General features: G+C 43.5%; 4 protein-coding genes across 5 annotated transcripts in view; 3 read left to right on the top strand and 1 right to left on the bottom strand.

The window, feature by feature from the left end:
• The first annotated feature begins 13000 nt into the window (after positions 1-13000).
• Positions 13001-92643, top strand: tmeff1a (transmembrane protein with EGF-like and two follistatin-like domains 1a). Of its 2 annotated transcripts, none has more exons than XM_080778236.1 (10): positions 13001-14141; positions 58143-58252; positions 62662-62791; positions 68703-68732; positions 74048-74144; positions 75743-75891; positions 83121-83177; positions 85050-85176; positions 85259-85420; positions 87805-92643. In XM_080778236.1, the coding sequence occupies exons 1-10, from the start codon at positions 13988-13990 to the stop codon at positions 87887-87889; spliced, it is 1101 nt and encodes a 366-aa protein (XP_080634362.1). In that variant the 5' UTR covers positions 13001-13987; the 3' UTR covers positions 87890-92643. The 2 variants fall into 2 exon arrangements, with proteins under 2 accessions (XP_080634362.1, XP_080634361.1); XM_080778235.1 differs by having other exon boundaries at positions 83118-83177.
• A 7498-nt stretch (positions 92644-100141) lies between these two features.
• Positions 100142-118063, top strand: cavin4a (caveolae associated protein 4a). Its single transcript, XM_080778240.1, has 5 exons — positions 100142-100519; positions 104045-104319; positions 105087-105287; positions 113860-114135; positions 115021-118063. The coding sequence occupies exons 2-5, from the start codon at positions 104116-104118 to the stop codon at positions 115306-115308; spliced, it is 969 nt and encodes a 322-aa protein (XP_080634366.1). The 5' UTR covers positions 100142-100519; positions 104045-104115; the 3' UTR covers positions 115309-118063.
• A 2394-nt stretch (positions 118064-120457) lies between these two features.
• On the bottom strand, positions 120458-121830 carry LOC308325673 (acyl-CoA-binding protein-like). The gene has a single exon (XM_080778242.1). The coding sequence runs from the start codon at positions 121177-121179 to the stop codon at positions 120910-120912; it is 270 nt and encodes an 89-aa protein (XP_080634368.1). The 5' UTR covers positions 121180-121830; the 3' UTR covers positions 120458-120909.
• Positions 121831-124488: 2658 nt separating this feature from the next.
• The window catches only part of ift57 (intraflagellar transport 57 homolog (Chlamydomonas)), an 18295-nt gene continuing 17208 nt past the window's right edge, over positions 124489-125575 (top strand). Inside the window, exon 1 of the mRNA XM_080778233.1 lies at positions 124489-124740. The gene's annotated coding sequence lies outside the window, so the exon portion shown is untranslated. The remainder of the gene's footprint in view (positions 124741-125575) is intronic.

Raw genomic sequence — 125575 nt, 5'->3', positions numbered from 1 at the left:
AACGGGTGCACTCGGCACCGGAAATAGGTCCCGTCTCATTGTGTCGGGAAACCCAGGGGTTTCCCTCCACAGCGAGCTCATGCCCCCCCGATATTGTTGTTGTTTGTGTTTTTTGGGCAAAGCCTTTATTACAGAAACATGACAAAGTGCATTTGAAAAACAGGGTGCATTTATGTGAACAATATCTGCGGTCTCCGTGGAGAGCCTCATCCGCTTCAGGGGCGGCCCGAGTGTGAGGTCCGAGACCACTACATCTTGGCGGAAGCCCGGAGCGTGAGGGGGGCTGGAGAGACGTCTGGTCGCGTCCCTCCGAGGCCAGGCGTCGGTCACTTGCGCGACCCAGAGCCGCGGCCCCGTCCGCGCTTGGTGGCGGCTGGAGGGCCGTCACGGCTGTGATCACGGTCCTCATGCTTGTGGGGGCGTGATTTGTTGCGGCCTGGGGGGGGCTTGGAAGAGCCCTGTGAGGCGTCCTTGACCTGACGGGGCTTGAAGCTGGCGCGGTCGCCCGGTTTCCCGGGCGGACGCTGAGGCTGGCGTGGAGGTTGGCGTGGCGGAGGCTGACGTTTAGGCGGCTGCTGGATGTCCCTGAAAGCGTCAACCTTCTTCTGACTGTCCGCCAGGAGAGTCAAGACCTCCATGTAGCCCTCGAAGAGGCCTCCCGGTAGGATGGCCAGCTTCTGGAGCTTGCCCCTTACTTCGTCCTGCAGGTCAGGTGAAGCGTTGAGCCATCTCTCGCGCTCCTGTAAGATGGAGGACGTCATGGCCCTCCCCACCTGCTGTGTGACAGTACGGTTGAGGAGTACAGACTCATTGTGCAGGCGGCGGATCTCCGCCATCTGCTCTGCGTTGGGAGTATCTCCCACCTGCAGAAGCAGTGCCGTCATGGACCCCTGCAGTAGCGCTCCTGCGTTAAGGTGCTTGCCGGCACAGGCAAGGCTGGTAAACGCCTTCTCGTTGAGCAGGGAGGCGTCCCTGTCGATCTTGAGGGGTAGAGTAGGGGCCTTGGTCAGCGGGGTGATGCGGGGCGCGTTCGGGTTGAGCAGGAACGCGGCCAGGGTCCTGTCCATGACCGGCATCCCGGACAAAGCCACGGAGGCCATGTGCTCTGTCTCGAGAGACAGGCCTTCACGGCTCCGAGGCATCGGAACGGGTTTTAGCGGTTCTTCCCACTGGGCTGTAAAGAAGGATTTAAAACCCTTAGCCAGGGGGAGGACGGTACGAGGAGTAGGTTCTGGACCGTCTTCCACCACACCCTGCCACTCATCGTCCTCATCCACTGTGGGCAGAAACTCTGCCGGCCAGGCGCGGTCGCACCTGATGCTTGCCACCTTGTAGATGGTGAGGAGGGAGGACTCATCCCTCGGCAGGGGAGGAGCATTGACTGCTCTGGCTCGACCCTGGAAGCCTCCTGGGGCAGCCTGGTCTCCGTCCGTGAAGGTCACACGGAGGGGGGAGGACGCAAGGCGGGCAGACAGGTTGTCTGCACGGTAGTTGCCCTCGTAGTCCGGCTCCGGGGAGTCATCATCGTACTCGTAGACGGTCTGCTCGTACACGGCTTCATCGAGAACCCTGTAATCCGAAGGGGAGCCCTGAAAGGGGAAGTCCAGGGGATCCACGTCGTCCATGTCGTCGGCCCACTCGTCGTGCCGTCGTTGCAGGGAAGCCTCATAGTCAGGATAGTAGCTGGGCCTGGCTGCAGTGTAAGGTGCAGCAGGGTGGCGGAGCATCGGGGGGGGTCGCTGACCTGCTGTCGGTGGGGGCCGGGCCTGTCTCACGGCAGGCTGCGGCGCCGCACCAAAAGGGTTAACGAAGGAGGCCGGAGCCCGTTTTTCAGCGGGCTTAGGTACCTTCTTAGCCGGAGCGTAGTCGTGCCCATCCCCCTGGTTCCAGGTGCAGGCTGCTGCCGGTCTGGTGACGGTGGATGTAGGCTTAGGACGAGCCCCCGTATTGGGGCGCTGGTCCAGAGTGGAGAATTGTGTTCTCAGATCAAAAGCTGGGTCGTCCAAGTTGGCATCGCGCTGGGCGATGCGGGCCTCGACCCGCTGAAGACGCCGCTGCTTCCGTCGGAAGGAAAGGGGAAGACAGCATGGACAGAAGCCCGGAGCAAGGATGGCCTGGCGAAGATGTTCGGGGCCCAGGCAGAAGGCACAGCTTGTGTGGAGGTCATCTACAGCCAGAAGGTTGGAGCATGACCTGTGGAGACAGACCCTCTGTGGAGTAGCTGCTATGCTGCTAGCCTTGGTGCTAGTGGATGCCAGGTTCTTGTCAGTATCCATGTTAACTAGAGTGGAGTTTACACAAACACTCAAGATAGCAGAGAAAACCAATTTTTTGAAAATTTCCAAAAAAAATTCAAATTACTAGAACCCGGGTTACTTTCGTAACTTTCGGGGAAAGTACTACAACCAGAGTTACTTCAGTGACTACTAGAAAGTGGTCACTATCCGCGGGTCGTCACGTGGGTCAAGTGGGTTATTGTTTACACTAATAAACCCAGTGGTGAGGCCTCGTCTTTCGGCGATGGCCTGGAAGATGCACTCCGGTCTTTACCGCGGGAGCGTGTAAAATGTCGGAGGCGGAGAGTAGCCTCGGCGGCGAGTAAACTAACGTCTTTCGGCGGCAAGTAAACAAGGTCGGGCCGCGTCGGCGATGTGTATCCAGCGGCGCGGAGCGTAGCGGCGAGTTAGCTAGTGTCTTTCGGCGTCAAGCTAACAAGGCAGGGCCGCGTCTAAGGCTCGTTGTGTATGCGAGTGCAAGCTAGCAGACAGCCCGGTCTTACGGCGCGGGAGGAGGCTAACGTTGTGTACTAGCGAGGCTAAGTGGCGTCTCTCGGCGCTGCACCACCGAGCTAAGGCTAGCCGAGGAGGGCCGCTAGCTAGAGCTAACGACCGGAGGAGGAAGCTGGCTAGCAGGCTAACAACTCTACACTGCACAAGACCTTTGTTACGCTTCTCAGCGGCCGGTAAACACTTACGTGGTCTTTTGCAAGAGACGTTTCGTCGTGAAGAGGGCTACCGGAGGGTTTGCAGAATACTGTGAATCTCTTGGTACAAGCCGATGGCCCGTCTTGGTGAGATACGGTTTCAACAGGTAAATACAAACAGGTAGCGTGGCTTAACGTGCGTTCAGCAAGCAGAAGACAATCGGAATGACCCGTGTGGCATGAGAGGAACGTCATCACCCCGGTGGGAGGGGTGATCATGCCATGGGCGGGTAGAAGTCCCGACCAATGAAATTGTTCGTGAAGTATATGGTTTAATTCTGTGTGTTCATGCCAGAGATGGCACTCCCCATAGGGCGATTCACTGAGTGAAGGAGTTTAAAATAACCGTAAACGCTTTGCCGACGCTGCAAGTTGCATATGTACTGTAAGTCGAGCTTAATTTCCATCCACCAGCTGTCTAAAAACCAGGAAGAGACATCTTCGTGACTCTACTGTGGTCTGTGTGGAAGCACCCTCAAGCACCGTATTGTCCAGGCAGGCTACAGTGTGGTATACCGTCTGAAAAAACCTAGACTACAGCACTGCCCTGGACCCCCCCCCCCCTTCCTGATGTAATGCATAGCTAGCATGTTGCATGTTACACGATTCTCCCTGATTAACTCCCAATAACATTGCTGTTGTCATTTGAAGATGACAGACTCCCGGAGGCCCCGTCAATCCATGGCGAACCCGGTATAAGTCAATTACACGGAAGCATCATGGAACATAATGAAATTAGCATTAGCTGATTTCAACATCTCTCTCCATCTCTGTCCGTTTACCGGCCCTTTAGAATTCAGCATGAAATCCTCTCCTCTCCTGTGTGTGTGTGTGTGTGTGTGTGTGTGTGTGTGTGTGTGTGTGTGTGTGTGTGTGTGTGTGTGTGTGTGTGTGTGTGTGTGTGCGTGTGCGTGTGTGTGTGTGTGTGTGCGTGTGTGCGCGTGTGTGAAAATAGCTATGAGCGGACACCCCTCTCATCCCGTACCCCAATCGATGGCGGTCGCCATGGTTACAATACCTCTGAGGGTTGTGTGTGTAGGCCTACGCTGTACAGCGATATGTTGTTTAGTATTTCGCATTGTTCCACTGCCAGAAACAACAGAAATATATTCTCACTTAAAAGTATAGCTATATAGTCAAATCTGTCAAACTTTTTTAGAAAATTGCCATGATCTACAAGCTCACAAACATCGAATAGCCGAAGTATAAAATGGGGCTTACAGTACATGGTTAATAATGTCTGTTTTGTATGAAGCTGTCAAATAGCCTAATTGTTGGACTAAAAAGTACAATATTTGCATCTGAGATGTATTGGAGTAGAAGAAGAATAATCATCAGGTCAACCTAGCTGTGTTATTATGTTAGCATCCATGCTGAGTAAGCAAGAATGAAATGTGATTGATGCTTGTGCCTGCAGGGGGCATCGGTGATTGACTTTAAAAGACACGTTGTTGCTTAGGACTGTTTTACTTTAAAACACTTCAGGGGTCAATTAACGTCTACTTACACTATAAGGCTTCTTTCTGTATGCACCTCAGACCGTTTTTTAAGATGCTTGATTTGATATTTCCACATTTGATATTAATGTTATGAGACACGCCACCTTTATGAAGTCATTGTAAATGGAAACTCCATGAACACACATGTTTATTACCCCAGAAGTGTTTTAAAGTGAAATACCCCTTTAATTTAGACCAGTGATTCCCAAACTGCGGGGGCTGGGGCCCACCAGTGGGCTATTAGGATATTGCAAGCATTGACCCCCAAATAATGGCACATTTATTAAAACAATGTAGCCTGTCACGGGTTCATAATAATGTCAAGTGTTAATTTCTTACTTTCTGTTATTGAAAGTGTCTTTATTTTTGTAGTCATATTTTTTCCTGCACAGTAAAATCCTGCATGGAACGGTTTTGCTCAGTGTTTTGAGGTAAATAATTTTTTGTGGGTCCTTGACATGAAAAGGTTTGGGAACCCCTGGTCTAAGTAGTCACAACTGCTCCCTCGTGCCCTCATCTGAGCCAGGGTATGAAAGTGTTGAATATTCCATTACATTATTATTATTATTATTATTATTAATCATTATACTATAATACAATATTATTATTATTTCATTTTGACTTTATGTTTGCAATATGTTTGCTTTAATTCGTATTTAAAGTGCGTTTACTATATTAGTTTACTTTTATTCACAACTTAGGTTGGTTTGGTTTTGTTGTCTGGGGTGAGATTCACAAAAAGTAATGTAAATATAAAATATACCATTCAAAATAGATTGCATTTCAATAATTCAATAATCATATTGACTATTAGGCCTACTGTAAACTAAAGACTAAAACTATAGTTTTAGCCTTTAGCCTAAAACTCATTTCCCTTATGCTTTCAGTTGGGTTTAGCAAACACACACACACACACACACACACACACACACACACACACACACACACACAATTGTATTTGTCTTTATTTAACTATTTTTTTTATTTTGTTTGTTTGTTTGTTACTACAATAAACAAGCCTTCAATGCACAGGTTTGCTTCACTCCAAACTGCTCCTCTCTGTGGCTCATTTGAGTAGCACACTGCTGGGTCACAATGCACAATGCACATGTCAAATAGCCTGAGCTGAACCGGCGCCTTTTCTGGTCTAGAGGGGGCGGGTCGTGGCTGAGTTTTGCGCACGCACTGATTGGATCTCACCGATCTGTCCATCAGCCCCGGCCCCTCCTCTCCCCCCTAGTGCAGTGCTACATCACATCATTTGGAGCGACGCCCACCCGGAACTTGCCGGAAGGGTTGACTCCCACTTTTAGACCAGAGTGGCCAATGCGTTCCCCCATGCTTTCAATTTTTGCCCCGACTAAAATGAAAGCCTGGTACCGAGGCTGCCTACATGTCACAGTAACGCCCCTCGGGGGCAATTACTGAAATACCCTTAGTTTCATTATTCATGTCATTCATCTGATGCTCGATTCAATTCGATTCGATTCAATTCAATTCAATTCAATTCAATTCAATTCAATTGAGCTTTATTGGCATATCGAAACATATGCTTACAATTGCCAAAGCAAAAGTGCAACATGATAAAAAAACTATTTAAGGGGAAAGGAAATGAGGAAAGTAAGTACATTATATTTTGGAGGGTACTGTGTTATACTTTGCAACATTATTGTAACTGCTGCAATTATTCCAATTTATTTTGTATTTAAGTTAATTATTGCTCACATAATGCCTTTCATTGCATGTCTAAGTCGGGCCGGAAGTGCTAAGTGGCTAATGCGGAACCCTTTAGGGCAGTCTGGTGTCAGTGAGACAGTCTGGTGTCAGTGAGACATGTAAACAAGGTTTGACAGCATGATGCAGACAGAAGTTCACGTTTGTGCATTGCTGTGCTCATGGCAGGGGCACTAGCAATCTTCTCATTCCCTTTTTGCTTATAGAGCAGCCAGTAAGGTATGTTAATGTTGTTATTTTGCATGTTTATGTGATGTTATTCTAAGCATCTGTGTATTTTTATGTTGTTTACCAGTTCGACGTTGGTTTGAGTTGGTTTCAATAAATCCAGCAGTATGCAGAACACTAACTCATTTTTGGACAAGAGCAGAAGGAGTGATAGTTATACTGTTGCATGGGTTTAAACCTTCTTGAAATAAAAAGCAATCTCTCAAGATTTTGCAGTCACTTTAGGGACAACTCAACATTTTCCCCAAAACTATTTAAAATAGTATACAAAAAGCCTCAGATTTCAAATGTGTTCAAAGGTATATTTGTTTATATTATGTGCAGTCTCTATGTCAGAGATTCACTCAGTACATATACACACACAAGAAAAACAATGGTTACTAGTCCAGGGTGGTTGTATTCCATTCTACATCATACATGTGTGCATATTTTGCATTCACATTACCCAATTAACCGGAGCACTTCTCCCATTTACAACCTACACTAATTGGTCATCACTATAGTGATCAAAGATGGCACCATTTCTGTCGACTAGCTGTGTCAGAAACCTGCCTACCAGTGGCATCATCGGTAAGCAGGTTTGGTCACATTTCAAACAACATTTCAAACTTTTTCTTTGCTTTGCTTTGCTTTGCCGATTGGCACATAGGTTATTTTTTCCCCCCCATTTCCTGACAAGAAAGTGTTTTGGACATACAAGGTTTCCACCCGACATAATATAATATTATAATTTATATTATATTGTTGTTATCAAGCAGAAAATCTCCAAATTAAGTGTTTTTTTGTAAATACTTAACTTAATCATACTAGCGTCACACAAAAGCATAAAAAATAGCACATCTACAGGCTTGAAACTTGGGGCAAAGCGACGGAAGGACGGGTTTTGAGCTTGTAGATTTGCTATTTTTGAATTTGAGTTCTGAAAAGTAACAGTTTTGGACACCAGTTTCCACCTGACAGAGACAATATTATTTATGGCATATGTGTGCCACATTATCATTAGTGGAACTGAGAAACAAATGCCTCCAATATCTCCCTGTCCTCCAATCTATCAACACACATAGAGAGCTGTTGATACAGACCTGGATACTATACTATACGTTTATCGGTATATAATTTATGGGTATCGTTTATTTTATGGTATGAAATTGCTGTCAGTACTGACCTTGAATGCACACAGCACCTCCGGTGGGGTTTGTCTTTGTAGGACAGTGGTCCCCACAGACTAATGCTTTGTACCCATATAGACATATACATAGATACCTCAATGGCCCAATAATTGATTCGAGCAATGCGTCAACTTTGGCCGCCAGTTGACGCCAGGTTCTCAAAATGCAGTCCAGCAAAATGTGTTAATATCACGTCACAATCATTTTAACCACTTTAACCATGTCTTATACTAGCCTCAGGGCTTAGAATGTATGGAAGGGCTTAAGCCCAAACTGAGGGGCCAATATGACCTTCATGGCCTCCATGAAATTCCTGCCCTGGTTCTGGCCCTGGGTCTATAGGAATAGGATGGAACACCAAATGAAGAATCAAGAGGAATCAATAATGGTTTAATTGTCTCTCACTCATTCAGGTACAGGCCAGGGAAGCATGCAGCCTTTTCTTTTTAAAGGATAAAAATAAATACCGGTAAATAAAGTTGTATTATTAGTATTAATATTAGTAGTAGTAGTAGTAGTAGTAGGTGACAGGCTGACAGCTAGTGATAACCTACTACTTTCGGGTGACATAACGCAGCGGAGGGAAAAGACACACCAGTGTGCAACCACCTTAGTCGACTAAATATCAAATACACACACACAGAACATTAACTTCGTTTTTAAAGATGTTTTTGGCTTTTGTGCCTTTATTGATAGTTACAGTGAAGACGGACAGGAAAGATGAAGAGAGAGAAGGGGACAGATATGTGCTATTTATCAATGCATGACACACTAATTCCAATTAACCCTACACCTGACCTCTGAATGTCTGATCCTAATCCTGACCCCAACCTGAACCTTTTTCTAGTTGTAAACCTATCTCTAAAATCTATTTTCAACCATAAAACAACCATTGTTCTTGTGAGGACCAGGAAAACGGTCCATATTTTCTATAATTCAGACATGCACGCACGCGCACGGGTCGCATGCATGCACGCATGCACGCACGGACACACGCATGCGCACACACACACACACACACACACACACACACACACACACACACACACACACACACACAGGATGGTTGTGTTCCAGGCTGTATGAGATGGTGACATGTCAGCCAGTGTGTTGGTGCAGTGCCAGGTAGGCGGTGGTCTTCGTCACAGCAGGGTGATGTGACTCATGTTGTGACCCGTGCTGGAGCTTGTGTGTGTGCTGTAGATGCCACAGTGGCTTGGATTAAGGCCTCTGGAGCCCCAAATGGCCTCGGATTGAACGCTGCCAACGTCCCAACGTCTTCCCATCTGTCCCCTTTCATGTGTCTCATTTTTCTCCTGATCCCCCCCCCCCCCCCCTGTCTCTCTCCTTCTGTCTCTCTCAAAGCTATCCTGTTTGTCTCTTCTCACGCAGTGCCTGTATGAGTGTTCTTTGAGGGGCGCCTATGCCCAGCTTTCCGGGTTTGTGTGAACACAAACATTCGTAGTGATGATTTGATTGGCTGAGCAAATTACATATTGAAGATAAAAGTGCAGAGGGCAGAAAAGTGAAAACGCTAAAAGTGATTGGCCGGAATGACAGTTGTGATGATTTGGACTGGATTTTTGATTTGATATATTTAGGACGACCGTTGAGCCGATTCTACTCTATGGCTCCGAGACATGGACACTTTCAAAGAAACAAGAGAATCGGTTGGATGGCACTTACACCCGCCCTCTAATGAGAGCGCAAAATCTGTCTTGGAAGAGCCACCCATCGACTAATCTAATATACGGCAACCTTCCCCGTGTTTTTTCACTGGTCCAATCCAGAAGAGCGCAGTTTGCCTGCCACTGCTACAAAGCTGACAATGAGGTTATATCTTCCCTTCTTCTCTGGAGTCCTGCCTCAGGGCGGACCAGAGGTAGAAAGCTGTCGTTCCCTGATGTCATCGCTAGGGACACATGCTTCAGTAGGAAGGAACAATGAAGGACCGGTGCTTCAGTAGGCAGGAACTGGGCGTGGCAATGAAGGACCGGGAAGTCTGGCGTAGCATTGTGGAATCCAAGATCTCGACTGTTGAAAAATGATGATGATGATGATGATGTGATTATTTGATGATGATGATGATGATAAGTTTATCAGCTTCACCAGCTGGTACAGGATTTGCCCAGTCAGAGACCATAAAGCACTATAGGAGGGGTGGTACGCAGCCAAGTGGATCACTGGTTGTGAACTGGATCTGTATGTCACAGCTCTGCGACAATGCGCTCGTTGATGTCTTTAAGCATGCGTCTGAAGGACGCACACACTAATTCTTACTCTGAATTTATTTGTGTGTTATGGCAGTGGTTCCCAAACACCCAGTTTTGGGACCCATTTCTTTCACAATACAATTATTATTTCAAAAGATTTTCAAAAATGTTTCAATTTTTAAATAATATAAAATACAATCTGGCAAGAAAAGAAAATTGAAATAATTGTGCGCGCACACACACACACACACACACACACACACACACACACACACACACGCACACACACACACACACGCACACGCACACGCACACGCACACGCACACGCGCACGCGCACGCGCACACACACACACACACACACACACACACACACACACACACACACACTCTACTGTTTTTACTCTACTTGAGTGTTTCCATTTCTGTATTTTTGCTTGTAATTTTGATTCCAATACTTTTGTACTTTTGTACTGCTGAACATTTGGTTGTAATATTTCTACATTGTATTATTGCTCACAAACCTTTTTCCATTACTGAGTAAATCAGATCATTCTGTTTTGATATTTTGTTCTGTTCTTGTATTTATGAATGATTTGATAGAGGAATTGTGGAATTAGGTTTGTTTTGTTTTTTGCCTGGAAACCAGACAAATTGTCGTTATGAATTAATCATCATTTTGTGGGTTTGATATTCAATGTTAAATAACATTCAGAAATTCAACATTATAATGAAATTATAAAATGTAAGGTAATTAAATACATAGTAACCAACATAATTTATTTAAATAAATGTTTGTGTACATTTTGTGTACATTATGTGTATTGTGTTGTCTGTAAAGTGGACTGGGACAGATGTCCAGCTTAATGTCAGGCAGCCACACCCTTGTTTCAGGTCCCACATCAAAGAGGCTGGCCTCTGGCGGTGGTCTGTACAGGGGACAGGTGGTGATTATGTGTTGTGAAGGTGGTCTGTACAGGGGACAGGTGGTGATTATGTGTTGTGAAGGTGGTCTGTACAGGGGACAGTTGGTCTGGGACTGGGACAATGTAGTGTAAAATAGAGTGTAAGTGATTAATGTGATGTGTTTTGTGGAGGGTTCATGATGATCTAAATCACAGTATAGTAGAGTTGTGAACACATCAACTGACATTTGAGGTGAACAAACCAAACTGATCTATATGATCAGTTCTTTGATGATGTCGGGTGGAAACGTATTATATACTTTTCTGGAATAAAATGAGTATATAGTAGCATCTGTAGCAGATGTACAAGCTCAAAACGCAAGTAGAGTGTTAGGCCCTTACTTATCAACGCGGTGTACACCCAGAATTGGGTGTACACCAGGTGTACACATGGCCTTAATCTATGAAAAAAACCACAAAGTTAGAATATGGAGATGAGAGGTTTCTGCCCGACAGCGACAGCAACAATAATATTGTATAGTACAGGGCTGCTCAGCTTAACGTTGCTCACGGGACACACTGCAAAATGCAGCCGTGTCCAAGGGCCTTGCATTTTTGTTTCAAGACCCATTAGGGATTGTGCACAGAAACACATTGTCATTGTTTATTTTAATTATTTTAACCCACCAGTAAAAGCCACATTGAGACTAAAGTCTCTTTTACAAGTGTGAACTGGCCAAGAGAAGAGGAAAATAATGCTACACAGCTCTGCCAGTAACAACAAATAGAAGACAATAACATTCATAAACACATGCAGTAGCCTACCTATCTAGTAGGCTACGTAACGTACCCACCCTACCTAAGAAGCTTGAGGAGAAACAGGAAAGTCTAATAATGTGACCAAATGAAGGATACATAAAACAGCCACAATTTGATCTACCATATAAGGCTAAACCTTAAAAAAAGAAGATTGTTATGATATGAAATGCTTATGGTAAGTTACAAATGAGTAGGGTTTTATTCACCAATGTCAACACAAACAGAATTTGGACAGATTGAAGTTGCAATAAACTGCTTTCTCTGGCCAAGAGGGCACCTAGTTACCTTCATAAAAGCTAATTCCCATGTTTGTGTAAATGTCCTTTACTCATAAATATTAATGATTGTCTAAGTCTTTGTATTAATATGATTTGTCCTCAGTGATAGGAGAATAATTATATTTTTCATTTACTATGACAAAAAATTACCTACCTAGATTCCATCCTGGAGGTAAATCTGTCCTGTGACTAAATGGCTACCAATGTAGGCCTAATCAAAAAGGTCAAAGAACAAGAACAAGATTCCTCCTCTCTGGTCAGCAAAGATATTTTGAAGACCCTAACAGGAGCCCTCATTCAAGGTTTATTCAACTATGCATGCACCTCATGGTACCACAGGACCTCAATCGGTGAACCAATATTCTCCATCGCTTGCTCCATGCGCGCCCAACCCTGCAGACCAGAAATCATGCTGGCTGGGCCAGGCTAAGAGTATAGCAACTTGCAATGGGCCTGGTCTAAATGATTCGCTACACCTCTAAGATACCCATGTACCTGTCAAAATACTTCCTTAATGGATGTTGACATAGTCCATGTGATCACAACACCAGAGCAGGGTTAAATTCAGTGGGCGGTGGTGGCTCAGGTGGTGGCCTGATGGTAACCACAAGTTTGCTAGTTCGAACCTGGGCTCCCCCAGAGTTAATAAATGTGAATCCCTAGACTCTTTCAAATCCGCTACAATTCAACCACCCACCCACCCACCCACCCACACACACACACACACACACACACACACACACACACACACACACACACACACACACACACACACACACACACACACACACAAAATAGCTCTCACTCTCTCAATTCAATTCAAAGGAGCTTTATTGGCATGAGAAAACATATGTTTACAATACATTGCCAAAGCAAAATTGGAACAAACAAGATAAAACAATAAAATAAAAGTAAAAGTAAACAGAGCTGTGTTACATTAACACTTTCAGTAATAAAATCTTGTGAAACTATACAAAGATTGTTCATTTTCTGTCAGATAGTTGTACATCCATAGGAGACGCTTTATACTTTTGAAAGTTGACAGCAGTATTTCAATGTTTTTGCATTCATTTGGATATAAACATTTGGGTGATTTTCAAACTCTCCTTGGGTGATTGTAAGTGTAGCTCAGTCTCGTCCTCGTTGTGTGTGCAGTGGGTGCGCCTACTCTCTCTCTCTCTCACTGCTCTCCACACAGAACCTCAGAAAAATAAACTCTATAAAAAACGTGAATTATGGAAAACTTAGTTTCAGGCCAAGGATTTCACAAGACATTTTTGTGCTCGCGCGCGTGTGTCTTGGACTCTTGTGTGTGTGACTGTGTGTGTGTGTGTGGTGCGTCCTTTTAGTCACGTGACCATCCCTGTGGCTCCAGTCAACATCTCTTTGTTGTCGCCCGTCAGATACTGCAGCGAGCGAGAGAGAGAGAGAACCGCTGCTGCCGAGAGTCACTGCCTGGTTCCTCCAGTCCGGCTCGGTTCTACCGCTGCTCTGTGCCCGGGATTCCTTTGCTGGTTCCTCCGGCTCCTCCTAGTCTCCGGGTTTATTCAACCCTCCAGGTTATTTGCTTCGGCGAAGCGGGAATAAAACACTCTACCTACCCGGCTAGTGGGTTGGTTGGTTCCAGCGGTTCACGGACGGAGCCACGGCGCGGAGGTTGTTGTTGGAGTCACAAGTTGAACAGATTGATTGGTCTCTGCGGGGGTCGGTTCGGTTGGGGGGCCGCCGGGCTAATTACCAATAACGTCAGCCCGGTGCTGACGAGGAGATCATTAAGTAGCCCAATAAGCACAATTAGGACCCGCTCGCGCGGACGGCGTGGATGAAGATGAAGATTCCTCACACACACCGCCGCTCCACCGTCATCACAGCAGGACTAAAGTAGTCGCCATTCGGAATTCTACTTGACATTTTCTTTCTTTTTTTATAATCGTTCACGTTCACGGACAATTCGCCAGTGCGTGCTTTGCGAGTCTGCGTGCATGCGTGTGCGCCCCCGGGCGTGAATGTAGTGAACCCTCGACCGCGTTCATTCAAGCGGCCAATCTAATCCCCGCCCACATTAATAAACGCGGTGAAGAAGTGCGTGCATGCATCAGCCGCGCTAGTTTGTTTGTTTTCTTCTTGTTTTGTTGTTGTGTTGCCTGCACCACCACTGCCATGCGTCCCTCTGCCAGGTCGTGCTCAGGTTACTGCTCCCCTTGGCCGATGTGGTCCGTGTGTGTGCTGCTGCTGCTGCTGGAGCTGCCGGCCACCCTGCACGCCTCCTACCAGCACAGCTCTGGAGAATGTAAAGGCAAGAAGGACTGCACAGGTAAGGACTGGAATGGAGCCCCTATGCCTCGTGTGTGTGTGTGTGTGTGTGTGTGTGTGTGTGTGTGTGAGACAATCCTTCCTATGCAAGGAAGGAGTGTCTGTCTATCTATCTATCTATCTATCTATCTATCTATCTATCTATCTATCTATCTATCTATCTATCTATCTATCTATCTATCTATCTATCTAATTCATTTATTTTTCAGGGATAACAGGAGTCCCAAATATTGGTTTCTACTTTCTAGCTAAGGCTATTTTGCAAACCCTGTCCCTGGTTATTAGGGCCATTCTATGATGACAGATGAGAGTCAGATGTCTTATAACTATAAGTTGTGATGACATTCCATTGATATCAGTGTATTTTGTTGAGGTCATAACAACACGGTGATTGTATTTGCTCATGCGTACTAGAGCGTGATACCGTATTGATCCTTATTTCTCCACTGTGGTTTACTGTATAGGGCAGGCAAAGTATGAACTGCTCATTGTTGATTGAATGTTTTTGTTTAAGTTACTGTATGATGTTGTCCTCTTAGTTTGTGTGCTGCCTGCCACGGTGCCACCCTTGCTCTATCTTACAGCTCTTCTCTCACCCTGTATCTGTATGTTAACTGCTGTCCTGCCCCTGTGCGGCTGAATTTCCCCCACGGATCAATGAAGCTCTGCTTATAGTTGCATTAACATGAAGGCTACTAGTTAGTCAACATAATCTGCCATACAGATGCATTGGAATTAGTTTCAGCTGATTCATGTCAATCACTCAAGTCACCTTAATTCAAGTGGCAGATGCGAAAAATATGTTTAGTATATTTATCTATTAGGGCAAGTCGTGTGGTCTACCGGCACAGCTTTTTGTACCTTTTGGGCCAGGGGTGTCCATATGTACAGTATATCGAGTTGACCAGAAATTGGAAACGGCATGAAAAAACTGAAAGTATTAGTCAACTAAAACCAAACTGACAGATTAATCGACTAACTGACTATGTGGGAACAGGCCTAGTTTGCCTGTTGCCAGAATGTAAGGTACAATGACTCAGGTGTCTAGTCTGACCCTTTGGGCATTGATCACACCTCTATGAAGTCCTATCTCTCAGTCTCCGGTCCCTTTGAGCTTCCATGTGCTGTCACGTTGTTAGAGCTTCCACTATCTCTTGAGTCAGAATTGGCTGTATTGTCACATCACAGGTTTACCGGTGTGAAGTGGGTGAAATATTCTTTTCCGTACTTGTAAGCTTCCATCTATTTGGAGTTTTCATGAAAGGTAAGACGAGGCAAAGATATAAAGACAGAACAAAACAAGGACAACAAGGATACAAAATATGTCAGATATTCAAATATTGCCCACAAATCTGTCTTAGAACACATACAGTACAGTCAGTGCTTAAACAAAACAATATTGTTTTTTTTCCCCTCTTTTTAATTTTTTCTTCAGTTAAATATGCTGTATCATTATGATGAACAGGAAAGTGCACAGACCAAGTGCTCACGGCACAAAGAAGTGCCGTGAGCTTGTATATCTGCTATTTTTTAATAGCCAACACTAAAAGCTAAGATGACACAGATGTCCCGGTTCAAGTGAAGATTGAAAATACTGCTGCAATACATACGTAATCGTATGCATATTATACAGGAAGGTCAGCTCTGTGCCTGTAAACATGGCCATTTAGCGTTGTGTGCTTTGCATTCATCCTTGAAATGAGCCCAATTTTGTTATATTGTCAGAAATTGCTGACAAACAATCTAATTAGAATGTTGACCTCCACCCTTTTTAGACTGCCAATACAAGTCTACCTGTCGTATACAGTGCATTTCTGGACTGCTACTTGGATAAGAAACATCATGTCTGGGGTGTGTGAAAAGGGTAGTTCTAGGGCTATTAAACATTTAAACCCCATGTTTACTTGGTTGACTGGGGTCTCTCAGGGCTCTATACGTCCGCTCCTTCTTTCCCCTCTATACCAAAACTCTATATATACAAAAATAGCCAGTCTACATACAAGCTCATGACGTGCTGCATTTCGTCAGCTTGTAAGATCGGCTATTGTCGCCGAATGTTCATACCCAGAATAGGGACGCTGCTAGGGGGCTCAAGTGATTAAACATTTAAACAAGAAAAACAGCAGTTTCTCACATTTTAAATGAGCATCTACTTGCTGCCACCCGGCAGTGTTGAAATAACCTGCTTATCCATATTTAATTTGTGGTTATCACTCAGAATTGCCTTTTTTCCACGTTGCTGCACCGTGTTTGCATTAAAAATTGAGGATCTATCTCCATCTCAGATCTGTGCTCCGGGAGCCTAGTCTTCACATGGCCTCGCTACAGCCCTGAGAACACAGTGCAGCATAATGCACTGGAGCCTAGTCTTCACATGGCCTTGTTACAGCCCTGAGAACACAGTGCAGCATAATGCACTGGAGCCTAGTCTTCACATGGCCTTGCTACAGCCCTGAGAACACAACACAGTGCAGCATAATGCACTGGAGCCTAGTCTTCACATGGCCTCACTACAGCCCTGAGAACACAGTGCAGCATAATGCACTGTGCACCGTGAGCAAATGGAAGTGTTACAGTTCGCAGAGCAATGCAAATACCCTCATTTTCAGCAGCGAGGTTTAATTCAGAAAGCTTGCCTGTCCGTGTATTATAATCACCTTGATTGAAAAACAGGTGGTGGATGTGATTTTTCTGCCCTCAAAAAGGTACTCTTACCACTTCATTAAAAGGCAAGGCTGTTTTTTAATCTTTAGAACCGGGGTCTTCAATGTTTTTCAGACCAAGGATCCGAGAGAAAGAGAGACACTACATAATCGTCTGTCAGGTAGAATGTCCAAAACTGTTACTTTTCAGGATTGATATTGAAAAATGTACAAAGTAACAGACAAGCTTTAAATGCGTCTATGTTAGTGCCATGTTTAGAGCTTGTAGATCTGCTACTTTTGAGTCTTTAGTGTGACCCTGTAATAGAGCATTAATCTACAAAAATGGAGAGGTTTCTGTCCGACAGCAACAGTGTATAAAATTGTGTTCGCCTTTCATGAAACTTGATATACCAATATTTTGCCGATTCTCTTATCAAAGTCTGTTTGATCAGCGATTTGAGATTAGCTTGGAAGTATTCCACAGGTTTGGCTGTCTGCAAGTGATGCTGCAGGTCTGATGCCTTCATGTTTACAAATTATCATTACTAATGTGTAAATGGATTTAACAACAACAACAAAAATATCAAAACCAATATTTTGAACAAATAACCGACTTAACCTTGACAGGCTGACATACAGACAGACAGCAGCAGAGGATTAATTTGCTCCACGCTATGGAAAAATAGATAATGTAAAATGTTGTTCAAGTCACTTCTCACTGACACATCTCTGTAAAATAAATGGAAACATGAAACTTAGTGAGGCTGCAGAGCGCTGCGTGTGCGTTCATGTGTGCTCGCATGCGCATGTGTGTAGGCAGGCGTACGCCTATTTTTCTGTATCTCAGCCCGGCCTCTTGTGATCCATCTGTGTGCATTAAGGCTGCAACAACGAATCGATTAAATCGATTAAAATCGATAATTGAATTCGTTGCCAACGAATTATCTTAGCGATTATTATCGCGGGTGTTTTCCAACATTAAAATGTAACATAAAGCTGCTTTCTTTTTACCGTTCAGTAACGGCACTAGGCTGAACGAACAATATGCAACGGGTCGTATAAACACAACACAAGATTGTCTTGAACGTGACCAGAGCAGCTCCCCCCCCCCCCCCCCCCCCCACACACACCGCAACGATCCTGTTGCAACGTTAGCTTGCTAGCCTAGCAAGGTTGTGTTTACTGTTGATATAGCAGCTCTCGCTAACATGAGGAACAGAAACAAGTCCTCTTTGGCTCTCCGTGTTCATCGGATTCTTTATCTTACATAAAGAAATACGAGCGACCTGTTAAAGAAGTTAAGAACACAGCGTGGGGACAGAAGTCACAGTGACAGAACGAGACAGACTTGTACTGAGCGTGCCGTATGTGACAGTGAGCACTGCGGGCTGAGAGGACTCCCCCCTCCGCTTCCAAGGCTCAGGAGGGAGGGGGCTGTTTGACTGTACTGTGCGCTGGGCAGGAGCATGTCTTAACGGTAGAACGGAGCGGCACTAAAAGTCAGCATTGCAAAAATAAAAAGTATGATTTTATAGTAATGATTTATATAAAAGTAAGTCAATTCTGTCTTTCATATATTTGATTTATCCATGAATATTTTTCTTCACAGTTAGGTTTGTGGGCAGGGGGTGCTTAGGGGGTAAAGGGTCTGTAACAGAGTACAAAAATGGAACCAAATGGACTCAACATTGATTTTACAATAGAAATTAAAATATAAAAATTGGGGTCCCAGAGATAGAAATGGAAAGAAAGACAGTCAGCTATACACGGTCAACATTACAGATTACAGTATCATTACAAGTAGGAATGGCAATGAAATCAAATTGGATAAAAAAGGGGGTAACATATTAATTTTGAAGGAGTATTCATTTTTATTATCTTTATTGTTAGTTACAACATGCCTAAAATAACTTGAAGCTAATTTTTTTAAGTAATTGCAAAAAGGTGCCATAATCCGATTAATCGATTCATCGTTTAAATAATCGGCCGATGAACCGATTATGAAATTAATCGTTAGTTGCAGCCCTAGTGTGCATGTGTACGTACGTAAGCACGTGAGTGTGTGCGTGCATTGTGGGATTTGTGTCACTCATTGCTGTGAGCCTGTGACATTTCTGACATCCAAATGTTGAGGGAGCGTTTCTTGTGTGTGCGTGTGTGCATGCACGTGTGTGTGCTTCTTGTGATCCGGCCTCAGAGCCCTACTGGGTTGTAATTTGGTGGACTCCACTCTAGACCTTCACACGAGGGAACATCTGCTCCCTAAAGTACAGAGCGGTTGTCCTCCTCTGAGGTCCTGAGGTTCTCCTCACATGCCTGCAGGCTTGAGGTTTGTGGACGGCATCAAAGCGGAGCTGGAGCTCAGCTGGGTCAAACGTTTGGCTTTATTTCACCCTTCTCCCCGACATGCTGTGGTTTATTCCAGTGGTTCTCAACCTGTGGTCCGCGGCCCGCTGGTGGGCTTCCATTCTGGTCAAACAGAGCCAGGGTTGTTGGCCCACTGGCAACACTCTGTTACATCACTATAGGTCTAAAATTGGTTCATCATCATGGTTCCTTGAGGAATTTCCAAATGTCCCCTTACTGGTGTGTAACTCCGAGTGTGTACACCAGTAAAGGGTCCAGCCAGATGCCAAATGGCTGCTGACATAGAGCCTATTGCAGTTTAGGATTTCTTCCCTCACATTTCATTATTATTCATGTTGTGCTTTAATCGCTGTATGCCATTTCCTTTGCAAATCTCAGGCTTTAAACGTTTCTTAATTAGGGTACTTTTCTTTGGTACAGATATGACATTGGAACGCACCACAGCTTTTACCACATGTGAGAACATTGCAGCAATTTATTTTGCCTTTGATGCAAAAATACTTAATAAAATACACTTAACGACTTAAGCCAAGTCAAGTTTATAGCCCTTAATTACTGCTCCAGCATCAAAGATCTTTACAGGCCCACAGTTATAACAAAGGAAACCAAATGACAACCCCTCTCCTTAGACCCCCAATCAGGCAAGACAAAACGCCCTAATTACCAAGTACCTACAGTATTCACATGCACACCTGCCCACTGTATTTGCTTTAGGATCAAACTATAATATCTAGACCTGATACAATTATTACATAATCGCCGAATCGCAATAATTAAGATTATTTTATATAATAGTTATAATTGTTTGTGCCGATACGTCATGCATCTCATCTGACGTGTCCCGGTTTTTAACCACTTTGAACCTGCCATCTACTATTTTGGGAATGTGATTACAGCCAAGTTAAAAAAGTTGTGAAAAGGTTGTTGCTTGTATTTGTGCGGGTGTGTTCAGGTCCAATACTTAGCCGTATTGGAGTGTGGTGATGATGAGAGCTAATCATACTGTTTAACACCTGGCCCCAGGAGACAAGATGGGATTTATACCAAACACTCCTACCTCTCGCCAGCACCGATGCTGGTGCGGTTGTGTGTGCTTGTGTTACTATATACTATTACTGATGTGAAGAAATAGCCTTTGCGAGGACAATTTCCCTGGTCTTCCTTAAGACAAACTTTATCTTTTATCAGGGAAATGATCTGATAAAGTGTTGTTTTTATGGTTATAAAAGATTTGTTCCGTTAGGCTTATAATTAGGAAAGGATTCAGGTTTGGTTTAGGGTGAGGATTAGGCATGTAGAGGTTAGGTTTGCAGAGTTAAGAGTTTGGAGTTGTGCCTGAATACTTAGTTGCGCGCTAGTGTCAAATGCTGAAAATAGCAGATCTACAAACCACGCGTTGTGAGCTTGTATATATAGGCTACTTTTGTACTTCAGGGCTAGGATTAAAAATGGCATTTATAAAATGTTGATGTCCTCTCAAGTATAGTAAAAAGTGTGTGTGTGTGTGTGTGTTTCATTATCCTGTGCCGTCGTTGGTGCCTGATTGAATCCGGGGCGGGGGGTTACGCAAGCGTATTCTGATATTCTAGGACGCAGCGGGTGGCTCCAATCAAGTAATATGATTGCATTAAAATTTGATGGGGAGCGCTGACATTAGCTGAGCCCTTATGGCTCGGCATGAACCTGGGGGTGAGTTAAGACGTTTTGCAAGCACACGCTGTGTGGTGTGTGTGTCAGTATGCAGTGGTGAAAGAATTTCTCGGTTTTGTTTTACTTAAAGACAGTGGTGGAAAGTAACTAAGTACATTTACTTAAGTACTGTACTTAAGTACAATTTTGTGGTAATTGTACTTGAATTGAGTATTTACAATTTCCAGTAATTAAGTTTTACTTCTACTCCACTACATCTCGGATCCAAATATTATACTTTTACTCCACTACATTTATTTGAAAGCTTTTGTTACTAGTGATTTTGTAGATTTTCATTATTATTATTAGGTTACAAAACATAGCCCTATGTACATTTTGGCCAATTTAAAAAAATGGGACCTTCTTTATAATGAGTACTTTACTTTTGGTACTTTAAGTACATTTTGATGCCAATACTTTTGTACTGTTACTCAAGAAGTACATTTTGACTTCCAGGCCTTACTTGTATGGGTTAACAACACAACTATCACAACCAATCCCCCAGAACGGCTGGGCAACGTTGAATTTGCCAAACATAGTGATCAAAGCTTTGATTTGCTTTGTGAACGTGTGAGGTGACATGCATAGAGCAGGGTTCTCAACGTTTTAGACTGGGGACCTCCGGAAATGCTTTCTTTAGCCATGTCTCGCGATTCTCTCATAGGGGGTTCTCTCATAGGAGTCAACCAATCATATCGACCATCGAGGCGTACTACCCGGAAGACTTCAACTTCGAATAGCGGGGGGCGGGGCTGTCACTCCCGGTCTGCTCACCACCAGAGCGGTGGTCACCTCACCACCGAAAATCCAGACTATGAATGAGCCTTGAGTTAGTCACCCATCCACTCTGAACAGTTGGATCTGGGGGAGAAACCCAATTATCGTCACCGCTGTAGGGTGACAAGTAATTAGATTTTTTTTCATGGGGCGTTAAACAGTGTTTGTCAACCGGACCAGGATTGGATTTTTAAAATGTGCTGTGAGTTTAATTAAAGCCCTGAGGAACCAAAAGTACAGGTGATTCCAAGTTGTTTTCTCAAGCGTAGACGGTAGCGTATAAGCGGCTGTTTTTATCAACACAGATCTCCTCGTAAAGGTGCTGTACAATAAGCGCTATTTTTTAGGTACAGCTCTATATTCTGATAGTAATTGTTGCTATTAGATCAGTGGTTTGCTTAAAAATGTCAAAAGACTGCCGTGTAAAGTGGTCAGAAGTGTGGGCCCATGTGCATTTTCAGAGCATATTTATTTCAATGATCAATCCACCTCAGATCAAGGAAACTAACATAGTATACTTTATAAGCATGTAACGATACACTCAACTCACGATACGATACGTAGGCCTATCATTTCGTAGGCCTATCATTTTTCACGATATTTTACATTACTTTTCATGTAAACGTACTTAATTTCTGTGCAACAACTATCTCGAGTTAACATGTAAAAAAAAGCTTTCTTTGATGACATCTTAGGATAGATGTACACCTATTTGACAGTGCAGAAACATAATTGCCTTCCTTGATGTATTAATGACCATCAACGACCATCTTCTGGGCACAGTCACAGACACACACAGCTCCCCTCTGCAGGCTTCTAATACTGAAAGTGACTGCATGGAGTCTGTCTCATATCTCTCCAAAACACTTGAATATGATGGAATATGATTTTAGTGCTCACATTTCATCTCACACACACCATAACTTACTAGCCCGGCAAAAAATAGGCCACAGCCCAGTGTTGCCATGTCTGCCTAAGTTATTATACTCAACTTCAGGCTTGTTTTTCCCTTAAAGTCGCTCATAAATGTTGGTAGTTGCGTGTCGCAGTTTCTTGGGGTTTGTTTCCAAAGTGTAGTTGCTTATTTGGGCTTCCATCCTAATGTTTACAGTTTTTCGTATCAGCGACCCCCAAATTAATGTATTTTTCCACAGACCCCCCACCCAGGGACCCACCATACATGATTTGCACATTTAAAGTCACATTCGTGTGTGTGCGTGCGTGCATGCGTGCGCGAACACGTGACACGTGACATGCATGCAGCCTCTAGTCGCTTCTTTTGGGCATGCTTTCAGAGTCCCGGTGGCATGTTTCTCTCGAAAAACATTGCTTCCTCACCGTGACCGTGAGGTCAGTCAGGGTTCCGTTTATGTGGACTCACATTACAGGACACCGGAGCTCGTTAATTCTCGTAGAGGGGGAACGCCCACTGAGATCAGCGAGGGAGCGCTGCAGAGGTCGCACCGTCCCTCCCTCCAAGGTTTTGATAAACTGCAACGTCAATGAAAGGTCAACGGTCTGATCTCCGCCAGAGCCTCATGTCACATGCTGAAGTGTCCTTGAAAAAGCTGTGACACACTACCTACTCGTTCACCGAAAAGGGAATTGTCCCCAGGGTATCTCAAAGTGGATGCCGTGGCACCCTAGGGTGCCATGACGCAAGTCCAAGGGTGCTGCAGAATACTTGGAATTCATCAGAATCCCTATAGTTGAACCACTTGAACTGTCTAGTCTATACTTTAATGGACCTGAGTTGCGCTGCACATTCTTTTTCAACCAAATCTCTTTGCCAAAAAAAGCAGATCTATAAGCTAAGCTCAAGCTCAGAGAGCCCCCCCCCCTGGGGTTTAAGTGTTTAATTTAAATGTCATGTATAAAGTTATTTTACACAAGTTTTACTTGTGACATAGTTTAGGGGGAAACATTGTTATATTTAAGGGCTGTAATATGACATACATAGGCTAGAGGGAATAAAACACTCTACTGAATCAACAATTTGACTGGAATTAACAATCAGACTTTTCCTCTGTCCAACATTTAAAAGTACGAGAGTCACTTAGATTAAAGTGGTTAAAGTGACCCCCTGGGGGTCCCCAGACCCCACTTTGAGAACCACTGACAGATGCTGGGTTTGAAGTCTAGTGGCTTAGCCTGGAGGAGTTGAAAACAACCTTTGAGCGGCTCGCTGTTGTCTGGTGACAGAACAGCCTTGTAATGTAACATCTATCCTGTTGTGTTGACTCCATGTGCCCTGTGTTATGCTATACTGTAGATAGATGCCAATCATGCCATGTACTGTAGATAGATGCAATTGCATGCACTGTCCATACACCATGTTCATTGCTGTTGGGCAGAAACCTAGCCTGGGTTCCAGCCTGATTTGCTGCGTTCTGCGGATCTGAAAATGTCACTTCACTACTCGAGTGACATTTTCACATCCGCGGAATGCAGCGAATAGCCAGGCTAGAAAATATGGAGATACCTCCATATCTCCATATTTCTACCTTTGCTTTCACCACAGCGTCACATAAAAGTAGCAAAAATAGCAGATCTACAAGCTCGCAGGTGATGTGACACGTAAACTTGTAGATCTCTGAAGTGATATTGACTCTCACACACGCACGCAATTTTGATGTGACATTTAACAGAATATGTTACATCCTAAATGCATTTTAAAACCTCACATGTATATAAAGTTGTATAAAGTTTTTCAGTTGTGTTTACGTTGTCTCGATCAGGACACTCAAAGACACAAGACAACAATGTTACATTTTGTATACTCTTGGAGTTCAATTCATAAGTATGAGTTGTATCGTTCGTTTGTAGTGTACAGTATCAGAATTTAATGTCACATCTTCACAGCCTTACAGTGTTAACAGTGGGTGGAATTAGTTTTTGTGCAAGCTCCATCGTTTTTGTTGTAGACATAAAGGAGTAAGGGGAACAAATCAACAAAAATATATTTACACATAGCATATCGATCCGGTACAGTATGCACATGAGGTTAGACATACAGTTTAAGGTGCATCAACATAGCAGAAAGTAGGTAGACACTAGACATTAAGATGCATAAAGAATATCAGCGCATTGTACACAAGATTAAGGTACAAAGCGCAATGTCAGGTTCAACCACATGGTCCACAAAATGGTTACTTTCACTAGGTACAATTCACATGGTAAACAAAAGTATCTGACTGACGTTAGATTTAGAGGTCCCGGACTCTATATCGGCCACCGATATGGCCTCATTTGGCATATTGGGTCATATGATATCGGTGAAATGTCTACGGATATGTTTTGGTATTACAGCGATGCAACTCAGACAGGGCTCCCCGTCTATTGTTTGGAAGTTAATTTGAAATACAGCCTATTTTGTCTGTGCCAAATTGGGATGGTAATGGTGCTGTTAGTAGTGTAGTGTGTCTGTGTCACTCCAAACTACTAAACTATACGTCTTGACTATTCATTGGTATAAAAAAAGCAGCTGTCTAGTGTCTACTGTGTACTACTGTCACTGTACCTTTACATAATCATAATCTGTAAAGTTCTTTGCACAATAGACATAAAAATACCTGTTTTTATTCCAGCTAAAACATTCACTATATCGGTCGACGGTTATCAGTGATTGTCAGCTCTCTAAAGTCGGTTATCGGTATCGGTCACAAAGATATGGGTGAGATATCTTCAATAGTTCCTCTGTTGATCAGAAATAGAAATAGTCTCCTCGTTGACTTACATTGCACAGTGGAACAGCTCTCAAAGTCAAGTTGTTTTTTATTCATTCACTATTATTTATTTGTTATGTAACACTTGTACATCTGGATGTCCAGATCCAGTCCGGATCTGCTTAAGTTAAATAGTAGAATCAAATGGAAGTTTATTTATTTAGTTAGGGTACCAAATCAATTGTGCAATGTTATATATTGCATAATGTGGTTTGTTTGCATGTGTTCATGGTATGTTCTAAAAGAGTGACTTTGAGAGCTCTTTCACTGTGCAATGAGTCACGGAGGAGGAGACCATTTTCGATCATCAATTTCTAATCAACAAATTGTAAAGATATCTCACCAATATCTGGAGTGACATCATTGTAACCCACACCTGTACTAAGTGTCATTGTGCTTCAGGGTGAAAGGAGTCAGGCTACATATGGGTGTAACACCAAAATGAGTTAATTGCACCCTCCCTCACCCTGCCTTGTTCAGAATTGATCTGACCGCAAGTGGTGTAAAGTAACTGCACCCGAGTACAATTCCAAGGTACTTTTACTTTGCTTGAGTATCTTTATTTGTTGTACTTTTTACTCCACTACATTTATTTGGACACATGTACAGTAGTTAGTAGTTACTAGTTAATTTGCAGATGTAATTATTGATAATCAATCAGCTTTATGAAACCTCTACTGTTTTTAAATAGCAGATCCAAAAGCTTTGGGCGTAAGTGGTTAATGATCAATACATACTGTATAATCCAACAGTATATGATTCTGAAAACTTTTACTTTTCCTGTTGACGTCTACAGTATCAGTTTATATGACAGGATCAGATGAGATCACTTTTTATTAATTCCCTTAGAGAAATTGGGCTATGCTCATTGTTTTGGGTGTCGCCCTGAATGGATACATTACATTGTTTCCTATACCTGTGTACCTGTTGTGTTCCTGAATATGACTCATAGTATAACATGAATGATGGAAGATATATTGTGTCGCTATAAAAATGACTAATGCAATAGTGGTGGAAAGTATATTTACTCAAGTAGACTGCACTTACATGTATTTATAAGAGGTATGACTAATGCATACAACATAGCTGTGGAAAGTATATTTACTCAAGTAGACTGCACTTACATGTATTTATAAGAGGTATTTTATTTGATTAAAAGTTTTTTTGTTAACAAGTTAAATCTCAATATTGTGATAGTCATTGCTATAGTTGCTCTCAGAGCCATAGAGTAAGACAGAGTTACGGTATTGAGGGTGGAGAAAACAGCCCGGTCACGTGGTTCGTGGTTCATGTAACTCGTTTGTCACTGTAAAGCCTATATACTCCAATGCATTCCGTAAACCTCCTGTTCAGGCCTTTGTCTCTATTCGCCAATAGAAGTCTATGTAGAAGAGCCGCCATTGGATTGGCCCCATGAAATGAACAGAGTTGTCGTAACTCTGTCTTACTCTATAGGTATAAATGTTCGGGATGCCAATGTCAAACAATCGGGAGAGGGAACACATACAGAACACACAATAAACAAGGAGAGGGAACACATACAGGACACACAATAAACAAGGAGAGGGAACACATACAGGACACACAATAAACAAGGAGAGGGAACACATACAGGACACACAATAAACAAGGAGAGGGAACACATACAGGACACACAATAAACAAGGAGAGGGAACACATACAGGACACACAATAAACAAGGAGAGGGAACACATACAGGACACACAATAAACAAGGAGAGGGAACACATACAGGACACACAATAAACAAGGAGAGGGAACACATACAGGACACACAATAAACAAGGAGAGGGAACACATACAGGACACACAATAAACAAGGAGAGGGAACACATACAGGACACACAATAAACAAGGAGAGGGAACACATACAGGACACACAATAAACAAGGAGAGGGAACACATACAGGACACACAATAAACAAGCGGAATTTGAAGTGATGAAACAGCAGTGGAATTGAAACACCATAAAAATTAAGCTGATAAATCTCTACTGATTGGATGAAATTGGTGACGCACAGTGAATATACATTTATATTATTATATTTTCTTAATTAAAGAGCTAGATAGGCATGGAGACCCCTGTTACTGAACAAACACTATAACAATGTTTAGTATGATCACAATATAGGGCTGCCTGTAAGACCTGGAGGCGTGATCAATGCTCTTTGGCCACTCAGAATAGCCAAATGGCATTGATCACGCCTCCAGGTCTTTAGTTTACTCAAGTTAGGGAATAAGACCTGGTACTTAAGACACGCAAAATACAGCCCATAGAGTTTAAACCTTAAAAAAGAAAGAAAGAAAATCACTTAACACGGTAAAAAGGAAATGTGAGTTACTTCCATTGCATGGCTGCTTTGCACGGCGTTGACCTCATCTAACTGTTTGTTTTATGGGACCGGTGGATGAGTCATGGTAAAGTGATACTATTCAAGAATACGCTGCAAGGATCCTGTTCCACCCTGTGGACTGTCAGGTGTGTGTGTGAGAGAGAGAGAGGGGGGGGGGGGGCTGGGGGGGAGAGAGACTGCGCGTGTGTCACACAATTTAGCTGCTAACGTAGAAGATTGCTTTATTAACCGTCCCGATAAGAAATGTCTGCCATGTGGTTGACTCTGCCTGCCTTGTGTATCACTTCTCTACCTTGACAATGTTACCTCTGCAAATCTTTAAGAGACGTTCTGGTTCCTCTGTCTATGTCTACGACCTTTAGCTCATAGACAGAGATGATGATGTTGAATTATTGTGATTAATTGTTTTGTGTGTATATTGTATAGTATTCGAGTATGTATGGGTATGGGCTTAGACACAATTTATAGTGACCAAGAAAGATTCAGGAACTTATTTAATCTTTGGAGAGAATGTGTGACTGTTTTATTCCAGTCACACATTCATTCTCTCTAAAAAGAAAAGAAAGAAACAACAACCATAAAACAATGTTTTTTTTTTTCTCGTGAAGAACAGGAAATTAATTGCATATTATAGCTTTTTTTCCCAAGTCCTCAAAGCGCTTTACAATGGTTCATTCATTCATACGTAAGTATAGTAATACACACATACAGACACAGTATATGAATACACACATATATACACACATGTTGTACTATTATACTATCTCTTATACTTAAGAGGGCTAAATGTCCACACAAGTATAGCAGAAAGTCGATTAGATTATTAGATTAATACTTAGTTGTGTGATGGACGTTACACACCAAAAATAGCAGATCTACAGTATAAGTGGCTCAGCACGATACCTTGTGTTGTGAGCTTGTAGATCTGCTATTTTTGTCTTTAGTATAGTATAGTAATACAAACTTGTGTGTGTGTGTGTGTGTTTGTGCGTGTGAAGTTCAGACAACAGCGTGTGTTTCCTTCACACACACACACACACACACACACACACACACACACACACACACACACACACACACACACACACACACACACACACACACAAAGCCCTCAAGTGAACCACCACAATGAATGGGCAGAGCACTTCAAAGACGGAAACCTTAACCCCACCGCCTTAGATCAGGTTCTGGAACATAAAATAAAGATTCTACTCCTCGTTTCACGAGAGCTCTCATCCTGCACCGGGGAAGACGTTGTTTTCCTCCTTCTGAATATTGCGTATTGTGTGTATAATCGTTAGAATTCAATCAATAGTTCTCAGCCTTACAAGAAAGACTTGACACGAACCCAAACACTCCAGATGAGTCTCAACGCCTCTCTGACAGCCTTCGTTACAGTTAAGAGTTATGACATGCTTCTAATTATAGCTCTTAATGTTTTGCAGACCTGCCAGCTCGCCATCAAAACCCTCCCCTCTGTACACACAGAGGAAGTCATTAAGATCTGGGAGCAAAACACGGCACAGGAAATGAGGGTGATTTTTATATGAGCGTTAATGTGTGGTGTGTGTGAATCACACACTGCCGCGTACTTGCTGCTTGTGTGGATGCTTCCCTAGATTAGTGGTGAAGAGTTTGAAGACGTTATTTATTACCGTCTCAATTCACAATGTACTTTTACCTTCAACTTAATTTCTTTTGTTGTATCACAGGTTTGTAAGTGTAAAGAAGTTAGAAGTGGCTGAAATTATTTTCTGCACAAGCTTCAATCATTTGCAGTTTTCAGGAAAGGGAAGACGAACAAGGAAAACAGACCAGATATTCAAACATTCTGCATGAGTAAAGTAAAATATACAGTATATATACATACTGTAGAGTGTAGACAGACAGACAGACAGCTTTATTGAATCTGCAAGGTCAAGCACAATAGTTGACACCCCAGCGCCCAGGACGAAGTTTTATCCAAAATACGAAGATTGATATCAAAGCCGATCGCATCGCTCCACAGCCTAGGAGCGCCTGTTGCACAATACTCAATGTTGCGTTGCAGTGGGACGTCATCGAAAATGTTCCCCCCCCTGTTTAGCCGACGAGACCAAAAACCTTAAAACGTTAATAACTCTTGATCTAAATCATCCCGTCCGTGTTAGACGGCCCACCACGGTCCCGTCGCTAGTCCCGTTAGATTTAATCATACCTCTCGTTGTTGTCGATCGGCTCTATAGTGTTTTGGCTACATTTAGCTACTACATCCACATCCGGGATAACATCCGGTCCGTCTGTAAAAGTTACAGATTAAGGAAATTGCTGTCAGATAGAGAGCAATACAAAGGGTTAGGGTTAGTAAAAGTAAGACATTAACTAGCCTGAAGAAAAACTACAACACTGGGTTACTGGGTTCAGTGCAATGCAAAGACAGGTGACAGTGTCGACAGTAGTACAATAACCACACCCTGAAGTGTCATTAGAGGTCACAGTCCTTGGACATCTTTTATTCCAAGTTATTTGACACTAGACCTGGCAGAGCGACCAACCTGTGTCTCGTTGTAAACCCTCATAGCTACCTGTAGATACTTAAGGTTAGAAGAAATGGCAGTGGTATGAGGCAGTTAAAATAGCAGCATATAGTAACATAGATACTGTACATGAGGTTAAAATAGCAGCATATAGTAATAGATATACTGCACATTAGGTTAAAATAGCAGCAGATAAACTACATGCATTGAGGTGCAGCATCAGAATAGTACCAGATATAGAACATCGTCTTCAGGTGCAGGTTAGCAATTAGCATTTAGCCGCATATATCAGCATATATTTGCATACTACTAGGCATTTGAATGCAAACATAGCGTACATCAGATATAGAACATAGACCTTTATGCATAATTGCATATAGTTTATAGCAGGATAGGAATAATTGACCAGCATGTACTGTATCAGGCATGCCAATGTAAACATAGGGGGGACAGTTCAAGTACAGCATGCCTTAACCCATTTTGACCTGGGAACGATTCTGCAAATGTCTTCTAAATCCTGACTGTTTTCTTGAAAAAGCTGTTTTTCTACGTCAGTCGTTCTCAAACACTTTCATGTCACTTTTCACGATTCTTCAAAAATAGCTAAAGCATTACATAATGCAACAACAAAAGGCGTTCCCGCCCAAAATGGGTTAATATACAACCAATTCCCTTCAGGGCATTGACTCTATATCAACTGATGATTTGTGAAGTGTTGTTACAGTCTCCCTGTCTCTCCAGCTCCTTAGTAATGGCCCGTACACACGGTAGGACTTTTAACGTTGTCAGGTAGTCATCAGTTAAGTCTCTTTTTGAAATCGGTTGTCATTACATCTTCATGGTTTTCACAGTAAATGATTGATCACAGACAAGGGATCACACACTGCAAGAGTTCACCAAGATGCGAACCAGACCCGGCCGATATAGGCTACATTTGTTTTTATTCCGACTCGTTTTGACGTCTCACGTACGAGTGCTGCGCGAGACTGGCACACACACAGAGCGCACCCCACACGTGATCCATAATAACAGTTGTTAAGTGGTCACATGGGTGGGCCGCGTGCGTTTTCAGAACATGTCATGATCAATCAATCGATTGTGTTCCAGCTCAGATCAAAGGAATTAACATAGTACACTTTTAAGTTCCTATTTATTGGCATCACTATGAAAACATATTTTTCATTTTAATTTGGGGGGGCCCACTTACAATGCCCTCACGGCCCAGCAGTGGGCCCTGGCCTATCTAACAGTAAGAGGTAGTATAGTAATAGTAACCTATATAATAGTAGTAGCAGTGTACTGTACATTAATGCATAGTAGCCTATTAGTGTATAGTTGAGTGGAATGCACAGTGTTTGTGAAAGATAAATAAATCATGCGCTTCCTGCAGTACAGTAAGTACAGTTCTAGCAGCAGTCTCTGGGGAGAGACCTACACAGTCCTGTACGCATGGCTGACCTCAGAACTGTACGGTTTGAACAATAAAGGTATTAGCTCAGCTGCATGGCTGCCGTCCAGGACTACATTTACTGTACATAGTACATACAGTACCGAGATTAGTCAGCCACGCCCTCCAGCTGTTTGCATACAGTGTCCAAGTCCATATTATTGTTTCAGGATTCAAGATTCAAAAAGCTTTATTGTGTATCAAATACAGTAGTGACAGAAAATGTCCTATTGGTTACGCGAGCTCCCGAAAAACATCAGAGGCAACCTCTCCTGTCAAACCAAACTCAGCTTCTTTCTATGCAACGGTAGAGTCTGTTCTCATATATGTCAGTGAATGCTGGACCCTGAAGCCAACCCTGCAGAAGTCTCTAGATGGGTGCTACACCAGAATGCTGCGTGCAGTACTTAACATCAGCAAGAGTACACATGTTACCAATGGGAAAATGTATGATGGAATGCCACGGGTGAGCCAGAAAATAGCAGACAGGAGAATGAGATTAGCTGCCAAAGACGCCAAGAGCGACCCAGCCAGCAAAGTAGTGCTGTGGGAACCAACACACGTGCACCGTACACGACCGCGAGCACATTAACATGTGGACTGTCATCAGTGCCCATACCCGAGGTGGGGCTGGCGAAAGTTGCCTTTCTGTGTGGAGTTTGCATGTTCTCCCCGTGTCCCCTAGGGTAGATACCCTCACAAAAACATGCAGTAATCCTGGTCTCTAAAACTACCTCCCCCTGGCCAGCCGGGGTGCCTGATGGAGGGGAAAGGAACTGGTCGGAATAACGTGTTCCTTCCACGCACTACGTCCGGCCGGGGAAATTCCCCTCTGTCAGGTGAAAAGAAGCAGCTTGGACTCCTCATGCATAGAAGGAGGCATGAGGTCAGTCCCCCCAGGTTGGCAGAGGAAGTGTAGCGCCCAGGATTACATCAGATAATTGGCACTGGGTGAAAAAAAAACTGGGTTACAAAATCGTGGTATAAAAAGTACTTAAAAAAAAAAAAAGAGTCTCCCGCTTCTCCAGCTCAGGAAACAGAAAACAAATGTTCAGGTTGGGGGCGGGGCACCCAATTTCATCCAGTCAGGAGAGATAATTCACACAGGATACCGGATAAACAAGTGGAATTGGGAGTCATGAAACAAATTAACGAGTAGACAAAATTGGAAGTGGAACACAGGCTGACAAATGGTCTTTGTGGGGTTCTCCCTCCTGATTGGATTACATTTGCAACCCACCTGAAATAGCATGTGTGTCGTTGTGGTGAGTCCCACGGAATCAACAGCAATACTGAGCAACACCTTTCATTCTGCAGTACAATAACCTAATTAGACGTGTGTGTGTGTGTGTGTGTGTGTGTGTGTGTGTGTGTGTGTGTGTGTGTGTGTGTGTGTGTGTGTGTGTGTGTGTGTACTTGCTTTTTAGAGAGTGCGAGAACATAAATGAACTGGTATCCGCCGGCTGATTGTAAGTCAGTGGACGACAGAGTAAAAGTGTGGAATATCAATGAAGCCGTGGCGTGTGATCTATGAGACATTCATTCACTCAGACACACTCTGTTTCCGCTGTGACTTGATGCCTGCAACAATCTGTCTGTGTTCTTTTTTTTTTTTTTTTTTTTGGGGAGGTGTTTTTAAGTTTAAAGTATTGAATTATTAGTTACCGGTAGTTAGTATTGAAGTATGCCGGCCCGTTTGAATGTCACTGAACGGCTCTTTATTAAACAGAAAATACATTTATAGGTCAGGAAATGTTATCCAATCAGGAGAGAGAACTCATACAGGACAAACAAGGGAAATTGGAAATGATGACACAAATCAATGAACTGACACAATTGGAACCAGAACACTAAAATGAAAGCTGATCAATCAATGGTTTCTCTCCCTTGGTTTCTGAACAATACTGGAGCAATGATTACTATCAGAATATACTGTATGGCATTGACCGTTTTGTTTGTTTGCTTGTTTTTTCCTAGCATTTTCCTACCATTTAGGCCTGACGTCAAAATGTATAAAATGTCTTCTAAATCCTGACAGTTTTCTGTCAGGATTTGCGCCACATTGTCACGATTTTTCCAAAATAGCAGACCTACAATCTTGTAGCGCGGCACTCTGTGCCTGTAGATCTGCTATTTTTAAATAGCTAATGTATAAGATAATGCTTAAAACACCAAAAAGGGTTCCCGCCCAAAATGGATTAACCACCTAATTTGTCCTTATTTTGTTCATACAAATTATAATGAAATAACAAAATCGCCAAAATAACAGATCTCCAAGCATTATTTTCTCAACTGAAAAAATATGTAAAACGTTGGCAATTTGGCTGCAGTCTAACTTTCTAATGTCCAACCTGGGATTCGAAGCGGTCTGCTTACAGAAAGCACAACTTAGTGAGCTTGTTGATCGAGTATAAAAAAAACCTTTTAATTTGTATATTGTGGTATTGCTACGCCACAGCATAGGCCATACAAATGAGCAGAGGTCACATACAACCAATTAAAAACATGAGAGAGAAGGAGACATTCAATTAGGCTGTTGGAATTCAATTAAACCTTTTATTTTACCATGTGGAAAACCATTAGTGCCTTTCCCCCTAGGTTTATTGCCTTGGGGGGATCGACAAGCTCACAACATGATGGCTGTTCCTGCGATTAATGTCACCAAAGCACCCTACATTCTTACAGCAGTGGTTCTCAAAGTGGACCCCCAGCGGTCCTTGAAGGGGTTCCAGGGTGTCCCCAGCAAAGCATCAAAATCTGTTTAAGCACTTTAACCTTATTTGATACTTGGATGGGTGTTTTGCTTTGTACGATACAAAGTCAAACGATACAATACGATATTTGCTGTTTACATATCGTTATACTTTACATTTACTATTGTTACACACCTAAAACAAAGCCATGTGTGTAACTTATAGCTAGCACAACAAGATTTAGCATGCAGTCGGTGTACCTTAATAACCAACCTGGCCGGTTGGCCTAACGACGAACCTGCCAATCGCTGCCAAAGCTATCGTCCCTCCGGGCTGTGGGATTTGCAGAGAGAAAGTGTGTGTGTGTGCATGTGCGTGTGCACGTGCATGTGTGTGTGTGTGTGTGTGTGTGTGTGTGTGTGTCGAAAGAGAGAGAGACCATGAGACAGAGAGAAAGAGACGGAGACTGCGAGAGACGGAGAGAGACAGTGAGCATTACTTGCAGGCACATCACGTATGCACTTATTATTTTTGTACACTGTGTGGAATGCAGTTGATTTTCTGCATGTAGCAGTTTGCATGTAAGGCAGAACGGCAGCACAGAAAGATGCTGTTGTGGCATTAATGCGCAATACTGCAATATGGAAGCATTTAGACACGCCTGAAATACAGCAGTGACTCAATGCTTTTCATATCAACGACCCCCTAGTTGGATAGGCCACATACCTCCATTTTTTTTTAAATCTCTGCGTTTCTAGTCTACTCTACAGTGTCAAATCCTTTCTGCAAATTGAACTCTGAGAGTCTCATATTCTCGTCAGATTCCAATTCGAGGCACCAGTTTTGTCTTTGGGCCTTCTTCACAAATGTGCTTCTCGTTTACACAGACAGACTGAACTAATGTTGTGAATAGTGTGCTTGTGTTTGTACCCAGGGATAAAGAACAGCCCTATCGTGTCAAGAGTGATGCATTGGAAAAGCACAGTAGATAACCTACAAAGACCAGCATGCATTTGCTTCTTTTCCTCAGAGGAATTGACTCAGAGCCTATGAATTGTTCCCTGTCGGGTGGAAACGTACAGTATGTGCAAAAGAGAATCCATTAGGATTGAAACAATTCCGGTTCCTCGACGTTTCCGACTTTCGAAACATATTATGATTCCTATGCGGGTTAAAAGTTACAGACCTCTGAGAGTTATATGGTGGTCCTTGAAATAAATAAAAAGTTGGAGAACCACTGGTATTGTATTGCAGACGTGAAGTTCACATACTGTACCAGCTCTGACAGTGTGATCAAAACGGTTCCTAATGTGATGCAAGGCTATTTAAAAAACTAAAACTAAAACTTATTTAAAAATTGCTTTGATGCTCATATTATCCTAAAGTATTAAGAAGTTTGTATTAGAATATGCATATAGGGCTGGAATACACATGGACCTATAGCTGCAATTTGCAACTCTAGATTTTTTTAATAATGGGATGAATCTAGAGTTGCAATACTCTCCATTGACTCCCCAGTCCCCACTTATCCAATAAATATCGTTTTGCTATAAGTTATTCATGCATCCCTCTTTTATCCATCCGGCGAGACGGGTCGCCACATTTTAGGAGCACCAAGTAACTCCTCCAGGTGCTCCTCTGAGTACTAGACCAAAAAAGTTGTGTGCAGCCCTGCTCATACTTAGTTTAAATGCTTAGTATGATGCTCATTTGTTTTGGAATGTTGCCACTAGTACTGTTGGAGCAGCCATAAACTACACAGGTTCATCTCGATGTCCTGGGCATCTTTGTAATGTTAGTGTTAGTAAAAAGCAGGTAGCAGTGTTGGGTTAGGAATTAGGATTAGACATGTAGAGGTTAGGTTTAGAGATTTATACCTGGCCGATCAACAAGCTGTGTGCGTTCCCCTGCTCATCTGTAGCCATCTGAGGCAGGCTGGTCTTTATTGGGCCCAGTTGTGGAAGAAGTCACTGGTTCTCAAATGATTTCATGGACCCCTAATTCATGTGCATTTGGCTGCAAACCTCTCATCTGCTGAAAATATTTTTGTGACAATTACCCCATACAAGATTTTTGTGTTAAGAATGTCAAATATATTCAAACATTTACAAAGAATGTCAAGATTTTTTTTTTTTGTAATAGCTGATGTGTATATATGAGTACATTTACTTGCACTCTAGAATATCAAGCTTTGAGAGCTCTTGATGTCTCGTGTATGCGTGTGTATGTGTGTGCGTCTATGTGCACGCGTGTGCGTGCCTCTGGGTGTGTTGTGTTCTCATTAGCCGCTGCTGGGCCCATTCCTTCCTGTTGCCATTGATTGTGGACAGACAAAGGAGCTGTGTGTGTGTGTGTGTGTGTGTGTGTGTGTGTGTCCATTTACCATCCTGACCACAGTGCTGCAGCAGCACCCATGATTGTGTTTCACAATCAGCCAAGCCTAGGATTTATTAATTCATGTATTTTGTTGTGAAAGGATTAGTTAGATTTTCCATGACTATGAATTAAAAAACGATTATGAAGCGAGTTCTGCCTCATGAGGGGTAACGTATAGTTGCAATTTACATTGTATTAATTTAGCCGCCAGTGCTGTCCAGCGCGACTTACACGTGTAAGATCAAAATAAGCAGAGTAAACATGAACTCCAGCCAATAAATAACAAGGTGAATAGTCAGCATAAATAGAGTTGGGTTGCAAATATCAATATATATATATAAGAAACTAGGATACCAGGGGTAAACCGTGAATAACCTACTGTAGCATATCTGTCTAAACTACATGCTAAAGACCATTCTACTAAAGACTAAATAACATGCTCTCTGAGAGACAATTTGATAAGGTTTGTCTGCCCCTCGTCCGCTAGCTGAATAGCAGCGCCTAATGGACAGGATAGCATTGATGTGGTTGACTCACTGCCATCACCATTTCAACTGTTGCTTTTGTTTTGCGCAGTATGTGTGGGAGGGATTGAGGGTTTTCTTTCCTTTTGTCTGTTTTATTTGTTCTTGCTTTCTTCTTGCTTTAACCCATTTAGGCCTGATTTAATTTATTTATTTTTAACGATTTTTCAGAATCTCGATGGCACGCTATGAGCTTGTAGATCTGCTATTTTTCAAAATGGGTTAAAAATGTATAGCCTACTTAGTAGGGGTGTAACGATACATTTGAACAGCGATACGATACGTATCACGATACATGGTTGATGATACGATACATGGACTATTCGATTCAATGATTTGAAATCGATAACTATTTAAAATACATTGACATTATTTTAAACTAAGTAAATAAACCCCTTTTTCCTTTTTCTTCAAAAAATTGCAAAATTATTGCGATTATTTGCATGGCAAAACGATTCGATACCGATTATTTGCATTGCAAAACGATACGATAATATTCATAGTCATAGTCAATGTTGCTGTTTTCATTTCGATATACTTCGATATTCTCTAAGTTAAAATCAATCTTTCGATGCAGTTACTATATTGTTACACCCCTACTACTTAGTTATACTATGGTAAACTAGCATCTATTGAATCTGTAGCACCATGTCTATATACATTCCATATTGGATCGTTCTGTTGAATATCATCCAGACAGCGTCTGTGGACAGACGGTTGTTGAATCCGGTCATATTGCAGGTCGATGCACATCAGTGCAGTCTCTCTCTAACCAGCGTCCGGGTTGCCTGGCCTGGCCCATGCCAATTAAAATGCATGGCGTCCAGCTGACCCTCGCTGGCCGGTTGGAGCTGTGAGAGCGAGGACCTGGCTGCACGGCCGGTCTCCTGTGTGCCTGGAATAGGAATAGGGACCTGATTAGTCTTGCATCGCTGAGCTTCCTCAGTGCCAATTCATTCTACGCCCGTTCAACAATACACACACACACACACACACACACACACACACACAGTGCCAATTCATTCTACGCCCGTTCAACAACACACACACACACACACACACACACACACACACACACACACACACACACCTTTGTATCACTATACTTGCAAGGACATTAACATTTTTATGATTGTTAACCATAAGCAGTCCTCCTGCGTACCACCCGTTTCTAAGTTGCACATAATGCAGGAGGCAGCAGGATATTGAAAACGAGCGCTTCAAACACTGACACGCACTCATTCATTCATAAACAGCTCTATAATCTGATATAATCTGAGTAACCATCGCTATAAACACAGTGTTTGTTCAGTAACAGGGGTTTGCCAATCTTTCCAGCTCTTTAAAAGGAACCCTGGGTGATAATACTTATATGGCTTTAAACATTATACTTGCCCAGTCTATAACTAAAATTTAAAATGTAAAACACATGCAACATCTTATTCACACATTTTACAGTGTCTGTATGAAGTCACTAGTCTCGTTGACTTGTCGCCAACAAATAACATAGTGATAGCGTGTCTGTCTGTTCATCCATTTACATTAGTGTTTGAGTGGTTTTGGCCGAGCGCAAAGACATTGCTGCTACATGGTGGTAAAACGAGAAGAACAGCGAGTGAGAACCGCAAGCACTGCAGACGAAAGATGCGCTCCTCTCAGGCTCCTGGCTGGTAGCCTACTACTGGTCAACCGACAGGCAGCCTCAGGCTCCTGGCTGGTAGCCTACTACTGGTCAACCCGCAGGCAGCTGGTGTCTTCCCGGTTCTCACTCGCTGTCCAGTGTCCACCACCCACCAGCACCAGCAGCAGCACCAAGCTCAGTCTTTCTTGTCCTAGTCCACCACCATGCAGCAGCAATTCAACTCTGTCTGCGCTCGGCCAAAACCACTCAAACGCTAATCTAAAGGCTGAACAGACAGACACGCTATCGCTATGCTATTTGTTGACAAGTCAACGAGGCGAGTGACATATACTGTAAAATGGCTTTAGGATTAAAATATTAACTACTTTTTAAAGTGAATAAGATGTTGCATGTGTTTTACATTTTACAATGTTAGTTATAGAGGGCAAGTATAATGTTTAAAGCCATATAAGTCACCCAGGGTTCCTTTTAATAAACAGAACATTTGGAACTGATGATATTTGCAACCCAACCTGAAAATGTGTTTTCCGTTTATTAAAAAGCTGTGCAAAAGACAAATAAATAAATAAACAAACACATCATTAATTTTACACCCAAGAGGTTTTCACTAGCAGTCTAGCAGACGTGTGAGTGTGGGCGTCAGTCGACCCTCTGTGCTCTTTCCTCCACACATAGATTCATTTCAGAGTCTGTAGCGTTTTGTAGCGGCTGACTGATGATCCGTTATCACGGCTAGAAGCAGTTCCCTGGAACAGACTGAATCTGGGTGGGGCGGGGCAGGGGACTTTATGTTTTCAATGATTACTGCAATTATTAGAGTGAATCCATTAAGACCTGAGACCAGATTCTACAAATGTCTTCTAAATCCTGACAGTTTTCTGAAAAACCTATGTTTCTATATCAGTGGTGCTCAAACCTATCATGCCATGGCAAATCAACATACAGTATGCGAGTGTATGTACAGGCTTTCTGCACAAAGTGACACTTTAAGGACTTTTAATATCTTTAAGAAGAAATAAAGGAATTAAAAATGATCATATAGATTGAGACCATTACGGAGGCAAAAGTAATCAACAAACTACTATAACCAGTAAGACGCCCTGAGGGCGAGAACAAGTGACCTCGCCCTTTACGCTTCTCGCCCTGAGGGCTAGCAGGGCATGCATCCACCTGGGTGACTGCAGACTACTGGACGAGGTCTGGCGCTTTGGCATGGGGGGGTCAGATCGGGGGCTCCCCTAAGGTTCGACCTCCTGTTAGTTGGATGGGAGGTCGGTGAGGGATGCGTTAAAACGACCGGATTAAGGTTGGTGAGGGATGCCTTAAAACGACCAGATTAAGGTTGGTGAGGGATGTGTTAAAACGACCGGATTAAGGTTGGTGAGGGATGTGTTAAAACCACCGGATTAAGGTTGGTGAGTGATGTGTTAAAACCACCGGATTAAGGTTGGTGAGGGATGTGTTAAAACCACCGGATTAAGGTTGGTGAGGGATGTGTTAAAACCACCGGATTAAGGTTGGTGCTTGCGGTTATGTTTAGGTTAGAGTTAGAGATAGGGTTAATAATGGTCGATCTAACGGGAGGTCGAACCAATACCGTCAGAACAACATATAGAATGAATTCTGTACTGGCCATATATGGAGCGTGTCTTGAGTGTACATCAGGGTTTGATGATGTCAGATCAACACATGGAATGTCAGAACAGGTCAGCTCCATATATGGAGATCTAAGGGTTTGAGGTCAGATGTAGAGTTGCTGGCTGGCTCTATATATGTAGATATGGAGATCTAGGGGTCTCCATGATGTCACGTGATGTCACGAGGCATGACCATATATGGAGGTGTGATGTCACGAGGCATGACCATATATGGAGGTGTGATGACACGAGGCATGACCATATATGGAGACGTGATGTCACGAGGCGTGACGATATATATGGAGGCGTGGGTGACTTAATGGACGGACATAATATGCAGGTTTTCATAGTAAATGCGACCTACAGTCGCAACCAAAATTTGGCAATTTTTTGTGTTAGTCTACTCTACAGTATGCTGTGTGTGTGTGTGTGTGTGTGTGTGTGTGTGTGTGTGTGTGTGAGAAAACGTTTCTAATTATCTTTGCAGACAGTACAAACAGTTGTGGGTCTTTTAACCTCTTCCAAGTGATGATTTAATAATTTGCCATTTAATTTCTCAAAAACAACGGCAACAGAAAACGTTGTTATTGTGTACAGCTGGTTCATTGATATCTGCAGCATGGAACGCTGTCACGGTGTAATTTGTCACATGCAATCACGCACACACACACACACACACACACTTCCGGTGCCCCTGACTGAATCCACCACAGAGAAGAGAGAAGAGACAGAGTTTACCCGTAGAGCTTAGAAAACCCCCCCCCCCCCCAAAAAAAACCATAATTTGTTCCGAAGTCTTTTTGCCTAACGGAGTAGAACGGCGACTCTGTGAAGCTGAAATTGAACACAGCAGTGTGTGATCGGTTGTGCTTCTCATGGCTTCAAAATCAATGACAACTGTCTCCCCCCCCCCCCCCCCCCCACCATTCCAGTGTGACCCGCCAGCTGTGAGATTGATGGAATCTCACATTGCGCACACAAAGACACTGGTTGAAGAAAAGTACTCTGATGATGATGATTAGTATTAGTATTAGTAGTAGTATTTACTTAAAAGGATCCCTGGCTAATAAGACATTTTACTTGCCCTCTACAACTAAAATAAAAACACTTTAAATATGGTATTTGTTTCATAAATAGAGAATATTTCACTCATTAGGAGCTGCTCCTGTCGCAAGTTGTTGATGTCATATGTCCATGTGGAATGTATGGAGTGCATATGCTAATAAAAATCACACCTATGTGAACTGAGTGGTGCAACTCCCCTCTCCCCCTGCCTCTCTCTCTCTCTCTCTCTCTCTCTCTCTCTCTCTCTATCTCTTTCTCTCTCTCTCTCGCTCGCTATGTAATTAGCAGGCAACAGTGCAACACTATCACTCTCTGTTTCTGGCACAACAGCTCCACTTTTGCCCCTACTGGTACTTTTGGACATTACTGTTCCTTGGAGTGGTTGCACCACTCAAAAACAACTTTATGCTTCCTAAGGGCATCAAGGCAATCAAAGCAATATTTTTATTAGCATGTGCATTCCATATATTCCATTCCAGGTTTCATTACATTAATTAATTCATTTTTTATTTTTTGTTATTCTTTTAGGTTTCATGACCTCAATTACTGTACACCCAAAACACCTGAACTTTGAACATTCTGTGGATTTTCTGTGGTTGGGATTGTTTCTGTGTCTGTGAAGTGTGAAGCCACAATGAAACCAGGCAAACAGTGAAAACAGTGACATCTGCTGGCAAATCCCATTGTCATCTATGGGATTATCAGGCTTTGACATCACAGTCAGCAGGAAAATCATAGCCCCTTTTGGGGCCCTCGGTCGACGGTTACCTTTTCTGTATTTTGGACGGCAGTACCCTATAGGGTCCCTTACAAGTTAATACACTCTCCATAGGACGCAGCTGTACCAATGGTCACGGACACATCCAGCGTCGCTTGCGTGTTGATGAGATGTTTCAAAGATGCATAGAGTAGCAGTAGGAGACTGCGGAAACTTGTGTGAAGCAGCGACGGCGTTAATCGGCGTTTCCGTTAAGTATTTTTAATCTATTTTTGAAGTTTTGGCTTCTGTGAAATTCTCTCTTCCTCACATCCCATGTCCCTCCTCCCGCACCACGACTGGCTAGAAGCATGTTGCTGTGTCTGGGCTCAGACATTTTAGAAACACAGTTTAAAGAATGTCCTTCTTATTTTGAAATTAACCATAGCTATGATCGGGCCACAACAGGAGTTATTAAATAGACCCCACACACACACACACACACACGCATGCACGCACGCACGCGCACACACACACACACACACACACACACACACACACACACACACACACACACACACCCCTACCCTACACTACACTACACCAGAGCCACAGAGAGAGAGAGAGAGGGAGAGGAAGGGGTCGCATTAGCAACAAGCTAAGCTCACTCTCACAGCATGTAAAAATAAACGCTAGATCTGCTACCATCTGGGGGCTGAGAGAGAGAGAGAGGGAGAGAGAGGGGGCTTAGTCTCCTCCTCAATGGTTTTACTAACCTTAATATGTCTTTAAAAAATAAAGCTAAACTATAATCCACATGGTTAGTGTGTCCAGACACAAACTTGCTTGGAAATGTGCAGAAGCATATTGCCAGCAGGCACATGGCAGCCAACAGCTATGTAAGATGAGCCTGCCTGGGCATTTCACACTATAGCTTGACGCACATATGCAATCAACTGATTCAAGACCATTAATTCATGACAGCTGTGAGCTATCATCAGCTCCACTTGGGACATCAGTGACCCATTATGCTTTGCAGTTTGTATGATTGTGTGATGCTTCTAATGTACAGGATTACACTTTTGGTGTGACACACGGCACACTTCTGTTTACATGCTGTTTTCAACATGTGCTGAACGACAAAGATTGACAGATTTTGGAGAAGACTGATAGTTTATCCTTTAGTAATTAGGCTGTGGAGGTATTCACACTACCTTTGGAATTATTGGGGAAATGAGGACGAGGAGTGTGGACATTGTTGGGTAGGTAGACTGCATTGTTTTCCTTTGTGTGCATGTGAGCCCCTCCAGCAGGCTAGGGAGCCCCGTTCAGGTCAGCGGTATATGACCGGGCCAGGGTGGCCAGGTTTTTTTGAAAATATATATGTATTGGAATCGGCCGATTCATTATTAAAATATCGGATATCGGTATCGGCCCCAAATAAATGTATCGGAGCATCTCTAGTTCCGTCATGAGCAGTTTTTGTGTTTATAAAGGTCCTCCAATTGTTGCTTCACAGCTTGTGACTAAATCATAACTACATTGGATCCATTGGTTCTCTTTCTTCCCATTTCCTTTAAAGTAGCAGCTTTGGACATACAGGGTTTCCAGTTGCATGATAGCGATGATAGCCACACACATTTATTTTTATCTCCCAAAGCCTCAGTATGGCATCAGGTTCTATAGTAATATTATGTTATCAACTGTTCTTATTGAACAGTGTGCCAGCAGCAGTGGCCTCGGCATGTCGTACTGTATATGTGCTTTCATCATTGGATCTATAAGACCACACTTCAGATCACATCCATGTCCTCTTCTCAGTTTACCAGCAACGTCTAATCCACACACACACACACACACACACACACACACACTGTCCACAACGCATTATAATATTATATTAGACGAAGTCTAATCTCACCGCAGAGCTTTAATTATGCAAATTGCGCACTCATTTGCATTGCCTGAAGATGTGAAGAGCTTGATGAGACAGACAGACAGACAGACAGACAGACAGACAGACAGAGAGAGAGACGCCGTGAGGACGCTGAAACAACAGAGCTTCTTAATAAGGCACAGTTGAGAAGCAGGAGTTAAACTATTGGTGTCAGTGAGGTCAGATGTACTGTAGAGTTGCTGGCCGGCTCCATACATGTATATGCAGATCTAGTATGTCAAACCATGTATGGCTATCCAGGGTTTGATGAGGTCAATTATGGAGATCCAGCTGATGATAGTCAGCTCCACATAATGGAGACCATGTGATGTACCAACTTGGTTCATTTGCAAGTGTGACTCGCATCGTGGCAACCACACTGGTTATCATGAGACTGTCACAATATGGCCATATATTGACATTCCCATATATGGGATTAACATCTGGGATCTCCATATATGGGCATAACAGGGATTGTCAGGGAATGCCCATAGGCCGTGTGATGTCACGAGGCGTAGACTGACAGCCATATGAAGGCGTGACCTGACTGACGGACTGATGGGTTTTGCAGGTTTTCATAGTAATCTGCAACCTATGGTCGCAAAAAACAACCTAAAATAGCAACAGTTATTTAAAGATCTGTGCTGATTGTACAGCAGTTGTATGTCAGTCTTTCCCCTAGCCAGAACCTCATTGTGTGGGGGGAGGTTTGCACATACTGTATCCGGCATCTCAGTATTTCCGCTTCCGTTTTAATTTCACACCAAGTGAGCAAAAAGAGACCAGTACGATACAGAAAGTAGCCTACATATTGATAGAAAGTTCATTTTGTGTATGTAGTGCCAGTGGGTGCTGTGATGTTAACTCCATAGACAATTAGACACATATACAAAACAGAAAAAGTACAAAACTATGGCTCTTATCTCCATCTTTACAGAAAACAATAAAGTCTGCACACTTAATGCTCCCACTGTTTATTGCGAGTGGACCTTCATTAGGAATGCGTAGTTTGTCTTTTTTTGGCAGCCAGGTCTTCCTGTGGAGAGTATAGAGACCTCTCCATCTGTGTTCACTTCACTCTGTACATAGTCAAGGATTTCCTTCGTTTCGGATCAGTAACAGTGCTCAGGCATTCTGCCACTATGTATTCTAATCTCTGTTTGCGTCCGAATAACGTTGTTGGTTTGCTCTTTTCTTGGGGTTCATTCTTTCTAATGTGTCAAGTATTTTCGTGTTTTCCCAGAACCAGCTGGCTGAGGCGGGCATCTCTCTAGAGTCTCTCTGTAAGTGAAGGCTCTGATATGAAGTACGTCTGGGTCACTTTATTTTAGGTGCTTTAGGTGTAACTTTTAAATGCTCCCCTTTGAATTTTCACTGGATGCATTCTCAATTTGGTCTCTCTCTCTCTCTCTCTCTCTCTGTCTCTCTGTCTCTCTGTCTGTCTGTCTGTCTCTCTCTCTCTCTCTCTCTCTCTCTCTCTCTCTCTCTCTCTCTCTCTCTCTCTCTCTCTCTCTCTCTCTCTCTCTACCTTATCTTCAGTGCATTTAGAGTAATTGTAGCATTCTTCACTTCTCAAGCCTCTCATGATCAGAGGACCCTCAGTCTTTTATCAGTCAGCTGTTTCTGAGACCACTGATGGACACGAGTACTTGAGTACTATACTTAACCACTCCACATGAATGTTGTTGAGCAGAGTCCCTCGGGGCTCTGTTTTGTGTTTTTGCTCTTTTCGCCAGAAAACTGATGGTGCTTAAGTATCTGTTAATTGAAAGTGTGTGTGTGTGTGTGTGTGTGTGTGTGTGTGTGTGTGTACACGCATGTGTACATGCATACACTGTTGGCTTGCTACTCGCTGTAATGAAAGTGTTGTCCAAACATCCTGTAACTCTCCCCCGCCACTGTCTCTGCCTCTGCCTCTGCCACCAAACACTGCACTACTCAGCTTATTATTTAGTTTTTCTGTAAAGTTGCTTGTAAATATTGGTATACTATCCATCTATCCAGCTATCCATCTGCCGACTTCAAATTTCGACACGCGCGTTCCACAACCCCACAGGGAGTGCAGTGCCCGGTGTCGAGTCGGTCGGATGCATGCAACACCAAAAAAGGCCTCTGACCGTGCTCTGGAAAGGCTCCATATATGGACCTGTTCTGGCATTACAATACTCCATATTTGGGCATGCCTGACACAGAACTCCATATATAGGAATAAAGGGAGACTGATACAGAAATCTCCATATATGGGCTTAAAAGGGACACAGACAGATGGGTTGAACGGGTACTCTTACACGGGTACAACGGGTATTGCATAGCCAGGTGAGGCATGGATCTACAACTTCCATCGTTACCGTCTAGTTGTTTAAACCAGTGGTCTCAAACATTTTCATGTCCAGGACTCCCAAATGAATGTATTTGTCTGCGGACCCCCCATCTGAAAATATTGTTGTGCCGTACCAGATTTGTGTTGCTGAATTGTTTAAAAATTATTCGACATATTACAAGTTTTTCCCCCAAGATTTGTTTTTGAAAATGTGGCATACTCAACATGCTTTATGCATTTGGTGTCGACGCACACATATGGCTCAAACCTGAGGTTACGGGTACTATTCTAGTGGACAGAGAAGAGCACTCAGCCTGTGTCTTGGTGAAGAATATGTATGTCTATGGGTGATACAACATCCACACATTCCCTCACTGTAGGAATAGGATACACACCAATGACATGTACAAGTTGGACACTAGACCACAATGGTCTGGCCTTCAATTAACCCCAGAGGCAGTCCACCACTTTCTTCAAAAAGAAGCTCTGCCACAATCATCGGGACAAAGATGTTTGTATTTGGGAGCAAAGGGATCTGGCATTACAAAGGAATCAGAGTGTTTGACACAGAGACCAACTTCTGGTTGAAAATGCCTTCGGCACAGCTTCTTCCAGACGAATGATGGTAATTCAGCCTTTGCGTACAAAGGAGAGCTGTACATATTGCGTGGCTACAACAGGAGCGATCTGTGGAAAGTCAAACCAGAGACCTTCTGTTAGAAGGTTGCACAAAGTGAATGCCCGCATTCACCTTGTGAGATATGTTTCATGGCTGATCGTATCATCTTGGGAAGATACAGATTGCGTGATTGTAACCTGTACATCTTAGACTTAGGTCCTAGTGTGAAGACGTTATGCAAGCTAGCCATCATTCAGCACGTTCTGGTGCAGTCTGGACTCCCACACAACATCAGGTGGGAACTGCCAACAACTGAGGACTTGTGGACTTTTGGTGAATGTAGTCGATTGACAAGCTCACAACGCGCCACAGCGACTAGCGAGACGCCTTGTGAGCTTGTCGATCTGCTATTTTCCCTGCGAAAGCTTTCCCCAAAATAAGGTTGCTGGATTTATCATAGAGCTATAATATATCTAGAGAACGGATTGAAGAGTGACAGCCCCGCCCCCCGCTAGTCACTTCAATGGAAGTTGCTTTGGGCGTTTTGAACCACCCGGAAGAACGATGTCTTCCGGGTCTTCCATTCATATGTCTTTAAATCTGCTTGCTTTAAACGAATCTTTAGAGCAAATAAACAAGGCTGAGTCACACGCACGCACGTACACACCCTCGCGCGCGCACACACACACACACACACACACACACACACACACACACACACACACACACACACACACACACACACATACACACACTAAATTAAAACTATGTTAATAATTTAGTAGTAGGCTTTATCTTGATTTGAACTCTAGAATAGCTGAGCTGAAATGCCGGAAGATATATATATATAAAAAAAGTATATATATATATTTTTATTTTATTTTTATTTATTTTTCTCCAACAGGAATCTTTAAACCAAATAAACAAGGCTGAGTCGCACGCACACACACACACACACACACACACACACACACACACACACACACACACACACACACACATGAGCTGTATATCAAAAGCTGATGTCCTTCCGGACTGAACCACTTATGAATAAAACATTTAAACATTCATCTTTCATGACAATACTCCCCCAATCTCTCTCTCTCTCTCTCTCTCTCTCTCTCTCTCATCCCCCTGTAGTTTCAGTATGAAGTGAGGATGAAGTGAGGAAGGCAGCGGTAGTCATCCTCAGTGTATGAAGCATTTACCACTTGAGACCCAGCATCCCTATTCTCCACGACGCGTATTGAGTAGAGTACTTTTACTTTTGATACTTGATAAGCATATTTTAATGCCCATACTTGGGACAATTAAGGGTTGCCTTGCCCCTGGCAGGTAAATACAACTTTCGGGCAGGTGGCGTTTGCTTTCAGGTTTTCAAGTGCTCATTTGAGAAACACAACACTAAAGATATCTGTCAAAAAATGAATAAACGTGGCCAGAACGCCAGAAAATTGTCTGTGGAATGTAAAATAAGAGCACATTACCTGTTTTTCACTGTTGGTACACTTACAAATATACAATAATTGTAAAACCATCATAGGTATTTCGCCTGAAAACTTAGCTATGATTTTGTTTTATCGTACAGCCCCAGAAAGGAAAAAAAGTGTTAAAATTAATAATTAATTCAAATTTACCTATTATATCGATTTACTTTTTGGGCCAGAGGGCATGACCTTTAGGCAAGCCTGTACTTGCGCGACAGGCAAGTGCCTCTGAGACCTTAGTGTCAAGTTCTGTCAACCCCTAAACCTATAGAATTGGGGTGGTTTTATTTGGTCTCCCTTCTCTTCTATTGAGACATTTAGATTCTGTGTCTAGGTTGGAAACAACTTTTGTCACAATACTGTTTCTGGTTTATGTTATCTTCACGTCAATTATTTAATTTCTCCCCTGAACAAGCCAGCGTGCAGCTCTATGAGCTCAGTGCTAAAAAAATAAATAATGTCATGAGTCAGGCCTTGTGCGTGAGACCCAGGGTTCAAATACGGGATAAATCAGGAAAGTGACATACCGTAGTGCAGTTTTAAGTAAGAAATAAATAAACCTCCCCCCACGACAACCATAAAACCTGCATCTCCATATCTCAACCTTGTTATGGTTCTTTTTCATAAAGAGATTTCTCACTAAAGAGATTGCTGGGGTATAGCTTGCAGATGTGCTATTTTCAAATGGTATAAAAAATAATGGTAATAAAAGGGAACGCTTTGGGACAATCACGGTTTGCCCCCGACACCAACGATATATGCATACATTAATGCAACGCATGCATGCGTACGTACACCATACACATGCATGCGTACGTACACCATACACATGCATGCGTACGTACACCATACACATGCATGCGTACGTACACCATACACATGCATGCGTACGTACACCATACACATGCATGTGTACGTACACCATACACATGCATGCGTACGTACACCATACACATGCATGCGTACGTACACCATACACATGCATGCGTACGTACACCATACACATGCATGCGTACGTACACCATACACATGCATGTGTACGTACACCATACACATGCATGCGTACGTACACCATACACATGCATGCGTACGTACACCATACACATGCATGCGTACGTGTCGTACACCGTACACGCATGCATGCGTATGTACACCGTACACACGTGCAAATATTCCCTATAGTCCGTTGCCTGCAGCTCAGCCTGGGGTCGTGTTTTATCAGTGTGTCTCGTCTCATACATATTACAACGGAAAATGCACATAATTTGTGCCTCTTCTCCAGTCGATGCCTGCCGGTGGAGCCTGCGTCGTGTCGAGTCCCCCCCCCCCCCCCCCCCCCCCCCCCCGGTCTTATAATGATAATCCAAATCTGCAAAGTAACCAGTAAATACAATTACTTTAGCGGGGTAAAGCGGAAAGTACATGATTTGCCTCTGAGATGGAGTGGAGTAGGAGTATAGATACATTATCTATACTCCTTATTCCATTCTGTTTGATACATTATCAAACAGAATGGAAAGTAAGGGGAAAAAAAGAAGAAAAGAAAGTACCAAGTCTTGACCTGTTGGGACCCTCCATCCAAACCCTCCAGGTTCTCCTGAGCGCTCATGATGCCCACCTAGCCTGTCTGTCTCTGGGGGGTTTAAATCCACTCCTCATGCCCACCTAGCCTGTCTGTCTAGGGGGTTTAAACCCTCCAGGTTCTCCTGAGCGCTCATGATGCCCACCTAGCCTGTCTGTCTCTGGGGGGTTTAAATCCACTCCTCATGCCCACCTAGCCTGTCTGTCTCTGGGGGGTTTAAATCCACTCCTCATGCCCACCTAGCCTGTCTGTCTCTAGGGGGTTTAAACCCTCCAGGTTCTCCTGAGCGCTCCTCATGCCCACCTAGCCTGTCTGTCTCTAGGGGGTTTAAACCCTCCAGGTTCTCCTGAGCGCTCCTCATGCCCACCTAGCCTGTCTGTCTCTGGGGGGTTTAAATCCACTCCCCCTCCCTTCCCAGCAGCCTCTTATTGTCTCCAGCAGGCTAGCACACATCAATAGCTGCATCCTCTGTCACAGACAGAGAGAGACAGCTTAACCCTTCCATGACCGCTGTGTGTGTGTGTGTGTGTGTGTGTGTGTGTGTGTGTGTGTGTGTGTGTGTGTGTGTGTGTGTGTGTGTGTGTGTGTGTGTGTGTGTGTGTGTGTGTGTGTGTGTGTGCGTGTGCGTGTGCGTGTGCGTGTGTAAGTAAGACGCGCTTGTCCCTATTCTTTGACAAACATTTGGTGATAATAGCATCTACAGGAGCTTGTAGATCTGCTATTTTTGACATAGAGATTGATGATTTGATTTGCGTACAATAAATACAAGTAAGCACAATATAGCTTAAACCCAGGATATAAACATAACAGTGTAATGAAACACTTGTTTAAAATTTGGTCACCAATTCAAAGCCTTTATTCTGTAATCTTTTGTGGAGAAAGTCCAAAGATTAAAACAATTACAATTAAATTAAATGGAAAAAAGTTCTTGAAAAAGCATGGTTGAAATGTAGTTTGAATGTACAATGGGTTTGTATAGGATGGGGGTGTCGGACAAAATAAGTCTCAAATACTCAATCAAGCAAATGTCAAAACCAAAATTCGGGGTGCTCACAAAAGCCTGAGTAGTCGTTAAAATGACCCCCAACATGTTTGAAGGTGAAATATCCCTTTAAGGTAAACCTCAGTGATGAGAGTCAGCAGCAGGCTGGGAACTGATGTGAGTGTGAATAGCGTTCCTGTGGAGCAGCTTTACACGCCGCACATGTGGCAGCTTGCCTTCAACCAAACACTGCTGAAGGAAGTGGACGTCACAAACGTGTGTGTGTGTGTGTGTGTGTGTGTGTGTGTGTGTGTGTGTGTGTGTGTGTGTGTGTGTGTGTGTGTGTGTGTGTGTGTGTGTGTGTGTGTGTGTGTGTGTGTGTGTGTGTGTGTGTGTGTGTGTGTGTGTGTGTGTGTGTGTGTGTGTGTGTGTGTGTGTGTGTGTGTGTGTGTGGTGTGTGTGTTGCTCAGTTCAACAGAGGCAGGTGGGATCAGCCCGCAGGCCTCGACCAGTTATTCAAATGAGGCAATTAAGAAACCTACCAGGGTGCCCGCAACACACACATTTACACACGCGTTGCGCACGCACGCTCACACACACACACACACACACACACCATGGCCAACAAGAGGAAGCTGCTACAGAAGTGGTTTGGAGAGGTTCAAAACTCTGCTGTTTAGTGTTTCTTTGTTTAACCAAGTACATATTTGAGGTTATCTCCAACTTTATTTCTCGTAAATGTACGCCCTACTTGATCATACTACACTGCAGCGATGATGATTGATCTGCTACTTTTGCTGATTTTGAATCTGAACCCTAAAAAGATACAGTTAGGCCTACTGTCAGGAGGTTTCCAGTTTCCACCAGACAGTCTACAGAGACCACAATTTGTCAATACTTCATACTTCTACTCCATCTCAGTGTCCATTTGGTTCCATTTGATTAGTATCATTGGATTGGTACCACCTGTGAAGGAATTAAGGAAGATGCCCAATTTGCTGTACATGCAGTAGAGCCCATCCTTTCTGTTGTGCCTGTTCCTACAACGCACCGGACTGGCCGTTTGTTTCAATCTGAGGCGTGCTGGTAGACTCCCTTTATTCTCAGTCAGTGTTTGTTTGATTTGGGTTGGTCCCTCATCGTCATGCCAGAGCCCTGAACAGTGTTGGGAGAGGATCAGAGCAACGGTGTCTCTCACAAGTCCCAATGTTACGTTTGTGATGTCCACTATCCACCCACGCTCTTAGTACATTTTAATTTAGGGTTATTTCAAGACGTGCCTTAACCAGTATTAAGCTATATATTTTATATTTTTTCTGTTTGTAAATAGCCAAGTGAAATATGACATTTTGTACTTTTTCTTTTGGTACTTCATCTATTATTTTCATGCTAATACTTTTGTACTTTTAGTTCTTCCCCCACTACTGCCTTTTAGTGATTATAATAATGTCTCCACTATTCTCCATTTCCTCATTAAACCTCCGTTGGGGTATAAAGTCTTTCCCATAATGCATTTGTGACAGCGGTTGGTTTGACATGAATGCCTTCCTGCCTGCCCCGCCCTGCCTGGCGTCCTTCTCCTGTTTCTCTGCTCTCTCTTCAAAGAGCGATCGATATGCCATGGAAGCTCCTCTCTATGAAATGAAAACTTTCACGCTAAGCCACTCCTGTGTGTGTGTGTGTGTGTGTGTGTGTGTGTGTGTCTGTGTGTGTGTGTGTCTCAAACAAAACCCCACAAAAAAAAACACAAACATCTAGACTTTCACATCAGACTTTTCACGTCAGACCACAGCATTGACACGCTCGCAGCCCGAGGCCTACCGCTGAGTTTCCTGTCTGCAGGGCGTTTCCTGTCTGCAGGGCGTTTCCTGTCTGCAGGGCGTTTCCTGTCTGCAGGGCGTTTCCTGTCCGCAGGGCGTTTCCTGTCCTCAGGGCGTTTCCTGTCCTCAGGGCGTTTCCTGTCCACAGGGCGTTTCCTGTCCGCAGGGCGTTTCCTGTCCGCAGGGCGTTTCCTGTCCGCAGGGCGTTTCCTGTCCGCAGGGCGTTTCCTGTCCCCAGGGCGTTTCCTGTCCACAGGGAGTTTCCTGTCCACAGGGCGTTTCCTGTCTGCAGGGCGTTTCCTGTCCACAGGGCGTTTCCTGTCCGCAGGGCGTTTCCTGTCTGCAGGGCGTTTCCTGTCCGCAGGGCGTTTCCTGTCTGCAGGGCGTTTCCTGTCCGCAGGGCGTTTCCTGTCCGCAGGGCGTTTCCTGTCCCCAGGGCGTTTCCTGTCCACAGGGAGTTTCCTGTCCACAGGGCGTTTCCTGTCTGCAGGGCGTTTCCTGTCCACAGGGCGTTTCCTGTCCACAGGGCGTTTCCTGTCCACAGGGAGTTTCCTGTCCACAGGGCGTTTCCTGTCTGCAGGGCGTTTCCTGTCCACAGGGCGTTTCCTGTCTGCAGGGCGTTTCCTGTCCGCAGGGCGTTTCCTGTCTGCAGGGCGTTTCCTGTCCTCAGGGCGTTTCCTGTCCACAGGGCGTTTCCTGTCCACAGGGCGTTTCCTGTCTGCAGGGCGTTTCCTGTCCGCAGGGCGTTTCCTGTCTGCAGGGCGTTTCCTGTCCGCAGGGCGTTTCCTGGCCTCAGGGCGTTTCCTGTCCTCAGGGCGTTTCCTGTCCTCAGGGCGTTTCCTGGCCTCAGGGCGTTTCCTGTCCGCAGGGCGTTTCCTGTCCTCAGGGCGTTTCCTGTCCGCAGGGCGTTTCCTGTCCTCAGGGCGTTTCCTGTCCGCAGGGCGTTTCCTGTCCTCAGGGCGTTTCCTGTCCGCAGGGCGTTTCCTGTCCGCAGGGCGTTTCCTGTCCGCAGGGCGTTTCCTGTCCGCAGGGCGTTTCCTGTCCGCAGGGCGTTTCCTGTCCTCAGGGCGTTTCCTGTCCTCAGGGCGTTTCCTGTCCTCAGGGCGTTTCCTGTCCGCAGGGCGTTTCCTGTCCTCAGGGCGTTTCCTGTCCTCAGGGCGTTTCCTGTCCTCAGGGCGTTTCCTGTCCTCAGGGCGTTTCCTGTCCGCAGGGCGTTTCCTGTCTGCAGGGCGTTTCCTGTCCGCAGGGCGTTTCCTGTCCACAGGGCGTTTCCTGTCTGCAGGGCGTTTCCTGTCTGCAGGGCGTTTCCTGTCTGCAGGGCGTTTCCTGTCCGCAGGGCGTCCAGATGAGACCGATCCATTTTTCTCCAGTCAGGTGTCAGAAAATGGAAGCCTATTCTATTTATTGTATTTTCTTTACAGAGATTAACTGAGGTTATGATGGTATGATCCTTTCTTACATACCATTGGTATGTAAGAAAGAGGACAATGCATTTGTATTGGTGCTCGGGGGTGAAGGGGTAGAGTAAAGGACTGGTTCTCAAACCTTCATATTGCAAGGGCCCCCTTGAACTCAGACAGTAGACAAATGGAACCAAATGGAAGTCTTGAAGGCGTTGATAGATGGATTAAATGAAACAGAGACCATGCCTTCAGTTCATGCTCCGTGTAGGAAGTTTCTTTTTTACTCCCCTTGCTCCCAAAGAACATTTCATCTATTGAATTTCAATTCAATTCAATTTTACCATAGTGCCGAATCACAACACAGTCGTCTCAAGACACTTAACATTTACCTGAAGAGCAGAGACCCGACTTTGTCCCACCCTGAGCAGGCAATTTATGCGACAATGGCAACCCAGACCCAGGCTCTAGGATGGCTCTCCACCCATGCCGGCTCGTTCTGTAATTTGAATGTAGAGGCACGGAGGGGTGGGCATGCAGGTGGTGGGGGTCTGTTGCAGGTAAAGAGACAGACAGACAGACAGACAGACAGACAGACAGAGACTTAACGGTAGTCTAAGTCGAAACTAGAAATATTCTACCAAGTGTATACTAATTTTATAGTATATACTAGAGCAATACATTCCACCGTTTCCCCCTCTCGCTCTCTCTCTCTCTCTCTCTCTCTCCCAGCATGCATTGCTGCTCAGCAAATCCCTGTGGCCGCTGATTGATGAGGTTAATGACTCACTTAATTAGCCATGAAAGACACTTCAACCTGGAAGGATGAAGATAAAGGGAAAAAAGAAAAAATAACACAAAGCCAAAGGGAGACAAATAATATCACTAGTGTCAGTGATTTACAGCAGTGTTTCTCCCCCAAAAGAATCATGACCACCATAACTCTGAGAGTGCACAGATATGCACCATTTGCACCATTTGCACACACACGCACAGACCTGTAAGGGTCCATTTAGAACACCCTCAAGGAACACCGGGGGTCCCTGAGTTAGAGTAGCTTACTGCATAGCAAATATCCCAGGTTCAATCCCCGCACACTTTGCTTGTAACCTCGAGCAAGGCACTCCACCCATGCCGGCTCGTTCTGTAATTTGAAGTTAGAATGTAGAGGCACGGAGGGGTGGGCATGCAGGTGGTGGGGGTCTGGTGTTGTGCTCAGTGCATTACAGTACTTAAACGACTAACCTGCCTCTGTACTTGCAACAGGGGCGGCAGTGGCTCAGGAGATTAGAGCGGCCGCTTGGTGAAATGGAATGTTTCCTGGTTAGATCCCTGACTCCCCTAGTTTAATTAGCTGTTTAGCACAATGAAAACACATTTTTCAAGGTTTAAAAAATACCATGTAATTTCTTTTGCATATTAATGTTATATATTATCATAAATATCTCAGTGGTTTGCCAATTATTTGGCCCACATAGTGAGAATCACTGTTTCTCTTTTAATCTTAACTGGGAGTCAGATCGTTTTAGTCTCAGAGAGTTTCTGCTTGTCCTGCCAGAGAGTCACGAACCAGATTGATGTGTGCTTAAAGACATGCCCCATCTCTCTGCTTTATACTGTCCAGTAAAGCTGCAGTACGTGGACACATACACAATTACACACACATGCACGCACGCACGCAGGGTGGCTTCAACCAGCTCCATCACTTTGATGTGACGTTAATTGCCTGCTGTTTGCCCAAGCGTTGACAGATAGAGGTGTGTGTGTGTGTGTGTGTGTGTGTGTGTGTGTGTGTGTTGGTTAACCATTTATTATTCTTAGATACTTAGAAAACTTCACATTTCACAGGAAAGCAAACATCCCGAGTCTGAAAGGTGATGTAATGCTTCAGAGGGTATTGTACCAGAAAGACCGCAGGTTTGATCCCCACAACAAGACAGTTACAGTACAATACCGCCACAACAGTGATTTGTTTTTACTGTGTGTGTGTGTGTGTGTGTGTGTGTGTGTGTGTGTGTGTGTGTGTGTGTGTGTGTGTGTGTGTGTGTGCGTGTGTGCGTGTGTGCGTGTGTATGTGTGTGCGTGCGCGCGTGCTGGCTTTAAATACTGTTTCTATCAGAAACGACACACCCTCCTAAAATCATCCCGCTTCTAACCCTAGTCAGTGGTAGAAATAGCACCCCCCAGAGGCTTTGTGGGCTACAGCTCATCATCCTGTACAGCCACACGCAGCTTCATGCCCTCGACAACAACATGGCTGGAGGAGTGAGACAAACCTAAATAAAATAGAAAGTTGTGTAGTGTTCCTTGTTGCAAAAAGGGTGAAGTGGCCCTTTATTCAAAATATGCAGATAAGAGGTTTCCGCCCGACAGGAACGATATGTGACTGTCGATTAAACCTGTTTTATGAGAAACAGCTGAGTTCCTCTAGGACCCAGAGTTGAAAAACAAGCGGTCTCTAATCGGATGTACGTAGATATGTAGATAGATAGGAATCTGCGTGTCTGTGTTGATGCCAGCAGGGCTCATTCGACTCCGTAATGTCTCCTCGGGGGGGGGGGGGGGGGGGGGAAGAAACAACCGTTCTTCGCCACTAATGCACATTTGATGTGACATAAAGGCTCATTCCGCCGCTTTATCCTGTCACCGCAAGCCGCAGGGCCGACCGTGAATACGAAACCGCCGCCCCTATATCTTCTTCTGTTTGGCATTTACAACTCCACAAAATTGAGCCCATGTTTCATTTGCAGAGATTGTATCGTTTTAGCTCTGTTTCTATCGGTACTCTGGTTCATCACAACTGTCTGCTCTGTGTCTCGGTTTAAAGTTACTGTGAATTTTTTGGAATAAGAGTTAAATAGCTATATATTCTGACTGTAATCATTATAGTTATAGTGTGTTTGTCCAGTAACAGATCTCTCATTATTGGGTGAAATATTTGTTTAGTGTTTACTAAAGAGATGGAGATACCGGGAGTCGGGAGACCCCTGTTACTGAACAAACAGAAATGATTACTATCATAATAGACTTAACAATTAATTTGTTTTAACCAAAAGAAATATCACAACAGCTATAAATTAGTAGCCTACTTCACCTGCAAAAGGATGTTTTTCTATACGTTGGTCACCACCACATGAAGCCTTGCATTCATGGTCGTATTCACAGAGAATGAAGAATTCATAAAGGAAGAAAATACTTCAATTTAAGAAAATAAGAGTCCTATATTAACGAAAGCAAAACTATATCCAAAATCTATTCATAAACACCCACACAGATCTCTCTCAGTATAATTCAACTCATCAGTACTTTCAAAACATGACATTTTATTTTTGTTAACACTTCTTTATACAGTCTGAACTCTGAATACAGTCTCAAACAAATGACAAGCATGTTATGCGTATGCACGTGGGGTTCAACACAAACTGAGATCACATGCACAATGCATCACGATGCGATGCATTGTGAGCTTGCAGATGGGCAATTTTCTTTGGTTTGATTTGGGGCTCTATATTTGTCCATGCTAAACCCCTTATCCTTAAACTACTTTGCCTTTTTTTTACTATTTTGAAAAACATTTTTGAATACCGTAGTTAAAATAGCCAATCTACATCTACACGTCCGTTTTACTAAGAATAAAAGTGTCTGTCTGACCTCTCTGTGTGTTGTCATGTTTTTTTCCCAGACCTGTCAGAGAAGAAGAGTGATCTGCGAGTGTGTGATGAGTCCACGTGTCGTTACGGAGGTGTGTGCAGGGACGACGGAGCCATGCTCAAATGTGTCTGTCAGTTCCAGGTAAGGACGCACTGCATGCTGGGAGATCTGTCCGTTTTTTTTTTATTTTTTTTATTATTCTTTTTTGAACATTATCTACCAAGGTCAGTCCTGTCAACATCTGGCGTGCGTGTGTGCGTGTGTGTGCGTCATGATGACAGAGAGAGGAGAATCGCTTGTTCCCTGGGCAACCGGCTCTCCTTCTCCATGCGCGCGCGCGCGCGCGCACACACACAAACACACACACACACACACACACACACACAGAGTCAGTGATACACTATCGATACCATGGGTCTCTGGTGGGGAAATTGAATTGTTAATTCCGACACACTCTGTTGCCTCAGACGTCTGCCTTGGCTCCTCGTTTCCTTGTCTCCTTTTCACCTTGTATCTGACTTTATAGATCTGAGTTTACCAAAACACACACACACACACACACACTGACGATATGTGAAACATATTATTCACACAATATAATTATAGTCAGAATATTTGACACATATTCAGACTTTGCTTGCGGGTAGAGTGTACAATAAATGTGGCCCTGATGGCTGCATCCCACGACTCCATGCATTTTCGTTTCGCATGTGTTTTATATATTTTTATGTTTGCACTACAAAGTGAGCAACATTCACAGCTGCTGTTGATTCAGAAATGCAGGCCATTTGCCCATAATTACAATTACTGATTTCTTTTGAAGACTCACATTATTCACATTATTTTCTATAATTGATAACATGCAGCCACATAAGAGAGACAAACTGAATCATTGCACTCCTATCTTCAATGGACTCGTCCACAGTGTGATATATTTGGCATCTGTATGGACTAAATGGATGCACATACTTATCTGTCAAAAGGATTAAACGCTGTAAAGCTGAGGGCTTATTTTCATTGGTAATAAAAAGTAGAGATGTCCCGATGCTGTATCGGTGTCAGGTGAAAAGACGCAGCTTGGACTGCATAGATAGAAGGAAGCATGAGGTCAGTCCGCTGCCTCCCCAGGTTGGCTTAGGAAGTGTAGCGCCCAGGATTACATTAGATCATTGACACTGGGTGAAAAAATGGGTTGCAAAATTGTGGAATAAAAAATAAAAAAAGTAATAAAAAGTACTTGACTTTGATAAAATATTGCTGTTATTGCTGATATGCCAATATTATACATAGACATACTGTGTACAGTATATACATATAGACCTCACGTCCTTGTAGGAATGAATTGTCGACAATAAGTCAACAGTCTCACAGACAGGGAATTCCTTTTAATTTAAAATGATTGCTTCAGTCGGTAACTCGTTTACTAATAGTAGTTGGATATTAACTTGTCTTCAATGAAAACAAACCTTTGAATGCAAAACTACAGTATGGATTAAATGAGTCTCTGTGATTGATGGTCAGAGGAGCAGAGTTTGTACCACTATTGTTGGCACATGGATTCAGTAGGATAGAGTTTGTCAGCGAAGGTGCAGCCAGTGAAAGAGTAGAGATGCACTCTGGTCTCCACATCATAAAAGGAGACCAGGCCCTCCTCATAATCCACAAACACTCCCACTTTCTGGATTGCCTCTCTTAAAGGGATAGTTCAGATTTTTTTAACTTAAGTTGTATGAAATACTTGCCATTAATATAGTGGTTGCAACTGTATTCATTGATTGCCAGAGTCCTGTGGTGCAACTTTCGTTATTTTTTTACAGTTTCAGTAGAGGACAGGCCACACCTCTGTCTGCATTCAGTAGAGGACAGGCCACACCTCTGTCTGCATTCAGTAGAGGACAGGTCACACCTCTGTCTGCATTCAGTAGAGGACAGGTCACACCTCTGTCTGCATTCAGTAGAGGACAGGTCACACCTCTGTCTGCATTCAGTAGAGGACAGGTCACACCTCTGTCTGCATTCAGTAGAGGACAGGTCACACCTCTGTCTGCATTCAGTAGAGGACAGGTCACACCTCTGTCTGCATTCAGTAGAGGACAGGTCACACCTCTGTCTGCATTCAGTAGAGGACAGGTCACACCTCTGTCTGCATTCAGTAGAGGACAGGTCACACCTCTGTCTGCATTCAGTAGAGGACAGGTCACACCTCTGTCTGCATTCAGTAGAGGACAGGTCACACCTCTGTCTGCATTCAGTAGAGGACAGGTCACACCTCTGTCTGCATTCAGTAGAGGACAGGTCACACCTCTGTCTGCATTCAGTAGAGAGGACAGGTCACACCTCTGTCAGCAACTGTCAATGTGTGACATGTATTTATGGATCTGACCTTGATTGTGACCTTGATTTTTGTATTTATTTTTTTAACCTCACTTGAAAGGAGTGGAGTTTGCATGTTCTCCCCGTGTCCCCTAGGGTAGGTACCCTCACAAAAACATGCAGTAATCCTGGTCTCTAAACTGCCTCCCCCTGGCCAGCCGGGGCGCCTGTTGGAATAACGTGTTCCTTCCACGCGCTACGTCCAACCAGGGAAACTCCCCCCTGTCAGGTGTAAAGGAGCAACTTGGACACTCAGGCATGAAGGGAGCATGAGTTAAGTCCGTTGCTCTCCCCAGGTTGGCGGAGGGTGTGTAGAGCCCAGGATCACAGTAGATGATTGGCACAGGGGTGAAAAATGGGTTACAAAATCGTGGGATAAAAAATATAAAAAAAGAAAAAAAGAAAGGAGCTAAGGGTACAACAATTCACCGCATTTGACCTAGCGCAAATTCTAGGGTTAGCGTTTGACAAATAGCAGATCTGCAAGCTCACAACCCGTCACTATGCGATACGTCAGGGTTCTTCAACAGGGGCTCCATTTCTACAAAGAGGTTTGGCAGGGAGGGGAAAAGATCTGCCCAAGTACAGAGCCAACGGTCAAGTTTACTACAAGTATTGAGGGTTTAAAATAAATGGAATGTCTGAAGATACATCCGAAGGGGGGGGGGGGGTCCTTGGTCTGAACAACATTGAAGACCCTCCCCTGCGATACGTTGTGAGCTAATGGGCATTGGGCAGCTGCTTCTATTCTTTTTAATTGTATTCTACCAAAAGGTCACAGGAGCATCCCCAAACGCCCTCAAGGTCATATGTCATTAGCGCTGGGGACTCGTGGGACAGGATGCAACCAAGCGGCATCTCGCATCCCTGCGTCTAACCGGGGTCAGGGGTCATGGACATGTGGAAGAGGTCGTGGAGGTCACCACACACAGTCATGTGACGGAGAGTTCATTCAGATGTCAGGTTGAATATATTTGCAGCTAATCACAATACTGTGAGCTTGTAGATAGTGTGTGCTATTTATACTATGTTCTTTATCTAAAAATGCCTCTTTTTTTTGTGGCTTTCGCCTTTATTTTTTATGGAGGGACAGACAGTATGCTGACAGGAAATGAGGAGAGAGATGGGGGGAAGACATGCAGTAAAGGCCGTCGGGATCGGGAGTCGAACCCGCGGCACACTGCCAGACTGGACTACCAGCCATGGTGCCTGGACCACTGAGCCATGGCCCAGGCCTAAAAATGAGAAAGAGTCCCCTCAAATTATTGTCTTAGGAATGCAACAAAAACAAACAAAAACTATCCATGAATTCAAGTCTCCATGGGGGGGGGGGGGGGTTATTTTGGGGTTACTCAAGTAACATTGTTGTGTTGAGTATTGTAATCCTCCATGCTCCGTGTGGCTGTGTGTTGAACTCATAGAGTTTTAAAAGGATAGAGTGCGGACCGAGGAGTGATAGCCCGCCCCCCGCTATTCATAACTCAATGGAAGTTGCTCAGTGGCGTTTTGGAGCACCCGGAAGACTGTCAGAAGTACCTTTATAACTCAATGGCTCGAGCGAGCGGAAGCTGAGAGCAGTCTCAAATTTGAGGTCAGGGTTGACGCACGTTACGTCCACCTCCATGAACGTGCTGCAGTTCCAGTTTTGGCCAGTAGGTAGTGGCAGCTTCAACGTTGGACAGCCGTTCTGGGGGCTTGGTTGAACTCCATCCCAGTGTGTTGAGTGTAATCCTCCATGCTGTGTGTTGCAGTGTCACAGGAACTACATCCCAGTGTGTTGAGTATAGTAATCCTCCATGCTGCTTGTTTCTGTGTGTTGCAGTGTCACAGGAACTACATCCCAGTGTGTTGAGTATAATAATCCTCCATGCTGCTTGTTTCTGTGTGTTGCAGTGTCACAGGAACTACATCCCAGTGTGTTGAGTATAGTAATCCTCCATGCTGCTTGTTTCTGTGTGTTGCAGTGTCACAGGAACTACATCCCAGTGTGTTGAGTATAGTAATCCTCCATGCTGCTTGTTTCTGTGTGTTGCAGTGTCACAGGAACTACATCCCAGTGTGTTGAGTATAGTAATCCTCCATGCTGCTTGTTTCTGTGTGTTGCAGTGTCACAGGAACTACATCCCAGTGTGTTGAGTATAGTAATCCTCCATGCTGCTTGTTTCTGTGTGTTGCAGTGTCACAGGAACTACATCCCAGTGTGCGGCTCCAACGGAGACACGTACCAGAACGAGTGCTACAGGCGACAGGCCTCCTGCAAGCAGCAGAGGCTCATCTCCAGAGTATCGGACGGCTCCTGCTCCGCTGGTGAGTCCAGCATATCATTGTTTCCCAGACAGTGGGTTGGGCAGCCATCTTTGGGTCACGGACCAATTTTCTATTGGTTGCAATTAAGTGTCCTTTATTTCCCCCATTTCATCATAAAATAATATATACAGTATATAGCCTATATATTTAAAAAAATATATATTTTTCCACAAAAAAACCTAACAAATCATCTATTATAAACAATTCCAACATACTTCAAAACTATTTCTTAAAAATAAAAGTAATGGAAAAAAGTTGTGAAAATTGGTGATCTACAACGCGCACAAAGCGAAACGTGAGCTTATAGATCTGCTGTTTTCACTAGTTTGGGTCCCAGGCAAACTTCTAATTTCCCTTTTGGGTCTTGAGCTTAAAAGTTTGGGAACTACCACGGTAATATACATTCGTACCGCTGACTCATTACTGTTTATAGTCACATGGTTCTCAACCTTTGAGGACTCCATATGACCACGTGCGGTGTTGGGTTTGTTATTGGTAACCAATTGCCTGTTCACTTGAAGATCGGCTAGTAAAAAAAAGGCAAAAAAGTTTAGGGATAGCATGGCGAGAATAGGGGCTGGGCCCCGCTTTGACTCTAACCCAGAATTGATCCGGCAATCCTTACGTTTCTCAAGCGGCACCTTTAGCGCCTGAGCCACTGCCGATTGGCTAACCCTAACCTGCAAGACTTGGCGAGCCATAAAAGTCGGCGGCGATGTGGTGATAAAGCACGGCAGGGGAAATAAAGGCCTCCCGTTTGACAGATTGAGCTCAGCCTCAATGTGCTGTCACCTCTACTTCTGATGCCTTCATCGGAGTGGTTCTGTGTGTGTGTACTTGTGTTACTATACTTCTGAGGGCCAAATGTCCCCACAAGTATAGCAGAATTAGAGAAATAGACATAGTGAGGACATTTGGTAAAAATGGTGTTGTGTGCTGATGTTGTGCGCCGAAAAAATAACAATTTGCAAGCTCACAAGTTGTACGTAGCAGATCTACAATTGGTGAACTTGTAGATCATCTATTTTATTTTACACTACAGTGGCATGCAACCAATGTGTGAGGTTAGGCTTTGAAATTGCCCCAAAAATTGTAAAGTAAGATATCGCAATGCTGTCCTAAAATGATGATGTCCTCACACGTACTGTATAGTAATACAACTGCGTGCGTGCGTGCGTGCGTGCACACTGAGGGAGGCTGGATACACAACAGTGTCCTTGGTGTATGTTTTTATGTGCCTGTGGAAATTATTCTTCTCTGGAGCATTAAATCATCGGGTTACACAGCTTCCTGTGTCCAGGAAACAAACATTAAATCATCGTGTTACACAGCTTCCTGTGTCCAGGAAATAAACTGTGTTTGTTCCGCTTGTGTTCCACTCCGCCTAGACGCAACGAAACCGTCAGGAACTCAACCTGTGAGACGCATACTGATGCAGAAACCTGATTCATTGTGTGTGTGTGTGTGTGTGTGTGTGTGTGTCTGTCTCAATATTGTCCTCATTGTATTGCATGAATCGATACGTATTAAGCAGCAGAACCCCGTTTCAAAATAGTTTGTGCCGGGGGGGGGGGGGGGGGGGGGGAATTGGTTTTAGCTTCAACCAGCTGGTGGTTGCTCAGGTTGTCTTGATGAGCGGTCGTGGGGCTGACTGGGTTGTTACTGATTAATGGTTTTACCCAGGGACCTCCAGACATTGTTCATGTGTAGAGGGTGAAACTTATGATCTGAATAGTCAGTCTTTTACATTCTCTATATAAGAGAATGTATAAGGGGGACCTCCCTCTTATAATCTCTTCTGAAAATCAAATAAATCAAATCAGCAACCGGAAGCCACTTTCTTGGTAATAGTAAGAAAGTGGAGGTTTTTAAGGACTTGAAGGGCAATTAAGCGAGGACTCTTAATAGTGTAGAGCCAGATGAGGTGTAAGGTGTCCTGGTAGACAGGTCTCTAACTGAGAATGCCTCTCATCCACCTCTCCTAATGAATATTGATCCGAGTCTGATGAACTGGCTCTGTCACACAAATCAATCCCACCAATGAGAGATGAAAGCGAGAGAGAAGCAAAGTTCTGGTTGCAAACGGGGACACCTTGCCTCGAGAGAGGACCTTTTTTTTGTTCAGTGATCATTCAAAACAAAAAAGGATTTCTTTCTTCTGAAGGTGGTGTGATATTTCTCTTGGTCTATATGATACTAATCATTGAGTGTGTTAAATAACAGCGGTCCCCCTGTGACCCTGTCTCTACAGCGCTCTAGTAGGTCCCCCTGTGACCCTGTCTCTACAGCGCTCTAGTAGGTCCCCCTGTGACCCTGTCTCTACAGCGCTCTAGTAGGTCCCCCTGTGACCCTGTCTCTACAACGCTCTAGTAGGTCCCCCTGTGACCCTGTCTCTACAGCGCTCTAGTAGGTCCCCCTGTGACCCTGTCTCTACAGCGCTCTAGTAGGTCCCCCTGTGACCCTGTCTCTACAGCGCTCTAGTAGGTCCCCCTGTGACCCTGTCTCTACAGCGCTCTAGTAGGTCCCCCTGTGACCCTGTCTCTACAACGCTCTAGTAGGTCCCCCTGTGACCCTGTCTCTACAACGCTCTAGTAGGTCCCCCTGTGACCCTGTCTCTACAACGCTCTAGTAGGTCCCCCTGTGACCCTGTCTCTACATCGCTCTAGTAGGTCCCCCTGTGACCCTGTCTCTACAGCGCTCTAGTAGGTCCCCCTGTGACCCTGTCTCTACAGCGCTCTAGTAGGTCCCCCTGTGACCCTGTCTCTACAGCGCTCTAGTAAATGGAAAATACATTTTCAGCTGGGTTGAACAGCATCTTCCAACAGACGCCATGAGCAGATGATGTTGGGAGGAGATGACAAATGCATTCAATACTATATGTCTGACACTGGTCCTATGAGAGACGTTTCTCATTAGAGAATGATGTTCACAGCCTTGCAGTACAGGCATCATATTTTCTTTACTTTTTAAACATTTGCTTTCTAATTTATGGAATTTCATAGATTTTTATTTTATTTATTCATGAAATTACTTTGAACAATTATTTATTTTGAAATAAATTATATTTAAAAACAAAATGTAGGAAACAAAAATAAAAGGACCCATACAAATGTGTCCGTTCCCCCAAATGGGTCCCAAACCACTGTTTGGTAAACATGGTTCAAGCCGAACGTTACTGGGACGGTTCCAGTTCCAGCTTCCGGTTAATTATTACCGGAAGAACACAGTCTGTTTCATTATGTCACTCTGCCACCATCGTTTATATTTGGTGCCAAAAGGAGAACTACTGCAACAACATTGTTGCAGTAGTTTGACACGGAGACCAACTTCTGGCTGAGCAGTGAGCACACCTTCGGCACAGCTTCTTCCAAAATGACGTGAGGGTCATTCAGCCATTGCCCTCAAATGGAGAGCTGTACATGTTTAGTGGCTGCAAGTCTAACCAGACCTTCAATTGATCTGTGGATCCACTTCAATCCACAGACCTTCTCCTGGAAGAAGGTTGAGCCAAAGGGGAAAGGCCCGTGACCAATGTCTAACATGTGCTGCTGCATGGCGAGGAGATCATATCATGCACTTGAGAGGATACTCAGGATAGAAAGGAGGATACAGACCCACCGGTGACCTGTATAGCTTGGTCCTTATTCAAGCTAGCAGTTATTCATTATGGTCTGGAGCAGTCTGGACTCCCACACAACGTCAGGTGGGAACTGGCAGTCATGACTGCCAACAAGTACTGATGACAACAGCAGAGAAGCAGTCAAACAGAAGATCTTTGTGTACACTCACGCACACGCGCACACACACACACACACACACCATTATGAAAACTCACTAAGAGCATTTTGACAGGAGGTCAATGATATCCGAACATTTACTTCTAACTCCCAAACTTCCAGATCGAGACCGAAAAGAGAGATTATACCACAGGGTGTTTCGAGGAAGCAATCTGATTGGTTGAAACAGCCTTCTAGCCATGGATTAATCCAGCACCATTCACCACCTAATCAAAACAAAGATTTCAGCTGCTCTGTTTTCCCAAACTCGGTGGCTAAGATAGCTAGTTTCTTGGGACATTTGTGGTCTGTCATTAAAATAAAAATAAAAAATGCGATTTTCTTAGTTTTAAGGGTAACTGTTGTATAATTGCAATATTACACTCGAGGGTGTGGTTTAACGTGATTATTGCCACTTCAGTGATGCTTGCGGAACTAGACTACGTCTCGTTCCTGACCGCATCACTGTCGTGGCAATAATCACGTTAAACCACACCCTCTCGTGTAACATTGCTTAATTGGATGTTTGCCCGGGACCCAAACTAGTGAAAATAGCAGATCTACAGATCGGCTATTTTCACTACTTCTTATTTATATATTTTCTTTAATTTATGGAATTTCTTAGATTAGTTTATTTGTTTTAAATGTATGCTATACAATAATTTTACTTTTTAAAAACTTTTGAAATCAATATTTTTTGTAAATGTAGGGGGAAAAAATGGTATTTTTACACAAATTGTGACCTATACAAATTGGGCCTGTGATCCACAAATGGGAAACAGTGGTCTATAACTCACTGGTTCTCAACATCAGGTGCAGGGAACACCAGGGGTCCAAATGGACTCTTACAGGTATGTCACTCTGAGAGTGTACAAATGGAACCTAATGGACCCTTATGGCTCCATTTGGTTCCATGTGTACAGTCTCAGAGCTATATTAGCACTGAGGATAAAAACTAAAGTTGAGGATTCCTGGTTTAGTATACACCTGAACACGCACTGTGGTCTTGCATTGTACAGCAGGTTCTGCAGTGAAGGACAAACTGAATTGAACGCACTCCCTCAATCCATTTCTTAATGCAAATAATGCCACTGCCAAAAACCTCTGAACCGAGCATCCATTTCTTAAAGTGAGAATGGCGTGCCAACATCTCATACGGTTTATAAGGTCCATTTGGTAAATGCATCCGAGCCTTTCAAACACACTTAACTAATGGGGTTGAGATGCTGTCAATAGATCCCTTATCAGACCACCACGCCATATACAGTATACTGTGACTGTCGAATGACGGATTTTCAAAAATAGCCGATCTACAAGCTTGTGACGTGTCGTTATGCATCAAGTTGTGAACGTGTTGATGTTTATTTTACTGAAACCTTTCCCCTATAATGACGTGCCCAAAATAGGGAAGTGGTTGACGGTGAGGATGATGATGATGATGATGATGATGATGATGTTTTAGTCGTAGTCGTGACTTTTATTTTTATTTTTAAACATTTTAACTTTTTTATTTTGTAATATATTTTTTGGAACTCACAAAAAAGGGGTTATTTACTCACGAGTCACGACCCATACAAATTTGTTCTGCGTGCTCTACAGCTCCTGTACCTCAGTGGTTCTCTATCCTGTCAGGCCGTGACCCCCAAAAATAATCATTTTTAACGCACATGGTCGAGGCAATATTACATTTAGTTTGACTCGGTTCCACATGTAGGTAATATTGTGAGTCGAGAATAGCCGATCTACAAGATCACGATGTGAACTTGGTTGTTTGACCATTTATATAGTATAGCTTGTAGATTACTTCTGACTGAAATGGTCTCATTGTAAGATTTTCTGATTTGATGGTATTAAAGTCGTCTTAAAGCCTAAGGTCCTTAAAATGTGCAGATATATAGAAATATGGATGTGGGCTTGCACACCATATAAGGTTCTTTCAACTGAAGTCTTTTTAACCCAGCACCCACCTGTCGATGTGGGTACTCTACAGATATAATGTATACCCTTATACGCAACTGTACGTTGGTTTGCTTACTGTTGAGTGAGAAAACAATGTTGCACATTAAGCTACGTAATCATCTGGGGCATAACCTCTGCAGTACCTTCATAACTGACTCTGTCCTTCTTCCTCACAGATGGTGGCTCTGGCTCAGGAGATGGAGATGGTGAGTGTGATATTTGTGTATTCATTCATTCATTCATTGGTAGACGGGAACTGTCCACAGACCTCCTCTGAGACACAGACCAAGTACACAGAAATAGTACCATATTATAATGAGCATTAGTGACCACAAATGAATGTGGGGGAATTAAATTAGTCGTACAAGAGTGTCACACGAAAAGAGATGATCTACAAGTTCACATCGCGACAAATTGTGATGATACTAATATGGGAATGGTTTTGGCCATACAAGGTTTTTGTCTGATAGCGACGAAATCAGCTGGCTGTATAAGCACACATGTGCGATGCTACACCTCTGTACCATCTGCATGAGCATGTTCAGGCATGACTTTAATGCCAGGTCTCTATACCACCGGCTGGCGCCCAGCCAGACTGCCATGGAGATGAATTATTAAGCATCGAAATGGATCAGATGTATTTGTAGCGCACGTACGTGCGTTCGTGCATGCGTGCGGGGGTGTAGCGTGATGACATTTTTGAATAGGATGAAATTATATTTCCCGGAAACATGAAGACTCACTGGCAATGGACTTTATGTAGCCCCCAGACACACACGCACGCACTCACGCACGCGCGCACACACACACACACACACACACACACACACAGAGGGTAGTGCTGTGCTCCCAGGCACAGCTGTCTCTCTCCTGTCTGTTCGGAATTTAAATCACTGGAATAATGCAACAATGCCAAGCGGCACGCACGCACACGCACACACAAACACACACAGAGAAAGAGAGAGAGTTGTTGGAGGCTCAGCTCCGTGAGGCGAAACGTTTTGCTGTGGAATTGAAATGAGCGTGCTCTGCCAACTCACCGGCAGTGATGGAAGAAGTTCGAGCAATACCATAATGTAGAAATACTCTATTACAAGCAAAAGCTCATACGACTGGCTTACACTTATGAGTTCTGTACTTTTTTTGTTGTGGTCAATATGCTTGGAGGAGTTCTGGAAATACATAGTTATTCAGAAGTAGTAGGGTAGGGTGTGATTCAGTAGTAGTAGGGTGTGATTCAGTAGTAGTAGGGTGTGATTCAGTAGTAGTAGGGTGTGATTCAGTAGTAGGGTGTGATTCAGTAGTAGGGTGTGATTCAGTAGTAGTAGGGTGTGATTCAGAAGTAGTAGGGTGTGATTCAGTAGTAGGGTGTGATTCAGTAGTAGTAGGGTGTGATTCAGTAGTAGTAGGGTGTGATTCAGAAGTAGTAGGGTGTGATTCAGTAGTAGTAGGGTGTGATTCAGTAGTAGGGTGTGAGGGTGTGATTCAGAAGTAGTAGGGTGTGATTCAGTAGTAGTAGGGTGTGATTCAGTAGTAGTAGGGTGTGATTCAGAAGTAGTAGGGTGTGATTCAGAAGTAGTAGGGTGTGATTCAGTAGTAGTAGGGTGTGATTCAGTAGTAGGGTGTGATTCAGTAGTAGGGTGTGATTCAGAAGTAGTAGGGTGTGATTCAGAAGTAGTAGGGTGTGATTCAGTAGTAGTAGGGTGTGATACAGAAGTTGTAGGGTGTGATTCAGTAGTAGTAGGGTGTGATTCAGTAGTAGGGTGTGATTCAGTAGTAGTAGGGTGTGATTCAGTAGTAGTAGGGTGTGATTCAGTAGTAGGGTGTGATTCAGTAGTAGTAGGGTGTGATTCAGTAGTAGTAGGGTGTGATTCAGTAGTAGGGTGTGATTCAGTAGTAGTAGGGTGTGATTCAGTAGTAGTAGGGTGTGATTCAGTAGTAGTAGGGTGTGATTCAGTAGTAGTAGGGTGTGATTCAGTAGTAGGGTGTGATTCAGTAGTAGTAGGGTGTGATTCAGTAGTAGGGTGTGATTCAGTAGTAGTAGGTTGTGATTCAGAAGTAGTAGGGTGTGATTCAGTAGTAGGGTGTGATTCATTAGTAGGGTGTGATTCAGTAGTAGTAGGGTGTGATTCAGTAGTAGTAGGGTGTGATTCAGTAGTAGTAGGGTGTGATTCAGTAGTAGTAGGGTGTGATTCAGTAGTAGGGTGTGATTCAGAAGTAGTAGGGTGTGATTCAGTAGTAGTAGGGTGTGATTCAGTAGTAGGGTGTGATTCAGTAGTAGTAGGGTGTGATTCAGTAGTAGGGTGTGATTCAGAAGTAGTAGGGTGTGATTCAGTAGTAGGGTGTGATTCAGTAGTAGTAGGGTGTGATTCAGTAGTAGGGTGTGATTCAGTAGTAGTAGGGTGTGATTCAGTAGTAGGGTGTGATTCAGTAGTAGGGTGTGATTCAGTAGTAGGGTGTGATTCAGTAGTAGTAGGGTGTGATTCAGTAGTAGTAGGGTGTGATTCAGTAGTAGTAGGGTGTGATTCAGTAGTAGTAGGGTGTGATTCAGTAGTAGTAGGGTGTGATTCAGTAGTAGTAGGGTGTGATTCAGTAGTAATAGGGTGTGATTCAGAAGTAGTAGGGTGTGATTCAGAAGTAGTAGGGTGTGATTCAGTAGTAGTAGGGTGTGATTCAGTAGTAGTAGGGTGTGATTCAGTAGTAGTAGGGTGTGATTCAGTAGTAGTAGGGTGTGATTCAGTAGTAGTAGGGTGTGATTCAGAAGTAGTAGGGTGTGATTCAGAAGTAGTAGGGTGTGATTCAGTAGTAGTAGGGTGTGATTCAGTAGTAGGGTGTGATTCAGTAGTAGTAGGGTGTGATTCAGTAGTAGGGTGTGATTCAGAAGTAGTAGGGTGTGATTCAGTAGTAGGGTGTGATTCAGTAGTAGTAGGGTGTGATTCAGTAGTAGTAGGGTGTGATTCAGAAGTAGTAGGGTGTGATTCAGTAGTAGTAGGGTGTGATTCAGAAGTAGTAGGGTGTGATTCAGAAGTAGTAGGGTGTGATTCAGAAGTAGTAGGGTGTGATTCAGTAGTAGTAGGGTGTGATTCAGAAGTAGTAGGGTGTGATTCAGAAGTAGTAGGGTGTGATTCATTAGTAGGGTGTGATTCAGTAGTAGTAGGGTGTGATTCAGTAGTAGTAGGGTGTGATTCAGAAGTAGTAGGGTGTGATTCAGAAGTAGTAGGGTGTGATTCAGAAGTAGTAGGGTGTGATTCAGTAGTAGTAGGGTGTGATTCAGTAGTAGTAGGGTGTGATTCAGTAGTAGTAGGGTGTGATTCAGAAGTAGTAGGGTGTGATTCAGTAGTAGTAGGGTGTGATTCATAAGTAGTAGGGTGTGACTCAGTAGTAGTAGGGTGTGATTCAGAAGTAGTAGTAGGGTGTGAGGGAGTAGGGAGTAGTAGTAGGGTGTGACCCTACTAACATCATAGATATTACATCTATAATGTTACAGCCGTGGTTATTGAGGTAGGATATTACATCTATAATGTTACAGGCGCAGAGAAATTGTATGCAGAAAAAAACTGGATGAATACATTTGCGAGCAAAGTTACTGTATACCGAATATACTGTACATTGATGCAACAGAAAGATGACTAAGTTAAGCAGGTATGGAAATGCCTTTGTGGCAAGTCTCTCTCCCCTGCAATGTGATATGGAGATTATCCTCTCACCAGGGAATTACACCTGTGTACAAGGTTGCCTCGGTAGCCAGGTTTTTATTTCCATTCGCATTCGGCTCAAATGCATTTGTGTTCTCTGCTGTGTTATTGGTTTTCTAGCAGGGAGGGAAGGGGAGGAGGATGGCGAGGGGCGGGCACTCAGATCGGTAAACCAATAGGATCCCGCCTTGTACTTGCTGGCGCCTGTCCCTCTAGACCACAAACCGTCGCAGGCTGGGGCCAGGCTACATGGCGACCTGCACACAACGACAGACCAGGTCTACGCAGGCTGGGGCCAGGCTACATGGCGACCTGCACACAAAGACAGACCAGGTCTACGCAGGCTGGGGCCAGGCTACATGGCGACCTGCACACAAAGACAGACCAGGTCTACGCAGGCTGGGGCCAGGCTACATGGCGACCTGCACACAAAGACAGACCAGGTCTACGCAGGCTGGGGCCAGGCTACATGGCGACCTGCACACAAAGACAGACCAGGTCTACGCAGGCTGGGGCCAGGCTACATGGCGACCTGCACACAAAGACAGACCAGGTCTACGCAGGCTGGGGCCAGGCTACATGGCGACCTGCACACAAAGACAGACCAGGTCTACGCAGGCTGGGGCCAGGCTACATGGCGACCTGCACACAACGACAGACCAGGTCTACGCAGGCTGGGGCCAGGCTACATGGCGACCTGCACACAACGACAGACCAGGTCTACGCAGGCTGGGGCCAGGCTACATGGCGACCTGCACACAAAGACAGACCAGGTCTACGCAGGCTGGGGCCAGGCTACATGGCGACCTGCACACAACGACAGACCAGGTCTATCGTCGTTCTGCTGGGCGAGGACTCAGTATGAAGCAAACTTGGATTAGTGGATATAATCGGTGCTGTGCGATATGGACAAAATCAATATACTGTATACTGTAGCGTCACAGACAGCTTATACAATTGACTGGAAGCAATTGTGGTCTGAGGTTATCATTTACATTTTTTCATATAGTCGTCAGTAACGGATAGGAGAAATATTTGGAAAGTGTTTTCCATAGCCTATAGTGGCAGTGTACACAGGAAATAGCTATCATGCTGATCGGTGTAGTAGTTTGGAACACGCACTCACACAGGGAATGATATTGTTTGTCATGAAGACGTGTAGATTGCAGGCAGTGTGTGTCCTGTCAGGCGCTGCTGTCAAGAGGAGGTCAGAGCGACAGACTGACAAATGCAGTCGCTATTCAATCTGTGAGCAGAGCTGCAATAATATTCTATCTCTCTCTCTCCCTCTCCCTCTCTCAACTGATAACCACACACAAACGTATTGTATTAAATTAGGAAATGAAACATAATCAGATAAAGAATTAAGGAAACTGTATTTGTGATGTAAATCTCTCTCTCTCTCTCTCTCTCTCTCTCTCTCTCTAACTCTCTCTCATTTCAATTAAATTCAAAGGAGCTTTATTGGCATGAGAAAACGTATGTTTACATTGCCAAAGCAAAAGTGGAACACTTGGTAAACTATAAAAAGATTGTGCATTGTCTGTCAGAGATAGTTATATAGGAAAGTTGACAGCAGTATTTCAATGTTTTTGTCACTTAGTATAAAAAACATTTGCGACAAGTAGCAGTAATTTATTCAGATGTGATTGAATAAAGTTAGTTGCTCTGTTTATATAACAGAATGTCTATGTACCGAGGTCACAGTGTAGGGTACTATAAACAGTATACACACAATGATTTGTATTTATTTCGTATGGTGTTGTATTCTCTCTCTCTCTCTCTCTCTCTCTCTCTCTCTCTCTCTATCTCTCTCTCTCTCTCAGACTATGAGGGTTCTACCACCGACGTGGGGAAGAAGTTCACCAAGTGTGGGACCTGCAAATACGGAGCCGAGTGCGACGAAGACTCCGAAGACGTCTGGTGAGTCGAGTCGTCTTAATCGCTGCGTCTCAGCGCCAGGTCCGGGGACCACCAGGGGTCCATATGGAACCTCTTTATGGCTCTCAGGGCTCTGTGTATTTTGTTTTCTGTTATGTCTGTTATTGTGGGTTTTCAGCGATAACATCACAATCCGTCTGCAAGGGTTTAATCGGCATGTAACGATTCACTCAACTCATGATACGATAATCACGATTTAAATTGTCACCAGTTTGAATGGATTTGAATGGATTTACCATATAATGTTACATGCCTAATGCCAACGTCAATTTGGTTTCAGCTGAGCTTCCCGAAAGAAATATTGACAGATAAATTAATTTCATTCCTCCACCGAAATCTCTGTCACCAGACAGAGATTTACCTCTTGTAAGTTAGCTCGTACTGTCTCTTCCAAACTACAGCTGCTTTTCACTTCCCATTGAAAGCACCTTGCAGCTTGAGGTGTTGTGAGCCTGTAGATCTGCTATTTTTTGGCTAAGGTTTGGTGTAGAAGGGAAAAAGAGCACAGTACAGAGTTCAGTACCAAGTACAAAGGTCAAGTTTACTACGTATTGAGGAGTTAAGTGGTTAAACATCTGAAAATACACAGTAACATGAATCTTGACCTGAAAAAACATTGAAGGCCCCTGGTATAGATCAGAGCCTTAGATATAGACCAGTGGTGGGCCGTCAGGGCCAGCAAGGCCTTCCCTTCTGGCACACTTGCCTGATGCAGAAATTTATATTTTATAATACGTTTTTATTTTTAACAAATATTATATATTGTATTTATTTCGCTTCCACTGCACTGTTTCTCACTCAGACAGGCTGGATGCTCTGCGGCTCTCCTACATAGACTTCTTTTGAGCATGGGGACAACCAACTGGGCCAAGTCCTGGACCGGAAGTAGGCAGAAATGCATCAGACTGAGGCAACAGCCCAGCTTTAATGATCTTAAATCCCTTTATTTTAGATTGTTTTGTAGTAATAGTACAACATAAACATTAAAAAGACTTTAGTTGTTACTGTACAATACTTTAAAACAGTCATGTTGCACACATGCTTAAAATAGTTCAAGAGGAATTGGAAGGTTTTTGTCGAAGTGCTTTTTAATACTCTTCATTGGTTCAATATTTTTTTTTTAACACAGACACATTTTAAAAGAATAAAAATGGAGTGAGGTGGTTTCTTCCGGACAGCAACAAATTATATAACATATAGATTGCAGTGCACTAACCACTAATCTTTTCCTCTGGTATATATGTAACATACTAGTTTACTAACCTCTTCACTCTTCCTCAGGTGTATAGTAACTAGTTTAATAACCTCTTTACTCTTCCTCAGGTGTATATGTAACATACTAGTTTACTAACCTCTTTACTCTTCCTCAGTTATATAGTAACTAGTTTAATAACCTCTTTACTCTTCCTCAGTTATATAGTAACTAGTTTAATAACCTCTTTACTCTTCCTCAGGTGTATAGTAACTAGTTTAATAACCTCTTTACTCTTCCTCAGGTGTATAGTAACTAGTTTAATAACCTCTTTACTCTTCCTCAGGTGTATAGTAACTAGTTTACTAACCTCTTTACTCTTCTTCAGGTGTATATGTAACATAGACTGCAGCGGTCACAATGAGAACCCAGTGTGTGCCACCGATGGCAACTCCTACAACAACCCCTGTCTGGTGAGAGAGGCCTCCTGCATGAAGCAAGAGCAGATCGACGTCAAACATCTGGGGAGGTGTCCGGGTAACTATCTTATATTACTTTAATGTAAAACATCTGGGGAGGTGTCCGGGTAACTATCTTCTATTACTTTAATGTGAAACATCTGTTTTCCATTTCGATTTTTTGCGTTGGCTATTTAAAAACAAAAAATGGTTTGACCAAAATGAATGTTCTCAAAGTGGGATCTGGGGAACCCTTTGCACAAACAGTATCCAGGGGCCTAGCCATGACAAAAGTCCCACCAGGGACCACATGTTGCCCCCCTGCACCAAGATGTAGATGTAGATCCAGGTATCTACACTATCTTCAGGGTTATAAACATCTAGGGATGTCTCCCGGTAACTTTCTTCAGGGCTTTGGTGTGTGTGTGTGTGTGTGTGTGTGTGTGTGTGTGTGTGTGTGTGTGTGTGTGTGTGTGTGTGTGTGTGTGTGTGTGTGTGTGTGTGTGTGTGTGTGTGTGTGTGTGTGTGTGTGTGTGTGTGTGTGTGTGTGTGTGTGTGTGTGTGTGTGTGTGTGTGTGTGTGTGTGTGTGTGTGTGTGTGTGTGTGTGTGTGTGTGTGTGCGTGTGCGTGTGCGTGCGTGTAGACTCATGAGTCGTGTGTGTGTGTCCGAGCAATGTAAACCACACAATTAGTCTTGGTTTAACAAGGTTACCTGCTGTTTGTTGTAATCCAATTAAAAATGCTGTTTTCTATTGTAGGGAAAGATACATCACACCCACGGTTTCTCGATTAATTCTCTTAATTGGAAACTTGATTAATTAGAACTATTAATAGCACTTAAATGGTTTAAATGATTCAAGTAATTGATGGAGGAAGGAGCTTGTTACAGTCACAGCTGAAACACCTCATAATCTGTGAAATTTATTAGGATAAGCGGCTTCAGATGGATAGAACTGATACAAAACATTTAGGTAATCCTGTATCCTGTGTAAGTGCTCTCTCCTAATTGGGTAAAATTGGTATCCTGATTCCTGATTCCTGACCACTGAACACTATAGCAATAATCACTGAGCAATATAGAGCTAAATTCACTTACCCTTTAAAATAAATCAACAAATCAAACAATGAGTGTTATAAAGCTCTATATGATAATTCACATATAGTGTGGTTGAAAAAAATATATTGGGAGGGGTGATTTCAACACTTGCTTGAATGCATTGGCATTGCCATTTTTACTATACTAAGTATTTTTAAAAGTCACTACTCAGACTGAGCAACTTTAACTTGTAGTATCTGAATGAATGGGTTTAGGGTGTCTGTCTGAGAAGTACAAGGTCCCAGGTTCGAGCCCCGACACTGTGCAATCTGCTGTAGTTTTTAACATGAACTGGAAGACAAACTATGAAATCAGCCTTAGGACGGTTTTGTGGCACTTTAAAGAACCTGTGACACTGTCAGTGAAAGAGAATCGGAGGAATGTGGAGGTGAATTGAGTGGAGTGGCCGTGCGTGTCCCCCAGGCCTGTAAAATTGATTTCATTTTATAGGACACTTTATTGGCTTGGAATGAGTTCTTCTTGCTGTAAATCCAGCAAGGTTCCAGCGCGCCCTGAGAGCTCAAATGAAGTCGGAGATGAGAAGATTTTCCACCTCCGAGTCAATAACATGCTGATAGGGACATCAGCTGCTCTCTCTCTCTCTCTCTCTCTCTCTCTCTCTCTCTCTCTCTCTCTCTCGTGACCAGGGGTGGAATGTAACTGAACACATTACTCAAGTACTGTACTTGAGTATAATTTTGAAGAATTTACTTGTTTTTACATATACTTCTACTTTGCATTACAGAGGACAAATATTGTTACCTTTTACTCCACTACAGATATTTGACAGTTGTAGTCACTATATATTTTTACACCTTGTTGATCTGTTATTTATACAGTATATTCATCACATCGTATTGTGAGCTTTTAGAGCAGCTATTTTTCTTTTTTTATGTTTAAAAAAGATAAAAGATGTAATACAAGCCTTGTAGTTGTAACGGAGTATATTTATATCGTGGTATTTCTACTTTTACTCAAGAAGGTTTTATGAGTATTTCAACCACTGAATAACACACTGATAGAGACATGACATCACTTGGTCTCTCTCTCTCTTGATGAAAACCCTATCTTCTCTGTGATTTTAGAGTTTCACCAGGGGTCAGAGTTCAAATCAATAAAGTTCAGCTGGATTTAAACCCACAAGGGCATTATGGGCCGTGAGGAACTAGTGTTTGGAGTTGTAATTATTTCCGCAAGAGTCACAACCTCTTTGTGTGTTCCAGGAGAAACCTGTTTTGCCGTTGGGAATGAATGCCTGTTGGGAACTACAACCCAGCAGATGAATGCCTGATCTATACTTTGCTGCATGCCAGTGTTGCATGCCAGAAATAGCCAATCTGCAAGCTCACAACATACCGCGTCCTCCTCTGTATCTCAAATCTGATCTTTAGATCATGATGCGATGCATGTCATGAGCCTGTAGAGTGGCTATTCTCGGCTTTCAAAAAGTTTTGAAAGCTGTACGGCCTCAGGGTCACGTCAAAACATTCCAAGACTCATGTGAGGGGTCATTAGCATGCTAGCCACGCCGCGCTCTGTCTCCACGCTGGCAAAATAGGCCGCCGTAGCCACAAAATGCCATACTTATCACGAGCGACGCAGAGCCTGTCTGACAGAAAAGTGTGTCGATGCGGGACCCTCGCGTCCTCCCCCCCCCCCCCCCCCCCCCGAAGCTACACGGTACGTGCAGTGCGATAAGACCCTCGCCAGGCAGACAACCTGTCCTGTCAACCATCAGCCATGCACGCCAGCCAGCAGACGGCAGACTTCCCCCCCCCCACCACCTCGCCAGAAAGAAAAACAAACAGATGCCAGCTCAGCAGAGCATCAAGAGGAATCATTTCTCTCCACCCGTCACGGCAGGCCGCTGAAAGCCTAATTATTTATCATTTGACGTATGACCGGAAATAAGCAATTTATCAGAATAGCGTGACGTCGGCTCGCTGTGTTATTGTGTTTGGGTGGCAGCGGAGGACGGGTGAAAGCGAAACGCTGAGTCGGTGTGAGGTTGTTTTTGGGGTGACTGAGGGTGTGTATGTGGGGGGGGGGGGGGGGGGGGGTGAAGAGGGGCGAGTGATGGGAGCGACGGAAGGAGAGGTTGAGCTAGTGTGCAAGATTATGAGGAAGGATACGTTGATAGAGCTAGTGTGCGAGGTTAGGAGGATGTTAGCTCTGTTCCATAGCCAATGTTTGTATGATTCTGCCCTGCATTGGCTATGCTACTTTCGCTTTTAAATCTCACATGGAACTCAGACCAGCCTCTCCTCTTTAGCGTATTTAAAAAGAACGTTTTTGCTACTCACCAAAACAAAGGCGGGTTGTGTCAATAGAAAGCCTACTTTCCTTAGTGGACACACTCTGAGGCTCCCACCACACGTATAAACGTTACTTTTTGGCCAGAAAGGGATAATTTTTCACCGGAGGAAAAAATATTCTCTATGAGGCAGTTCTCTGGGCAATATCGGTAGAGGGAGCATTGGCGTAACTATTTTTTTTTTCTTTTTTCGGTGGAAACAAAATCCCTTTTTGGCCAAAAAGTACCGTTTATACGTGTGGTGGGGGGCTCAGAGTGCGTCCACTAAGGAAAGTAGGCTTTCTAATGCCTTTGTTTTGGTGAGTAGCAAAAGTGTTCTTTTTATTTACGCTATAGAGGAGAGGCTGATCTGAGTTCCATGTGAGAGTTAAAAGCGAAAGTAGCATAGCCAATGCAGGGCAGAGTCATAGAAGCTTTGGCTATGGACCAGAGCTAGGAGGATGTGAGTCCTGTGTGTACTGCCCCATGCAGGAGCTAACTATTTCCAACGCCTTGGTAACTTCGGTTCCAACAGCCAAGAACCTTGGCGTTGTCCTGAACAGTCAGCTGTCATTCAAAGCACACATTACAGCAGTCACTCGATCCTCTAGGTTTACATTCGAATGATTAGACCATTCCTCACCCAGGAGTCAGCCCAGCTCCTTATCCAGTCCTCAGTCATATCAAAACTTGACTATTGCATTACTTACAGGCCTACCGGAATGTGCACTTAAGCCTCTAAAAAACAGTTTAAGTCCACACTAATTATCCATAATGTATAAATTATGGATAAGGGGTCAGGACAACAAGGCCTTTTCGTGGAGGGGTCAGAATAAAATTTGGACTTAAACTGTTATTCGTCTGTAGTACTCAGAATGCCGCAGCACGCTTGGTCTTCAAACTGCCAAAACTTTCTCCGCTCCTCCATTGGCTCCCGCCCGCACAGAGTACAAAACTCTGATGTTGGCAAAGCAACCAAAGGTTCATATCTTCAAAGTCTGATCGGTCCCAGACTCTATTCCCTTCTCTCTCCAAAACTATGGAATTAACTTCCCCTTGCAATCAGAACTGCAGACTCACTCCCAATCTGCCGCCGTAGTCTGAAAAACCACCTTTTCAGACTCCATCTTAGCCCGTAGCACTTGCCGTAGCAAATACTTGCCCTAGCCTCGACGACCTTACAGGCGTATGCAAAGGCTCAACTTGTGTAATTTAGATACTGTATAGTGTATATACTCTAGTTACATTGTACAGATATTCTACTCTTCCTTATTATTCTTGCTTACTGTAAATCGGATCAATCTGGATCAAGACCATCTGCTAAATGCCTATACCTGATGCTTTAGAGCAGTGGTTAGACCCTCTTTTATATCAAGGTCAATTATTTATTCAGCAATTGAGCCACGGACCACCGTTTTTTGAGATTTAGCCTCTCAGACCCAAGACTTGTTGTTGGATGAGATTCTGTCCACAATCCCATGGCATATTGATGTGGTGATCAAAATAACAATTCTTCATTCTCTAATTGTGTGGACTTCTAGCAGATGTTTGACAATGATTTCATTATTGAGTTTCATTTTATGCTCTAAACTGAGTTTAAGATTTAAGGGTCCATTTGGTTTCCAACTCTCCATCAATTAGAGCTGGGACCACTTGGAACCTGCTTTAGGGACTTTGGCGGGACTACTAGGCAGAACATTCTACACACTGCAGCTTCTCTCTCTCTCTCTCTCTCTCTCTCTCTCTCTCTCTCTCTCTCTCTCTCTCTCTCTCTCTCTCTCTCTCTCTCTCCCCTCCTCTCTCATGGCTAATGTTTTGTCAGTTGTTAAGGAAGGTGATGTTGCCGTGGGCGACAGTGTGCATGTGACTGGCTCGGTGGCATTGGGAGGGGTGTGTGTGTGTGTTTGTGTGTGTGGGGGGGGGTCTTCTCATGGCTGTGGTAACTGCAGGGACCCTACGGTGACGAGCACCTGCCCTTTGTTCTCTTCTCTCCCTCCTTTTCATCGTCTTCAAAGACTACCTGCTTCTTTTTTCTTCTTCTTCTTTAAAAGGGTCTGTGTGTTTGCGTGTGCCGGGACGTCGCTGACGATTCGGTGGCCCTACTCGCATATTATTTGTGCTGCTCCCCCTCCCGACGACAGCGCTGCGTTATCGGCTGCTTTCTTGGTTTGTGAGGACGCACACACGGGTGTGCTTTTTCACGCACCGGAGCCACAGAGAAGACTTTTATTATGAGGTTCGGCTTGGGACTTTTTGGCACATTTTGTTTGGCCCTTGGCGTGTTGCCCTACTCGCAGTGCCTATTGCGCGTATACCTACTGTAGCGACAGCGCTGTGCGTGTACGTGCACTATGCTTTTGAGGGTCAAATGTCCCCAAAGGTATATAGTTGGAACTAGGGGTGCAGCGATGAATCAATTATTGAACTAGTTGCCAACTAATTTAGTAATCGAATCGGCAACTAATCACAGGTGTTTTTTCAACAAATCTCTGAGAGTTGCACATGCATGATACAGTAGCGACCGTGAAGCAAAATGTAGCACATCAGAACCACATTGCGTCCTAAAACATATAAAGTCCCAGGGCATTTTACCTTCAACGCTGCAAAGAAAATGATTACCGGTACCTGCAATGTTTGCTAAAGAGATAAAGTTTCTGCTGCGTATACCGGTACATTAAAATCAATGCAACTAGTCTGCAAAAAATAGGTATTGAATGTTTAACACTGCTTGAATGTTTATTTATTTAATGACATATTTGAGTTTGAAAGAGTACTGACAAATATGTAGGCTATTTTTGAAGCCTCCCATCCAAACAGATGGATGGGAGGTAGGCGAAGGTAGGCGTGCATGTGAGTGTGGACAGTTGGATATGCACGCACGTACAGTATGCACACACTCGAACGGACACACACACACACACAAACACACACACACACACACACACCACACCACACCACACCACACCACACCACACACACACAATATTGATCATACATAAACACAGACTCATATTATACTGTACAAATGCATACACATCTAATTCTCTCTCTCTCTCTCTCTGTTCCATCAGATGATAGGTAGAGACGGACACAGAGCTGTGTAGTTGTAACGTTCAAAGCAAACAGGAGACAGCCAGGCTCTGTCAATATTCCCTCTGCAATGATGCTACTATTAAAAATAGATAAGCGTGCATGTGTGTATGTGTGACTGTGTGTGCGTGCGTGTGTGTGTGTGTGTGTGTGTGTGTGTGCGCACGTGCGTGCATGTGTTTGAGCGTGCGCGCCTACAGTATTACTGTTTCTCGCACCTCCCATCCATCTGTTTAGCATTCTACACAGCGTTCTGTGTCCTGCGGAGCTACCACACACACGCCTTCTGTTCACTGTCAACGACTGTACAGATACACACGCAAACGTATGCAGATATTAATAGTGTCTCTCTCTGTCTCTGACCTCCCTCTGCCTGCCTGCCTACATCCATCACCCTCTCCTATCTCCTCCTCCCTGACAGATGTCACACAGCTGCTAAACATCCTTCAACATCTGCAGGGAATACAAACATGCACGCTGCCTCTCCCATCATCCTCTCCTCTCTTCTACTCAGACAGACAGACAGACAGACAGACATTTTTAAACAATGCGTTGTTTACTGTTTTTCTATTGCCTTCAGCATTCATAACTCATTTAATGTAAAAAACAATGACGGGTTCAAATGAAGGCATTTATACACCCACGCACTCACCCACGTGCACACACACACACACACACACACACACACACACACACACAGTTTCTCAAATACAGTATGAGGTGTTGCCAAAACATCTTTCCCTTTTGTTTATCCATAACTGTGTGTGTGTGTGTGTGTGTGTGTGTGTGTGTGTGTGTGTGTGTGTGTGTGTGTGTGTTTCCTCAGCAGACAGAGAGAAAGCTGGGAAGAAAGATGACAGCAGTCCGTTCAAACCTGATGTTTTAGGTAAGACATCAGCAATGTGTCGGTTTGATTCCGTCTTAGTGTTCAGGACCTTTAACTGTAACTACAGTATGTTGAACGATCTGTAAACACTGGCACCAAACATGCACAGCAGACTAAAACTATGAAGACATTTCACTGACAAAAACTACAACATAAAAACTAAAACTAAGCTATGATGACTAAAAAACTACGGCTAAATACTGTAGTGTACACACTGGACAATTCTGTCAACAAATACAAACTAGACTAAAATGTTAGGGAGGGAATCGTGGAGAAGAAATCTAGTAGAACTACTAGAACTGAAACACAATTATTTTGGTTGCACTCTGAAAATAGCAGATCTGCAAGCTCACAACGCGTGGTGAGCTTGTTTTTCAGCATGCAACCAAGTGTAAAATCAGCCATTACGATGCCATCAAGTCCCACCAAAATATATTATCAACTGTAGATTTAGTTGATTAATTATTTAGCTATTCATAATTGTCTCCTCATCTAACAAACCATAACAAAACATTCCGAGGCAGAGGAAGACTTGCCACGTCCAGTTATGCACAGAATCTACTCTATACTGTAGGAGCAGACCAGACTCGTATACCCCCAATCACATTCATTAATATCTAATCATAAATGGTAAATGGTGCATTTATATAGCGCCTTTATCCAAGGCACTTTACAGAGATTGTGCAGTGCATTCACCCATTCACACACCATTGCTGCACAGTCTTGCTCAAGGACACTTCGACACTAACTCTGGGTCACTGCGAGAGGCCTATAAGACAGTGTGGAACGTCTTGATAAGCTGTGATGTAATAACCTCACACTGAGGCAGAAGAAAATAACTCCTTCTACTTTATGAAGTCTTATGGATCCCGGTTCAGTCCCTGCCTCGGTATCAGCTGTATCTCTCTGGGGACACGGCTTCTCCGAACAGCCTCCCTCTGTCTCTCCTCGTTCACGTCTCAATTTCAAATCTCAGAGGTTAGGAGTTTTTCTGGTCCCCACTGATGTCTGCAGGGGCTTAGACGAAGATTAGACCACCACTGTTTCCCTAACAGTGGTTCGGGACCCATTTTTATGGGTCACGTGAAAATAGCCTATCCCTTTTTTGATCGGTGCTCCAATGCATGGCTTTTGAAGATTACATCATACAGTATAGCAGCCAAGTCTATGATATTTTTAATGTTTGTTTAGAGCACTTATGTTGTAAATCGTTTGCAGGCCAAGTCTATGGACTTGGCTGGCAGAATATGACAATGTTTGTTTAGAGAACTTTATATGACGTAAATCGTTTGATTGTTTGTTCATGATAATGATAAAGTAATGTGGCCGACAGTGGGCTCACTTCACAAGAGTGTGATTCTTATTGCATGTAGTATGAAATAAACAAAAAGGCATCAAGTTTGTCTTTTGGGTCTCAAGCTAAAACGTGGTTGATAAATGTGACATCAAGCTTAGCACTAGAGAAAAGAAGTAGCCTATGTATTTAGGAAGGCACCTTCTGAATGCTCTTAAGATATGGGAGAGGTTTTCCGATGCCTTGTGATCTTGTAGATCTGCTATTTTCAGTATGCAACCAAATGTAAAATCTGCCATTACGACGCCATCAGGGCCTGCAGAAAACATTTTTGTCAACTAAATCAACTGTAGATTTATTCGACTAAAATCACATGATATCTAGTCGACTAAAACTGCAGTCAAACTAAAACATTTCAGATGACTAAAATATGACTAAAACCAAATGGAATTTTATTCAAAAACTATGACTAAAACTGCATCAAGATTTGCTGTCGAAATCAACACTGGCATGCCTTAACTATCTCTCTCTCTCTCTCTCTCTCTCTCTCCCTCTCTCCCTCCCTCTGCGGTGTTCAGAAACCAAAGGCTTGGACCACGGTGATGGCTTCTACGCCGGTATCCCAGGACTGCCTTGCTCTGACAGCTATGCCGGCTTCTGCGTGCACGGGAAGTGTGAGATCAGGCACAACATAGCTACCTGCAGGTACGCACGTATCCGTCCGTGCACACGTACAGTAGACACAGACACACACGCACGCACTAATACTGTCCTGTACTCCTGGTAGGTGTGACGCAGGTTATAAGGGTCCGCACTGCGAGGAGCCCCAGGACTTCAACATTCTCTACGTCGTCCCTAGTGGACAGAAGCTGCATTACGTCCTCATCGCAGCCATCATCGGAGCTGTGCAGATCGCCATCATCGTTGCCGTGGTGATGTGCATCACAAGGTAAGGGTGACAGAGCTTACTGATGAATGGAGTATAACAATGGACCACAATGGAAACAAGGCCCACACGTGATACTTTTAGCATAAATCTGTGACTGCACTACATGAATGAGTAGTAGTAGTAATAGTATTCAATCAATCAATGTAATGAGGTGAAGGGTTATTACAATCCAAACTAACAAAATAAACATAATTGGAAAAAAATAAAATAGAAGAAGACAATAACTACCCGTAATTTCCGGACTATAAGGCGCACCTGAATATAAGCCGCACCAGCCAAATTTAGGGAAAATCCCGTATACAAGCCGCACCGGACTATAAGCCGCAGGTGGCCCCCTAGTGGCCGTTACGTTAGCTCAGAGCCTTAGATGGCTCTGCGTTAGCTGTAAAAATCCATAGATTAGCCGCACCGTTGTATAAGCCGCAGGGTTCAAATCATGGGTAAAAAGCCGCGGCTTATAGTCCGGAAATTACGGTAATTGAAACTATGTAGTGTATTTACAAAACTAAATAACAAAACAACAATAACAAAATAGTGGAATTGTCCAGTCTTTGTACAAAAATAAATATTGAAAAATAGCTGTAGCTCCTGCCCCTGCTATTTTCATACTGACTAATGCCATCAACTTCAATCTAATTAATTTGTAAAGCATACAGTATTGAACCATTTCATCCCTATTCTGAGGGGCAGAATACATCGTGATGCATTCTAAGAATATTTCTTGTTACTTAGGCTTGTTTTTGTTTTATATTTTTTCCTTTAGCTTTTATTTAGGCCTAGATAGCATGCTATTTAAACAGTATGCTGGGTTCATTGTTAACCTGGTATCCTATAGTTTCAATGTACAGTAGTTTACTGAGGCACTACACTCTCTCTCATTTTATGTATGTGATCACCTTGCTTTTTGCAAGTCGCTCTGGATATAAGAGCGTCTGTTGTAAAGTTGCAGATTGGATATTGTTGAATGACAAGGAATAGTGTGTAAGTGGTTTATTCTACATATTGAGGATAGTATGAGGGAACAGAGACTTGTGATTGGCCCAAAGCCACACAGAATATGTGTGAATGGACTTGGTTCCTGCAGAGGTGACTCTGGCATTATCACACAGGCAGCGGGCCAGCCTCATTCAATCATGTAATAAAATTTATATATTGATTTTACCTTTTCATTATACAAGTCATTGTTGGCCCAGTGCTGGTAAAACGGCCCAGTGTGTTAATGCAGTGGTTCTTAAATGGGGCCATGTGCACTCCCTTGGGGCACGCAGAGGTACTGCAGGGGGTACGTGAGCAATATAAAATGGATGATTGTGTACAATATTGATGTCAGTTTGTCACAACGTTTTTTGAAAAGAAAGTCAACTAAGTATAGGGTTTTAGTGGTGCATTATCTGCCTCTTTAAATAATAAAGATGTAATTATTGCGACAGGTCGCATTTACTATGAAATCGTGCATTTCCATCAGGCAGTCAGTGTGTGTATCTTTGAAAATCCCCATTCATGCAAGGCTCCCCTATATGGTGCCCAGGTCTTGTGACATCACGTGACATCATCAGGGATGGAGTTCAGTTCAGTAGTGGTTCAGAGGACCTCCCGCATTTCCTTCTCACGTCGTGCTCAGGCCCGTTCCCCTCGGCCTGCTGCAGCATCTGGCCCGTTCCCCTCGGCCTGCTGCAGCATCTGGCCCGTTCCCCTCGGCCTGCTGCAGCATCTGCTGGAGCAGGTTCCACTGTACGTCAGCTGAACTCCAAGTGAGAAATGCGGGAGGCCCTTGGCGTCCATCATGTCCAGTAGCTCAGAGCGTCGTGCACGTTTCCAAGCGGCTGTGCCGCGCAGGTGGGAGCCGAAGTGGAACAAGTGCTTACAGGTGGCCGTGTCACCGGACTGCAGGAGGTTGTGGAGCTCCTCCAGTGTCATGTTGGCCTGCCCGTTTCCATGGTTGACAAAGACCTTTCTGGTCAGTTCCACATGTTGATCCTTCCCCATTCATCCTTCTGCTTCGATGTCTCCCTTTTGACTTATACTGTAGCTGTCCATTCAAAGACGGGCCTGCCCCAAAGTTATTAGTGCAGCCGGCGAAAACTAGAGTTCTCAACTGGCCCACCTGTCCATTCAAAGAGGTCGCTTCTCGCCCTCAGGTGTCTTACTGGTAATAATAATAACAATAACAATGACAAGTCTATGATGCTATCTATGAAAAGGTTAGCTTATACCGTGAGTACATGGTGTCATTCTAGGACTTCTGTCCTAGAAAGATTTTTAGTGCAGTAAAACTGTAAGTTAAGTCAATTGACAACAGGAAAATATATTCTCTCTCTCTCTCTCTCTCTCTCTCTCTCTCTCTCTCTCTCTCATTCTCTCGCTCTCAATGCTATCACTTTCAGGAAATGCCCGAAAAACAACCGGGGCCGTCGGCAAAAACAGAACCTGGGACACTTTTCGTCGGACACTAACTCCAGGATGGTATAGCCTTGTGCATTTTTTTTAAACAGCTCTTTTTTCTTACGGCGCGGGTGGGCGGGGGAAACCATTTTTTTAACATGAGATGTATTGTATCCTCTTTTCTTTCCCATGGGAGTAAATTGAAAACAAACGGAAGAAGGAGGAGACGTTCATTCATTTCAGGGGCCTTATATCTTTTTTCTTTTTTGAGGCAAGCCTTGACTTTCACAAACCTTTTTGACATTTTCTTTTTTTGGAAGCCACTTTACAGGACTGAGTTACATGAAACTGACTCAAGAAAAAGAAAAAACTCTTTGTCACTTTGCCATCGTACCGTAGTTATTTTCTGATGTGGGGCTGGGCGATATATCCATATCATATCAATATGGTGATATGATTAGTGTGGTGATATATCCATATCATATCAATATGGTGATATGATTAGTGTGGTGATATATCCATATCATATCAATATGGTGATATGATTAGTGTGGTGATATATCCATATCATATCAATATGGTGAATCTGATATGATTAGTGTGGTGATATATCCATATCATATCAATATGGTGATATGATTAGTTTGGTGATATATTCATATCATATCAATATGGTGATATGATTAGTGTGGTGATATATCATATATCCATATCATATCAATATGGTGATATCATTAGTATGGCTGCCACGGATACAAATTTAAGTTGACGATTCATTGTTTTTTTGCATTGAACATTGGAACATTACAATGTATTTATGTGGAAAAATGTTTGAAAGGGACATTCTTCAACATGGAAACGATTGACAATTATGCAAAAATAATTGTGATTATCTCATATGATTGCGGTTAGGCAATGATGTAATAATTGTGACAGGCCTAATCATATCAATACCGGGATATGATTAGGGTTGGGATCCATGAGGGTTTTAACGGTTCCCTTCCTTTTTGCATAGGTATTATTGTAGTGGTTCTCAAAGTGAGGTCCAGTGGACCCTCTGGGTTCTAAATGGTCCCTTACAGGTCTGTAACTGAGTGTACTGGAACCAAATGGACCCATTTGTACACTCTCAGAGTCATGGTGAAGGTTTGAGAACCACCAGTATTGTAAGTGAAGTCCATGTACTGTACCAACTCTGACAGTGTGATAAATACGCTTCCAAATGGAATGGAACCCATTCCGGTTCCTCAATATTGGATCCTGTTCCCACGTTTCCTCCAGTTCCGGATCCCAACCCTACATATGAGACAAGGTCTGGGATTTAGGATGTCGTAATATTGTAATATGACATAACATAACTGTTGTCTTTTACTGGTCTTATTAATTTAAGGCCTAATTTATAAAAATGTTTTGCAATAGTGGACATAGCCGATCTACACATTGTGCCGCGTTTTGAACTTGTAGATTGCTATTCTTTTGATAAATTAAAAAAGGAAAATTACATTATTGTCACAATTCGATATTATCGTCACAATATTGGCAATATTGAGGTATTTGGTCAAAACATATTGTGATATTTCATCTTGTCCATACTATGGCCCAGCCCTATAGTTGATTGTGTTAATTGCTATATTTGTTCATTACATTGAATGCTTTACAACATGTGGTACGTTTGGTCAAACTGGCTGAGCTGGAATTCTAGAATCGTAAACGGATGCTTTGGAATGTACCGGAATGTGCTATTTATTATTGTTATAGATTGTTTCTACCCCCTATGTCTCTGTATCTCTCTCGCTATCTCTCTCTCGCGCTTGTTGTTCTGTCACTTTTTTAACAAACAATGTGCAGCTGTTCACCAAATTCATTTTTTATTTAGTTTGTATTTGTTTTATTAGAGAGTCAGCCAGGGAGATGGATATGTTTACACTTGTTCTCTCATTATGTTATAAAAAGCCACACTGTTCAACTAATTAAGCTAATAACTTATTAATATTATTATGTGCTTTTTATATTAGTTCTTTCTTTTACTTTTCTTTGTTAATAATAAAAGGGTAAATGTTTTTTTTTTTTTATATAGGCCTACTTTATAAAATTCTAATTAGTTCATGGCATGACCTGATAGGACAAAAGAAAGAAATAACCAATGTGTAGTAGGTTTTCTTTTAACCACTTAAACCCTGTGTTATACTCTTTACTGTAATGTTCGATAACATAAAATGCCCCAAATAGGGACACCAGGGTGAAAGTGGTTACCAAAAAATGTATTAACAAAGAAATACTACCCCACACATTTGTCACAGCAGGTGCATTGACAAACGCACTCTGTCCAGCAGGTGTCAGCGCTGAGTAACAACCAGGTGTATGATAGACACACCTGTTTATTTAAAGCACACAAGTATGAACAAGTCTTAACATCATTTTTGGTTGACTTCAAAGCAACCACCTTGATAAGCAGATACGCAGTGGATTCAGTGTTTCTTAACAAACGATTGTAAGGACAGAGGATGTTCTGGGTGGTGGGTGGGGGGGTCGGCATGCGTCCCAGCGATTCCCAAGCGGGTTGAGCGATTGGCTGACATGTTTGATTGGTGCGCTTGTTTTGGTTTACTCAACGTTCTGCCTAGATGTGCAAGATTTTTTGACAAATGCACACCTTTTTGTTTTTCAATTCAGTCTCGCGAGACTTGAGGCCTGAGTTCAACTTGTTTGAGAATCGCTGGCCCGCGGTCTGTGTTAGTCCAGAGGGATATGGTTAAGGCTTGCACATTGCAGAGGAATGGTACGGAAATGAAAAGTCTTGGTTGCTGAAATGGACGTGAGCAAGGCTTCTCTTTGAATGTGTAAATTACGTGATTTTTGTTTTTTGTTAGTGTCACATTTGCTGCCCAGAGAGACATTACCAAGCACAGCACGTTGTTTTTTAGTTTTTAGTTTAGTTTTAATGGATCCCCATGCAGGAGGGTGGGGTGTGGGGGCATGCCAGGTGTTGGAACGATACGGTCGTTAACCTGCTATTGATGTCAACTTGTTACACTGATTAAACCCTCAGTGTTAATTTAGTATAGGTAACAATTTGATGAAACGGAACTTTTAAAAACATTTTGAATAAAATAAATGATAATGAAAAATTATCATTTATTGTAATAGTTTTGTCAGAATCATTCATCATTTTTGTTTGGTTCGGTACTTTTTATGCGGAATATATTTTCGTAAGGCAGCGTTTGTGGTACAATGTTGCAGACCTTCATGATTGCAGCCTTATAGAAGTGATGTTACCTCATGTAACAATGACGTTGTAAAAGTGTGACTCCTAGAGCTGCAAGTTATATAGTGACCCTTTAACTCTGGGAGTGTACATTTGTACTCTCCTAGAGTTAAGAACACATAACTTAACACTGAGGATTTTACTGTGTAGCGTGCATCCTCTTTTTCTCAATAATGCTTACAATTCTAAACATCGTAATCCTTTCTGTTTACAAACTGTTGACAACAGAGACAGAAGAATAGGACGTGACAGGCTGATAAAAAAAAAACAAATGTACCTGTATAAAAGTGTTCCGTCTTGGTCTACTGTCGATCTGATCGCGCTGCCAGGGTTCAGAGGGTGGAACCTTGCGAGTGTGTCGTCATATCCTGTTTATTTCCTGTTTTTCATCATCATCCTCTGCTTTGTTGTGTGTATCTATGACAACAGAATCACTGACACGCTGAGGTCACGTGTGTGTAGGACGCAGGCATGTACGTCTCCTGTCGTTAAGTCCTCCCATCGCCATCCACAATGTCTTAAGATGTCTGCAGACTGTGCCAGTTTACCACAGAAAATAACCTATTGACGCCTGGTGCAACCTATACGTTGTTCTACCTTTGATGCCGACGCGCTCTCTGTGTCTCATCAGCTATTGCTATACATGTAGCAACCTTAAGTCAGGCCCTAGAAGGCGTTCCTAGATTCGGCCTCAGGCATCAGAGTTAATTGGGACATTTTACCACCGGCACAACTTCATCTGAGGTTGTAGTGTTTTATACTCGATGTTGCGTTTTACACTCGATGTGACTCCGCTCTGGGTTCTGACCTCAAGACCCACCCACTGTATATACAGTAGTACTCCACGTATCTCTGCTATTTGTTTACATCAACCTCCGACGTGCTTTGTCATAATTTATCTCAGAGATTTTGCAGTTTCTGGTGACATATCTCTCTCCATTAATGAACTGCAACTGGCGGTCGCTTGTTGTTGCTCAGAGAGGGAGATGACCTTTCTTCAAAACTGACCATGTGTGGTACTTTGCTGGCATATCCTGTCGCAGAAATACAACATTGTAAATCATGAGCACATTGAGTATTTGACCAATCACACAATGTTCGGTTAGCGGGTGTTCGGCTAGTTGGAACATCTTGGGAGGAGCAACAACTGCCAAACCGAACGTCAGCAAAACACTGCCGAAGTTCTTTTGCTCTGCAATGGCATAATTTAGTTGTCATTGACCTGCCAAAGCAGAAAAAAGTTCTAGTTTGTTTGAAGTATATTGTTGCCTTTTGTCTGGGCGTCCAAAATGATGCAGTCTGTAGACAGCTTTTAGTTGGCGTACACCCACTCATTTTATACTTTGTCCTGCCGCTTGTGGCTATTTTATGGCAAAGTGTAAATCAGTGTTTATCTGGGTCAGGTGGTCGACCAAGGTTATTCTTCATGTTGTGGACCTTCGCATCTCTGTGACTCTGTCAATGTGAGTAGAATGTGTTTGTCATGTTGTTAATAAACTGCATGTGGGACTTTTAGAGGCTATTTTGGTCTCAACCAAAAAAAAATAAAAAAACTGAAATGTTTTTTTTTAATGGACAGCGTTTCAGACATCATTTGAGTCAATGGGTTGTTCATTATGTAGTATGTGTGCATCAACCTGTCTTCAAGTAAAGTAAAGAATACCTCAAAACAAACAGTACAGTGAATGAAACCTGACAAACAGCAGACTACAGCTTAATTTTATCCTTGCGTTGTGCAAGGGTGTGCGACGGCCTGCCAAACACAACAGATCTACAAGCTAATGTTAGAGCAGGCGGACACCGTCGTACTACAGTAGTATAAATTTAGTCTCCAGACCACACTGCCTCTGGGTAATTATAGACCTGGTGCTGGTGGGGGAGTTAAGAGACAGCTGCTGCTGGCTTCATGTTGAAGCCTCTTAGCAGACGCATTGACGGACACACACAAACAGACAGAGAGACGGACGACAGACAGACAGACACAGACAGAGAGACGGACGACAGACAGACAGACACAGACAGAGAGACGGACGACAGACAGACAAGCCAAAACTACAACACTCGTAAAAAACATAATGCCGGTATTGATATGAATTATTAAAGATGCAGGGGTGTGTGTACTTTTTCTGTTTTGTATGTGTCTATGGAATTAACATTATATTCTAATAGACCCCCAGCCCCAGGTGTGGTTATAATATACAAATACAGTATGTCTTCCCTGAAAGCTGAAAGGTCCAGTCGAAATACACCACTTTAGTGACATCATAATACCCCTAACCCCATTATCATACAACAATACATAAATTTAACACTTTCTGTACACTTTTTTGAAAATAATTCTTGTATCTGATGATCATGTTTTGTTTTTTTTGGGGGGGGGGGGGGGGGGGGGGGGGAAATCAAGATACTCCATCGTTAATTATATTGTTGCTGTTGGGCTATCCTAAATTAACACCGGCTGATAGCAGATTCACAAGCTCGAAGCGTTGTGCGAAGCAATACGAGTACGAGCTTGTAGATCTGCTGCTTTTCATACTTTTCAATTTGAATCCTGAAAAGTAACAATTTTGGACATAATGAGGTTTCCACCTGACAATATTTAAGTATGGATTACCAGTGGTGGAAAGTATATAATAACATTTATTTGAGTATTGTACTTGAGTAAAACAATGTGAGGCACTTACTTGAGTATTTCAAGTATCATTATTTTAGTTTTGATACTTTTTTACTTCTTCTCCACTATGTCTCACAGGGAAATGTTGCACTCCCACCCCCCTAATGTTTTGACAGCTTTATTTATTAGTTACTTAGCATATTACTAGTTTAAAACCTAATTACTTATTTATTAAGTAATAAATGATGATGTAGTTAGGTTAATCTAACCTATCTACATCATTATGCATACTGTGTACCTTTACATTTGATGCTGTAAGTATAATTTGATGCCAATACATTTGTACTTTCACTCAAAATGTGAATGCAGAACTTGGGTGTCCGGGAACCTCTGTGTGTCGGTTTCAGGGCGTCCCCAGCAAAAATGAGGAACAGTTTAAACACGTTAAACTCTATTTTATTTGATCAAATTGGCTATTCGAAAATAGTGGCTTTACAAGCATTGTGAGATGCAAATCTTATATGGGTGTCCCTTTTCAGATGGGGGTCCCTGGCCAAATTTATATCAATTTGGGGTACCATGGAGAAAATAATAATCATAAAAAAACCAGTGAGGTTGGAGCAGAACACATTGAGACAATAATGCAGACAGCAGATACATAATTGATATGGGGGTGTATACGGAACAAAAACATCCCTCTGTCTCCAGGGGGAAGGATCTAAAAGGCTTTCTACATGCAGACTGCAGGCAAATTGCATTATTTTATTCTCCAAAATCTGATCTTTAGCACTCGCAACAATAATAAATAATTCAACCATTAGCAAATTAACAGTATAGGAGAAATATTGTAAACAAGTAGAAAAAAGAAATGCAAAAATGTACTGTATTGTTTGTCGCTGTCGGGTGGAAACATATTGCAAATAGAGGGTACAGTATATGTGCATGCATGAAGTCAATGGTTTAACATTGTTTAATACAATCAGATAAGACTTCTCTGTTTGGATGTACAGTATGGGCTGTCAAGGCCAGAAAGTAGTTTTTTGCCACTCAGGCGGCGTTCCTGCATAACTTCCGGGTATGATTGTGAGCTTGTAAATTGGATATTTTGTTGTACTTTCTCACTGTGAAAATACAAGGTTTCTGCCCGACAGTAATTATATCATATTTAGGCTACTGCAGCTTGTACAATGGGAACAAAACCATTAGGATAAAATAACTGCAAAAAGAAATGATTCAAATGGTATTGTATGCAGAGGGAAAAAAAGGTAAAACATTTATTAGCTACATCGATTCAAAAGGGTAATGTTTGACTTCTTCGTCGGGGCATAATGGTCATCGGATGAATCACATTGGCTTTTGAATCGATTCAGCTGTGCCATTAAAGGTTTTTAATCCTCCGCTGTGGATTGGATAAGTGCATGTAATGTACTTATTTTGTAGCAGAGAAAGGTTCTCTTCTTTTTTTTTTTACTAATTGCTTAGCAACAGCAAGAGTGGGTGGGTGGATGGGTGTGGGGGATTTACTGTAGGTAGGAGAGAGAGAGAGAAATGGCCTCCGATTCTGATTCTGTACTGTGAAAAGGAATGTTTAGCTTTCATGGTGCTAAGTTCATTTACTTAAAGCTGCACAACTTTCCTCTGCTCTACCCCAATTTATTTTTATTTTTTTACCATTGAGCTAATAGATCCCGCCTGCTTGCTCAGCTAGGGGATAAATGTACGCTTGACCATATAGGATCGTGTCCGATCCTGTGTCTAGGTGAGACATGACTTTTAACACAGTCTAAATGTCTCAATAGAAGAGCAGGGAGACAAAAGACAACCATCCCAATTGTATAGTTATAATGTATTAACATACTAACTACATACTAACATACAGATTAGACACAATTACGTTTTATTCAAAAAAGTTGAAAACCCCCCCATGTAAACCCCCATCTGTTAGCGATCTACAAGCTTGTAGATCGAATAAAACGTTTAAACATTTTGAAAAGTTGTATTATTTGAATGTGAATGATTTTGTACTTTTACTCAAGCAAAAGAAAATATGTCTGAATGCAGGCCCTTTACTTAAAACAAATAATAGATTTATTCTATTATAATATTATCGTGTGCATGGTATTGCTTCTTTTACTTGAGTAAACCATCTGAGCACTTAATCCACCACTGGTAAAAAATAGTGTCTAATTCATTCATTAAAATGAGTTGTGGCTTGCAGATGAAAATAACACGTTAAGCTCTGCTGCCGTCCACACCCTGCCATCTGTCACTGTGTCACAGATGGCTGTGAGCTGAATGCAGAGCTGCTTCCAGGAGGAGTCACTCCTAATGTCACTGGTGACTTTACAGTACAGCGTATAGTGACACCTGACGCACGCTGCATGGCCCTTCACTACCGGCAGCTGTTACACATCGCTGTGAGCTGAAACATAGTGTTACCTCCATACTTAGTGCACCCCTGGGTAACACCGTATACTTAAAGTTAAACATAGTGTTACCTCCATACTTAGTGCCCTGGGTAACACTGTATAGTTAAAGTTAAACATAGTGTTACCTCCATACTTAGTGCACCCCTGGGTAACACTGTATACTTAAAGTTAAACATAGTGTTACCTCCATACTTAGTGCCCTGGGTAACACTGTATACTTAAAGTTAAACATAGTGTTACCTGTTTAGTGCCCTGGGTAACACTGTATACTTAAAGTTAAACATAGTGTTACCTCCATACTTAGTGCACCCCTGGGTAACACCGTATACTTAAAGTTAAACATAGTGTTACCTCCATACTTAGTGCCCTGGGTAACACCGTATACTTAAAGTTAAACATAGTGTTACCTCCATACTTAGTGCCCTGGGTAACACTGTATACTTAAAGTTAAACATAGTGTTACCTGTTTAGTGCCCTGGGTAACACTGTATACTTAAAGTTAAACATAGTGTTACCTCCATACTTAGTGCACCCCTGGGTAACACTGTATACTTAAAGTTAAACATAGTGTTACCTCCATACTTAGTGCACCCCTGGGTAACACTGTATACTTAAAGTTAAACATAGTGTTACCTCCATACTTAGTGCACCCCTGGGTAACACTGTATACTTAAAGTTAAACATAGTGTTACCTCCATACTTAGTGCCCTGGGTAACACTGTATACTTAAAGTTAGACATAGTGTTACCTGTTTAGTGCCCTGGGTAACACTGTATACTTAAAGTTAAACATAGTGTTACCTCCATACTTAGTGCCCTGGGTAACACTGTATACTTAAAGTTAAACATAGTGTTACCTCCATACTTAGTGCACCCCTGGGTAACACCGTATACTTAAAGTTAAACATAGTGTTACCTCCATACTTAGTGCCCTGGGTAACACCGTATACTTAAAGTTAGACATAGTGTTACCTCCATACTTAGTGCACCCCTGGGTAACACCGTATACTCCATTACTAACAGAAACACCTTTTTGTTTTAACCAAGAAATATCACTTACCCTACCTTTAACCAAAAAGTCGACTCCCATCAGGAGAAGTTGAAAGTAAAAAAAACTATAATAATAAAAAAGTTAATGTCATCAAACGACAAAGTCTACTTCAACTTTTACTGACAGCAAATCGACTTGCAAAAATCACAAGTCATTAGTCGTTAATGCGCCTCACGTCTTTAAACAAACATTTAAATAAACATAAAAGTCCATAGACTTTAATGCCACATGACGTAAGTCTGAAAAGCCAGACGTTGGAGGGGATAGTGCCCCTCAAAAATATACATGAAGTTCTGCACAAATGTCACGCAAAGCCCTGCCAATTGGGATTGGACAAGCTTTGCATGGCGTTTGTGATCCTTGTAACAATATAAGCCACAGTACGCAACAATTACTCTGTATTCCCTCACTTTAACTTTGTGGATTCTTCTGTTGTCTGAAATGTTCCGGTGGACACTGCACCTGAAAGGATCTCCCAACTTTGAGTATAACGTTGCTTTGACAGTGAGGGACAAAGTGTACTATTTTGCAGGGGGCCTTAATAATGCCGATCAGATTGAGGTGCACGTCTTCAACACTGTATCTTTGTCATGGCTGAAGTTGCCCAAAGTGACAAGCGTTGGAGGAGAACGTCCCCTGGATGTTCCCCCCAGTCGCTCTGGCCATACAGCCGCGTTGATAGAGGCTACAGTCTACATCTGGGGAGGCTACAATTATCATCAAGGGGAGTGCTTCACCGATCTCCATGGATTTGATATCAACACCCACAAATGGTCGAAGCCTGAGATTTCTGGTACTGTACCAGAGGGGAGGTGGTACCACTCAGCCTGTGTCTTGGGGAAGGTCATGTATATTTCGGAAGGATACAACCAAGTGACTCGTAGATACACTAATGACATGTACAATTTGGACACCACCGCAATGGTCTGGACTTTAATTAACACCGGAGGCATACAGCCACCTGCTTTATCATTTCATTCTGCAACCATAATCGGAACAAAGATGTTTGTATTTGGGGGCATGTATCATGGCCTTCGTGATGTCTTGCACAACACCATCAGAGTGTTTGACACAAAGACCAACCTCTGGCTGAGCACGCCTTCCACACAGCTTCTCCCAGAAGGACGCTGCTGTCATTCAGCCTTTGCCTACAATGGAGAGCTGTACATATTTGGTGGCTGCGGCGACCTTGATGTGATGTTCAATGATATGTGGATATTCAGCCCAGAGTCCTTCTCTTGGAAGAAGGTTGAGCCAAATGGGAAAGGCCCATCTGGGACATTCTGGATGTGCTGTTGTGTGGTGGGAGATCGCACCATCCTCTTTGGAGGATACCATGGAGCCACACCTGCTGATGACCTGTACATCTTAGACTTTAGTCCTACTCTTAAGACGCTATCTAAGCTAGCAGTGATTCAGTACGGTCTGGAGAATCTGGAACTCCCACACGATATCAAGTGGGAACTGGCGGCCATGAGTGACAATGCAATAATAAATGAATGACCACAATGGAGATAATTGTGAAAACTGTTCGTAAAGTATGTCATCAATCAAATTGAAACTGTGACAGCAAATGTGATCACTTCCACAGTGTCCCTGTGTGGATGTCAAAGATATGGAAGAGAAAAGAGGATGGAAAAGGGTAAAAACAACAACATGTCCTACCAAAACATCTCCAGGAGGAATGTAAGCAGAAAGATGCCTTGCTCAAGGGAACAGACGGTTATGCAGAGAACCTCAGAAAACCAGAGGTGAAAACAGATGAACTGGCAGTGACAATTTAGGAATTTAGCAGAGAGACCAACGTGAGAGACCAACATGACTGAGAAGATAAAAATAACACCTGTACTATGGCACTTACGGGTGTGTAACTCTGAGAGTGTACAAATGGAACCAAATGCACCCTAACAGAACCAAATTGACCCTATTGTACACTCTCAGAGTTAAACGAACAGCGTGATCTCACTCCTGGACGATGCTTGGACTTTCTGCTTTCCCGGGGGAAAGTGAACAGGGCAGTGCCGCCTTTAACTAACACACACACACACACACACACACACACACACACACATTCCAATATAGTGCCCTCACAACAAGACAACTGTGATGATGTCCCAGCCTAAACTCTCCAATGTGTCACCGCTCTTTAGCAAGGCCGTTGAAGTACACTACAGGGCACGTGGGGTGCATACTTAGTTTAGACTAGTCATTGGTTAGACATGGGTTAAGGTTATAGGTTCAGGTGTGCTGCCCCGTGGGAGGTTAGGTTTAGGGTGAGGGTTTGAGATAGGTTGTAGTTGTAGGACTAATGACTGGTCTAACCAATGACTAGTCTAAACCAAAAAATGTCTAAACTAAGTACTGCACCCGGTCACGTACACCTCTGTGTGTGTGTGTGTCTGTCTGTCTGTCTGTCTGTCTGTCTGTCTGTCTGTCTGTCTGTCTGTCTGTCTGTCTGTCTGTCTGTCTGTCTGTCTGTCTGTCTGTCTGTCTGTATCTATCTATCTATCTATCTATCTATCTATCTATCTATCTATCTATCTATCTATCTATCTATCTATCTATCTATCTATCTATCTATCTATCTATCTATCTATCTATCTATCTATCTATCTATCTATCTATCTATCTATCACACTGACAGCAGCGTCTTTGTTAAACAGCTCTATATTTAAAAGCAGTCCAGGGGGTTTCCGTCGCCCCATCGCTGCTTTTTGCATCTTCCCAGAATGTCCCAGGATCATCTTACAAAGACTGAAGGGGGTATTTTTAGTCAATGGAGGCATCACAGCCGCACCCCTTTGAATCACCCCCTGTCAGACCCCCCAACCAACCACCGACCATACCCCGCCGCCCTGAATCCTGAACCTTAATTTAACCCGGAGAGCATATTAAACTGACCCATACAGGTTCATATTTTGCCCTGTAGGAGTGAGATTAACACTCCAGATTTATCTGTGCATGGGGGGGAGGGGGGCGCTGGGAACCGGACCCCCAGCAGTGATCTAAAAAGGAGTAACGAGGAGCCTCCCCTCCCCTCTGCTCTCCTGTCCCAGACCTGAGTTGGGTCACCGCAGTTTAGGGACGTTCACGCTCTCTTTCCCCGGTCTCTGAAAACTAACAACCTTCCTCCAGGCAACACAAAACTTCCAGGAAACTTTGGCTTGGGGCTTAAGAGTTAATTTGGGTTTTTCACCAAGGTTCTGAAACGGTCCACTGAAGTGCAAGAACTAAAGGACAGAGAGAGTTCTGTCATCAGGTTGGGACCACACATCCAGGCAACCACATCTCCAGGAACTTCTGGTTTTGGGCCTCAAGGCAAGCGGAAGGAACGTCCGAGAGGAAGAGAAAGCCAGCCGGTAGGCCTGTTGCATTTATTACACAATTGCAGAATTATCTGCGATAACTATTTTTTTCCCATTCATCCGTAGTAATTAATCTGTTGGAAGAATTGTACAAGCTCAGCTTGCTCAGCTCATGGTGTGTCACATTGTGAGCGCAACTATTATTGAAAGCTTTTGAAAGTATTCAAGGTAAGCTACTGTAGTAGCTCTATATTTTGATTGTAATCATTGGTATAGATATATATGTTCTGTAGCACATCTGTCTGTCACACATCTCGCCGTCTCTCCAGCTCTTTAATAACGAGAAAATAAATGTTCAGGTTTAATAGGATACCAATTTTACCAATCAGGAGAGAGAACTCCTAGTAAAATTATAAGTGCTGACACAAAGAAATTAGCAGACAAAATTGGAACATGTTAAAATTATGAAATGGGTTCTCTCTCCTGAATGGATGAAATCTGCCTCATTGCTCTCTCTCTCTCTCTCTCTCTCTCTCTCTCTCGCTCTTATATGTGGATTGATTTAATGTGGGGTCATGCCGAATTCCATAGTCGACATTGACTAACGACAACAATACTAATGGACATTACTGTGCACAATAGCCATGCAGTGGCAGTACATTTATGTAGAGATTATCCTACATTAGCCTTATAGTGACTGTGATATTACGTCTTTCATGTATTCCATAGACTGTACACTGTACACAGCCAAAGACCACACACACACGCCCTCCCAGGGAGGGCAAGTCATCGCATGTCAGTGGCCTTGTGGTTTGTGTGTCCACTCTGAGACTGGGAGGTTGGGTTCGATCCCCGTTTGGGTAGTCCGTACCATCCAAATACTTTAAAACTGGGACCCAATGCCTCCCTGCTTGGCTCTCAGTATCAAGGCTGGGATTGGGGGTAAGTCCCTGTGACTTACTAGCATCATATCCAGTGGATGCACTTGTCAAGCTGCCTCACGCTACAGACATTTGACATGAGGGGACACCCGCTGTCACGTGTGCAGGGCAAGGAGGGTAGGACCCAAGAGCAGACAGCAATAGGCAGAGGCAGAAGATCTCAAATATAATAGATTTATTCATCCACGAAGGAACAGAACACACCGAGACTTACAATAATACTCCGACAAGGAACTGACAGAACAGGGGAGTATATAAGGGCAGGGAAAAACAGGACACAGGTGAACACAACTGATAATCAACAATAGGATAGGCTAACAGGCAAACAGAACACAGGTGACTAGGGTTACACTAATACAGGGAGGTGAGACAAGGCAGGTGACATCAAACAAGGCAGACAGGAAACACAGGAACAAGACTACAAAATAAGAGTACACACTAAAACACACAAACTAGGAACAAGGAACACTAGAAAAACATAACATATGTCACGGACCGTGACAGTACCTCCCCCTTAAGGCATGGATTCCAGACATGCCTCAATATAGTCCAGAGCATCGAGCAGGGTGGGTGGTGGGGGTCTGGAGGAGGGCAAGAGGGGCAGACCAGGCGATGTCAGGGGGCCAGCCTGGATAATGGACAGAGGCGGGGGTAACGTCAGGGGGACGGCCTGGAACAGGGCTGAGAAGGTGATGTCCGGAGGTCGGCCTGGAGGCCGGGACGAGGGGGGGGCACCGTCCAGAGGTCGGCCTGGAGGCCGAGGCGAGGGGGGGGCACCGTCCGGAGGTCGGCCTGGAGGCCGAGGCGAGGGGGGGGCACCGTCCGGAGGTCGGCCTGGAGGCCGAGACGAGAAGGGGGTGCCGTCAGGAGGTCGGCCTGGAGGCCGAGGCGAGGCGGAGGACCTTGGAAGCGATACGGGAGGCAGGGCTGCAGGCACGGTAGGCCGGGCTGCAGGCATAGGAGCTGGGGCTACAGGCATAGGAGCCGGGGCTGCAGGCAGAGGAGCTGGGGCTACAGGCATAGGAGCCGGGGCTGCAGGCAGAGGAGCCGGGGCTGCAGGCTGAGGAGCCGGGGCTGCAGGCTGAGGAGCCAGGGCTGCAGGCTGAGGAACCGGGGCTGCAGGCTGAGAAGCCGGGGCTGCAGGCTGAGGAACCGGGGCTGCAGGCTGAGGAACCGGGGCTGCAGGCTGAGGAGCCAGGTCTGCAGGCTGAGGAACCGGGGCTGCAGGCTGAGGAGCCGGGGCTGCAGGCTGAGGAGCCGGGGCTGCAGGCTGAGGAACCGGGGCTGCAGGCTGAGGAGCCGGGGCTGCAGGCTGAGGAACCGGGGCTGCAGGCTGAGGAGCCGGGGCTGCAGGCGGGGCTGCAGGCGGAGTAGGCCGGGCTGCAGGCAGAGCTGCATGCACAGTAGGCAGGGCTGCACGCACAGTAGGCAGGGCTGCAGGCAGAGCTGCACGCACAGTAAGCAGGGCTGCAGACGGTACTGGAGGCAGAGGAAGTAGGGCTGCAGGCGGGACTGCAGGCAGAGGAAGTAGGGCTGCAGGCGGGACTGCAGGCAGAGGAAGAAGGGCTGCAGGCAGGGCTGCAGGCAGAGCTGCACGCACAGTAAGCAGGGCTGCAGACGGTACTGGAGGCAGAGGAAGTAGGGCTGCAGGCGGGACTGCAGGCAGAGGAGGCACTTGGGGGAAAATGGCTCCCCGACTCTCCCATCGGAAAAAACCCATAAACTGGGCAAAAACAGGATTCTGCCTCCAATATTTCTCCAGTTGAACAAGGAACTGAGTATCCTCATAAAAGACGTCCCTTGTTACACCAAAGTCCTTAGGTGCAAAAGGTAGGCTGGGCTGGTGGCTGTCGGTCATTGTGGACAGCCTTAGCAGCCTGGCAAAATCCAAAAATCCAAAAAAGCCAAAAAGCAAAAAACAAACCTATGTCCGCTGGGTCCAACTGGTCGGAGTATTCTGTCACGTGTGCAGGGCAAGGAGGGTAGGACCCAAGAGCAGACAGCAATAGGCAGAGGCAGAAGATCTCAAATATAATAGATTTATTCATCCACGAAGGAACAGAACACACCGAGACTTACAATAATACTCCGACAAGGAACTGACAGAACAGGGGAGTATATAAGGGCAGGGAAAAACAGGACACAGGTGAACACAACTGATAATCAACAATAGGATAGGCTAACAGGCAAACAGAACACAGGTGACTAGGGTTACACTAATACAGGGAGGTGAGACAAGGCAGGTGACATCAAACAAGGCAGACAGGAAACACAGGAACAAGACTACAAAATAAGAGTACACACTAAAACACACAAACTAGGAACAAGGAACACTAGAAAAACATAACATATGTCACGGACCGTGACACCCGCGACGTCGCATGCCAACGGCTTGATTTACCATTCTGTCTCCACAGCATTGAATGGCGCCGAGTCAACATTTATGACATGTTGCTTTGGAGCTCGTACTGTAGATCAGCTTCTATCTTTTTGATAATTTCTTGAAATTCCAGAGTACTTTTTAAAAGCAATTACTTAATTACTTACCAACAGAGCAACGTTCTCTTGTAGTCATATTTGATCAGGATTATAGATACTTTGACTCAAGTTCTGGGTTCTATCTCTCTATCTATTCTAGCCCTATAGCCAGCGGGCCATCTCCGAACTACAGCTCCTATAGAACTTACCTTTCGCCTTCGAACCAGTGCGATGGAGAAGCTGCGCATGGCGGCCGGCCTCCAGGAGAAGCTGGAGATCTCGGCGTTGGAGGACGGAGCGGGGAACCCCATCAGCGCGCTCACCATCATGTCGCTGCTGGAGCGCGTGGCGGGAATCATCGACAGTGTGCAGAGCAGTCAGCAGCGCATGGAGGAGCGCCAGCAAGACCTGGAGAACAACATCAAAAACATCCAGGCAAGCTTACTACAGTAACTAAGCAAACAACCAAAGCTAGAAACTAATGAACAATGAATGAATGAATGATTAAAGGGATACTTAACCCATTTTCAACTGTATCTTCATATAATTGGTATTATAACTTATAAGATGGTACTATTTCCGTTGTGATGTGTTGTGGATGGGCTATTTTCTCACCCTTTAACAAATCATGTTTCTGGATTGTCCAGAGTCCTCCTCTGAGACACAGAGTGAGTAGACTGAAATGGTGCCATCTTATAATGAGCATGTGTGAGGACCAATTATATGAAGATACTGAAAGAAACTGCATTGTATGTTTACAAAACTAACTACAGCTAGGTGCCTACCAATGATGTCATTGTTGGGGATTCCAAGCTAATAGAGCCTTTCTCTTACAGTCTTACTGGAAAGTTAGCACAATGGAATAGAAGCCATCGTTCTTATATTTTCAACGTGCATCAATTAAAAAGTTAAATGTTTGGTATTATTGTTAATGGCATTTAATGTTTGTGTTGGCACCATTTGTTTTACATCACCATTACATCACCTAATCAACATGAGTTAGACTTTAAAGATATTAGCGCCCCTCACTTCACACTGGTGTGATTTTTTTAACTCAAATCTTTGCTTCTGGGCGTCCCTGGAACAAAATATCTTGAGATGCATATTACGCTGGGGGTCCTCCTATCAGCACCACTGAGCAATATATTTTATTTGTATTTCTTTTCTATCGTGTCTTAATGTATTAACCCTTGCGTCTCCAGGGCGACGTGCTGAAGCTGGCCAAGGACCACGCGTCCACAGGCAGCACGGTGGACAAGCTGCTGCAGAAGACGCGCAAGGTGAGCGCCAACGTGAAGGAGGTGCGCGCACGCGTGGAGAGCCAGAACGTACGCGTCAAGAGGGTGGAGAGCACGCAGGACGAGCTGCTGACGCGAAACCGCTTCCGCGTGGTCATCTACCAGGTAACGTCCATGCAGGTTTAGACTGTCCTACTGTAGCTTAAAAAAGGTAGCTAGAGAGGTGAAAGACTCGCACACCACAAAACCATTTTTGATTTTATTTTATTCAAAAATAGCAGATCTACAAGCTCACCTGCTATTTTCCTGGCACAAAACATTTTCAGATGAGGCGTCGGCCTCCAAATACATCATCATTTTGGGGAACAAGCTGAGAACTACTGGTTTAGAATACATTTATAGAATCTGTCTCGGTCTCAGTGCCACCATGACACTGACGATGGTCTTATTATGACCTTAATGTGTGAGCATACTGATTTAAAAAAGAAAGAAAGAAAATTGTCTCTGTCTAAGGAGTGATCTTAAAAAATAAAATACGTATGTCATAAGTCTTTCACCTCTCTATCTACCATTAACCCTATACTGATGTCCCCCAGGGCCCTGTATTTGGCCTACTCCTTTTTACTTTATACATCAAATCTCTTTGTAGGCAATCTACAAGATTGCACATTGGCTACTTTGGCTGCTTCAAGGTTTTTACTCGGAACAGAAAGGAAACCGGAGAAACTGTCAGTAATGAATTCCCAGGCTAACTAGATGTGTGGGTGGTTTCAAAGACAAGCATTGTTACCGTTGATTGGTGCATGTCTCTAATATATGCTTTTCCACTGCGTGTGGGCCTCGCCTACATATAGTGAGAACAGAGAGACCTCATATAAGTAATTTCATTAAGCCGGGAGCAGCAGTGAGGTGGTTTATATTAGACTGTGTAGGGCATGCTGTTTATGGGCTCTTATCACCACCGCATAACGGCCCTTTACAGGATCTTCTCGTCCACACAGCCAGCAGCCTTTGATCCTAATTGAACAACGACATCACACAGGTTCAGCTGCATGCAGCGCTGGAAATTAATTTCAACCAAGTACCGATATAATAATCATTATTATAATTCAGTCAGATACCCACGAATAGATTGAGAACATTAATAACGCTTTAAAAAAATATATATATATGAGTTGAATTTGATCTTGGCGTTCAGGCTATACATTTAGATACATCTATAACTCAGCAAGTAACATTTACTTTACTTGAGTATTTGCATTTTTCCAGCTTCCCTTCATAACTCCAAGACAAAGCTATGGAGAGACAGGAATATAGACGTCCAATGCATTTTGCATCTTGCATGTAGCATGTAGCATGTAGCATGTAGCATGTACAAGCAAAATGTCCGGGAATTTATTTCGGTGGAACGTGTGAGCGGACATCATCGACTGCATTATTGTAACTTATGGAATATAAATATACTCAGGCATTTATGAGCCTATAAAGGCCATCCCAGAGTCAAAACCATGAAAATTATAGTTGCTTTAATGTCCGAATGCAATACATGTACGGAGAAACTGCTGCGCGGACGTGCTTACAGTAACATGGCATTACTGTAGTGTACACACACACGCATACACACACGTGTGTGTGTGTGTGTGTGTGTGTGTGTGTGTGTGTGTGTGTGTGTGTGTGTGTGTGTGTGTGTGTGTGTGTGTGTGTGTGTGTGTGTGTGTGTGTGTGTGTGTGTGTGTGTGCGCGTGCGAGCGTGCGCGCACACATACACACGCGCATGCATGCATGTGTCATTGCATGGTAACCGTCAGGTGGAAATCTTGTACGTCAAAAAACTTGGAATGGATCCAATGTCGTTTTTATTTAGTCACAAGCTCTTGTTAATACTTTTCATATTGGTTCAATATTTATAAAACTTATTCGTAACTGCTTTCAATCTGGCATCTCTAATTTGGGCATGTCATTATTGGCAAAAATTCTCATGGCAAAGATTTTTCACACCCCATGGGTTGCCCAAATTATTTGGGGGGGGGGGGGTCCCCCCAGATCATTAGCTTAATTGCAAGTGCAACATTGTTTTCTCGCTCAATAGTAAACAAACCGGGGACTTTTAACACCTTTTTAATACCTCTTAAATTAAATAATTAAATTAAATGAGGCTGTGTCAAAAATAATGAACGAACTATACTATGTATATAATTATATAAAAAAAGATGTCAAGCTTTCAAGATGTCAAAAACCTAAAAAAGAGACAACTCCTACAATTCCATGAGCCTGTCAAGGCGGCATTTCAAATATGATCATTTTGAGTATGAGAACCGCTGATAGAGGGCATTCATCTTTATGAAAAGAAAAGAAGGGGGAGAAAAGGATGAAATATGGACATGCAAGGTTTATGCCCAACAGCGATGATATACTATACAGTATACACAGTATATTATATATACTGATGGATGACTAACAGGATATTATATATTAATGACATCGTTATCATTAATGTGTTCATCACGTTAATGTTGCAGCTGGTAAAAGGTGGAGCTTATTTGTAATGACTTTGTGCTGCTGGGGAGCTTATAGTCTATAACACTATCCTTATTCATTAGTTGATGTATCATTTATATTAATAATCGAAATCTCCAAAGTAACTACAATGTGAGGTTGCAAAATAATTGCAGTGGAGTACATGTGCCTCTGAGATTATAGAGAATTCAAATGTGGAAATATTCAAGTGAGTATAGGCCTATTGAAGTTGTTTGTTTGTTTGTTTTTTGTTTGTTTACCAAGTAAAGTACTTAGTAAATGCATTTAGCCACTTAAACCCCGGCATTCATATTGTGGGAAATCTTTAGCAGAATTTTCATCTGAAGTTTTCCCCACAATAACAATCAGAAGACACACTAGTATAGAGCCCTGAGGTACTCCAGTCAACCATAAAGGGTTTGAGTGTGTTTTTTTTTCCTCTACACCAAATATCTAGTCAAACAGAGTCAGAGTGATGTGGTTCAGAGTTCTCAGAGGTATGAGGAGCTATGAAGCTAAATGTAATTTGTGAGCTCCACAGAGTACTGTGCTAAGGCATATGGTAGGCAGACATCCTAGTGTACAGTATCTCTCCACATCAACAGCACTATTCATTATAGTGTACACTACAGTATAGTGTATCTCTCCACATCAACAGCACTATTCATTCACTCAGTGTAATTGGAAGCATGCTGTGTGTTTAAACTACTTCCAGCCTTCGAGGAGCAGTAAACACACTGCACTGCTGTGTGGAGCCAGCTGTCTGTCTCCATGAGAGAGAGAGAGAGAGAGAGAGAGAGAGAGTGAGAGAGAGAGAGAGAGAGACACACACACACACAGACAGACAGACAGACAGACAGACAGACAGACAGACAGACAGACAGACAGACAGACAGACAGAGGTTAATAGCATCCTTTCCTCTGAAGCCATTGGGGACACGATAAACTGCTGTCAGGAAATCAGGTTCCTGTGCGTGCGTGTGTGCATGTAGTTGGGGATAATAGAAAGACAGGGCTGTGGGGGATGCTGTCAATCATCCTGACCTGGTTCTAAAACCGCCTCCCAATGCAGTTTAGAGAGGATAAGGTCAAGTCATCACATTTTAGTTTTGTCACTGGTGGGGACTTACAAACTGTTACTGTTCAGGAAATGGAACAACAAATCACCTGTGTTCCAAATAGATCTTAACCATACACAAGATGCTCCCCCCCCCCCCCCCCCCCCAGAGAGACAAATCAGGAGAAAATTTGTTTTGTAATCGACCTTTCTCTGTCTGTAATTACAACCGACTTTGTTTTTAGTACAATGTTCACCTAGTAGCGAAACGTGGGATGGCCTGTCTTCCTAAATTACGCTTCTTTGGACAGGCGGCGGTGGCTCAGGGGTAGAGTTGCCGGATGGTAACCGCAAGGTTGCCAGTTCGAACCCGGACTCCCCCAGTGTCATTGTCGAAGTATCCTTGAGCAAGACACTGAACCCCTAATTGCTCCTGATGTGCAGGTTGGTGCCTTGCATGGTTTCCGCCGACATCAGTGTATGAATGTGTGTGTGAATGGGTGAATGTAATGCACAATCTATGTAAAGCGCCTTGGATAAAGGTGCTATATAAATGCACCATTTACCATTCACCATTTTGATGAATGGAGTCACAACATTCATTTTTTGATTTCAGATTTATTTTTGGGATTTTTTGCCTTTATTGACAGGACAGTATAGGCTGACAGGAAATGGGGAGTGACACACAGCAAAGGTCGTCGGGATTGGGATTCGGGAACCCGCTACATGCTGTCATCAGGCTGCATGGCCGCCTAGGTGCATGGACCGCTGGGCCAGTCACAACATTCTTGCATGGGCTAAATGTGTATATCTGGCATCTCAAATACAGCACGCAAACAGAGGCAAGTGTATTTGTAACACACTTTAACAATTCAAAGTGCTTCACTGAAGCCTTCAAATCTAGAGCAATGCTCACCACGTTGAGGCCATTTATAGTGTTAAACACTGCTCTGACACAGTACACTGCTGGAGCAATGGTGTGCCTGTGGCCCCTATAGGGTCTCATATACAGGACCTATGGGGGCCACTGGCCATTACTTTGACTATTGTCATCATGCCAGTCCCCTGAACAGTGTTTGTGATGTCCACGGTCTGCAGTCTGGTCGACCCATAGGGTATTTTAATATATGCCGAGTGCCCCATTAAATGGGACATTCTGCATAATGAGTATTTTTTACTTTTGCTACTATTTTGATGCCAATACTTTTGTAATTGTCAAATTGTGAATACAGGCGTACAGTACTTCTTCCCCCTCGGAGGCTGACAGCGAGGGAGCGAGCAGAGACAGCGTTTAGTGTAGGGTTTCATAATTTCCACATTGACGGATGTGTGCTCCTGGTTATTCTGAGGGGCTGCGCCTCGCTCCGACATTCATGGCCTAATATAGACTCATCTCATGCTGCAGGCAGTGGCAGCTTTGCAGCCATGCAACCCTGCAAAACATGCAATACCACACAACGATAGTCCCACACACCCATTGATTGTTTCAATGTACAGATCATTTTTTGATGTGTTTTTTTTGTGGCTTTCGCCTTTATTTTATATTTTTTATAGAGGGACAGACGGTAGGCTGACAGGAAATGGGGGAGAGAGATGGGGAGTGACATGCTCCCACAGTAAAGGCCGTCGGGATCGGGAGTCGAACCCGCGGCACACTACCAGACTAGGTGCTACCGGCCAAGGTGCCTGGACAAGGTTACCTGTGTTCCCAGTTTAGTGAGGCACACGGTCTCTCTGCATTCTATGTATGTTTACCTCGCTTTTTGTAATTCGCTCTCGATGAGAGCGTCCACTAAATGCCTAAATTGTGTAAGCTGTTGAGTCAGAATCAGATTCATTGTCACATCACAGGTGCGCAAATCAGTTGGTGAAATTCGTTTTTGTGCAGGCTCCATCATTTTTGTAGTTTGCAGGAAAGAAAGAGGAAAGGTGGGCAGAAAGCAAAGAGAATCTAATACATTATGTATTGTATATACACGTATAGTATAAAAAAGCAGCAGTTATGTACAGTACATGAGGTTAGACATGCGTTACTAAAGAGTGCCAATGCGTCGCTAGGGCCACATAGCAAGCAGGAGTGTACCATACCTGAGAACATCTTAGTTGTTAGCTTAGATTAATTACAGTTTAACCGCTCGAACCCCAGCATTCGTATTCTGGGCAAAACCTTAGCCAACCTTGCTGATCGACAAGGTCAGTTTGCAGCACGTTGTGAGCTTCTAGATTGGCTATTTTTGGCGGTCCAAATACATTTGTAACTCAAGTTGGTTTCTCTAAGAATAGAGGTTTAAAGTGATTCATAACAGACCACCACAGTCCATTATACACTGGGTGTTAACAGGAAATAGATAAATCACTTATTTTGCAAGCAGAGGAAGGAGAAGTGGCTTCTGTTGACCAAAAAGGACATTGGAGGACAAAGCTTAGTTTTTGCTCCAATGTGACAGAACAGCAGGGGAGCTAGGGGACACACGGGCACCACAGGGGTCTCCGGCCAGATGCCACCATGTGGGCTGACCCCCCCCCCCCACCACCCTGTACTTCAAATGTACGTTCATTAGAGTGGAAGTAACCAGCCTTCCCTCATGATGTTCTGTGCCGCTTTTAGGTCTGACATTAGCCACTTCAATCCTAGCAGCGTATATACTGTATACAGATTCTGGGGGCGCACATCTGGCAATAATAGATGATCTACAAGCTATAAACCTGATTTCGGTAAACAGATTTGGTGTAGTGGGGAGTCTGGGGACCCCCGGTCAACTAAGTATAAAGGGACCTTACATGGTTAAATCAGTGATTTTTGTTTTGTCAATTTGTCATTACACTTTGTATAAAATGATTGATTTCATCTTTAAGTATAGCCATGTAATAAGTGAGCCTGGTCGCCAGAGATGTCACGAATGTTTCTGCAAAGCACACAAAGCGTTGCATTTCTTTAATCCCAACAATGCAGAAACGTACAATGGTAAAGTTTCTCCTATATATTGGGTGGCAGCCTGATAATGAACAGAGAGGAGGTCATTATTGAGAAAGAAAAGTTCCTCTGGCTGATTCACGACCCTGTCTGAATAATAACCCCCTCACTGTGCATTACCCTCAACTGAACTGAAGCCCACTTTAAAATGTCTTAGGGACACATCTCGCTCTTCCATAAAGTTTGCTGACCTCCTCCTCCTCTGCCTGCGTTTCCTCGCTCGCTCAGTGAGACGTTTCAGACTGATCTTTTTGTCAACGTGTCACGCTCTGGGCCATTTCCCCACTCAAAGGCTCTGAATAAGAACCTTGAGCGGCACCCCGTTCCCTGCTGGTGTAATTATGGTGTCATTCAGAAAGCCTTTCTGATGACTCCTGCTTTTGATTAATGAGCGTGCTCCTCGCCAATGGCCAGGGTTTAATTAGAATGAATTGGCTTTGGAAACCAAAGTCACCTGCGGGACGTGGCAGGTGACTGTGGGCGTGTGCCCGTTGAGTGAGGGGAAAGGATTTTTGGCGAGGTGCAGAGCAAGTATCTTTTGTTGAAACAAAAGCACATGTGAAGCCTAAGTTATACGCCGTAGTATGATGGTGTAGTTTGCCAAAAAGATCAGATTTTGAAGTTGACTTTTTCTTTTATGCTTCTGTGTGTTATTAACAGCATTAAGTTGCTATATCATTAAGTTGCTATATCATTAAGTTGCTATATCAGTGCTGCTCAAACGTTTTCATGGCAAGGACCCCCACAATTATATGTATTTGTTCCAGGGAACCCCAGAAGCAAAGATTTTGGTTTAAAATGTTCACGGTAAAAAAAAAAACTCTATTAAACCAATATTTTATTACATAACATTTATGTTTGAATGGGAAGCTGAAAAAGCCTTTGTTGATGATGAAGGCTGCTGATACAATCAGTGTTTTCTGGGGAAACTTTCAAAAAGATTTTATTTTTTTCCCCTTTTTTGTCTGCATCTGCATGAACTGTCACTGTATAACTAAACCCTACTGGAAACTTGTACTGCAATACCGGTTCCGTTATTGGTCGATTTGACCATGCAAGTAAAAATCTGTAATCAGATATCAGACAGAATTTTAATATTGCACATTCGCACAACTTAATTAGTTATGAATCCTTTCCGTGAAATGAGGGTATTTGTACCTGCAGGCCCTGTGCCTCATACATACTGAATATAAAGTAAGAGGATCCTGTTCTATCTTATGCATTAGGATGTTCTTACTGTATCAACTCCCAGTAGTGAACTGTATAAATAGCTCCAACTGATGCCCACGGTCTCACATGTATTCACAAGCAGGAAGCTGGATGGAATATCACATGTCTAGCACAGGGGTTCCTGAACCTTTCCCCGCACGCCAAGGGCCCCCGAATAGCCAGCTCAGCTCAGCTTGTCAAAAGACAATATATAGTGTTCAAAGTTAAGAGCCGATGTTCATAGCAGAAATAGTCCATACAACACCATTTCCACTTATTATCCACTTAAGAAGAATGTTATATACTGTAGCAGCCTGAAAATAGATCTTATGAATAGATCTATAAGCTACACAAACACAAAGACATTTGGTCAACGTGTCGTGAGCTTATAGATCTGCAATTTTCGGCAAAGAGATGTTGAATATTGTGGAAACGTACATATATTCTTGACACATATTTCAGACATGTTTTTGTTTTGTTTTGCTTTGTTTTAATCTTGATGATTATATAATATTTTGTAACTAAGTTGGTAACTATGCAGGAGGTTGTGAAATATGAGAAAATCTGCCCCACATATTTTGCAATGTTTTTGAAAACTGCAATGAATTATGTGATTGTATAATCACGTTTTTTTGGAGGGTCTAGATAATTAATTTAACTGAAATTCATTGCTATAGTTTAGTAACAAGAGTCTCCCTGTCTCTCCAGCTCTTTAGTAAACCAAAAATATACTTTCAGTTTGGGATACCAATTTTATCCAATATGGAGAGAGAAACGGATGAATTAAAATGATGACAAAATATATATATATATATATATATATATATAATAAAAAACAATAGCAGAACTGGAACATTATATATAGTATATTAGATCATGTAAGATCTGATTGGATGAAACTGAAAAGGAAAGGCAATGATCTGCTATTCAGTATTCATATAGTGTATAGAAGTTAAACTTGAGTGTCCTTTGTCTCGCAGGGCGACGCGCAGATCCCCTCCGTGACCGTCAACAAGGTGCCTAAAGGCGTGGGCCTGGATGGCGTGGAGGTGGAGGCCGACACCTACGCCGCCCCTCCCGACCTCTCCTCGGACGAGGAGTACCTGACCGTGGAGGAGCCGGACGCCACGCGCGGCGCCCGCATGAAGAAGTCCATGATGAAGTCAACCGAGGGCCTGAGGTCCGCCTTCTCCAAGGAGAACATGGCCAAGACCCGGGGCAACTTGGGGAACAAGATGCACAACCTGGGAGAGAAGGTGCACATGTCTGTTATATTTAAGCAATATTACACGAGAGGGTGTGCGTTACTGTCATTAATGGCATGCATGCGTTGCTGCAAGAACGACCCGAAGCGAGTTCCGTAAGCAGCACAGAAGTGCCATTAATGACAGTAACGCACACCCTCGATGTAATATTGCGATTATACAGTTAGCCAAAAAAAATCGCCATTTTTGAATTACAGATGAAGCCACTACGACCACAAATGTCCCAAGAAACTAGCTAGCCTAGCCACCGAGTCTGCTGCGAGAACAACACGGCTGGTGTTCCATGATGCTGGTTTGAAGCTCGGCTAGATCAAGGCTGTTTCAACCAATCATTGCTTCCTCGAAACAACCTGTTGTATAATAGATTGTTGTCAGCTGGAAACCTCACTTGACCAAAACTGTTACTTTTCAGGATTCAAATTCTAAAGTAGCAAAAATAGCATTGTATCACAATGCTATTTTAGATGTTGTTTAGACCGGTGGTTCTCAAAGTGCTCCCAGTGGATCCCTATACATTTAGCTAATATAGAATCACAATAAGGTTTTCAGCTATTCAAAGATCAATCTACAACCTCACAACATGTTGTGAACTTTTGAAATATATATTATATATATTTTTGTAATCATTTAGAAACGATTCAACCCAAATATTCTTTTATCGAGGACCCTGGCACAGAATCTTTACAGATACATATCAATTTGGGGGTCCTTGGCAAACCACTGGTTTAGATAGATGCTAGGTTCATTGTTATGTGACTATTTAGTATTTACCGTGTTGTTTATTGCCTAGAGTTGCTGATGCTGACATGCCTGACTCTGCTTATGCTGATGTCACACGTGTAAAAAACGTCCGCTAAAATGTCTCAAAATTGTAAGGTGGTGCCACCGGAGAAGAGGGAGAAGATGCACGCGGCAGGCGCCAGGCTGAAGGAGAACATAGCGAAGCACGCTCCCACCAAGGAGACCTTCCACATCAAGCTGAAGAAGGAGCGCACTGTCGCCGAGGGCCAGGAGGGCGCCGAGGGCCTGGACGGCCCCGAGGAGGAGGGCGGGGCCAAGGGGAGGAAGAGCCCCGCCGTGGCCAACACCGAGGTGGCAGAGAGGGAGGGCCCCGTGGAGGAGGCAGGAGCCACCCGGATAGCAGAGGAGGAAGGAAAGGAGTAAAGGAGGTATTGGGGAGGGAAGGCGGAAAAGTCGGGAGGACACGGCCCAGTGAGAGATCTGAAGAGTGTTTGGATGAGAGAGCTTGTAATGCCCGGGATGAAGAGAGAGCTAGAGAGAGAGAGAGAGAGAGAGAGAGAGAAAGAGTGGGGGGTGTCTGTGATTGGTCAACATCAACGATGGCCATTTTTACTTTTACAGACAAAATGTGTTCAAATGGAACATAACGACACTGAGCCTTTACATCACCTGTCTGATTGCGTCACGGATGTGACGGCTTGTGAGTTTGTAATTCTGCACATTTTCAGCATATGACACATAAATTAGGTATTATATGTTACAGACGGATGTGTGAGTTACATGGACTGACATTAGAGGATGTTCAAAGTTTCAACTTTGGATTTTCAGTGCTTAGAACTGGTACTCAAACAAACACACAACATGAAAAACAAACTTACAGAACAATCCATGCGAAACTAAGGAAAGTCTAAGACTTCACAAAGAACGACAATGAAGACTTTGCACAATCAACAGGCTCGCCTTTCGGACCCCAAGTCCTCCTAACTACTGAAACGTGATTGTAAAGGGTTTACTTATTAGTGAATAAAGATTGTAAGTAAGCTGCTCGGATTTGTTTGCACAAGGTGGCCAGAGGCAATACAGCCATTTTGACATGAAATAGTTTGGTAAACACCATCTGTTCTGTGAAAAAGGTCTGTTCAGCATGAGATACAAGAAGAGACAAATGGTGTGAAAAGAGAATAAACAGGAAAGGAAACGCTACTGAATGTACTGTAATGAAATCAACTAAAGCGATGGCAATTTATAATGGGATCTGCATGTACTGTATATGATATCGATCTTAGATCGAATGTATAATGTTGTACATAATGGAACATTACAGCAAAATTTCACTTTGGCAGATTTTTGGGTTGTGTAGTTACTTTAAAATATTGGTGGGTTATTTTCAAATCTCTGCTGATTAGAAATGGATATTCAAAAATGTCCGCATTGATTTACACACTGTAGCACAGTATTAAAGTCACACATTTAACAAACGCAAGCGGATTCTGACAATATATAATTATATAATATTTGAAGACACGGATCAGATCTTTCAAATTGTCAAATCAACATGAGGCATTTGTATTAAATTATATTTACTGTAATACAGTATGCTGTGTCAACTTACACAGTGCTATCCATTTCTAATAAAGTTACATAAGATAACAACACTACTCAAACTTCTACCAAAGTCTAAATTTACTTTTAAACAAACAAAATTTTCATTTTGGTCAGCACCACAGACCTCAGCTGGTATCTGAGATGTCTGATAGAAAAAGAGAAAATAATTCAAAGGTAGAATGAAATAGTAGTCATTCAAATGTGCTCACAGACAGACTGGGTTCTGTAGTCTAATATGAGAGAGAGGAGATGGTGTTAAGGGGATTCTTCTAATGAGTGGTGCTATAGCCTTGGTATAATTAGCGTAGTTAATGATCATGTTTAATGAAGCGTGGTTAATGGCACATGCTTAGTGGCAGAACAAAAGGATTTGCATGTGCTTTCCCTTTTGGTAGCAGCTTTTTAATAATTGTATCAAAGTTTGAGTGGGTATATGCAAGGCTTATTTCAGCCTGAATGCACAGTAGAAATCTTAATCTGCACAGTAGAAATCTGAATCGGAGAGTACGCAAATGTATACATGAAATTGACCCATAAGGGTCCATTTGGTTACATTTGAACACTCTTAAATGTACAAATGAATTAATACTAAGGATTTACTGTGTGTGTGTGTGTGCCGTGATAGTATGCGTATGTGTGTGAAATAAATATTATAGACACTAGTGCGACCGTGAGATTATCTATTATATCGTCACGGTTGGACAGAAACCTTGGATCTCCATAATTCTATTGTATTTATGTATTCATGTTTTTCCTGTAATTTAATGCCCTGCTTTGTACTTAGTACTTATATAATATAGCTACTACCGTAAGTACAGTCGCAGTAGCAAAATAGTTTGGATTTGTGTTGATGAAAAGTAACAATTGAATCCATTGGAACACATTTGAACACATATTATTTGTTCCTGAAAATTAACAATTTTGGACATACAAGGTTTCCATGCGACAGCAACGATATGCTCTTTTTTTTCTCCTCCAAAAAGCATATACGTAGGATTCATGAGCATCTAGGTTGTGTTGGACATAAGATTAATGCGTTTTGAAACTACTCCTATATAATGCGATATTCTGTACCGTACTGTATGTGCCCTTTGCTGCTTAAAAGTTCATAGATATTTATTTTTTCAGTTCCCCCCCCCCCGTTGGTACGGTTCACAGCCGCTCAGACCTTTTGCAGAGGTAAAGTGTATTACAGGCAATCTTCACAGTAATGTGACTATAGGTCTCGGCCCTGAGAGAAGCACTGTTATCCAATACAACAACTGAACCGTGGTTATTGGACGCTGTTTGGTAATACATTCTGTATTGACACTAATACAGGAATATGTAATGTACATACATTGTGTTGTGCATGTAAATGCAGACATGAGATTGTAGCTTGCAAGGAAAAGCTGTTGTTTTTTGGGGGGTGAAATGTGCGATTCTGAACTGCATAATATGCTTTAGGCCCAGAACAATTAAATATGTGCTTGAAGTTTTAATTTAGTGTTTTAAGCTCATCTATTTGGCATGTATAAGCAGATATTAATCATGTGTTTTTTGATAATAAATAATAAAGGTCTTTTGAATTCTTTATTAAATCTATTACGGTAACTATTATTGTGTGTGTGTGTGTGTGTGTGTGTGTGTGTGTGTGTGTGTGTGTGTGTGTGTGTGTGTGTGTGCGTGTGTGTGCGTGTGCGTGCGTGCGTGTGTGCGTGCGAACAAAAGGTCATCCAAAAGAGTCCACTAGAAAAAATAATTAAAGCTCAGAGTTCAAACACGTACAGAGATGATTATTATTAATGATTATTACCTGAATAGGATCACAGGGGGGCCACATTTGCATATTCATCCCAGCATACTAAAGGAGGGCAAAGATAGAGGAGCACCATAAAGCTTCTATAGGGAGAGAGAAATGCTTCACATGTGGGCCTACATTATTGAACAGAGATTATTATTTCTTACCCGGCTTCTTCTTTTAACCACACAAAGGGGAACGTGGAAGGACTTTAATTTAAGTCAGTGTACTTAAATGGACTTGAAAGGGTCCATTTGTACAACCTCAGAGTGAGACGAACACCCAGGATTCTACAGTTTTAAGGTGCGTCGGTGACCTCCTCGTCACACAGTGTGCCTTTAATACCAGCATGTCATCCCATTATGGACACATATTGTCATCTTCAGATGGACATTAACGTAAAGAGAAACGCAGACGTAGACCGACACCACCGAGTCACCTGACTGACTCAGCATACTGTCCTGCTCTGTCTAACATCAATTAAATGTCATCTCAATCAATCAATCTCACTCTCACTCTCTCTGCCTCTCCCTCTTTGTGGTAAATCTATATAGTGACACACACACACAGACACATGCACAGACACGCACGCACTCACACACGCACGCACGCAGCAGCCAGTTACAACGTGCATGGACGGCAAAGCATCGTCACATACAGTACAGCTGACATGTTGGACACAGGGCAGCAGACATAAATCATGGATAAAGGCAACAACGCCTCCTCCAAATTGAGTGGCTTCCTGTAATGGCTGAAACTGAGCAGTACCTCGCTAACTGCTTGGCTTTCCTTTTGGAAAGGCCGGCCATTTGTAAGCCTCTCACAACCAACTTATACACATGCCCGCCTAGGCTGCCAAAGATAAAAACTAAAAGTTTACATCTGTAGCCTAGCTGTGAGATGGTCTGTACTAGCTGCTGATACTTCAGCACTTTGGTTAGTAAGGCTTCTTCCAGGCTATAGTCAAAGGTACAGCCGACCTCGAGAATGAACACCTCTCTATGGTTTTCATTTACAACAATGACATCAGGGGTGTTATGCTGAAATGTTAGAGAACACAGAATCATCATTACACAGGTTAAACATCTTTGGCTTCACAGTAGAGTGCTTATAAAGCATATGTGGAGGACCTGAAAATGGAAGAGATGTCTTTCGATATCAAATCCACTATTCTGTCATGCCTACTTATGTAGAGGCCCCTGTAAACATGGCAACCATTTAAGATGTGGGACATGGTTTCAGCTATTTGTTCATGGCCATGATGAATACAGTGAGGAGTATGATTGCCTGGAAACCAGATGGAGAGATTAAGTTTAGAAGGTAGAACCTGTAATCTCGCTTTCAAAGTAAAAACAACAATGCATCATCAATGGCAACATTCTTTAACACAGTGAGAGACAGAATGGTCTGCAGCAGGAAGACATGGAGTCTTTCCTTGTAATCTCAACTCAGTCCAATGTTGTCGCTGCCTTTGTTGTTATGCCCATAGGAGGCGACCTCGGGCATTAGTCAGTGGAAGTTGATGCTCCGTTCCACACAGTCATAGTTGCTCTGACAGAGATACTGGGGTCAGATATAACATTCTCTGAGGCAGCCAGCCACCGCCTCAGAGTTAGACCCTACCCACTCCAGGGTAATGTCAGCCCAGCAGCACATGTCATTTAGGTCTGGCCAGTCCGACCACACACCAAAGCCATGAGAACGACTGTCCAGCTTTCCATTGCAATTGCATTCCAATTGCACATAACAGCAGATATCAGGATGCTATCAGCTGCTTCTCCACAGATGAAGGGCTCCTGTCACACCGCTGACGCTGACGGGATCCCATCATCCCGATGACCTTTTCAGCGTGCAGGGATGGCAGTTTAGCCCCCCTATGCCCCCTCCAGACTGACTTAAGCAATATTACACGAGAGGGGGTGGTTTAACGGTCTGATGGTGTGGACAGATTGGTCCACACCACAGGGCGAGTTCCGAAAGCAACGCAACCAATCAGATTGCTTCCTCGAAACGACCTGTTGTATAATTCTCTGTAAACAGTGCATTAGCCCCCCCTCTAAATAAGTCAGCATCCCCATAGTACAATTTTGGCTGCGTGTCATTCCCCATCTCTCGCTCCCCCCAGTTCCTGTCAGCTTACTGTACACTGTATTAAATAAAAAAGCTATTAAATAAAAAATCCCCCAAAATTATATCCTTACATTTGGACTCATTGAGCAGCTATATGTGCTCCACCTGTGTGCAGTAACTTTCATGTTGCTGAGAATTTTTTACATTTAATGTTTTACAATGTGTGATTTATTGTTTTTGTCATATTCTTAGTTTCAATATTTAGTATTTTATTATATTTTAATCGATTTCGATCAGGGCGCATTGTATGCATTGCTATCAGAACCTGCACAGAGACCCGGGCCTCTAGTCTCCGTAACCGGACTTAAGTTACATTCTGTACTTGGAAGGTGTTTCTGTCATCACCAAAAATAGCCGATCTACAAAATCACAACGCGTTGTAGACAGTGTCGTAAAGTAACTAGTTACTATTTTCATGAGTGTTTATTTATAATGGTAGACTAGCTGGGTTGGGATCGAGTTTCTTTGCTTCTGATCCGGTCTGGATCTAGATAATGGTTCAAAGTGGTTTACGCTCCATATTTGCCCTTCATCTCTTCCACCAAGGCGATGTACTCCTTCATGGCGTCCTCTTGGCTCTTTCCTTTCTGCGTCTGCCAGGCGTCCCACTTGGCCTTGCCAGTGAAGTCCAGCATGCCGGGGCGCACCGTGTTAACATCTCCCACTGTGGCCTGTTTGAACGCAGCATAGATCCTCAGTCTCTCCTCGTCAGCCGGCTGAGTCTTCAGCTGCTTCACGTCATCGGCTGCCGTGTCAAACCTAGCCTTAGTGTCGGCCATGATAACTGATCCTTAAGAGTTAACTTAGTCTACTATTCAGAAGACAGAACACTGGAAGCTTTTTAGGGGTCCACTAATCAAAAGACGGTGTTCAGGTCTCTCGGTTGTCTGTCTAATACTGGTCTCGCGTCTTCTGTGGCTCTGATCTCACAAATTAATAAACATGGAGTGAACACTGGAGCTAGACGGATGGCAGTATTTATTCCACACACTTCTGCCGCACGGAGACGTCATGTGTCGTCATCACATGCGGTTCAGAACATGACCTTAGAATATGACCTTAAAACAGGGATTCTCTAATATCTAAGGAATATCTAAATGGGGGTGTGAGAGGGAGGATGACTGATTTAAGCAGTAACACCTGGCCTGAGTCAAACTAGAACTGGAGAGCTGGGTGTGGCTGCGCACCTGTTGTGCATGGACGTGATCAAGGCACAACAGGTTAAATCAGTCATCTCCACAAACACTGGAAAGAGAGCCTCTGTCCGGACAGTGGAGAGCCATCCGCTCTCCTGTGTAAACTATTATTGTGATGCTTTCAAATTGTTATTCCCTTGACTTGGAGGAATAAAGCGACAAACTTAAGGAAGCTGCCTTGTCTTGTGTCGTTCCTTACCCTGGGTAGTGACGAGTCGGTCACAGGGGGAAATTATTAATATCCAGTCAGGGGTGAAGTGTAATAGGATGATTCAGAATAACAGCATTCAGAGTATCAGCATTTACAGTAACAGAGCTCAGAACACTCCTGATCCACAATTATGGAGGCATAGCAGTGGAGGCCATGTTCTGGTGCCATTGTTCCAGAACCCATTGAACCCGAATCATGACCACAAAACATTTGATTCTGTAAACCATAATAATAATGAAAACATTTAATTATATGATAATTAATTTTTTTGCAGTTTTTATTTTTTTATATATCTTTTTGAGGGGCGCTAGCCCCTCCAATATACAGGTTTAATGTTTGTCTTTAGTTCAATGTTTGTTTTGTAAACGCCATTGACAATGAAGGCACGTCATATGTGCCTCATTATGTCATATTGTCTCTTTATTGTCAATGGCGTTTAAGGTTTGTTTTACATCACCATTACATCACCTAATCAACATGAGTTAGACTTTCATATATTAGCACCCCTCACTTAACACGGGTGTGAACCCTTTTTTCAGAGAATCAAATGTTTTATGTTCATGATTCACCAGGATCCTGAATGGCTTGATTTAGACTTAAATTAATTGATAAATGCGACCTGCTGTTCCCTGATGTCATCAATATTTACATTCTCAACAGGCCCGGCCCTACCTGGGCCCTCATCAAACCCTGTACACTTTAGACACTGGCCCCACTGTCACCCTTAGATCTCCATATATGGAGCTGACCTGTTCTGACATTCCATATGTTGATCTGACCTCATCAAACCCTGTACACTCAAGACACGCTCCAATGGCTCCATATGTGCAGAATTAATTCCATATGTTGATCTGACCCCACATGGGTGAGGTGAGGGCCCTCAGGCGTCTTACTGGTATTATGTTATATTATCATGAAGTATTTGTGGGCTCACTTGCAATATCCTCACGCCGACTCACAGGTTGAGAACCGCTGGATTGGCTTAGCCAAAAAGAAAATATGCTTATTTTAAGGTCATCCTATTACGGTGTTCACCGTGGCGCTGGCCACGATGATGCCCACGATGAAGGCGGCGGCATTGGCCTGTCCCAGCATGTTGGACAGGACCAGGAAGCTCACTCCCAGGAAGACCGCCATGCCCGTGGTCTTCCTCGCTAGGATCTCCTCGGGCAAGTTGGCCACCACGATGCCCATCAGGAAGATGGTGGCCTCCGGCCACGCATAGCCCAGCACGCCCATGAGCTTCAGGGTCAGGAAACTGACGCCCAGCAGGGCGAAGGCGCGTGCCATCCCGTTGGGCAGCAGCCGGACACCCAGCAGGAAGATGGCGGCCTCCAGCCACGAGTAGCCCAGCACGAGGACGCTGACCGTCAGGAAGACGGCCAGGGCCGCGACGACACCGACCAATCGCACAATCCCCAAGTACATGCTCGCCCGTCGAAGCTTGCGCGAAAACAAATTTCACCTTACCACAACTGTAAACGACTAAACGTGCAACGTGACAATGATGTTGATTTCGACTCTGATTCTGAATGCTTTGTGTGTTCGTCAAACTGTCTCACCTCCGTCTGCCTGCCTGTCTTTTTCTCTGATACCCGCCTGCCTGCCTGTCTGTCCGTCCTCCTGTCGGAACAGGCCGCCTCACAGGATTACCTTTCTGTACGTACTGTAATATCGCAGCAGGGGGGAAATCTTCTGCTGTGTCCTCAATGGCAGCCTGAGTTTACATCGACATGCCTCTATGTGTTGTGAAGTGAAGTGATGTTTCGCCTGCTAATGGCCACTGAATGCTTGTGGCGTCTTCTTTCCTCCCTCCTTTGAAGTCGACACACAGATCGAATCAAAATCTTGTGGGGGCACACGTTGAGAGGATGTGAACAACCCGTTGAGAACATGCTGCTTAGATATCCGCCGCGTTTGTGTTCTTGTCATCGCGACGAGTCGGCCGTGCCCAAATATAGAGTCCTGTGATGTCAGACAGACATGTCTATAGTTCTATGGCCAGACCATTTTCTGAGGGGTTCTATAGCTCTTCGCAATGCATGGCTTTCCGAAATTACGTCATGTGGCAGCCAAGTCTGTGGACTTTTAATGTTTGTTTAGAGCCTAATTAAAAATAACCAGTCACCAACCAAGTCTATGGACTTTAATGTTTGTTTAGGGCAGCATGTGACATATGAAACTAGGGGTTTTTCATGATTCTGAATCCATTCCAAGCATTAGTTTTGCACAAAAAACACTCCTTGGGAGGAAAACGGCCATTGCCGTCATCACAAACGTGATGAGGTCAGTCCAGTGGATATGGACTAATTTAGCCCAAGGAGTGTTTTTTGTGCAAAACTAATGCTTGGAATAGATTCAGAATCATGAAAAACCCCTAGTTTCATATGTCACATGCTACTTAAAGAATGATGAAATGTTGACTTTTTGGGCTTATATAGGAGGATATATGGAGTGTGTTGCATCAATCACAAACAAATCACTCAGCTCCATATATGGGCACAAAAGGGGCCAGGTCCACAGCGGGACAGACAGACAGACAGACAGACATGATCTGCAGGGTCTCATAGTCTGTGGTCTGTGTTTTAAATATTATTCTAAACTGTGTAGGATAAAACAGTAAACCCCTCGCCTGTGGAGGGCAGCATTACACTTGCCACAGCAGTGCTGCAGCCTGAAGGAGAAGGGGACGTTGTCATGACGACGCAGTGTGGTGTGACGCTGTTCCGCTGCTGTGTGTTTGTGTTGGCAACTGATTTACATTCAGACGTATTCTCTTTTACATGTCTGTACTGAAAATACAACCTTTTTGTACGGATGGGACGCCTGGCTAAAGGCTACGCTAGATAACAACTAGCTAGCTGGCTATAGCTCTGGTTGCACCACCAGACAACCACAACAAATGTGGCTAGCAGCTAACAGCTAATAACAAGGTAAGATTGTGTGTTCAAATCAACAGAACGGGGGTCTCTCTCTCTCTCTCTCTCTCTCTCTCTCTCTCTCTCTCTCTCTCTCTCTCTCTCTCTCTCTCTCTCTCTCTCTCTCCCTACTAATCTTTACGTGATTAGAACCCGGCAACTACCGCCCTATTTCTATTCTAAGCTCCATCTCGAAAGTGATGGAAAAAATAGTCTATGAACAGGTTGAAAAGTATCTTGCCACTAATAAATTGTTGTACGAGTTCCAATCTGGTTTCAGAACATCCCACTCCACTGACACATGCCTTCTCTATTTGAGCGACCACATCAAACACGAGGTGGATGCTGGAAAATACTGCGGCATGGTCATGCTGGACCTCCAAAAGGCTTTTGACACCGTGAACCACTCCATACTGGTTAACAAGCTTAAAGCTATTGGTTTTGATAGCACATCAGTGAGCTGGATGCAATCCTACCTGGAGGGGAGAGAACAGATGGTGGAAGTGAACGGAACACTGTCCCCCCCCCTCCCAGTGAGCTGTGGCGTCCCACAAGGAAGCATACTAGGGCCTTTACTGTTCCTAATATATGTAAACGACATGACTTCAGCTTGTGACTGCAACTTGTTCCTGTTCGCAGACGACTCAGCACTGCTGGTCTCGGACAGGAACAAACTGCAGGTTGAAAAGACCCTCAGCTCTGAACTCGGTAGAATCTGCACCTGGCTCGCTGATAACAAACTATCCTTACACCTGGGAAAAACTGAATCCATTCTCTTCGGATCAAATAGTAATCTCAAAAAGGCAGATGGCTTCTTGGTTAGAGTTGGTGATGATATTATCACACGGAA

The sequence above is a fragment of the Protomyctophum bolini genome, assembly GCF_963924005.1.
Source record: "Protomyctophum bolini genome assembly, chromosome: 12".
Taxonomy (NCBI): Eukaryota; Metazoa; Chordata; class Actinopteri; order Myctophiformes; family Myctophidae; genus Protomyctophum; species Protomyctophum bolini.
This window is presented reverse-complemented; position numbering and strand designations above follow the sequence as displayed.

Bases quoted from the DNA above. Each gene is read 5' to 3' on its own strand.
- tmeff1a (XM_080778235.1), top strand. From the start codon at position 13,988: ATGCGTCCCTCTGCCAGGTCGTGCTCAGGTTACTGCTCCCCTTGGCCG. The intron at 58,253-62,661 runs GTAAGGACGCAC...TGTGTGTTGCAG, and splicing joins AATGTGTCTGTCAGTTCCAG to TGTCACAGGAACTACATCCC. The intron at 62,792-68,702 runs GTGAGTCCAGCA...TCTTCCTCACAG, and splicing joins GGACGGCTCCTGCTCCGCTG to ATGGTGGCTCTGGCTCAGGA.
- cavin4a (XM_080778240.1), top strand. From the start codon at position 104,116: ATGGAGAAGCTGCGCATGGCGGCCGGCCTCCAGGAGAAGCTGGAGATC. The intron at 104,320-105,086 runs GCAAGCTTACTA...TTGCGTCTCCAG, and splicing joins ACAACATCAAAAACATCCAG to GGCGACGTGCTGAAGCTGGC. The intron at 105,288-113,859 runs GTAACGTCCATG...TTTGTCTCGCAG, and splicing joins TCCGCGTGGTCATCTACCAG to GGCGACGCGCAGATCCCCTC.
- LOC308325673 (XM_080778242.1), bottom strand. From the start codon at position 121,179: ATGGCCGACACTAAGGCTAGGTTTGACACGGCAGCCGATGACGTGAAG.